This window comes from Antechinus flavipes, chromosome 5, assembly GCF_016432865.1.
Source record: "Antechinus flavipes isolate AdamAnt ecotype Samford, QLD, Australia chromosome 5, AdamAnt_v2, whole genome shotgun sequence".
NCBI lineage: Eukaryota > Metazoa > Chordata > Mammalia > Dasyuromorphia > Dasyuridae > Antechinus > Antechinus flavipes.
The window spans coordinates 231,102,916-231,247,094 of NC_067402.1; the positions used below are offsets into that span (position 1 = coordinate 231,102,916).

At 36.7% G+C, this 144,179-nt stretch overlaps 1 protein-coding gene and 1 long non-coding RNA gene across 2 annotated transcripts; both read left to right on the forward strand.

The window, feature by feature from the left end:
- The first annotated feature begins 23,705 nt into the window (after positions 1-23,705).
- Positions 23,706-121,027, forward strand: VDR (vitamin D receptor). Its single transcript, XM_051961147.1, has 10 exons — positions 23,706-23,925; positions 59,852-59,934; positions 63,594-63,747; positions 84,438-84,568; positions 103,394-103,578; positions 103,876-103,987; positions 105,576-105,738; positions 117,296-117,447; positions 117,605-117,721; positions 118,112-121,027. Exons 3-10 carry the CDS (start codon positions 63,605-63,607, stop codon positions 118,369-118,371), a joined length of 1,263 nt encoding a protein of 420 aa, XP_051817107.1. The 5' UTR covers positions 23,706-23,925; positions 59,852-59,934; positions 63,594-63,604; the 3' UTR covers positions 118,372-121,027.
- LOC127537859 (uncharacterized) lies at positions 85,220-86,775 on the forward strand. The gene is made up of 2 exons (XR_007947623.1): positions 85,220-85,384; positions 86,559-86,775. It is a non-coding gene; the product is annotated as an uncharacterized LOC127537859 (long non-coding RNA).
- Positions 121,028-144,179: the final 23,152 nt, after the last annotated feature.

Genomic DNA, 144,179 nt, shown 5'->3' on the forward strand with positions numbered 1-144,179 from the left:
GAACACTGGGAGATGAATATAAACTGCTTGCATTTTTGTTTCTCCTCCCGGATTATTTATACCTTCTGAATTCAATTCTCCTTGTGCAACAAGAAAACTGTTTGGTTCTGCACATATATATTGTATCCAGGATATACTGTAACCTATTCAACATGTAAAGGATTGCTTACCATCTGGGGGAGGAGGTGGAGGGAGGGAGGGGAAAAATCGGAACAGAAGTGAATGCAAGGGATAATGCTGTAAAAAATTACCCTGGCATGAGTTCTATCAATAAAAAGTTATTGAAAAAAAAAAGGAATATCCTTCCTATTCTTCTGTAGATGTATCTTGAATAAGACTTATGGAATTCCTGCTTGCCTTTTTGAAGTAAAGACTCAAACTGTACTCTGTAGTCTTTTCTCTAGGGAAAGGGAGAGGGGTACTTATTAGAAATAGAAAATCAGTCTTCCTTCAACTTCCATATGTTACAAACTGGACTTACAGAGGCCATTCAGTCTACTTTACATTACAAAGACAACAATTATGGAATTAGATGCCTGATGCTCTTCATTCTCCAGGAAAGTTCAGGAAAAGGTTTCTAGGGGAATTACAAATCATTTTAAAGCATTGTTTTATAGCAATAATCAGAGCAACTATTAACTCAGATGATAGATTGGTTGTTGTCTTTTGTTTTCAAAAAGAACCAAAATGACATCACTATGTTAGGGTCAAGTTACAGTGTATCCAACTGTGGCTGATCAGCCAAATACAAGCTCAGAATACTCTACTACAGATTGGCACAAATAGTCCATGTGAACTCAGATGATACTGGATGTTTAAGAACCCAATATTCCATAGCTTGTAATTCTGGCCCCAACAGGATTGAAAGTTGGAGAAAAGTCATCCTTGTTTCCTGGGATCTGGATTCCCAGCAAATACTAAAAGACTGAGAGTGAGCTGGAGGTACCTCAGCTTAGAGACAGAGGTGGAAGTCTACTCCTACTTTCTTCTTGCCCCGTGGTTCTGTTTGTTCCTGTGCCAGAAGATGCTGTGTGTGGCTAGCAGCCAGCCTGGGCTGGGGCTTGTGGTTGAGCAAAATAAAAGTGCCAAAAATCCCAAGGATGGAGACATGAGCTGGGCAACTGGGAATGAAGCTCTGGAGCCAAACAAATTTAGAATTGAAAAAGAGTCAGAATATTACTACTTCTATAGAGTAAGCTCAACACTCAGAAATTCCATTGCATTGAGCTGTGTCATCTACCCTAGAGTAAGACTACTGGAGCAAGGTCAGGCTATCTACAGTGCTATAAGCCTAACTACTTCAAAGAAGGCAAAAACTTACGGGTCTATTATCATTGGAAGGGTTAAACAAAGACCACAAAGGCAAATAGATGCTAGTTATTGAAGATCTAGATACCAAAGAAATTGACAATAGGGTTCTAACTAGGTTCTAAGGGGATTTCACATTTAATTTTTTTTTTTAATTTCCAGTTCTGAGTTCTCTTTCTCCTTATATTCCTCTGTCACCCATTGAGAAGGCAAGAAATACAGAAAACATTATACCTGTGAAGTCATGCAAAACATTTTCACATCTCAAGGGGTGCCAACTAAGCATTACAGATACCTCTGGTATCAAGTACCACTCAGGTATGAGCCATATTTCCTTATGCTCAGACTATTTCAATAGCCTGCTGATTGCTCAGCCTACCACAAATCTCTCCCTATTCCAATTCATTCTCTATTCAACTGCCAAAATGATTTTCCTAAATCACAGATCTGACCATGTGACCCCTCACCTCCACCCTACTCAATATATTTTTGTTGCTTCCTAGTCACCTCCAAGATCAAATACAAAATTCATGGCACTCAAAAACTTTTATAACCTAGCCTCACTTCAATTTTCTTACACTTTACACTTACCCGGACTCCCACCCATTCTGTGATACAGTGATACTGGTCTCTTTGCTGCTTTTCAAACAAAACATTTGATATATCTCAGCTCAGAGCATTTTTTTTTCCTGACTGTCCTCCATATCTAGAATGCTCTCCCTTCTTCTCTCCACCTTCTGGCTTCATTGTGTTCCTTCAAGTTCCAGCTAAAATTCCGCTTCTACAGAAAGCCTTTCCAAAGCTCTCTTAATTCTAGTGCCTTCCCTCTCTTGATTACTTTCTATTTGCCCATGATATAGCTTGATTTGGGATTTTGTGTTGGTTTGGGGATTTTTTTGGGGGAGGTGGCAATTCCAGTTAAGTGACTTGCCCAGAGTCACACAGCTATGTTTAAATGTCTGAGGCTAAATTTGAACTCAGATCTTTTTAATTCCAAGGCCAGCCCTTTACCCACTGCACCATCTAGATGCCCCTTATATTGCTTGTTTACACATAGTTTTGGGGTTTTTTCCCCATATTTTCTTTCATATTAGATTTTGAGCTTTTCTAGGACAGGACTGTCTTTTTGCCTTTTTTTGTATCCCCAGAAGTTAACTCAATAACTGGTACATAATAAAAAACAAAACATAACAAAACAAAAAAACTTGAGAAATGCTTATGACTGATTAATCTGAGAATGTGAAATGTGAAATTCAAATTTAATGGTTTATAATTTAGGCATCTGTAGTGGGAAAATGACTTGTTCTTGTCAACTAGAACGATTATGTAGTGAAATCAATCCAAAGCTTCGAATATTAGTCAATTGAATAAGTCTTGGCAGACCTAGAAAAGCCCTTTTGTATAGTGTAATGGGCCAGAACTCCCAAGAAAGATGTTAACTCAGTGGAATTGATAATACAATGGTTATCTAGTTTAGTATGGTAATTAATACTTCTCTAGTTCAGTATGATTGATTTAATCTTACAACAAATAATGGTTCCCTAGTGACATAATGATTGGTTTATACTCAGTATGATGAATTGATTTAATTGTAATAGAGTATATACATTGGGGACAAACTCAGTCATAGAAGAGAAGACTTGACCAGAGAAGACTTGAAACCAAGGCCCATTTGGAGGACCTCCAGAGAGCTAACCAGAACTTTATATTTTGGCACCTAAACAGGGATGTAAGGATTTTACACTTACCAGTCCAACTGGCACGATTGTGAGTTCAGTGGAAAAGTCCTCCTAACCTGGAAATAGGGTGAGTACAAAAATACACAAGCAGGAAACTTTGGTAAGGGCTAAACTAGTGTTTCAGCTGAAATGGGACAAATTTCCCCACCCCAAGGGAAGTGTGTGGAATGCGTAGTTAGCTAATAAAAAAAACCAAGATTTGATTGTAACTTGGGAGCAGATTGGCGGACTCTTAGAAACATTAGAATGCAAGTCCCCTTGGTTCTCCAAGGAAGAAGAATTAGAGGCAGATAAATGGAAACTAGTGGGAGAGCAACTAATAGAATATTACAATGATAATGGTCCTGATTCAATTCCTAAAGAAACACTCTATGTATATAACATAATACAATTGGCTTTAGGGAATTACTTAAGTTTTAGAATAAGGAAAAAGAAGTAAGAGGAGGAGGGAGATGGTACTGATAAAACAGCAAGAATTAGACAAGAAAGGAGTTAAGCACAGTGCTGATGAAATTAAGGCGTATGATGCTTCACAGCAGGAACCTTTAGGGTATTCCCCATCCCTTGACCCTCCTCCTTCAATTTCCCCTTTGTGGGTGGAGGGAGGAGGAGGAGTGGGAAGGGCAGTAACACCATCAGCATCACCCATGAAGGAGCTTTGCCCCCTATGGCAAGATTACAAAAGGCACTAATTAAAGCTAAAAAAGGACAGGATATATCTGATTTAAGAATAAAAGCATACCCTGTGACTGAAGAATTTGATTCTTCAGATCAAGCCAGGAGAAGATACACTCCTTTTAATCTGGAAATTATCAAAGATCTGAAAAAAAGGTTACACTCTTTATGGGGCTACATTATTTTATGCTAAGATGGTATTAGAGAATTTGGCTTTTGAAATTTTAACCCCTAGTGATTGGAAATGTATAGCAAGGATATGTTTAGAACTTGGACAAAATTTATTGTGGCTTTCAGAGTATATTGAACTCTGTAGAATACAAGACCAATGAAATAGGCAAACTGGAGTTAATATACCAATCATGTTTGATCAACTAGAAGGTATAGGTCATTATGCAGGCACTTCAGCACAGATTAATTACCCCACAGCAGCATATGAAAAAATTGCTGTTACCAAAGATGAACTAGAGACCATTACTGATCACAAAATAGAAAATTTCGATTACATCAAATTAAAAAGCCTTTGTACAAATAAAACTAATGCAAACAAGATTAGAAGGGAAGCAACAAACTGGGAAAACATTTTCACAGTTAAAGGTTCTGATAAAGGCCTCATTTCCAAAATATATAGAGAACTGACTCAAATTTATAAGAAATCAAGCCATTCTCCAATTGATAAATGGTCAAAGGATATGAACAGACAATTTTCAGAGGATGAAATTGAAACTATTACCACTCATATGAAAGAGTGTTCCAAATCATTATTGATCAGAGAAATGCAAATTAAGACAACTCTGAGATACCACTACACACCTGTCAGATTGGCCAAGATGACAGGAAAAAATAATGATGAATGTTGGAGGGGATGCGGGAAAACTGGGACACTGATGCATTGTTGGTGGAGTTGTGAACGAATCCAACCATTCTGGAGAGCAATCTGGAATTATGCCCAAAAAATTATCAAATTGTGCATACCCTTTGATCCAGCAGTGTTTCTATTGGGCTTATATCCCAAAGAAATACTCAAGAAGGGAAAGGGACCTGTATGTGCCAAAATGTTTGTAGCAGCCCTGTTTGTAGTGGCCAGAAACTGGAAAATGAATGGATGCCCATCAATTGGAGAATGGCTGGGTAAATTGTGGTATATGAATGTTATGGAATATTATTGTTCTGTAAGAAATGACCAGCAGGATGAATACAGAGAGGACTGGCGAGACTTACATGAACTGATGCTAAGTGAAATGAGCAGAACCAGGAGATCATTATACACTTCGACAATGATATTGTATGAGGACATATTTTGATGGAAGTGGATTTCTTTGACAAAGAGACCTGAGTTTCAATTGATAAATGACGGACAAAAGCAGCTACACCCAAAGAAAGAACACTGGGAAACGAATGTAAACTATCTGCATTTTTGTTTTTCTTCCCGGATTATTTATACCTTCTGAATCCAATTCTCCCTATGCAACAAGAGAACTGTTCGGTTCTACAAACATATATTGTATCTAGGATATACTGCAACATATCCAACATATAAAGGACTGCTTGCCATCTAGGGGAGGGGGTGGAGGGAGGGAGGGGGAAAAAATCAGAACAGAAACGAGTGTCAATATAATGTAATTATTAAATAAAAAATTTAATAAAAAAAAAAGAAAAAGAAACTATTACCACTCATATGAAAGAGTGTTCCAAATCATTATTGATCAGAGAAATGCAAATTAAGACAACTCTGAGATACCACTACACACCTGTCAGATTGGCCAAGATGACAGGAAAAAATAATGATGAATGTTGGAGGGGATGCGGGAAAACTGGGACACTGATGCATTGTTGGTGGAGTTGTGAACGAATCCAACCATTCTGGAGAGCAATCTGGAATTATGCCCAAAAAATTATCAAATTGTGCATACCCTTTGATCCAGCAGTGTTTCTATTGGGCTTATATCCCAAAGAAATACTCAAGAAGGGAAAGGGACCTGTATGTGCCAAAATGTTTGTAGCAGCCCTGTTTGTAGTGGCCAGAAACTGGAAAATGAATGGATGCCCATCAATTGGAGAATGGCTGGGTAAATTGTGGTATATGAATGTTATGGAATATTATTGTTCTGTAAGAAATGACCAGCAGGATGAATACAGAGAGGACTGGCGAGACTTACATGAACTGATGCTAAGTGAAATGAGCAGAACCAGGAGATCATTATACACTTCGACAATGATATTGTATGAGGACATATTTTGATGGAAGTGGATTTCTTTGACAAAGAGACCTGAGTTTCAATTGATAAATGACGGACAAAAGCAGCTACACCCAAAGAAAGAACACTGGGAAACGAATGTGAACTATCTGCATTTTTGTTTTTCTTCCCGGGTTATTTATACCTTCTGAATCCAATTCTTCCTATGCAACAAGAGAACTATTCGGTTCTGCAAACATATATTGTATCTAGGATATACTGCAACATATCCAACATATGTCCTTTATAGGACTGCCTGCCATCTAGGGGAGGGGGTGGAGGGAGGGAGGGGAAAAAAAAATCGGAACAGAAACGAGTGTCAATATAACGTAATTATTAAATAAAAAATTTTAAAAAAAAATTGCTGTTGCTGTAATCAAAGCATGGGGCTCCCTCCCAGGAAAGCAAGATCGAGGGGAAGCCTTTATGAAAATAGAGCAAGGTCCAAATGAACTCTTTGCTGATTTTGTGGGATGTCTGCAGATAGCTGTCATATGAACTATTGGTGAAAATGCAGGAACAGGAATAATGATAAAATAATTTGCTAGAGAAAATGCTAATGAGGTTTGTAAAAATTATACTAGGACTGCACAAAGATACTCCTTTAGAGGAGATCATAAGATGCTGTGTCACAGTGGGCACAAATGCCTTTTATACCCAGGCTATAATGTAGAACATAGGAAGACAGGGTTCCTTTTGACAAGGGACTTACAGAGAGACTCATCAATGCTTTCAATGGATAAAGTAGGACATCTGAAAGCTAAATGTTGGCATAGAGATAGAATGAGAAGACAAGGTGAGAGAACAAGACCAAAACTTTATGTCCAAAATGCAACAGAGGCTTCCATTGGGCATTATAATATAGATTGACTCAGGGAAATAAGAAGTGAGGTCCAGCCTCAGGGAAATGAGAAGTGAGGTCCAGCTCCAGGGCCTCAGTGGACATCAGATGTAGACTGACTCAGGGACACAAGAGGTGGGGCCCAGCTCCAGAGCCTCAGGCAAAAAACAGGTGGGGCATAATGGTAGCCTAGTCTTTAGAAGTTCAGTACTCAGACATGATCAGTCAGCTGAGAAGCAATCTGATGGAAGAAAGGGATTACAACTGGGGAGAATACAGGTTTTATAACCCAACAGAAGGGCAGTGTCCAGTGTGAGCAGCTCCACGTGATGTGGAGAGATCCAGAAATTGATGAATGGAAGGGACTAGATAGGTTAACTGCTTGGGTGAGAGGGTTTGCTTGTATCTCTACAGATAGAGAAGGAATCAGATGGGTGCCAACAAGCCATATTCACCTTGCCCATCAGAGAGAAACAGAAAAAGAGAAAAACCTTGAAACAAAGGAGAAAACTCAAGAAACATAAGGTGGTCCCATCTCTGACTACATGTTCCACTGAAAAAGCATGACTGTTAACCCAATGTGTATGGCAATTGACTCATAAACATCAAAATTGTTGATAAGACAAAACTTCAAAACCTGCAGGAATCATTGGAATCCCTGAGATGAAAAATTGTTGATAAAACTGTTGCAGAATTTCAAAATCCTCAGGATATCATTGGAATCCCCGAGACATGATGAGACTGTTGTAGGGCTTCAAAATCTGCAGGAATCATTGGATTCCCTGACACATGAAGTAATAGACAATAGATTGGGTTTGGACTATCTCTTGGTTGCTGAAAGAGGCATATGTGTGATTATTTATATAACTTCCTTCTAGGACTTATGGACATGTATAATTCCTCATGTTGATTCATATTTTTTTAATATCACTACTTGCATGTATAATTCATGTTTGTTACACCACATTGAGCCTGTGCCAGCTGTAGGGAGAGCTATTACTACTAGCTTGTGTTATATTACTATGTGCTTATGTAATACCTCCCATGCTGATGGATTTATGTATACCTGTTTCAAGTGAGACCCTTCAGAAACCCGCAAACAAAATCTGGTTTGACTCCCCATTTCCCTTTGGTGTTTTCACCTCCCTTCCTGAGACATCAGGGAGGGCATGACCACCTCTCTTTGTGGTGTTTTCAGGCCCCTTTCTGAGAAGTAAGGAAGGCTATGATCACCTCGTTTTGGGGGTTCTCACCTCCCTGAGAAGTCAGGGAGGATGTGACCACCTATGTTCTAAAATAAAAGAAAGGGAGAGATATAATGGGCCAGAACTCTGGAGAAAGGTGTTAACTCAGTGGAATTGATAATACAATGGTTATCTAGTTTAGTATGGTGATTAATACTTCTCTAGTTCAATATGATTGATTTAATCTTACCGTGTTTCCCCCATAATAAGACACTTTCTTATTATTTTTTTGGACAGAAAAACACCAGAGGGCTTATTTTCAGGGGAGGGCTTATTTTAATGAACATTGACAGCAATTTTAATAAACAGGTAAATGTGAACAAAAAAAAGTATCTTTATTCAATAATGATCATGTCATCTTCTTCAACAACATCGTCATAAGTGTCCATACCCTGAATTCCATCCTGGATGTCTTGCGCCTCTATTTCCTTCAGAAGAAGTGGATCCAATCTGTCATGTCCAGCAATATAGCTCTCTTTAAATGAACATGTCTTGTCCAGATAACCTGCTCGTAGTGCCTTGGAGACACAGCTGTCAGTAATTTTATCCCATGACTTCTTCACCCAAGTCACGACTTCTTGCAGACAGGGCTTCACAAAGTTTCCACGCTGATTTCTTTCCATTCTATTTTCATTGTAGTCATTGACTTCCATGCACAAATGGTCCTTGAATGGCTTGTTTAATGCAATATCAAGGGTCTGGAGATAGGCAGTCATTCCTGCAGGAATCATTACTTGATCTATTCTTCTCTCTGCAAGGAAGTTCTTCATTTCTTTAGCGTGGTGAGTGCTGGCTGAGTTCTTTTTTTATCCTCCATCATGCCCCGTGAATTCTTCTTTTATCTTCCATCATGCCCCCTCACTCCCACTTCCATACCGGGTTTTTATGTTGTCCTGCCTCAGCTCTCTTCTGCGGCACTGCTCTCAATGGTACCAGCAAGCAAATCACTGGGGAAGAACAGGATGCTTTAATCCAGCAATGTTTCTACTGGGCTTATACTCCAAAGAGATACTAAAGAAGGGAAAGGGACCTGTATGTGCCAAAATGTTTGTGGTAGCCCTGTTTGTAGTGGCTAGAAGCTGGAAAATGAAAGGATGTCCATCAATTGGAGAATGGTTGAGTAAATTGTGGTATATGAACGTTATGGAATGTTATTGTTCTGTAAGGAATGACCAGCGGGATGAATACAGAGAGGACTGGCGAGACTTACATGAACTGATGCTAAATGAAATGAGCAGAACCAGGAGATCATTATATACCTCAACAATGATACTGTTTGAGGATGTATTCTGATGGAAGTGAATCTCTTTGATAAAGAGAGCTAATTCAGTTTCAATAGATCAAAGATGGACAGAAGCAGCTACACCCAAAGAAAGAACACTGGGAAATGGATATAAACTGCTTGCATTTTGTTTTTCTTCCCGGGTTATTTATACCTTCTGAATTCAATTCTCCCTGTACAACAATAAAACTGTTCGGTTCTGCACACATATATTGTATCTAGGATATACTGTAACCTATTCAACATGTAAAGGACTGCTTGCCATCTGGGGGAGGGGGTGAAGGGAGGGAGGGGAAAAATCGGAACAGAAGTGAATGCAAGGGATAATGCTGTAAAAAATTACCCTGGTATGGGTTCTATCAATAAAAAATTATTAAATTAAAAAAAAAAAAAAAAAAAGGAAGAACAGGATGACGCACTCACTGCTGCAGCTCTGATTGGATGCAGCTCAGAGCGTGGCATGTGTTTCACCCCGGGAGGCGGGGGGGGGGGGGGAAGAGGGGAGGAAGGGAGGGAGGAAACGGTGCTTACAGAGGGTACCGTAATGTAGCGTGTAGCGCAGGGGATCATCTTCACTATAGTAGCAATTTCAATAGGGCTTATTTTTGGGGAGGGCTTATTTTAGAGGAATCTTACACTGTAAGGGGACGGCTTATTTTCGGGATAGGTCTTATTATCGTACAACAAATAATGGTTCCCTAGTGACATAATGATTGGTTTATACTCAGTATGATGAATTGATTTAATTGTAATGGAGTATATAAACTGGGGACAAACTCAGCCACAGAAGAGAAGACTTGACCAGCATGATGGTGGCTCTCCTGCCTCCTGCACTTCTCCACTAAGAAGACTAAGGCCATCTGAAGGTCCCCCAGAAAGCTAGCCTGCCCCTAGGTGAAGTAGACAGACTGTTAAAGAGATAATAAAAACTTTGGACTTTATTCCTGTCTATTCTTGTGGTGATTATTCTGCTGAAACCAAGACCCATTTGAAGGACCTCCAGAAAGCTAACTAGAACATTACAGTGTAGGATAAATTTTTCACTGCTAACACCTTCTGAAAAGAGTTCGTGTTTCAGTGAAATTCAACAACATATCTTACTATAAGTAAAATTCTTGATACAGTGGTGTTGAAAGAAGCTTGGATTTGATTTCTACCTCTGTCACTTATTAAATATGTGACCTTAGACAGATCATTAGATTTCTCTCAGCTTCATTTTCTACATTTGTAAAAGGCACAACCCGTAAATTCCTTTTTGGCTCTGGATCAAAGATGCCATGGCAAATAATGTAGTTATCAAGCTAAGTTCCAGCTTTTCCATGGGTGCTCAAATTTTGCCATATTCCTTGTGTTTATTTCCCCATTTTGGAACATAAATTTATTTGACAAGCATCGTTTAAGGATCTATTATAAGCTGGGTACTGGGGATATAATAATAATAAATAAATATGACATCGTTCCTAGGCACAAGAAGCTTGTATAATGCTGCAAGAGATGTAGTTTGCATACAAGGCAGAATGTGTTGAAGGTTAAGAAAAAAAAAAAAACCTAGACAGAATGCTTAGGAAAATTTGAGAATGCAGAAAATACTTTCTTTTTATTTTTTTTAGAAAGGGGAAAAGGCTTTTAATTGAAAAATAAATCAATACATTTCAAATAAGACAGTGTGTTTTACAACATAGAAGGTAATTGGTTGAAGAGAATGGTTTTCCTAAGTGGTGTGGTGAATTTAAACATTTCATTTTGAGCTTCAACAGTGCCCACACTCAAGTTAAAACTCTAATTATGAAGCCCTAGTCTTTCCTAATTCATTAAAAATGGAAGGCAGTCTAAAACTATCTGATTGCTTCAGTTTCTTCATTCTCAGTCTTAGAAGTTTTGTTCTAAAATAAATAGAACATATTTGTGTTCTGAATGAACCTCCTATGATAGTGACATTATTAGCTCTGTATTCTCAAATAGGAACATAAAACATTAACATTATGCTTATGCAAAAATCTTATATAGATGTATGAAGAGACATGGTCACCCCAAATATTACAGAGATTTAACTTAGTCACAAACAGTTTGTGATTTTTAAAAGCTGCTAATTAAGTGGAATTGATGAGACAATGGTTATCTAGTTTAGCATGGTGATTAACGGTACTCTAAGTTCAGTATGATTGATTTAATCTTACAACAAATAATGGTTTCCTAATGATATAATGATTCTCTCAGTTTCTACTGAGTGTTTCTACTCAGTGTAGAGCATATAAGCTGGGAGCCTCAGCCAGATTCATTCAGAGGTAGGGAAGACAAGTGGACTGGAGGCTGAAGCACAAGCCCTTGGTCTCAGATTCATTCATCTCATCTCACACCCTGTGGTGGCAGTCCTGTCCTCCTGCATCTTCTCCACTGAAACCAAGACTCTGGAAGGCCTTTAAGAAAGCTAACTGGGCCCCATAAAAGGAGACAAGATTTTGAAGGAGACAATAAAGAATTTGGGCTTTAACACCTGGCTATTCTTATGGTGATTAACCAGTTGAGAAGAAGGCTGCCCCAAGACCTCCTGAAAACCAAAACCAAGAACATTACAACAAACTAAATAGTCTACAGTGCTTCAAAAGGCAATTCTGTCAAATGAACTACCAGCCAACTTATATACTTTAGCTAGTTGATTTTTATGCAAAAAATACTTTCAACTAGAATGAAGGAATCTGGGAAGGCTTCATAGATGAAGTGATACCTGAACTCGGACAAGGAGAACATAAGATTTGGAAAATACAAGAATAAAGAGCAGATATATTCCATGTGCATGGTCTGAATGAATTCATGGAGGCTGAAGGTATCATGCTCAGTTTTAGAAACTGAGAGTAGTTTGCCTATAGAGTATACTAAAGAGAAGTAGAGGAAATTGTATCTAAAAAGGGAGATTGGGGTCACACTATGGAAGTTGTTAAATGCTAAAGTTTTAGTTTACTAAAGCATTCATATTTTACTTTAGAGAGAATAAGGAGCTACTGGAGGGATTTTTTAAAATTTAATTTATTTTTAAGTTTAAAAAAAATCTATGTTCTCATTCCTAACTCCTAACTGAAAGAAAAAAGGAAAAAGAAAACCTTTGTAACAGATATGTCTAGTCATCACTGAAAATTTGCAAGCAGGAATTTTCAAATAATATAGTCAGACATGTTTATTAAAAAGGTCATCTTGGCACTCATGGTGAAAACAAGAGAAAGGAACTCACTTAAGAAGTTATTACAATAGTACAAATGAGAAGCAACGATGGTCTGAAGTGAGATGGTGTCAGTATGAAGGGAGGAAATGGAATAGATTTCAGAGACATTGTGTAGGCAGAAATTATAGGATTTGGTGAGTTACTGAAAGTGGGGCAGAAGGGAAGAGAAAGAGACAGACAGACAGACAAGGTAAAAAATAACCCCAAGATTTCAAACCTGGGTTATTGGAAAGGTGATTGGTGGCATTAAGCAAAATAGGGAAAGTAACAAAGGAGACAGATTTGAGGGGGAAGTTGATGAGTTCAGTTTTGAATATATTGATTTGAAGTGCTAGAATAGAGATAGCTAGGTGGAGATATCTAATCTAATCTAAATTGCAGGTCTAGAGTTCAGGGCAGAGGTGAGACATTTGGGAGATATCTGCATAGAGGGTATACACAAGGCAACAGAAAAATTTAACAAGGAAGAGTGTGGAGCGAGAAAAGAAAATGGACTATACTATGCCTCATCTCTGCCTTTCCCCATCCTTATCCTCTAAGATTGAATTCAGTTACCACTTTCTTTGTGACGCCTTCTCAGAGTCCCTTTCATTTCCAGATGACAGTATTTTTTGCATCCTCCATTATCCCAAACTAGTGAATGAGATTAATAAAGTCAGATAGGCAAGGGAGCAGAATATTCAGAACTAGATGATGGTAAACAATGTTGAATGCTACACAAAGGCTGAGGAGGATGAAGAATGGAAATAATGTTTGTCCCTTCCTTGTCTTATCCTGAGCAGGAAGAATTTGCAGGTCACTTTTTTTTTTTAATAAATGGACAACAGCAAGTATAATTTTTATTAATGCAATAAAAAGAATGAACTGAATTAAGTTGGTGTCTGATTTGGGAATAGAAAAAAATCTATGTCATATAGTAGTGGTTAATGTCCCCTTTTCTGAATTTCTAAAGCCCATTTGGCAGTAAAAGATTCTGACATTAAATAATAAGAATCATCATCATCATCACTATTAAGGTCCTGCTTTAAGGTTTGAAAGGCACTTTACAAATATTATATCACTTGAGTTTTACAACTCTGCATCTAAGTGCTATAATTATCCTTTTTTATTATAGATTTTTATTGACAAAACATATGCATGAGTAATTATTCAACATTGATCCTTGCAAAAACTTTTGTGCCAACTTTTCTCTTTCTTCCCTTCACTTTCTCCCCTAGATGGCAGGTAGTCCCATACATGTTAAATATGTTAAAGTATATATTGAATACAATATATGTATACATATTTGTACAGTTATCTTGTTGCACAAGAAAAATCAGATTTAGAAAGAAGGTAAAAATAACCTGAGAAGAAAAACAAAATGCAAGCAAACAATAACAGAAACATTGGAAATGCTTTGTTGTGGTCCACACTCATTTTCCAGTGTTCTTTTGCTGGGTGTAGCTGGTTCTGTTCATTACTGATCAATTGGAACTGATTTGGATCCTCTCATTGTTGAAGATAGCCAGGTCAATCAGAATTGATCCTCATATCGTATTGTTGTTGAAGTGTATAATGAGCTCCTAGTTCTGCTCATTTCACTTAGCATCAGTTCATATAAGTCTCTCCAAGCCTCACTGTATTCATCCTGCTGGTCATTTCTTACAGAATAATAATATTTGCAGGCCACTTATGAAAGAAAGTGGTTAAACTAGGTGATTTCTGAGATCTTTTCATGACCCTATGTATGATTCTACCTGCAAGTTTAATTTGTAACTCAGAATTTATGAATGTGATCTTTGGAGGGGGAAAAAAAAGCATAGAAGTCCAATGTAATTGAAAATCTACTTCTGAATTGCCATATGAAAGCAAGGCTTTCACTTCCCTCACCTCCATTCAAAACCATAAAATATTTAAAGAAAAAAGAAGAGCCTTAAAAAAAAAATAAAGGAAAAATAAACAGTCTCAGGAGAGTACTCCAGGGAGATCTCAAAGGGCATATTTTTACCTGGAGTAGTTTCTAAACCATATAAATACTTATATCTGTTAAAAGTCCCTTTCAAGAGCCCCTGAAGAGACAGTTGCTAGATTTGCCTTGGCACTTTGACATTGGAGAGGCTAACCAACTTTGGTGATAGTGTCCCCAGAAGGGAGGAGGCCCCAAAGCCTAGAACAGATGGTATTGCTGTGGCCTGAATACAGCCCAAGCTAAACTGGCCACAAAAATCTGGCATAGATAGTTGAGAGGCTGAGTTGGCCACCCCTTTTCTTTTCCCTGACTTCTATGAAATGTAGCATTCATCAGTGGTCTCTGTATAGCAGAGTGAGTACTATGTTCTTTCAGAATTTTTCTTTTCAAATTGGCTCTCCCAGAAATCAATGGTGTGGGGGTTTCTTTTTTTCTACAAATAACAACAAGATAATATTCTGCCTAGCATTATACCTTTCATATAATAGACTTTCTATCTCCCTTTTTCTTCTCTATAACTTTTTCTCTGTCTCAGTCTCTCTCTATCACACCACATCTCCTCCCATTCTCTCTATATGTATGTGTGTGGTATGTATATGTACCACACATACAGATGATATATTAATACATATATGTATTCTATATATACATGGTATACATAATACATATAATAACAATAATAATAACGGCAGCTAACATTTATATAGTTGTTTAATCATGTATGACTCTTCCCAATATTGTCCATGAGATTTTCTTGGCAGTTATTGGAGTAGTTTGCCATTTCCTTTTCTAGTGGATTAAAGCAAACAAAAATTAAGTGACTTATTCTACATCACACAGCTAGTAAATATCTAAACTCACCTCTATCCTGACTTCATGGCCAGTGCTCTATCCATTGAGTCACTTAGCAGCCTTCTAATATTTATATAGTATTTAATATGTGCCAGATTATGAGCTAAAAATGCTAATAACCATCCACAGCTAATAACCATCTTGGCTCCCTTCTTTTCAACTTTATGTAGTTTGTTTTAGATGTAAGTTCTGAGTTTAGTCAAAATTGATTGGAGATCCCACTTTAGAAAAATTCCTAACAACTAGGCAAGAACAACAAACATTTATTAAGCACATACTATGTGTCAGGCATTGTCCTAGGTACTAAGGATACAAAAGAAAGGCAAAACAATCCCTGCTTTCAAGGAGTTCACATTCTAATAGAAGTTATTAACAAATAGTAACAAAGTATCGATTGTTATCTCATCTGAGTCTCACAAAAACCCTGGGAATTAGATATTATTAACAACCCCATCTTATAGATAAACAAACTGAGACAGAAAGAAGTTAAACAACTTGTCTAGGATTACATTGCTAGTAAATGTCTAAGATGTTCTCTCTCTCTCTCTCTCTCTCTCTCTCTCTCTCTCTCTTTCATTAGCTATTTATCCTAATTTAATTAACCCATCTTAGTTCCCTCACTGGTAAAATGATAGGAGCAAATAGCTGACCTGCTTAAGTCATAGGGTTGATGTGAGATTAAAATAAAATCATATATGTCAAAGCACTTTGGGAAAAAAAACCTAACATACTGTACAAATAGAAGGTATGATTAGTATTGATTGAATTTTGATCATAATTAAGTAGTTTGGGATAACTGAAAATAGAATGAGTTCATGATTAAGTGTTAAAATATGTTTTAGAAATAATAAGTAGCAAAGAAAGTTGAAAGCCAAAAGATCATTAAGGCCTAGAATAATCAAAGAAGTTTTAGTTGAACAGATGGGATTTGACTTGGGCCTTAAAAATTGATAGAATCTAGATGGGCAGAAAGTACAATTGTACTTATGGAAGATGTTCCCACATCAGGAAGAGCACAGCCTTATTGGAATTTAAATCCCCCTCCCCCATTTTATAGATGAGGAAACTGAGGCCTGGAGAAATTGAGTGACGCTTCAGAGCTAGGATTCAAGTTCTTGTACTCCAATTCAAAATCCACAGTTGCTTACATTTTACCCCAATCTAAATGATTCTCTTAGAAGGTAGGTTCAACATAGGACCTTGAATGAATATTCCTTATCCCAAAGGATAAGGAATTCAAGTCTAAGCCCACATGGCACCATGTTTATCCTTAGGGGACCTTACCTCCAAAAGGCTTAGATTATCACTCTGGGGATGTTCTCCATCTTATCTTCACTTCCTGACTTCCAGATTTCCTTCAAATTTCAACTAAAATCCAAGCCTGTATAAGGAAGCCTTTCCCTATTTGCCTTAATACTAGTGCTTCACTTTGTCTAGTATTTTCAAGTTATCTTGCATATAGTTTATTTGCTATATTTATCTTCATTTTGTCCTATGAGTGCCTCACGAACAAGGATTATCTTCTGCATTTTTTTTTGTTTGTTTGTTTCCCTAGTGCTTACCACAGTACCTGGCACATAATTGGTACTTAATAATTGTTTATTTACTGACTCACTGACTGGCTCTGCTGCCACAACACAGAAAAACTCCAGGGAAATCTATAAAGCAAAATTTAGCTATGATTCATGTCAGTGTCTTCCAAAAAATGGGTTTTATCCTACAAAAGTACTCAGAAAGTCCAATGTTGTTACTGGCTCTGGACAGCTTCTATTTCCTCCACTACAGAAACTTTATAAGTTACAAAGGACTCACAGGTACATATGAACAAATACAGGTATATATAAACAAATATATGAACTCAAATACTTTTAAAAAAAACTTTCCATTCACTATGTCTTCCCTAGAATTTTTTTTTGTTTTTTTTTGTTTTTAATGTGAGACTCCTGAATAAATATTTCATATTCGCCTTGGACCTGTATTGCCTAAGTAATTAATCATAATTATCATGGAAAGCTAAGAAGGTGCAGATCTCTAGGCCTTCATGTTAAAGAGTTTAATATGCCTTTGGTTGGCTCATAACAGAATCCTGAATTCAGGAACTCTCTCCTGTGAAGTTAACTACCAATGCTAGAAATATCCATTTCTCAGGATTGATAGTCATTTACCCAGACTTATAAAAAGAAATAGAAAAGTACAAAGCAGCAAGAATTTGGTGGCTTCTTGTGTAACACCATATTAGCTCATTTAAGCTTATGGGCCAATCATGGTTAAGGTCTACTTGGCTCCCTTCTTTGAGTGTTGGATTTGGAGTCAGAAAGACCCAAGTTCAAATCCAGTCTTGGACACTTACTAGCAGTAAGACACTAGGCAAGCCATTGAACCCTCTTTGTCTTAGTTTCCGAATCTGTAAAATGAACTGGAGAGGGACATGGCAAACTATTTCAATATCTTTGCCAAGAAAACACCAAAGAGACTCAACTGAAATGAGTTTAAAACTTAATTTAGTTACAATTAATTAGATACCCTACTTAGGAAAAATCCTACTAACTAGACAACAACAAGCATTTATTGAGCATCTACTATGTGCCAGGCAATAGGCCTAGTACTATACCAAAAATATTGAAAACAATATCTGTGTTCAGGGAGTTCATAATGGCATAGAAAAAATAACATGTAAACAGCTACTTACAAAAGATATATATGCGAGATAAACTGGACATAATCTCAGAGGGAGGGCACTAACATTAAGGGTCTCTGACTAACCTAATATTCATATCTATCTCCAGTTAACCCATAGCTTCTTTGTGGTTGAGGCAAAATTCAGTTTACTGGAAACATTTGGGTAATGAAACAGCAGATTACTATTATAATGTCTGTGGCTATGCAGAGGTATCAGGAGAGGAAGTTAGGAAAAGGGCCAATCTTTTTTTGGTATTTCCCTCAGCCTCGGTCCTTCTTTTTAAGATATCCATAAAGGCTTTTTCTCTCTTTCTCTGTCATAACTTCGTCTTTACTTGGCTCCATGCTTATACCAATGTCTCAATTGCATCATACTCAGATTTTCGGAATCAATTTTTTTTTCCCAATTCTGAGATAGCCTCTCTCTTTTATACAAATTGATTACGGTTTGACTAAGTCTCTAATACATTGGCTTTGACTCGTTCAAAGAGATCCTACTTATATTCGGTTCTGACTGATTCAATCAAAAAGAGTTTTCTTTTTCTGGTCAAGATACTAGCGCCAAATAGGGATAGAAAAACCTATCCCTAAGTTTGCCTAGAAAAGCTTATATCTCCTACTCCCGCTTGTTTATGTGAAGTGTCTACCTTACTGAGTTGAAGGGTGGGTTATATAAATGGAGCTATTTTACCAAAAGGAATAAAGTCCTCAAAAGAAGGTGTAGTTCCATAGATACAAAACGGAGGGGGTGGGGAGAGTGAGAGGGAAAGGAAGAGTCTTTAACTGGAATCTCTCCCTACCCAGCCTACCCCCAACTCTCAGCCACTAATCATTATCTAAATAGTCTCAATTACTGAGGACCAAGTTCCAAATACTGTCATATGATAATATCTTTACACAGATTTTAAAAAGGAGGGAGAAAGATTCATAAAACTGAATAGTTCTTCTGATAATAGCTGCTACATTTGAATTTTTGGAAAATCAGAGCACCTCATAAGGAGCACTTTTCCTTCTTTCCCAGTCTGAATGACCTATCCTTTAATTCAGATAAATGGAAAATTCATGCTTCAGATTAAGCTAGAGGAAACTGATTCCTTCCAATGCTAAGATTCTACAATTTTTATAAAAGGAATATCTCTCCTATTTTTAAAAGCATTCCAGGGAGAAAAATTCCATTTAGCTCTTACAATAAACTGTTCCAGTATCTTCATAACCTTCATCAAAAGCTCTGCTTTATATTTATCCTTGGTTTATGTTGCCCAAGTTTTGGTCCATTTCATCTTGTTTCCCCCTCAAAGGAGTTGGAGCAGAGCCTGATGGAGAAAAGAACTACCCCATTCTACCAGCATAGTTGCTAATCACTCCAGGAATTGCCACAGTTAGCCTAATAAAAAAGAATCAAGACATAGAAATATATGACTTTGATTTGACATCATTTAGTTTCCGTTTGTTTTTAGCTACTCTGACATGCCTATGATTTAATTTATTAATCAACAAACATTTATTAAGCAGTTACTATGTTCTACACATTGTCAGGCACAATTATAAATATTAAACATGTAGAGGATGTAAAACTTCATAAACAAATGCACAAAAGTAGAGAATTAAACACATCCCTATTGACCACTAGAAAATTGTAATCAATAAAGGTCATTTGAAGAAAAAATTTGATCTTAAATGGATACTAAGTAAATTAAACTTAAAAAATTGGTGGTTCAACTGGGAAATGAATATAAACTGCTTGCATTTTTGTTTTTCTTCCCCGGTTATTTTTACCTTCTGAATCCAATTCTCCCTGCGCAACAAGAGAACTGTTCAGTTCTCCACACATATATTGTATCTAGGATATACTGTAACCTATTTAACATGTATAGGACTGCTTGCCATCTGGGGGGAGGGGGTGAAGGGAGGGAGGGGAAAAATCGGAACAGAAGTGAGTGCAAGGGATGATGTTGTAAAAAATTAACCTGGCATGGGTTCTGTTAATAAAAAGTTATTTAAAAAATAATAATAAAATAAAATAAAGTGAAAAAAAAAGAATTGGTGGTTCAAACAAAGAAACAATGGATAATTTCATTAAAGAAAATTGCAACAATGATACAGCATACCTAAGGAAATGATACAGCAGTTCTAAGGAAAAATTCTATCTCTAAAAGCTTTCCTCAACAAAAGAAAGAATAGATTAATAGAGTGGCCAGTTTAAAAGGCACACACACACACACACACACACACACACACACAAACACACACACACTCACAAAACCCACCTCAAAAACTACTGGAAAAGTAACCAAAAAAAAACTCCAACTAAACATAAAAATAAAACTTGTAAAAGTCAAAGATAAGAAATTGAAAGCAAAAAACTCCATTGAATTGATATTAAACTAGAAAATGGCCTTTATAAAGAAAACAGATAAACTATTGGCTGATCTGATTTTTTGTTGTTGTGTTTTTGTTTTGTTTTGTTTTGTTTTGCTGAGGCAATTAGGTGAAGTGACTTGTCCAGGGTCACACAGCTAGGAAGTGTTAAGTGTCTGAGACCAGTTTTGAACTCAGGTCCTCCTGATTTCAGGGCTAGTATTCTATCTATTGCACCACCCAGCTGCCTTGGCTGATCTGATTTTTAAGAGAAATGGATCAAATAACAAATATCAAAGAGGACAAATCACAACAAATGAGTAAAGGAGGTTTTTTTAAAGAAATTATTTTGTATAATTACTATTATACTTAAGTGAATTACTATTTAAACTTTAGTGAATGGGCAGGGAGGATAAAGTGTCAGTGGATAAAGTGTCAGGACTAAAATCAGGAAGACTAATTTTCTTGAGTTCAAGTCTGGCTTCAGACACTTACTGATGAGGTCAGGGTCACAATTCCTAGGTTGAAGTAAACATGTTGTCACAATGGCCATTCTTATTTAAGAGAAGAGGTTACAGACAAAATGAAGAGGTAAACTAGGTACCAGAAGTAGTAAATATGAAATAGAGTTGAGAGAGCAATAAGGTTACCAAGAAAAGAAATTTGGAAGAATCCATCATGAGGCCTGAGTATGTGCCATTGCTTAGCAGATTAAATCCACAGAAGAGTTTAGCAGATTTACCAGAGTTAGAGAATGGAGAAAGATACCATTAAAAGGAAAGCACTATGAGGGAGAGAGAACTTCATAATGGGCTTGGTCCTGAAAAGAACTTAGCATAGATCTTCATCATGAGAGCATCTTTTAAATGGAACATATAACCTTGGGGGTTTCTCAGATGAACAAGAGAAGTACCAGGAAAGAATTCAGTAACTAAAAGGAAGAGATCAAAGAAGACCCAAATGAAATGCACCTGAGACCAGATCCCAGCTCTATTTAAAAGATACAACAATTAATATTTCAAATGTTGTTTAAAGATACCCAGAGGTTTAAAGGATAGACAATAGAGGATCATAAAGAGTTCTATTCTTACAATCACTCTATACAAACAGGATAGAGTGGAATTTGGTTATACTTAATAATTGCCAGTTGGGCTTTCTGACAAGAGAAGAGAGTAAGCTTAAAGTCCACATCATTTACTACCTCTATGGACAAGTCACTTGATTCTGCCTCAGTATTCCTCATGTATAAGGTGAGCTAGAGAAGAAAATGGCAAACCACTCCATTATCTTTGCCAAGAAACCACCAAATGGGATCATAAAACATCAGGCATGATTGAAATATGATTGAACAACATCGTCAGAAGGAAGGGAGCATAGCAGCACCAGATCTTACGTCATACTAGAAAGACATTAAAAAAAAATTTAGGAAAGCTGATTGGTCAAAAATGGTACACCAAATCTAGAAGCAAACATCATAACATAGCATTTGATAAACCTTAACTGCTAGATTAAGGATTTACTAGTTGACAAAAACTGTTGAGTGAAAACTGAAAAACTGTCTAGCAAAAATTAAATTTAGATCAGTGTTTCAAATTACATACCAGAATAAGTTGCAAATGGACATATAATATAGATATAAAAGGTCATATCATAAGAAGCAAGCAAGGAAATAGCTTTTACCATAGAGGAAGATTTCTTGACTAAACAAGAAATAGAGATCATAAGAAACAAATGAATATTTTTTATTGTATAGCACTGAAAGCTGCACAAGCAAAACTAGTACAATTGAAGTGAGAAATAAAACAGTTTCAAAAAGTTTTTGAAAAAGTTTCCCTGATAAAGTTCTGATGTCCAAGATATATAAGGAATTGATTAAATACAGAAGAAAAAGAGCTATTCCCCAACAGATAAAACTATAATCAGACAATTCCCCAAAGCAATAATCAACAATATGAAAAAAATGTTTGATATCACTAAAAAAAATGCAAATTAAAATTCTGATATTCTACCTCACACCCAATAAATTCACAAAGATGACAAGAAAGGGAATTGATGGGGGGTTGTGCATTGATCCAACTATTCTGGAAAGAAATCTGGAATTTTAACCCCCTTCCCCCCAAAAAAAGCCACTAAACTATTCACACCCTCTGATTCAGTAAATTAAGAGTGTACCCATCAATTGAGAGAAGACTGAAAAATTAGGGACTATTAATTAGCTATTAAGTATTTGGAACAGTCCAAACAACTGCCAGGATGTGCCTCCCAGTTAGTCCAATCCATTTATCATTTCTCTGTTGCAATACTCCTTAAGCTGCCAGCCATCAGCTCTAACCCCAGGGGACCCAAGTACTCCAGACCTCTAGAACTCACAAAGTGATGGATTAGAAGTACCGAAGGGAAAATACATATTCAGATATGGCCAATGAATTTGTTTTTCACTAGACCATACATAGTTATTATTATTATTCACAAGGGAGGACTTTGGGGAGGATGGAGGAAAATAAGGTTAGTGATAGTGATGATAAAAAAAAAAAAAGGGAGGTTGAATATGAATAACATTTTTTAAAACACAGAAGAGGTGAGGAAGTTCTGAGGGAGACCTAGATAAATAAGACAACTTTGGCAGTAACGATGCATTGGTGGTATGCTTTTTTAAAAGCTATATACATAAATAGAAATTCTTCATATTCTACATTACCTTTCCCCTTTCCTCCCTCCTGCTCCTGCCCCTGATATATACCGAATTGTTCTAGTTCCTCGATATTTGTCAAGTTCAGAAAAACAAAAACAAATTAAAATAAATAAAAATCCTGAAGAAAAAGATGCTTGCGTTAGCATTTGGGCCGAAATCCAAATCCCTTGTTTTCCTCTCCAAAGCCATTGGAAAGAATAGATTTAACTTCTATAGCCTATAGAACGGGCGCTAACAATATTCAGAAAGCGCAAACCAATCCAGGTGTGGGCGACACACCTGGAAAGTGCGATAAATTGTACCTTTGTGAGGTGTATGTGTTTTGAGGGAACAGTCCACAAAATAAGACATAAAGGTCGGAATGTGAATCTTCATAATCACAGAGACTGGAATGACATAAATACGAGGGTAGGAACGCTTCTTGTTACCAAAGTTTTAGGGGCATGATTCCGGTGCGTGGATAGGTTCACCCACCCCTGCACTGGCGAGTGGTTGATTCGAAACTCAAAATGGTGTCGGCGCAAATTAAATTCAATTTACTCCTGCAACTGACTGGGGAGGATTGGGACTGAGGACTAGGGCGAAAATAATGGGGCGGATCTGTAGGCAGGGTCAGAGCCAGGGGGTGGGGCTAGGCGCGAAGCAGTCTCTTGTCAAAAGGTTTCCTCGGAGGTTGAGCCGCTCTGAGAGGGCGCGTGCGGAGACCAGGTGTGGAGCAAGGACTCTGACGGGACGCAGAGCTTGGATACTGGGACCAGTGCGGAGTTGAGATTTTGAGATCTCGGGGACCGAGAAAGAGGGTGTATGTTCTTGCGAGTGTGTGAGTCCCTGGACCACTGTGCAAGGCTGGGAGGTGAGGGCATTCGGAGTGCCAGGATGTGGTGCCACGAGTCAGAATGGACATTGAGCTAGGAGAAAGAATGGAGTCTTGAAAGTTTTATCCAGCGGGGAAGTAGACTGTAGTTTAAAAAAGAGCTGACTGTACCCCCAAAACAAAAAAGCATTCGAGGAGAGGGAAGGAGGGAGATAAGGAGGGAGGGAGGGAGGGGGAGAGAGGGGGAGAGAGGGGGAGAGAGAGAGAGAGAGAGAGAGAGAGAGAGAGAGAGAGAGAAGAGAGAGAGAGAGAGAGAGAGAGAGAGAGAGAGAGAGAGAGAGAGAGAGAGAGAGAGATTTTTCTACAACTATCATTATTAGTACTGTGCCATTTAATTAAGGAAGTGCCTCTAATTTAGAGTGTGTACTCGTGTGGCGGCGGGGATAAGAAGTCTGGGGGAGGGTGATAAAATAGCTCTGGGACAATTTCAGTTAGGGGGAGAGTCGGGAGTTGTTCTGAATGGGTGAGATGAGTTGAAATGAGAAATTTCTGTGGGTGAATGAGTGAAAGTTTCTGTGAAGTAACAGCATGTGGGTCTTGAGGGAGCTGTGAAGAGCTACTCAGGTGAGAGGGTCTAACCCTCTTAATAATAGAAGACCAAGAATGAAACCCTTGCTGTTCGGAGGATAAGGGGGTTAGACCGGCGAGGTGCCCCAGCCTAGTTTTGTCTGGGCCCTTTGTTTGAGCCTCCTCCTCCTCCTCTTCCTCCTCCTCTTTTGTCCTCCTCCGTGTGGTGAGTGAGTCAGCCTCCTGTCTGAGCTCAGTTACAGCCAGGGAGGCTAGAGCCCGGGTAAGTAGATATTCTTTCTGCTTTGCGGAAGCACTCTGGGGCAGAGTTTAGGTCTGCCTCTAAATCATTATTAGGTGCCTGTCTTCCACTAGGGCGGACTAGTTATAGCAAAGAAACAGGTATTTTCAAGAGAGCAATGCCCTAGGGTTTCCCTGGATATTTCTGAAAGGAGACCAGAGTGACCACTCCAGGTGTGACTCTCTTTCCCATTTTTTTCTCAGGATTTGGTGATGGGTCTTAGTGCTCCAGAGTTGTCAGTGAAATGGTCCAGCTTTCTATTGCCTATCACTTCACACACAAACACATCCCCTCCCCGCCCCTCTCCCCTGTTCCCCCCCCCCCCCGTTTCTTCTTGGAGGAAAAAAGACAGAATTGATATATAGGCAGATTACTCTAGAGATAGTAGCCCTAATAATATTTTTTAGTCTTCCTTCTGTGGGTAAGGAATCTTAAGGGGATAATGGAGGCATCAGAGTTTCTTCTTTGGCTCCAGACCTTGCTGCTTCCTTTTTTCAATTCATTTGAGGAGAGGCCTTGATGCCTCCTTGGACTGTGGAGATGACTAAGATTGTAGAAAGCTGAGAAATCTACAGTCCGTGTTTCCCAGATCACAGGCTTGTGGGTTTGGTGAGTCTTTGGGTCATCAGCAATAGGAACTATTGGAGAGACCAACATTTTGAACCCTTCCTAGCCTCAAGTCTGGGAAGAGATTAAAGGGGAGAAGGAAGAGAACCCTGTAGGAAATTAACTTCTCATCCATTGGGATTGGATTTGATCAGTTATTCTTCATTTGTATAAATAATGTGAAAGTTTCATATAATTTATTTCTTGGAATCTTCTCCTCACTTTACCTTAGGATTGATCTCTCCTTGATAATAAATCCTAGATAAAAATAAAGTGAAATTCTTGAATTCGCCCAAAGAATAAACCCAACACTTCACCAGGACTGGCTGTGCAAAATTGGGGAATAATACTGGGCCAGCATGAAATAATTCTTTAATTAAAGATAGATTGAAGAAGTGCCTAGTTTTTTAGCTCTCTACATTTTGTCCCATGTTCACACCTGGAGCCAAATATTGGTCGAGGAAAATTCTTCTAGAACCACTTCCAGCAACCTCCTAGTTTGAGCAGGTTCCCTCAGAACAGAGGGTCAAATGTCAGGAGGACTCAGAAATCTCCACTGGAACTGTACTCTAGCTAATAACAACAGTTCAGATTTATGTAGCATGTGGCATTTCATATGTTTTATCCTCTTTGTTCCTGTGAAGTAGATAGGACAGGTATTATTATACCATTTTACAGATAAGAAAAAAGGCTGAGGGAATGAGTTTCTCCTTCCAAGTTTGGTACTTTTTTTTTCTATTAAAATATCATGCATATTCTTGTTCTCCTATTTGTCACAGTAAGAAAGATTTAAGAGCCTTTTCATTTGGACCAAAGTTTAATTGGTTTCTAGAAGTAGCAGAGTTTAGAGAAAAAAGTCTTGTCCTGAGAAACCTGAAATCAAAATTTGGACACTTAATGTGGGACCTCAGTCAAATCACTTCATCCAGTTAAACCTCAGTTTCTTCATCTATTAAGTGGGTTTAAGTTATACTAATTTACTCTACTGGAAAGATTATCATGAAAAAAAAAAATATATATATATATATATATTAACCTTAAAGTAATTTATAGATGTGAACTGTTATTATTTTTTCCCTGAGCAACAAGGATTTCTTTTTTATGTAGTATTTCTACCTATTTCACTGGCCCATTCCTTATTTCCCTCTCTTTGCATAGTATACTTTTTTCTTTTCAAATGTTGATACTTTTTTATTTTTTTCATTACTGTCAGTTTCTAATACCTTCTCAACAGAACCCTCCTTCATAACAAGGTGCTATTCTGTTCCCCCCCTTTTCCTTCTTTTTTTCATTACTTCCCTACTGGATCTTGATCTTTAATTCATCCAGATAAATTTTATACTGTAACTGGTTCTATAAAATAACTTTGTCAACATTTCTATTGTTTTAAAGTAGCCCAGCATTTAATAATAGATATCTCTCTAATTATTTGTCCTCCTTAAAATGGAGTCTATTTTGTAGTTGTAATCATATGGATTCTAATTCTGTTCAAAATGTTTTTTTATTCACTTTGTAGTTATTTTTGTAGCGAATTGGGTTTTGGCTAAGTATATTATATATGATTACTTGAACAAATATACTAATTTCCATTTCTCATTCCATCTGGCTTATTTCTCATTTAATTTCTCTCTGTATCTTTGTTTCTGTTTCTTTTTTTCTGTGAGTGTCTTACTCTCTGTGTCTCTCTCTCTTTACTTCCATCCTTTCCTACCCCTTTCCTATTTGAAAAGACAATTTAGATTATGCTTCAAAATATTATTAAAATTACAAAAAAAACCTTTTCCCTAATCAGTTCACTTCTATTCCAGTCTGACCTGAAGGAAAAATCTCTTCTCCCTATACCTATAGGTATAGCTTCCCTTCTTTAAATTTCAAAAGGAACATTTATAGGCTAAATCATTGTTAATGCTCATCTACTTTCATAGTAATATCAAAGAGCATACAAACACAGATGTTAAAACAAGGTATAGCAGGCTATAATATGACTTGTAGCTGGAGGATATAACTATTTTCTTTCCCCCACAGATTGGAGGGCTAAACAGAAAGAAACATGTTCAGGCAAATTAAAGGAGCAGGGTTTCTTCATAGAAGGAGAAGCAAAGGGAATATGAACTAAATTTAAATTTCTCTCACCAACCACATGCATTTGATGCTTTGGTCCTTTATCCATTCCCAGCTCTATAACTCTGAGCTTATCATCACCTTCTTTTCCTTCTCAACCTGTTCTTTTCTGCTATCCTCTGCCTTATCAACAGAGAATTGATGTTCTCAATCCAAGCTCTCCACTAAGGGTATCAGGAGAAACATAGAATCAAATGTGATCACTATAATTTATTTCCATCTCTTGGTATCATTTCTTTGCTTGACTTCTGTGCTTCCTCTCGTTTGGAAGGAAGTTCCTTTAAGGTCAAAAGCCACAGAAACATAATGAAATTTTGGGTAAAATGTGGGCTAAACAAATCTATCTCCACCAAGTCTCCATGATATTGTCTCTGTTGGAGGACCAATCTGTGCTGAGGATGAGCTAGACTGAATGGAATTTATTTTTCTAGTTCTTCCTGCAGGAAGTTTATTTTATATCCTAGTACTTTACTAAAGTAAATTATTATAATAGTAATTTATTGCCTCACTTAATTTTTTCAATGACAGTTCTCACACAGCAAATTATCATATAGTTTGCAACTAGATAAAATTCTATCAATTTCTTCTATTTTTTGTCACATCTCTATAGCTAGCATTTCTAGAAGTACATAAAATATTAACAGTGATACAAGATATCCTTGCTTTACCCTGCTCTTAATAGAAAGGCTTTCAGTATTTGTTCCTTATAATTTTTCCAGCATTTGGTTTTAGATAGATGCTATAGTTGATGTGTTTTGTGAAAGTCTTTTTCTGCATTTATTGATAATAATTTCATGATTTTTTGTAATTTTGTTATTAATATGCTTTATTATGTTTGTTGTAATGATGAAGCATCTCTTTCATTTTTGGTATAAATTCAACCTGCTTATATTGAATAATCTTTTAAATTCAATGTTCATTTGTCTATTGCCAGTCATAAACCCTAATCCTGATTTATTGTCACTAGTTGCTTCTATCCTTTCTCATATGTTGCTAAACAGAGCTGAAGGAAGTTATATAAGCATTCCAATTAGGTCTAATACAAATTTGTGTTACTTAATTTCAACTGGGCCCTCAAGACAAGCAGTAAGGCAATCTCTTTCTGGTATTTTATTCAGTTTTTATTTATTTATTAACTTCAGTATTCCTTTTACACTGCTATTCATCAAAGTTATAGCTATATATACTAGCGTCACTGTAGAATGTAATTAGAGTGACTATGATTAAGTTCTGAAACCTGGTTCTGAAGGCAGTGACCAGTCCCTCCAGACTAATTTTTTTCTCCATCAGATTTTCCAAGTTTCACTCCCCTTAGGAAATACATTACTGTTTCTAGTCATTCTCACCCAGTGCCCAGCTACTTCGTTTTGTGATATATGACTGAATATTTCTGAATAACAGAAATGTCAACCACATTCCCATAACCCAACATGAATGGAGATTGCAACTGATGGGGGCACCAGGACTCTGGTTTTCTCTTCTAGCTGAGGTTTTTATAGTTCTAACTCCATCTAGCAGAGTAAATAGCCTTGATCTAAATTAGCAAATTAATGAGGAAAGATGAAGGAAGTCAGATCCTGTCCAGAAAAGGAAAAAGAAGCATAAAAATGAGAATCCAAAAAGATCACACATTAAGTGTACTGGTACCAGGGGAAATGGTAAGTGAGGTGAAAAATAACTCCATGATTAGAGATAGAAAGAGGGACTAAGTGGCTAAAGACAGAGCAGGTTTCCTTGGACACAGAGGTTTGATTTCGGTTGTTACATGCTATTGTCATTACATATGGGGGGAAAAAAAGCAACTATTCTATCCTAACGCTGTGGGACTTTTGGTCAGACAGACCCCTGTAATACAAAGACAAAAATAAAAGAGTCCCTACCCTCAGGAAGCTTACATTCTACTGGTAGATAAAACATACATAGATAAGTAGCATAATATATACAAAGTGCATACAAGAAAGTTTTGGAAGAGAGTATACTAGCATCTGGAAGGATCAGGAAGGCTCTGTGAAAATGTGGTTCTTGAGCTATCTTAAAGCAAACCACGGATTTCAAGAAATGAAGATATATTTTACATGCCACACATGTGAGATAGCTAGTGCAAGTGGGATATATGGCACAGAGGACAGGAACAGCAAGCAGATCAATATGCCTGGACCAGAGTTCAAAGAGAGGAATAATGGATAAAAAGATTAAAACGGCAGAAAGAGTCCAAGTTCTAAAGGGATTAAAATGTTAAATACAAGAATTTATATTAGGTCCTAGAGGTATTAAGGATCCCCTTAAAAGTTGAGTAGTATGTTAGACTTGTACCTTAGGAAAATCACTTTCTCAGTTATATGGAGGATGAATTGGAATGGGTAGAAGCATAAAAATGAGAATCCAATATGAAATGATTACAATAGTCCAGAAGAGATATGATAAAAACCTGAACTAGGTGGTGGTTATGTCCACAGAAAGGAGGAGATATGGAGCCAGAATTCATAAAACTTGACAAGCTAACTTTTATATAGCACCTTAAGAATGTTATTTTATTTTGTCTTTGTTTGGTTTTTTTTTTTTTTTAAATAACCCCATGAGGTATTTAATAATGTTGCCCTTCTTTCACAATGAAAAAAGTAAGGCTAAATAAGTTAAGTGACGTGTCCAAGATCACTCAGCCAAGTAGGTACTGGAAGCAGAATTGTATCTAAAGCCTTTCTGACTCCAAGTCCAGTGCTCTATTTCATTATAGCTCACTTAGCTATCTCATGAGTGAGAGAGAACATCAACTACAGAGGAGTAAAAATTCACCTCAGTTTCCACATCTGTAAAATGAACTGAAGAAAGGAATGGCAAACTACTTCAGTATCTTTGCCAAGAAAACCCCAAATAGGGTCATGAAGAGTTGAATATGACTAAAACGAATGAACAACAATTAAAAAGATTTCCTTGCTACTTGCCTTGAGGGTCCTATTGAAATTAGATAACATATATTTTGATTAGCTCTAGTCAGTATGCTTGTATGACTTCCTCCAGCTCTATTCAGTAGCACATGAGAAGGAATAGAAGCAAATAGTGGGAATCATTCAAGGTTGGGGTTTGGCAAAATATGAGTGGCAATGGACAAATATGGAATTCAAGAGTAGAGTATAGAGTTGAACAAGTTCACCAGGGGGTCAGGATTGGAAAGTAAAGAGAATGTTGCCAGAACAGAGATCTGGCAAAATACTTAGGAGTAGAGAAATTGAAGGTCACAGTAAGGGGAATTAAGAGGAATGAGACATATCATAGAGAGTGAGTAAGGAGACATGATTTCAAAGTTTGAATCTCCCATTTACTAAGTATGTGACCTTCGGCAAGATAATTTACTTCTTTGAGAGTCCATTTCTTTCCCATAAAATAGAATAGAAATCCCCATTTTATGTTACAAAAAACATTGTGACTAGAGGGCCAACCTTAAAATCTGATAGACTTGGTTTAAGTGCTGCCACTGAGATACCTATTCATTTTATGATCTTGACCATCATTTAACCTTTCTGAAACCTTATTTCCCTTATCTGTAAATTGGTGATGATAACAAGGGTCACATGAGAAAATCCACATAAAGTTGTCTTCAAACTTTAAAGAGTTATAAAAAAGTCAGGCAGGAGAGTCAGGTGCTCTGGGACTGTGTGCAGATGTCACACCCACAAATTATTATTTGCTATTTGGGGTTCTTGCCAGGAAATACATTTAGCAGTGTTCCTAGAACCAGATGCTGCACAAAGTCCTCATTCTGCTTAGGGAAGAATCCTGGTCTGAAGGAAGATGGGTCAATTGTGCCAGCAGGAAAATATACAGAGTGAAGCAGGCCAAAAAACTGAGGACATTTGGCTGACACTTAGATTTCATGCAACCATTTTTACCCTGAGGTATTGTGCAAGGTGCAAAATCTCAATCACTATGGCTGATTCAGGCCAGCTGTTGACCTATCTTGTGTGTGTCACCTGCTGGCACTTGAGATATAGAAACAGCTCTACAATCCAAAGACCAAAGAGCTGGCTGACTTCACATCATCTAATTGATTTGATTTATCTCTTTGATTTGAATTAGGTTTGAATTAAGTTTGGCCCTTTGGAGTAGAAAACCCAAATAGGCTAGGTCTCTGTTTCAAGATGAAATTAAACATAAAGGAAAGCAGTAATCTTGAGATAAAAATTAAATGAGTTCTGTTAAGAAAGAGTTCATGATAAATGATAATTATGATAATTCATGATATGAAATTTGAAGGATCTGTTAAGGCAAGTAGTAAGTTTTCCCTTCTTGATTAATCAATAGGGATTTATTAATGCTTATCATGAGCACTACAAGTCTCTCATAGCATAAGTCTTTGAATCTATTATTACTTTTAGATTAACAAAAAAAATCAAAGAATGCATTTATTAGAATTAAAAATTAATCTCATATACAAGGCAATGGATTCAGAGGCAGAGGATCTGGATTCAAATGCAAACTTTGCAACATATTATATGTGTAAACTTGAAAAAGTGAAACTCTTTGGGCCTCAGTGTTCTGATCTGCAAAATAAGGAGATTGGTATTTAAAATAATCACAAAGGGCCTTTCTAGCTCTAAATCTTTTTTTTTTTAAATATTCAAAGCCCTAGACTTCTCCTATCTTTCTAGTCCCTCTATATCTTACGTCTCCCCCCATCCACCCCAGTTTCTGTGCTCCTTTATCTGGGCATTTTTATTGTCTTTCCCCCACGCCTGGAATGGCATCTTCTCTCCTCCTCATCTTTCTCTCCTCCTCCTGGCTTCCCTAGCTTCCTTCAAATTCCAGATAAAATCCTTTCTTTTTTTGAGGAGGCTTTTCTGATCTCCTTTAATGTAAGGCCTTTCCTTCTATTGATTTTTTCCAATTTATCTTTTTTGTTAAGTACAACTAAGGATGGATTCATATATCATTATACTATGAACTCCTTGAGTCTTTCCCCTTTGCATCCCCAGCTGTTAGCACAGTATTTAGTACTGTGTACTTAGTACGAGCTTAATAATCATATTAAGCTTGAAATGCTTGTGCAGCTTAGAGAATTCAGTAATATTTTTTTCTAATAGGTTCTTGAGCAGGGTTTTTTCCCCTGAGAAATTCTACTAAAACAAGTCTGGAGAAAAAGACTGCAGGTATATTATATAGAAAATGGTGTATAAGGAGGGGGAGGGATAGAGAGAAGAAGCAGAGGGCAGAGGTGAATCGTAGAGAAGGGGAGGACCATGTAGTGTCCTCTGAGCTCCCTAATTACTTCAGGGTTCTGGATGATTGGTTGATGTTTAATAGACTCTAGTAACTCAGTGGTTGGAATGTGCTCTGCCCTCTGACTCCTGTGGGGGTAGGATAGAACTGAGCTTGGGGGATGTGCAGGATGTGAATGGGGCAACATGCCAGCAGAGAACAACTTATTCCATTTCTAAGCCATGAATAGTTTAGTACCATGCCCCTGGAGGTATTCTACAAATTGTAGGAAAAGGTGTACTGGTACTTATTGACTTTCAGTTGGCCACACTAACACTTCAGTTGTCAAGTGCCTGCTATTCCAGCCACTTGCTAAAAATCTCTCTCCAGGTTAGTAGATATATGAATAATTTCAATCAACATTATATACCAAATCTCATCTTCTCTAAATATAAATATTCTTGTCTCCCTAGCTATTCTGTCAACAACACTGGGTAGATGAGGAATACTTAATGAAACCCTTCTATGAAAAGTCACCTCTCAAAACTGTTCCCAGTAATTAACAATTCATTAATTACCAAATAACTCTAATGAGCATTTCATGGAGTCATAGATTTAGAATTGGAAAAATACTCTAGTGACCATTTAGTCTAGACCTCTTGTTTTACAGATGAAGAAACAGATGCTCAGGGAGATGGAAAAACTTGCCAAAAATCACACAGGTAGTAAGCTATAATTTGAACCCAGCTCTCAACTGATTCCAAATCCAACCCTCTTTCCAGGGGTCCACTCTGTGTTCTCCCTTCTGTGGGTGAGCTACATATACCAGTCGTGACTGGACTTGAACTACAATCTGTTCTTCCATGCTGATTAGGGGATCTAAGACTCCAATTTGAATCCTGTGAATCTTCTCATAAAGTAAGCTAGTTATTAAGTCCAGCCAAATTCCCTTCAAAGCCAAAATTAGGAAATCTTGGGAAGAAACAGTATCATTGGTGGTAGAGGATGGTGTTTGGGGAGAAGGAATAGGGCATAGGCTAGATTGGTCAAGAGATTCAGGAAACACTGGCAGGCAGAATTATTTATTCTAAATACTCCTCCCAGGACTGGGAAGCTATCTCTGCCCTTCCCACCTGGCACACCAACCTCTTGGTTGCCTCTGCTTTAGAGAGAGAATGGGGGACTTTTCTAGATACCTCAGGCAAAATTCCATTATGATGAACTCTACAAGACTCCAAATTATTTTGTTGTGATAGAATCTTGTTTAAATATATGTAGTGGAAGAAATTGTATCCCCAGCATGTAGTACTTAGGAATGAAACCAAGCTACTACCCAACTTCCCTTTGGTGGCAGGGAAAAAAATCAGCAAGTAAAAAGCAATAGTTTAACTCAGGATGATAAGTAGGAAGAGGGCGCGCGCGCACACACACACACACACACACACACACACAACTACTCCCATTTTCACTCTGGGGTCTTTTCTGTGGTGGTTAAGAGTTTTGTGTTTTATACAGATGACTAGAACTTCTGACCTGGTGGTAGAATAGAATTTCCAGTTGGAGACAAAAAAGCTTTAAAGAGCTCAACCACAACTGGATTTCTTCATCCACATTTCATGTGATAATTGGAAGGGATCTAGGAGATCATTCAATCCCATCCCTCCTTTATTTCTGGAGTAAGGAAACTGAAGTCCAAAAAAGTCAATTGGCCCAAATTGGGTCAAGCCTTGAGTCCAGTTCTCCTGACTCCTTATGTAACTCTTCCTACTATATCAGTATAGATGACTTACTTGTAGGTCATCAGGACTAGCCCCTTCATCTTACAAAGAGAAAAATGAGACCGATAGAGCTCATCAAATTCATAAAAAGGTAGTAAGCCAGAATTCAGATCCAGATTCCCTGACTTTAAAGCAACAAGGCATTGATAGGACTGTGTTAAAAAAAAAAAAAAACTGGGCAAAAAGAAACAAAAAAACTAAAAAACAACTTAGTGTGATGCTCTATCCACTTGATAATAATTGGGTAGGTCTCCAGGGAAAGGAGTAGGCAAGTTGTTGGCTGGTGCCCTCATTGTGAATAGTTTTTGAAGTAAGAAAATACGATTGAGATAAGTTATAGTCCACTTGACAATGAATTATGGCTCACCAACTCAGCATGGGTATCTTGCTGATCAATCCTTTTGCAGATCCCTTCTCCCTGCCAGGTCTCCCACTCATCATCAAATTGATCCATTAAGCTTTGAATCTCTTCCTGGTGCCAAGTTATTCCGACTAGTGAGTGAGAACTCACCTAACTCAATGTACTGAACTGGCATGCTTTATTTCCCAGCCATGAAACCATCAGGACAACAGAAACCTACTAAATGCAGCCAGCTTATACCCCCACTACCCACTCCTTTCCACCCCTTGTTCTTGCTCTGGAAATAATACTTGAATAAATACTACCATTGTTACTGGAAAAGGGAGGATATGACAATTTGCTGCCCTAAGGCTCTTCCTGAATGTTTGAGATAGCTTGGTGGTGCAATGGATAGAGCATTGGATAGGTCTGGAGTCTGGAAGACCTCCCATATCAAATCTAGTATCAGACACTTATTAGATGTATGACCCTGGGCAAGTCAGTTAACCTGTTTGCCTTAGTTTCCTCCACTATAAAAGGGGGATATTTGTATCAACATCGCACAGTTATTATGAAGATCAAATGAGATAATATTTGTAAAAAAAAGTGTTTAGAATACTGCCTAGCATATGGTGGAATTTTTATAAATGCTAATTCCTTTTTCCTGCTCTTCCCCTCTTATGGACTAGCCAAGGTACATGTATACCATTCTTATTTCACCCTCCCAACTCCTCTTTTTGAGATTAAAAGTAGCAACTGGATAGGCTAAGCAGTGTCCTAAAAGCTCAGTGACCATAATTCCTAGCTTTCTGGGATACCTTGATCATAGTGGGTTGAGGGAGAGGGATGGTACTGTCAACTTCCTGAACTGTCATCCAGATCTACTATTTTGAAAACTGAAGGAAAAAAACCCAGCTCACTGTAAGGAACTTTTTTTTTTTGTTAAATTTCAAACCTGGGCTGTTTGAGAGGTTTATCCTTAGAGTTGTTTTTCAGGTCTAGGGCATTTCTGGCAAGTATAGGAATTAGATGTTTCTTTTCATTATGGTATTGAGGAACATAGAATGAGTTGTGGCTCTTTTTGATACCCAATAGAAGTATTACCTGCCTTCACTTAATCATGCCATACTTGTCCTGGTCTCTAAGCAGCTTTCTACTTCTCAAAATGGATGCCTCAGCTGAGTCAGTCATTCTGATAATAAACATTTATTAAGTGCCCATTATTAAGTGCCAGGCACTCTACTAAGTACTGGGAAAGTACTTAGCAGAAAGAAAGGGAAAAGAGACAAGGAGCTCACAATGTAATAGGAAAATTAAATAGAAAAACAAAACTATATAAAATATGCTGTATATAGGATAAATTAGAGATAATCAATAGAAATAAGATACACTCGTATTAAAGGATACTAGGAAAGGTTTCTTGCAGAAGGTAGGATTTTAGCTTTTACTTGGAAGAGGCCAAAAGGCTGAGATGAGGCAGAAGAAAATTCCAGGCATGGGAAACAGCCAGAGAAAATGCCCAGAGTCACCTATAAATGTATTTGTGTATATACATACACATATACTTCTATAGGTATGAGGCATATGTTTATACACACTGATAGCTTCTATCTTATAATTTCTAATAAAACTGAAAAGATCAAACAATAATTGAATCCAAAGGAACTAATGAGATCAACAAGTGAAATAATACAGTGCTAGAAGAGAAGAAGGCCCAGGACAAAGCCCTGTGGGATAATCATAAATTACCTGAATTTCTACGTCTTAGGCATGTTATATACTGAAGTTCCAAAGCAGTCCAAGATAGAGCATTGCTTCACTTATAATTCTTTTGATTTTGGCTTTGGATCTGAGGATTTATCTACTAGTGCCCTCCACTTGAATTGGCTTTGTTCCTTTCTTAGGACTAAAGGAGGCACTGTTTAGATCTTCAGTTCAGAGGCTCAAACTTGAAATCCAAGGACCTGAGTTAGAATTCTGGCTTTGCTATTATTTGTATGATATTGGATATGTAACAAGATCTATTTTGGCGACAGTTTCTTCATCTGTAAAAGTCCCTTTGAACTCTAAATCTATGATCCTATGATCTAATGGACATAGAACAGAAGGGGAAGAAGATTTTCTTTCATCCTTGGGCTTTGCTCTTCCTGAGCCCAGAGGTAGCACTGAAGAAGATGGATGATTCCTGAATTAGCTCAGGTCCATCTCAGCCTCTGTATATAAGGAGAGACATCTTCACATAAAGTACTATTGGAGAATAAGGAAAAGGAAAAAAAAATTATTCCATGTCATGTTCCTTTTCCCTAAACACACACACACACACACATACACATACACACACACACACACACACACACACACACACACACACACACACATATATATAAAACCTGAGCCAGGATGTTGAAGCTTTGAAAAAGTTAGTGGACAAGGGCATATACCTCTAGAGAAAATTCACAGAAAAATGCACTATAAGTAGTAATATCAATGGGTACTCTGGATGCTGAATCAACCAAATACATAAGAGCTAGGGAAGAATAAATCCCCATTTCATTTGGAAAAAAAAATACAACTCCCCAAAGGGCCTTTTAGATTTGAGAATTTTGAAAAGTTTGTGTTGTGCTGTTGGCACAACTTCTAGATATGCTGTTTTTGGATATGTATCTGTGTTATAGAAATATAATTTAGATATAAAGAGTAAGGGTAGTATACACTTATAAAGAATGCAAGGGGACTCTTTTTTCTCCACATGTTCCACAGGCAACAAATTTCCCTTCATCCTAAATATTTTTCTTCCTTAGAGCTTCCTTTCCTTTATACTGCTTTCATCTTCTAATTGTCATTGAAACTTTAATCCCCTGATGACCCATTCTTCTGGCCACACTTTTCCAGTATTAGCAGCATCTTTACTCATTCCCTTCAACTCACTGATCAAGGCAGAGAAATAGGAAAATTTTCCATTGCCACTACTAAATGTTCTCCATCACTCAGTAACTTCTCCTTCTTTGAGAATTCATGCAGTTTCTCTTACTACCCAATCAAAATCCTGATGGATTGTCTACAAAATACAGGTTATTCCTCTTCCTTCCTCCTTGAATTTGGTACATACATCACACTTTTTATTTCTTTCCCAGTTCCTGCCCAGGACTTAAAAATGCATGTTGACTGTCTCTCAAATATTCTAACTACGAATTTTTCAATCTACCATGTCAGATTGGTACACATACAAAAATGGTCATACCCTTGTCTTTCCATTAAGAATTCTTTAAAAACCCCTATCCAAACATAATCTATTGACTTTCTTTATCTCCTGCCTTCCCTCACCAAGCCCTATTCTTCCTCCATACCATAATCTTTAACCCCTCAATCCTCTTCTAAATCAGCTCTTCTGCATTAACCACTTCTCATTTAGACTCCTCAGTGAATTAATTCAACTCTATACTATCCTCTTCTCAAGTCCCCTTATAATTTTGCCATGCCCTGCTAAGTTTAAGTCTTAGATAACAATATACCACCTTCATTCCCATACATGAGTTGTTAAACAAAAAGTAGGAAAAATCATGCAAACATTCAGACTAGGTCTACTAGAAATTTATATTTTACAATCTCAACTGGGCCTTCACTGTTACTAGACAATTCTACTATGCCTCCCTTATCAATTCACTATCCCATTCTCCACAGAGGCTTTTCTAACCTTTTCATTTCTCCTCAAATCTCTTGTAGCCCCTCTTCTCTTCACTCTCTCAGCTAAAAACTTTGCCTCATATTTTATTGAAAAAATCATGGCCATTCACTGTGAATTCCTTGTTCTCCCCTAATCTTCATCTCCTGTTCAAATGTCTTCCGCCATTTTCTTCACCCCTATTTACTCCTTACTAAATCCAATTCCAATAGATTATGGTTGGATAGGGATTTTTCAGGATTCTTGGACATGGAGGTGGTACTTTTGTGGAAGATGGAAAAATCAAGGATATAATCATCTTTGCGTGTGATCCTATTCCATCTTGTCTTCTCCAATAGGTTGCCCTCTGTTATCTACACTTTTTCCATTTATTTTTAATTTCTTTTCAATCTCTCCTAGTTTATTATTCCATTCTCTATTGTCTACAAATAGACTCACATCTCCCTCATCCTGAAAAAACCTCACTTGATTCATTTATCCCCACCATCATCTTATAGCTCCTTTGCCTTTGTGGCTAAAGTCCTTTAGAGTTTCTCTTCCCCCTCCTCCCATCCAATCTATTGCCAAGCTTGGCTTGTTGATTTCATTTCTGCAAGTTCTCTCAAATATGCCCTATTCTCTTCTCTGACATTGTTATTAGTGCAGTGCTCTCATCACATCATGCCTTGATTATTGCAATAGCCTGCTGGTGGGTCCACCTGCTTCAAGTCTTTCTCCATTCTAATCCACCCTCCATTCAACTACTAAAGGATTTTCCTAGATTGCAAGTTTGATAATGTCATTCCCCTCCTCAATAAATTCCAGTAGCTTCCTATAGTCTTTAAGAACAAATACAAAACCCTAAAACCTAACCCCCTTCCACCTTTCCAGTCCTCTTACATTTTACATACTTTTCCATTTAGTGACACTGGCTTCCTGATTGTTCCACGAACAAGATATTTCATCTCTCAGTTCTAGGCATATTCTGTCACCAAAACTGGGAATGTTCCCCTCCTCATCTCCACCTGCTACCTCCCCTAGTTTCCTTTAAGTTCCAACTAAAATTCTACCTTCTCCAAAGGAAATCTTTCCCAATCTGTCTTAATTCTAGTGCTTTCCCTCCTAATTATTTCCTATTTATTCTGTGTGCGGCTTGTTTATATATATAACTTATTTGCTAATTGTCTATCCTACTAGATTGTGAGCTTTTCAAAGCAGAGATTGTCTTTGCCTCTTTTTGTTTTTCCATTAACTTAACACAGTGTCTGATACATAAAACAAACAATAAATGTTTATTGATGGATTGACTGACATGGTATAGCACAGGACTCCCTCCAATCAAGGGTACTTGGTTCTAGGCTTCTGTAAATTTGGATTCCATATATAATTAGTGATGGATGCCCTAAGACATAGCTGATTGCCTGCCTTCCCAGGCTTTGCTTGCTTTTGCCTGAAGGCTTAAATATAAAATTATTGTTTTTCTCTTTTAATTTCCCCTGTTTAAGGAAATGTGCACTTGTATACAGATATTATTTTGATACTCTATTTAGGCCTTCCAAGTACAATGGGTATTTGCTCTTGTTCTCACACCTTGGATACACTAAATCAGAAATGTGTTTCCTATCCTTTATAACAGAGCTTCTTAAATTTTAGGGTGAGTCATGGATTCTTCAAGCAATCTGTTGAAGCTTGTGGATGTTTCAAAATAATATTGTTGTTTTTTAATTAATAGCTGAAAAAACTAAATTTCAATTAAAGCTCAGTGGTGGCAGGGAGAGATTATTTTTTTCCCTAGGCATATCCACAGATACTCTGAAACCTATCCATATATCCCCAGGGTAAGAATTCCTGCTCCTTAGAGATCCTAATCTCTCCTCTAAAATCTACTGTAACCAACATTAATCATAACAGACAAGGATCAAGTGGCCATTGGATTTTCTTTTGTATAACAAGGATAATAGCACTAAAAAGACAACAAGTAATGGAAAAGGGAAGGAACAATTTCTTGGATAGGAAGAAATTGGTATCTCCTAGAGATACAAAAATGAAATGAACTTGTACTCAGTTTCGCCTTTTGTGGGAATGGAAAAGAGATAGATCATTAATGGAGAGTTATTCTCTCATCCGTAACAGATTTGAGGTGAGTGAGGTGATTGAAGAGATGTTCTAGTGAAGGGCTGGCATGTTCTCACCAACTGTCTCTCTTAATTTTTGTTAGTTTCTTGGGCACGTCACAACTCTAATTGCTACATCTGGGAACAGTTGGATTCTCACCTAATTTTCACAAGAAAGAGCCAAAAATGGCACTTACCTCTCAAACAAACAAACAAACCAAAAAAAACCATTCTCCCTTCCTAAATTCTCTAACACATAATCCCAAAGAGACATCACAAGCAAAGTGAGCTCTGGCATAGTGTCTGCTTATAGCCATAGCAGCATTGGGTATGTAAGAATGTGAGAACCCAGGGTTATATATATGGCACATTTTGTTTACTTCCTTTGTATATAGTGTATATGATTGTCAATTTGTATTTCTATGTCCCATCTCCAGTGCAATCTGACTACAAGGAAGTGACTTGGTTAAATGTAGTTAAGAATGGAAAAAACAGAAAATATTGTCGGAAATGTTTGGGGACATGTGTGTTATGTGTTGACTTTAAACACTGAAGCATATCTTACTGTCAGAAGTCATATCTATCATGAATAGATTGCTATTCAGTTGCTAGAAGGAAGGTAAATTTGAGTTGTAGCAGCTGAGCTATTCCTCCTCTCCCCTTTTCCTTGAGTTTTACCATAGATATTTTTTTTTCTCCAACAACATAACTTAATCTGCTTATCTGAACTCAGTTTCTTTTTTCTGTTTGAATTTTGCTCTCTCTTCTGGGCCAGGATATAATGTACTATTTCAACAAGGTCTCTGAATCTCTTCATGAACTACACAGAGGTTGAAGAAATACTACCTATGAAATTCTTTGTGAGATACCTTTTCCTAGGAAGAAATCTAAATAGTTCCTACTTGCAAATTAGGGTGGCTCCAGTTATTCAAAGAGGATCTGTTTTTCTCTATTAAGGTCACTTAGGGAATCAAAGAATAGGAAAGAACCCATGGTTCTTTCTAGCACTGATGAATAATTGAAGCTGGAGAAGGAAACTGGGCAATGACCATAACTTTTTAAAAAAGAATTGAAAAACTTCTGCTTCAAAATATAAATGTTTTGATAATTATGGAAATATGTATAGAAGAATTGTACATGTTGTACATACATTGGATTAGTTGTTATCTAGTCGGAGGAAAGGGAGGGAAAAAATTTGTAACACAAGGTTTTGCAAGGATAAATGTTGAAAATTATCTATGAATATATTTTGAAAATAAAAAGTTTTAATAATAAAAAAGGGGAAATGTATGAATGCTTGTTGATTGGTGATTTTTATCTAATCACAATTCTAAAATATAATGATTTTTTTAAAATAGTATTATATTGGTTTTCTTCTTTCAGTTCAGTAAGCACATATAACCTAAATTTCCTAATTGGTGAAATTGGTTTACCAAAGGTTTACCATATGCTTTCCTTCAAATATTTAAATAGTATAGATACCTATCCAAAATGCTTTCAGGGATCTTATGGGAAGTAGGAGATAGATAAGATGATCTTTCAAGGGGTCTCTTTCAGCTCTTTCAGGATACTCTAAGCCCTTTGGAGTACACTTTATAGAACTATATGTCACACTGGCCTTTCTTAATAGGAAAACACCTAGAGAAGGCAAACTACAATCACTGCTTTCAAAGATGAAGTAGTAAACTAGCATTACTGTTGCAATGGGAGAGAAGCAAAGTCATCAACAGCTTTCCAGGGAGGTCAGGACAACATCAATTGACATTGATTTCAGGAATAGTACTCTAGTACAGCTCTTCAGGAATTCTTCAGATGTATTAAAAAGAAACAGTTAATCTCAGTCTGTAATTTTTATGACAGGCACTCCCAATTTTTATCCTTTTTGTGATCATAACAATTTGAGTAATTTCTGACAATTAACAATGAAACTGCCCTTGGTGCATGTCAGGGAGCAAATCCCCCCAAAAAACAGTTTGAGTCCTATTGATCTTAGACATATAACCTCTGGAGTAGGATTTTTAAAGAAAAGCTTTTTGTGTATTATAGATCCGTTTAAGAATTTAGTAAAGCCTCTGGATCCTTTTAATAATGTAGTGAAGTCTTTTGAATTCCTTCTTGGAATAATGTTTTTAAATAATTGGAGGAAATACTAAATTTCAGTTAGAGGTTAGGGAAAATAAAGATGTCTTTTTTCCCCATTCAAGTTCAAGGACCCCTTAAAGATCTATTTATGGACCCTAGGTTAAGAACTTTTACTCTAGAGCATTTAGTCATTTAATAAGTGCAAATCTAGTCCAGAATGGACTATTGAGAGAATAGAATAGGAATTAGATCATTTGAAAGCTTTATCTATTTTATAGAATTTTCCCAACTTTAACTTCTTTATAAGTGTTAGAAGATCTGTTTAGAATGCAAAGAGGGCTCTGAGAGAATACTCTAAAAGTTACTCTGGGTTATTCTTCAGATCCTTCAGAGGATGACCTTACTACATAGGACTGTTTCAGACTGGATCCTTCAGTACTAGATAAGAATTGGGAGGGTACGTCCCAATACCTTATTAATATTGATTCCATCAGTTTACCGTGGGAGAATGTGGACTCAATATGACCATCTCTGGTGTGCTCAGGACTATACTCTTCTCCATTTGGCAAATGATAGTGCTGTCAGATGTTTGAGGCAATCTCCAGCAGCCATTTCTCACATTCTACTAAAGGAAATAATCCATAAACCAGGACATCCTTGAAAAGGTATGGTATGAATTAAAACACAAGTATAGAGAAAAGATACTGAATAGGATATATCCAAAGGTTGATAGTGTTAGAGTCTGGATTCTTGACCCTGATTATCTGCCTTGTGGTGGGGAAGTCCAGCTTTTTACCTTTGGTTTTCTGCCAAATAGGGGAGAAGTTAGGAGAAGCTCAGACCCTCCTCCCCCCAAAAAAGCATCCACATTCCTGGAAACTGGAGCTTGTGGGTGGAGTGGTCACAATCTTTTCCCAGTTCAGCAGAATTGTGGCTTTCTGAGCAATGTTTGTTTAGGGTGGGGCACTTGAGACAGCTAAGAAGAGGAGACTTCCTGCCCACCCCAGCTCCTCTCCAGGACCCACTGTTCTCTTTTAAGGTGTTCGATTCTTCTTTTAAGGGCTTTTAGCATAACTGGAGAATGGTAGGAAAAAAGAAAGGGGGGGGGGGGCAGGCAAATCGAGGTAAATGAGAAGAAAGGGGAAACAGGTAAGAGGCTTTAACACCTAGAAAAAAGATAAGGAATTTTGGTCCAATCACCTGGCCTATGAAAGAATCCTTTACACAGTGATCATAGAATAAAAAAAAGACTATCAAGTAGGTCTGAAACATATCAGCTGAGGCAGAATATTTGAGGTGTTAAAGTGGACTACCAGGTGATGACTCATGGAGCCTGGTTGACGTCCCCAAACACTGAGCAACCTGAGGAGCTTGATAAGAAATACACAAAAGGATCACAGATTGTAACCATCATGAAAAGATAGCCTGAGAGAATCCATCAACCAACAAGTAGTTATTGAATCTCTACGGTGTGCTAGGTACTAGATACACACAGTCAAAAGTGAAACAGTTCTTGTCCCCAAGGAGCTTACAATTCAATAAGAGAGGAATGTTAACTTTCCTGTCTTTCACAACATGAATAAGAGAGCCAAAAATCAGGAGTGAAAAGAGATCAAATGGCAGTAATGACTTGGGTCTTTCATTAATAAGGATAGGTACCCAAGAGAGGCTGAATCTTCTCATTTCCCATATTTACAATGTCCTTCCTCCTCACTAGCCTTAGCTTCTCCTTCCTTTGGCTAAAATCCTTCGGTTTAGCAACTAACCTTGTCCTCTCACTTGTACCTACCTGCCTTTAGAAGGTAGACCAGGAATCAAAGTGGATAGAATCCTGAACTTGGAGTTTAGGAAGATCTGAATTCAAATTTGTCCTCAAATACTTCCTAGCTATATGACTCTGGCCAAATCACTTAACATCTATTTGCCTCAATTTCTTTATCTGTAAAATGTGCATAAAAACAGCACCTATCTTACAGGAGTATTGTGAGAATAAAATGAAATATTTGTAAAACACTTTGCAAAACTTAAAGTACTATTTAGCCATTATTATTTGTTTTCCAAAGTCTCAAAAAATCCTAACTCGGAGAGAAAAAGGTCAAGTACATTAAACTTCTTTCCAGACTTCTTGCTGCAGTCAAATTAAAAAAAAAAAAAAAAAAAAAGAGCCAACAGTGAAGCACAAAGAGAATGTCTATCTAGTGGTCAGGTCTTACATCTCCTCCAAACTTTTGTATAGAAACTTGAGACTTTAGAGATTTAAAAGAACCTTTAAAGATTTTCAAGTACAACTCCCTCCCTTGATTTTATAGAGGGAGAAAATGAAGCCTTGAGAGGAATAAAGACTTATCAAAATCATGTGCAGAATCAATAGCATGAACCAAGTTTGCTGACTCCAAATAAGGTTCTTTCCCCACATTGCTATTCTGATATTTCTGAATGGAATGGACAATTCCATCTGTTATTCTCTGTTGTGCCTTTAAGTCTTTTTTTATTATTATTCTTTTTATTTCCTTCCCTCCCCCTGAGGAATGAGGTTCCTTTATATCATACATTTGTAAGGAGAGATGTAATTCTTCATCTTCTTCAGCCCCCATTCCAGCTCCAGCTCAACTGATGTCACATGTAATGAGGTTACAGTGAATAAACAAGATGTACATACACTCTGATCTCTTTATGAAGGAAATATTTCTTTGAGTCATGGATGGAAATAACCTGATTGGCTGAGCAAACAAATTAGTTTCTGCTGTAGGCACTTTAAATAAGTAACTTCTGGATGGTTTTCAGAGTTCTGAGCCTTTGCAAGCCAGGAGCTATCTTGTAGAAGAGACTCCTTCAATGGAAGAGTACAGAATTTCTTTTTCTCCCTTAGCCAACCTTAATCATGTAGCTTTGAAAGGGCGTCACTGAACTAGCAGGAAAACTACATGCAGTGGGAATGAAAACCACACATCAAACTGTCTCAGATACATAGAGACAGTCACCTGAGGAAGGAACCTGCTTCAAGAAAAGGTAGTACTCCTTTGTAGATGAGTCAAACAGACCCTGGGAATCTAACATGAAGACTCTGTAAGGAGACAGAGAATTTTCAGGCCCTCCCAGTACCAGGGGTTTCAAGTTGGCTTAGCACTTTAAATGAGAACCCATTCTTCCTATGTGTATTATATTATACTTTGTAAGAGAGTGTACCCCAAGTTTATGGGAGAATTTTTTTGTAACTACTTTTTTCACTATGCCATTTGAGTAAATGATTTTGATAAGAATCCACTGAGTCTATTAGTTGACTGTTAATAGGAAGTACCATGGCATGACCTACCTATAATATTGAGGTAGTATATTACCCAAACCAAATACAAGTTGGGGTATTACACATATATACATGTACAATGACTTCTTTGATGCTGATTTGGATTGAGACTTTAGCTCCTAAGTTGGAATTGACTAGAGAGGGGCTAGAAATAGGATAGCCTGACACCAACCAAATGTATTTCCTTAAACCACATTTCTGGATCTTTCTTCATCTGTAAAGTAAAAAATTGACTTATTATTTTTATTCTTATCTGGTAAAACTCTGAGTGATTGTTTCCCATGATTCATTGGTTTTTGTTGCCACCTATTCTTCTGGGCAGTGATGTGGGAAACAACCTCTCATATCAATCTAGAGGAAGGTAATCAGCCCAGGAATCTTGATGAAGCTGAAAGCAGAGTTTCCACTGGAAAAAACAGCTTGCAGGAGCAATCATTCTAGATAAGAAATGTGTGTGTTTGTATATATACCACATATATTTTCTCACCTATCACCTTGGACCTTTTTAATTCCTGCCCTGTTAGCTCAACTAGAAATCTAGGAAGCAATTTAATGTAAGAACTGTCTGACTTCACTATTAGTTGAAATATCTGTGACTTTGTTCAGTGATCACACTTGGTAGCAGGAGTGTGTGTGTGTGTGTGTGTGTGTGTGTGTGTGTGTGTGTGTGTGTTTGGGATAGGGAGGAAGTACCTGATTTTGAATGATAGGATTTGGGTTTAAACAGTGTTTTTTGCCTTAATCTTGAGCAATTTCTGGCTTTCTGGCATATAAAATAAGAGACTAGACTAAATGATCTTTAATGTTCCTCCTAACTTGGAATTCTATGATTGTTTGTCCCTTTGAGGTATAATTGCTTTGATTCATCTGCTGAGCTTCTTTTTCTTGGGACAAGTGAGGCCCATCCAAGTCTAGTTTACTTCTCCCCAAAATAGTCAATGCTGATACAGTAGGTAGGGCTGATGGGAGAGGCTCCAAGAATTTCTAGAATCCCTCTTCTCATCAAGTCCTCTTGGGCTAGATTGTTTTGTAACTACTTTCCTTGTTATGCTATTTGAATAAATGCTTTTGGTAACAATTCATTGAGTCTACTTACTGACAGTCAATAGGAAACACATGGAGTAACCCACCTGTAGGGTTATTCTTAGAATATGAGGGAGTATGTGATCCAACCCATAAGTACTTTGGGTGTTATACACAGACACAGACACACACAATGACATATATAGCATTCTATGCTACATTATATATATTATATTACATTACATATATGGCCACATAATATATAATATTGGATTAGAAAGATTATTGAATTTAAATCAGAGGACTTGGGTTTGAAGCCTAGATTTGTTGCTTTAGCACTTGCTTGATCTTTAGCAAATTATTTTCTGATCCTGAGTTTTCTTCATTGGTATAATGAGGGATTTGAATTTGATCTCACAGGTCCCTTTTGCCATTCCTCTGTGCTATTGTAAGGCTTATAGGATCCAGAAGGTTAGATTCCCCAGACCTCTTGGCTTTTATCTGGGTGGTCATCTGGGAAATATACCATGCATGCCTGAAAGACTGGGCCCTGTTGGTCAGTCCCCTATTATTTTTTGACCCCCCAAAATGCTCATTACTGTGATAAGATGGCACCAATCAAGATAGGACCTTATTGTAAAATGAAGCCCACTATGGAAAATATTGAACATATCTAAAGCCCTGAAGGCCCTGATTTTGATGCTAGTTACTTGGACTGGCAAAGAAGCCTTGAGAGTGTCAGTGGCAGTAGCATCACTATAGGGGTCTATGTTGAAATTACAGGTGTTTCACATAAATCATTCCCCACTTCATGGCTCCCACTGTGGTAAGGTGGAAGTAAGATATTCTTTTGGCTTCTCCCAGGACCATTAGAATCTTACAAGTCACCCCAAATTCTTTCTCCTCAATTGTTGAAATTGAATGAAAATAAAGGATTGTTTGGGCAGATACAACTTATATTGTCCCTTAGCTCATTTCCTGATTCTTTGAGTGAGATTTTAGTTACTCCTATGAAAGAATTTTAGGGGTGAAGAAAGTGAGGAGAAAAGGAGGCGTGAACAGCTACAATTAAACTTATGTCAAAATATCAGGATGAAAAATTTTAAAAACTTAATCTTTCATATTTTTGGTATTGTGCAGTCAATGTTAAATCCCAAAGAAAAATGTGAATTGCATATGCTTTCATAATTGGTATACAAAGATCCATCCATCATTATTTTGCCAATTTAAGACAGAGAATAAAACTTGTTCCACTTCTTATTTATATAAAAGTATTTGTTGTTCATTAATGACTTACAGAAGATACTTTCCTTTCTCCTCTCTTCATTAAAGAATTATTATTAAATTTCTTTCCTAATATTTTCTTCTTTTATTTCTCTTTTGAGCCATTTTTGTTCCATTTCCTTCATAGCAGAGCACATTCAATGAACTCTAGAATCTCTCTGGGGCTTTATTTTAACTTTTTACTCTTTTTCTGCCTAAAGAAGATAAATTTATTCAGGATTTCTCTCTTAAATAAGGCAGTCTTTTCCTTGTATTTCAAGTCACTTGCATCTGGTTTCCTTCCTCATTTTTTCATTTCTCCTTCTTTCACAACTGCATAGAATCTTCTCTTCTCCCTCCCCTCCAAGTTGGTTGGTTCTTGTTATCTTTGATGTCTTTGTTTTAGGGGATATTGAGATGTCCTAGTTCCCAGTAAACTTGGTTGGAAAGGACAGATCACATCTGGGTTTCCAAGTCCTATTTCCCACAGGTGCCAATAGTTCTTATTCAATTAGCTTGTGATTCTGTAGGTTTCCATCTTCCTCTCTGTCCCCCCACTTTTACCTTTCCATTGCTGTCTATGTGGGGCTGGAAAGAATGACAGTATCTCTTGCCTCTAGAGAGGTAAGGGAGAAGTCAGTTTAAGTTACTGCAGTGAAGGGACCAAGCAAAGAGTCCTATTGCTAGATCTTGAGGGAAATGGGGACATTGAGTGGGAACATTAAATATGTAAGTGTTATATGTTATTTCATAAGATTTTTTACCTTGTGGAATGTCTATCACCTTCTAGATTGTATCTTATTATTTTATATCTTATGTGTAATTATTTTATTTTCTGAGATTTTTGGGTTGCTAAGGATTTCTGAAAAAAAAAAAAAAAAACAAAGCCTATTCTACCATCTTGCCTAGCAACTTGATCTCTTCAATTTCAAAAAAATATATTTTTTTCAAAGTACATTCAAATGCATTACCTAAATTTAATAAACTTCATGTAGAATAGAATAATTGGAGATCATCAAGACCAATTGCCTCATTTTATACAAGAGGAAATTTGAGGCCCAAAGAATTTGGTCCTTAGATCAATTCTGCTGGGTATTAGATAATTCTTCATTTTATAGATAAGAAAGCTGAGGGTCAGAGAAGTGATTTGCTGGCAGATATGTGACATAATGCCAAAGACAAGATGTTTGCTCTTTGCAATTTCTCTACTAATGCTTACATCCTAGATTATAACTGTAGTTTCAGTTTTGAGAGACACTTTAAGAGAGGCACAATAGTTTGACCTCAGATTCTCAATCTGGGGGATTCCAGAGAATCAGCAAGTACTTCATTTGAATTCTCTTTGTCAAGATCTGACACTTACATGACCCAGAATGAGGAGGAGGAAGTACTTTACATTCATTAATCCTCTTCTCTATTCCTCCTATACCCTATTCTGGACCTTAACTAGAAGTTCTGTCGACCTCTTTCAACATTTCTATGGTTTCCCCTGACCTTTCTTATAGTGGTATTGAGTAAGTTTGATGCTTCTTGTATGTGATGTGAGGACAGGGTTACTTTGGGGCAGCTGCAGCATTTAGTGTGATGGTAAATGTAGAGGAAGAAGGATTCTAAGCTCTGGGTGAGGAAATGAGGTAAGTAGATTTATCCCCCCACCCCCGCCATTCTCTCTCAACCCACAGCTTTGCCCTACTTTCTACTGAAGAAAATGTCCTTGGCCCACATATTGATTAGGTTAATCCCCTACTAAACAGGCAATCTAGTCTCCCCATTTCTCCTAAAACAGTCAAATAGGTCTCTTCTGGATCCTATGGTCACATATTCTCTGTCTCTTTCTTCCTACTTATCATTCTTTTCTGGCTCTCTTTTCTATCAGCATCAGTCTATCTTTTTCTTTGTTGTAGTCTCTTTCACTCTCCTTCATAACCCCCATCCTCAACACATACAATATATGTGTCACTTTCTCTTGGAGTACTCTCTTTTTCTATCCCTCTCCTGCCAATTTCCTCAACTATACAATGATGCAGACCTTGGATTAGATGACATCTGAGGTCGCTTCCAGATTTAAGTCTATGAACAATAGCCATATCCAGATCTTTTTTGGTTATACCTACTATGCTACTACCTATTATGCTAGATAAATATATAAATGTATATAATGTTATTATAAATAAAAGGATTCCAGTCCTTAAGGCAGTGGAATGAGAACTGGATTTGGAATATGGAAACCTGGGTTTGAAAGGCACTATATACTGGCTTTATATGAGCTAAGGCAAGCTACTCAGTTTGAGCGTCAATTTCTTCATCTGTGAAGTCTCCTCTGGTTCAGTTCTTTGATCTTATGAACAATTCATAGTTCACATGGAATAATCTAGGAGGAGTTACACAATCAGATTCTGTTTCTTAGCAATGAGTGAAAGTGATATGAGGAAGTCCCCCAGGTTTTTGTCATGCCCTATTCTTCCTGTTTGTAGGAATGCATATACTCCTGCTCTTGGAAGAGTGGATCTTGAGGATTATTTTGTCCTTCATTGTTTCTTGACCCAATAAAAGAATATCAAAAGAGGACCAGTATTGAAGATTGTAATTGTACATTTTTGCCTAAAAAATAAGAAGGAGTTTGAGGGCAGATATCTATTTATATGGCAAGTAACTGGTTCAGTGGATAGAACATCAAGCTTATAGTCAAGAATTCTTGAGTTCAAATATGGTTTTTCAGACTTATTAGCTATGTGATCTTGGGTAACCTTAACCCTTTTTGCCTCAGATTCCTCATTTGTAAAGTGAGTGGGGGTAAGGAAATGACAAGTGACTCCATTAACTTTAACAAGAAAATCCTATATGGGGGTCACAAAGAGTCAGACATAACTGGAGAATAACATCCACTTATTGCTTAGCTTTAACTTTAAAAAAAAAAAATGACTTTTATTACTATCTTTGTTTTGACATAGATAGCTTCCCAAGTGTTGACTCTTGTAATATTAGATAGCAGCAAAACTTAATATCAAACTCTATGCCTATTTCATTTTTGAGTACCTTCCTTGGAGAGTCCTGGCCCTCTCTTAGGTTGAAGTCATGGAGCCAGTAAGTTTCTATAGAAATAGCTGTAGAGACCTAAAAGCAGAATATTCTTGAATAATGAATTTGGATAGTGTGAGATAAGGGAATTTGCATAATTTGTGAGCCAACAAGTGGCTAGTGAGAAGACATTCCTGAAATGGAGTTTCCTGAGGAGCTGGCCAGAGTATAAGAGTGACACTAAGTCTCAGATTCACAGATCACTATCCTCTATTTGAAGAAAAAAATAACAAAAGGAGACTATCCAAGCTATTGTACTAAGGGCTATTTGAAGGTGACCAGTCTTACTTGGAACAGTGTGAAATATATAGTTTTTTTGAGGGGAACTTACAATTCTAAAACTAAAACCTCTTCTCCCTCTAGAAATCTGGAATGAGGAGATCTTCCTCTTCTCCAGTCAGGCTACATACAAAGGTCATAGAGACTGTATCTCTGTCTGGTATATAGTAGTATTTGTGACAGTGAGCAGAGGGATGACAGGGGAGTAGGGAGACAGGTTTGTATTTGTGTGTGAATGTATATGTCTATACTTTGGGTAGATAAGAGAGAGGAAAACTGAATCTTTCTTCTCTTTACCAGGATTGGAGGGATAAAGCATATTTGGGAAAGAATTAAGAGTATCAGAAAGCATCCTATTTGGGGAAGAAAAACTAGTAACAGTGGATTAACCTGTGACAGTTCCAGATCTATCCATTCCAATTCCCTATAACAACACTCTTTGAAAAGAAAGCACGAGACCTGATTCCTGAATATCTCCATCTTGTTCCTCATCCTAAACACCTTTGGCTGATTTCATTTATACAGCTGCCTTTTATCCAGTTGCTCTCTGATGTCCAGTTTGGGAGGCAGAGAGCAGAGAGAGATGGAAGCCTAGAATAGCCAGGGTGCAATCCAAAGACTGACTTCTGTGTAGAGGGTGTTAAGTTCCAGGGGCTGTGGTCCTGGGTGTCCTACGGGAAAGGGCTGAAGAGAGGGATGGGGGGGGGGGGGAGGTTGGGAAGGAGAAAAGGAATCTTTGCTCACAGCTTTGGCTGCTTTGGCTAGGTTGATTCCAGTTTCTGGTCAGTTGAATTAGACTGGTTGATCCAGTTGTGGTTCAGTCACTACTCTGGAATGTATTTATTTATGCAGCAAAGAAACAGTGTTTGCCATTCTGTTTTAGTTTACATACATATACATATACATATACATATATTTATTTAAACTTATATATATTTAAACTTATATATATATGTATATATATAATTCTATTTTCTATATGAAACAGAGATGACTAACTACAAAAAGATAGTTTGCTTGTAAAAAGCCCTGAGTTGACAACAGAAAGTGAGGAAAGTAATGGTTCAGTATTAGGGATGGCCTAATCACTCTGGACTTCAGCTCTGGAAGATATAAGTAGGCATTTTTTGTTGGAAGGAAAATAAAACTCTTGAATATAGGGTACTGGGTTTAAAGTTTCAAAGTCCCCAGAATGTCTGGGCAGAAAGTGCTGTTGCCATCCATATGGTGAGCACTCTGTATCTGTATGGTGATAAAATTAGTACCTCAGAAATACTAGACTGGTGTTGGAGTTCAAATGTGGGGTTCTTGTTCTTCTATAAAATACTATAAAAGTTCTCTCTGGGTGCCTTCCCTGGAATCAGGATTTTGTTGGTCCATGTTCGGGCACCAAAATGTTGTGATCTAGTTCAGATGGATCTGAATCAGTCCCTGTTCGGGCGCCAAAATGTGGTGAGCTTTTTCTTCTCAAAAAGCAGCCAGATGATAAAAGTTCAGATCTTTTATTATCTCCAATATAGCCCGGTTAGCTTAGAGGCCTATCTCTCTGCTTGGTTCCAAGAGCTCTTGCCGCTTTGTCCTTTGCTTCTGCCTCTGCTTTCTTCAGCCTCCAGCCAGCTCCAGTCTTCACTCGGTGAAATCTCGACTTGTAGCTTCTTCCTCTGAAGAACTCCTTCGACTGGCCCATTGGCCTATTTATGCTCCTTCCAGAGAGAGGGATTATGGGTTTTCTCCCATAGTGCTCTCTGGCCCAAAAAGCTTCAAGGGAGGTATGAACTCATTGAACTCCAATGAGTAAAGGTGTGAACACAAGCCTTGTATTAATTAGTTCTACTTAGTACCTTGTTTCAAGTTCTGCCCAAAACATCTTCTTGTAAGATTAGATCAACTCTAATTAGTTAGCAGTTAGTAAGGATTCCAACATCTCCCCCTTTCTTTTGTTTTAAAACATAGGGGGTTTCTGAGGGGGTACACATAAATCCATCAATATGGGCCAGAACTTTGTAACAGATATACATGGTATACATAAATCCATCAATATGGGAGGCATTATACATAATTTACATAAGCACATAGCAATATAACACAGGCTAGTAGTAATGTAACAAATAACATGAATCATCCTGAAAATTTACACATGTCCATAAGTCCTAGAAACAGTCCAATAGGATTCCATTGTCCATTAGTTCATGTGCCAGGAATCTAATAATTCCTGTAAGCTCTGAAGTACTGCAAAAGGTCTCATCAACAATTTTTCATCTCAGGGAATCCAGTGATTCTTTTTTTTTTTTTTTAAATTTTTTTTTAAATTTTTATTTAATAATTACTTTATATTGACACTCGTTTCTGTTCCAATTTTTTTTTCCCTTCCTCCCTCCACCCCCTCCCCTAGATGGCAAGCAGTCCTTTATATGTTGGATATGTTGCAGTATATCCTAGATACAATATATGTTTGCAGAACCGAACAGTTCTCTTGTTGCATAGGGAGAATTGGATTCAGAAGGTATAAATAACCCGGAAGAAAAACAAAAATGCAGATAGTTCACATTCGTTTCCCAGTGTTCTTTCTTTGGGTGTAGCTGCTTTTGTCCGTCATTTATCAATTGAAACTCAGTTAGGTCTCTTTGTCAAAGAAATCCACTTCCATCAAAATATGTCCTCATACAATATCGTTGTCGAAGTGTATAATGATCTCCTGGTTCTGCTCATCTCACTTAGCATCAGTTCATGTAAGTCTCGCCAGTCCTCTCTGTATTCATCCTGCTGGTCATTTCTTACAGAACAATAATATTCCATAACATTCATATACCATAATTTACCCAGCCATTCTCCAATTGATGGGCATCCATTCATTTTCCAGTTTCTAGCCACTACAAACAGGGCTGCTACAAACATTTTGGCACATACAGGTCCCTTTCCCTTCTTTAGTATTTCTTTGGAATATAAGCCCAATAGAAACACTGCTGGATCAAAGGGTATGCACAATTTGATAATTTTTTGGGCATAATTCCAGATTGCTCTCCAGAATGGTTGGATTCGTTCACAACTCCACCAACAATGCAATAGTGTCCCAGTTTTCCCGCATCCCCTCCAACATTCATCATTATTTTTTCCTGTCATCTTGGCCAATCTGACAGGTGTGTAGTGGTATCTCAGAGTTGTCTTAATTTGCATTTCTCTGATCAATAATGATTTGGAACACTCTTTCATATGAGTGGTAATAGTTTCAATTTCATCCTCTGAAAATTGTCTGTTCATATCCTTTGACCATTTATCAATTGGAGAATGGCTTGATTTCTTATAAATTTGAGTCAGTTCTCTATATATTTTGGAAATGAGGCCTTTATCAGAACCTTTAACTGTGAAAATGTTTTCCCAGTTTGTTGCTTCCCTTCTAATCTTGTTTGCATTAGTTTTATTTGTACAAAGGCTTTTTAATTTGATGTAATCGAAATTTTCTATTTTGTGATCAGTAATGGTCTCTAGTTCATCTTTGGTCACAAATTTCTTTCTCCTCCACAAGTCTGAGAGATAAACTATTCTATGTTCCTCTAATTTATTTATAATCTCGTTCTTTATGCCTAGGTCATAGACCCATTTTGATCTTATCTTGGTATATGGTGTTAAGTGTGGGTCCATGCCTAATTTCTGCCATACTAATTTCCAATTATCCCAGCAGTTTTTATCAAATAATGAATTCTTTTCCCAGAAGTTAGGGGCTTTGGGTTTGTCAAACACTAGATTGCTATAATTGACTATTCTGTCTTGTGAACCTAGCCTTTTCCACTGATCCACTAATCTATTTCTTATCCAATACCAAATGATTTTGGTGACTGCTGCTTTATAATATAATTTTAGATCAGGTACAGCTAGGCCACCTTCATTTGATTTTTTTTTCATTAATTCCCTTGAGATTCTCAACTTTTTATTGTTCCATATGAATTTTGTTGTTATTTTTTCTAGATCAATAAAATATTTTCTTGGAAGTCTGATTGTATAGCACTAAATAAATAGATTAGTTTAGGGAGTATTGTCATCTTTATTATGTTCGCTCGGCCGATCCAAGAGCACTTAATATTTTTCCAATTATTTAAGTCTGACTTTATTTGTGTGGAGACTTTTTTATAGTTTTGCTCATATAATTCCTGACTTTCCTTTGGTAGATAGATTCCCAAATATTTTATGGTATCAACAGTTATTCTGAATGGAATTTCTCTTTGTATCTCTTGCTGTTGGGTTTTGTTGGTGATGTATAAAAATGCTGAGGATTTATGGGGATTTATTTTGTAGCCAGCTACTTTGCTAAAATTATGAATTATTTCCAATAGCTTTTTAGTAGAATCTCTGGGGTTCTCTAGGTATACCATCATATCATCTGCAAAGAGTGATAGTTTGGTTTCCTCATTGCCTACTCTAATTCCCTTAATTTCTTTCTCAACTCTTATTGCCGAGGCTAGTGTTTCTAATACGATATTAAATAATAATGGTGATAGTGGGCAACCTTGCTTCACTCCAGATCTTACTGGGAAAGGTTCCAGTTTTTCCCCATTGCATATGATGCTTACTGATGGTTTTAAATATATGCTCCTGACTATTTTAAGGAAAAGTCCATTTATTCCTATGCTCTCAAGTGTTTTTATTAGGAATGGATGTTGGATTTTATCAAATGCTAATCCAGTGATTCTTGCTGGTTTTTCAAGAACTAAAACAGTTTCATCTTATGTTAGGAAATCCAATGTTTCCTGAAGATGTTTAAAAGTCTTTTTAACAGTCTCCTTGTCAGCCATTTGATTCTTTCTCCATCTGTGGTAATATAAGCAGATCCTCTTCCCCAAGCAGTTCATCTAATTCCCTTCTATTTACCAAATTTGGGATTTCTCCTCATCATCTGGTAATTACATTGGAGCCATTTGCACTGGATATTGCCTTGTTGTCTTAAAAGGCCTGTATTCTTCCCAACTGTAATCCTGATTGCTTTTCTGTTGGTTGATGACATCAGAGTCCTGAATTTCTAAAGTCTCTCTGGGTGTAACCTCAGCTGCTATCATGCCCCACCTGTCCTTTGATTGATACTTTAGAGCTGGGTCCTGCCTCTCCTTCCTCTGCAATCTACATTCAGAGGCCCAGTGAAAGCCTCCGTTACATTTTGGACATGGGGTTTTGGGTTTTATTCTCTCACCCTGTCTTCTCATTGTATCTCTGTATCTACATTGGGCTCTCAAATGTCCAACTTTTCCGCAATGAAAACATCGACGAGTTTCTCTAGAATTCCTCTGCCAAGAAGGACTTTGTCTTTCCATGTTCATCATAGTCTGGGCATAATAAGCATTTGTGCCTGGTGGCACAGCGTCTAATGATCTCCTCTAAAGGAGCATTTTTGTCTAGCCCCCATATAATTCTCTTGCAAACCTCATTGGCATTTTCCTTAGCCAAATGTCTAGTCATTATTTCTGTGGCAGCATTATCTCCAATGGTTCTTATTACAGCTGTTTGCAGACGTCCCACAAAATCTGCAAAAGGTTCACTGGGACCTTGCTCTATTTTTGTGAAAGCATTATTTCCATCTTTCTGTCCAGGGAGAGAATTCCAAGCTTTTATTGCAGCCTTAGAAATTTGCTCATACACTGTTATGGGATAATAAATCTGTTCTGAACTCTCTGCATACTGACCTTTTCCAGTTAGTTGGTCAAAAGCAACTTGTACAATAGCTCCTGTTTGCCTATTGCGTTGAGCTTGAATCCTACATAATTCATGAAACTCTGAAAGCCACAATAAATTTTGTCCCAGTTCAAGACATGTTTTAGCGATGGATTTCCAGTCATTCGGGGTTAAGATTTCATAAGACAAATTATCCAGTAACATCTTCACATAAGATGATGTAGCCCCATAAAGAGTGCAATCCTTTTTCAAATCTTTAATTTTTCCCAAATTAAAAGGAGTGTATTTTCTCTCTTTTTGACCTGAGGAGTTGAGCTCTTCAATCATAGGATATGCATTTATAAAATCAGATATATCTTCTCCTTCATTTTTTGCTTTAATTAATGCTTTTTCTAATCTTGTCAAATTCTGCTTTACAGGAGAAGCTGACTGTGTTTCTGTCTCTCTCCCTCCCCCTTGTTCCACCCATGAAGGGTTAATTGCAGGGAGAGGGTCATGAGATGTGGAATTACCTAATTCCTCCTGCTGTGAAGTATCATGCTCAGAATTGTAATTAACTCCATTCTCATCTGATCCGTCCTCCTTTTCACCTAGTAAAGTTGGCACTTCTTCCTCCTGTACTTTCCTTTTCATCATTCTATCACTTAAATAACTTCTTATAGCAAATTGTATTACATTATATGTATTAATTATTGAGTTAGGCCCATTTTTATCATAGAATTGACAAAGATCCTTTCCAACCAATTTCCATTCATTTAGATCTAATTCCTTATCAAGAGAGAAACAAGGACATATGTCCTTTACAGTTTGTAAAAGTTCAGTGATTTGCTGTAAACTTATAATTAAACCTTGGCTTTCCATAACTTTGACAATGCTCTCTAAACATTTTCCTTGAACAGAAACAGGCTGTTTTCTAAATATCTGTCCCATCTTAGATGAAATTCTACTTTAACTCTTCTAACAAAATTTCTTTGTTGCACTCACCCTAATTTCTGGGTTGAAGTCTTTTCCACTGGATCAGGATCAGAGGCTTTTCCACTGGAATCAGGATCATAGCTTTTCCACTGAAATCCACTGAGGGGGTCTGTTTGCCCCACGTTGGGTGCCAAAATGTTGGAGTTCAAATGTGGGGTTCTTGTTCTTCTATAAAATATTATAAAAATTCTCTCTGGGTGCCTTCCCTGGAATCAGGATTTTGTTGGTCCATGTTCGGGCACCAAAATGTTGTGATCTAGTTCAGATGGATCTGAATCAGTCCCTGTTCGGGCGCCAAAATGTGGTGAGCTTTTTCTTCTCAAAAAGCAGCCAGGTGATAAAAGTTCAGATCTTTTATTATCTCCAATATAGCCCGGTTAGCTTAGAGGCCTATCTCTCTGCTTGGTTCCAAGAGCTCTTGCCGCTTTGTCCTTTGCTTCTGCCTCTGCTTTCTTCAGCCTCCAGCCAGCTCCAGTCTTCACTTGGTGAAATCTCGACTTGTAGCTTCTTCCTCTGAAGAACTCCTTCGACTGGCCCATTGGCCTATTTATGCTCCTTCCAGAGAGAGGGATTATGGGTTTTCTCCCATAGTGCTCTCTGGCCCAAAGAGCTTCAAGGGAGGTATGAACTCATTGAACTCCAATGAGTAAAGGTGTGAACACAAGCCTTGTATTAATTAGTTCTACTTAGTACCTTGTTTCAGGTTCTGCCCAAAACATCTTCTTGTAAGATTAGATCAACTCTAATTAGTTAGCAGTTAGTAAGGATTCCAACAGACTGGTGTCCCCAGATATTCAGTTTAGAGTGGAGAATTGATGATACCAGTTCTGTAGAAAAATTATTCCTATCTTTGGTTCCCTCTGTACAATGGGCCAAGGGGCAGCAAAGATGACATGAGACCAGTTTTTAAGTTGTACATGTACTATCATGCCACTTTGTAATCACTAGCCCCATCCTTGGACTTAGGAGAAGCACTACCTACTGCTAACTGACTCCACTTCCTTAAAAGTTGGCAGAATGGAAGAACAGAATATTTTTTAAAAGTCACAGGCCCCTCATCTTCAAGCTTTTTCCAATTCTCCAGGCATTTTATGTTCCATATACTTTGTACCTTTTATATCTATCTGCAAATTGTTTCTCCCTTTGGAATGTAAACCTCTTGAGACCAGAGACTGTTTCCCCCTTTCTTTGCATACTGATAACTTAGTAAAAATTTAAGTCCTTAAAATGTTTAATTATTGGTTGTTGTAAAACATTTTATATAAAAGGCATCATGGCATAGTGAAAAATATAGCATAGTAAAAGTCAGGACAGACAATACTTATTATCTCTAATATTTATTAACTTTTCTGAGCCTCAGTTTCTTCATCTGTAAAATGAGGTAGTAATTCCTGTAGATCTGACCTCACAGGATTTTTGTGAGCATCAAAAGAGATATGTGTGCACAGCATTTTGCAAACTTTAAAAGGGTTTATGTAAATGTAAACTATTGATATTATTTTATTTCTTCCTTTACAGAGCTCCTCAACTATGTAGGAGGGTTCCATAAGAAACTAGGCTTTTGGGCTGAGGTTGAAGTAGGGATACAACTTTAAATGATGGCTTTCCCTTCTTTATTTCAGAATCTTCTTTGTCCAAGACATTTTGGAAGAGAGTTATTATTATTATACCTCTCACATCTATTTTTGCTGTCTTGCTCCTCCAGGTAGGTGCTTCTTTCCTTGTTCTCATTGTTCTAAGAGGATGGCTAAATTTGCAAAGGAAAAAACTGATACTGAAGAATTATGATTCATGCAGTCCTGTGTGACTTATTACTCATTTCTTTAGTTTTAGCTTCTTTCTTTAGTCCAAAAAAGCTACGATGCCCAGTCATTCATTCAATTCACCAAATAATCAAACATGTTGCTAAGTATAGCTGAATTAAGATAGTATATTATTATTAATGACTTGGGAAAAGAGAATAGATGTTCTTTTCCTATAGTAGGGATTCCTAAACCTATTGTATCTTTACTTTTTCCTATTTTCCTCACATCCCACCCTCAAAGCCAACATGGGAACCAATCCAGTGACATCAGAAAGAACTAGGGAATCTATCATCTGCCACCAATAGTGGGTGTGGAAATAGTTTTTTTGTGTTTGCTCCTATTGAGCCAGTAGTTCCTCTTCATGTGGTCAGTAGAAAAAATACTCAAGTCATCCTGGTACCTATTTTGTAGAAGAGAGCAGGTTGAGCAGATCAATATTCTCTTAGGCTAGAGATAAGATGATGTCTTTGGGCCCAATGAGCTCTTTCAAGCAAAGAAAATGACTAACCCTTTTTCCCTTTTCTCAAACCCATCTAACCCATGTCATGAAACCCTCCAAGAAACTAGTACAGAGTTATAAGTGAGATGATCTGTTTAAAGTTTTGTCCCAGGGCATCAAAATTTAATGAACAAAGGATTTTATAAAGCAGAATTTAATAGGGTAGAATGCTGGGGTTGGAGTTAGGAAGATAAGTTCAAATTCTGCTTTTGTTAATTGACTAGCTTTGTGAACCTGAGCAAGTTATTTAACTTCTCTCTCTGCCTCAGTTTCAACATCTGTAAAAGGAGAGGGTTGAACCAGATGATCTTTAATGTTCCTTCTAGCACTACATCTGTAACTTTAAAATGCTATGGTTTCAAAGTCAGAGAATGTTCTTGAAATGGATTTTCCCCTCTCAATTTAGTAGTATTATATTTTTTCCAGTTACACGTAAAGATAATTTTCAACATTTACTTTTCTAAGATTTTTATTTTTATTTTTTTCTCCCTCCCTTCCCCAACATGGCAAGTAATCTGATATAAGTTATATATGTACAATACTATTGAACATATTTCCACCCTAGTCATGTTGTAACAGTCATAGTTTTAAATGTAAATAAATGGATGAACAACTCAATAAAATTAAAGAGAGTGACAGAATAGACAAGAGAGCCAATCTCCATTATTTGTTGTATACAAAAAAATTACACACCTAAAAAAACTTGAAACACACACAAAAATAAAATAAGAGGCTATAATAAAACCAATTATGCATTAACTGAATTGAAAAAGTCAAGAATTGCAATTATGTTCTCAGGTAAACAAAAAAAAGGAAATTCACATAAAACAAGGAATTATATATTATGATTAAATATTAATACTAAATTTCATAATATCTGAGTTCATAAAGGAAGAATTCAGTGATTTCAAAAAGAGATAGATATGCTATTGCATAGTAGGAAACTTTGATGTTTCTCTGGCAGAGCTAAACAAAAGGGAAAAATATAGAATGTGACAAACTATTAGAAAAGTTAGATCTAAAAAGCTTATTGTATATTCTTAATGAGCATTAAAGAAGATATATATATATATATATATATATATATGTTTCTTGTCATTTCATGGTACTTTACTAAAGTATTTCAGTACTAAAGTAAAATTATAAATATATGTAATAAAGCAGAAATTCTAAACAAAATATATAGACCATAACACAACAAAAATAGCAATTTTAACACAAGGAACAAAAGTAAACATATACCAAAATACAAAAATACAGATCTGAAAGAAATCCTAATAACAATTCCTTGAATAATAAGTGAGTAAAAGGACAAATTATGAAACAATTGGCATGTGGAAAACAATGATAAAGAAGAACAAGTGTAAATTTCTGGAATGTGGCTAAAGTAGTCTTCAGAAAAATATATATATATATTCATGAAAACATATTAAAAGATTAGGAAAGAGAGGATCAATGAACTGAATATGCAACTTAAAAAATTAGTAAACCAAAAAATAGAGGCAGCTAAATGATATAGTGAATAGAAAAGATTAGAGTCAGGAAGCCAAATTCAAATTCTTTCTTGAATGCTTTATTAGCTTTGTGACCCTCAGTTTCTTCATCTATAAAAGGAGTAAATTGCAACAGATGATCTTTAATGTCACTTCCAATATTTTATCTATGATCCTATAAAGAAGCACAGAAAAATTCTGAAAATTAGAGAAGATATAAAATGTTTTGAAAGACTATATAGCTGAGAGACAAAACTAAAATCTGGTTCTTTGAAGACACTGACAAAAATGTGAAAATTTTACCCAACCTAATGAAAAAGAAAAGAAAGAAAACTCAAATTAATAAAATAAAAAATTAACATGGTGAATATGTGAAACCACAATAGATCAGATTGAAAGAATTATCAGAACCTACATATATATATATAGTTATATGTCAGTAAAAAAGAAAATTCAGAAGAAATAGAGAATTATTCACAAAATAATATAGAAAAACTGCTTAACAAACTCAGTGTCAAATAAAGATCAATAATAAAAGGAACTGCCCAAGGAGAAAGTGATTATAAAACTCTAAGCCCTAATGGATTTACAAGAGAACTCTATTAAGTTTTTAAAGAACAATTAATGCTTGTACTACACTAATTATTTTCAACAACTGAGAAACAAGTAACACTCTATAAAATTTCTTTTATAAGATAAATGTAGTCTAAATCAGGGAAAGATAAAACAAAAAAAAGGGCAGCAGAGACCAATCTCATTAAGAAGTAGCAATTAAAGTTCAAAAAAGAAAATTCTCATTTAGAGATTATACCAATGTATCCCAAAAAATTATGTTCTTCAGTCAGGTTCGCTTTATACCAAGGATGCAAAGATGGTTTAACATTATAGAAATAATTAGCCTCATCAATCATATCAAAAATTGAGAAACATCCAAGAATAATTAAACAAGAAAACTATCAGATAAAAGACTTGCTCCTGCTCCCTTGCATGCCTTGCATGCCTTCTTCCTTTGGGTGGTATCATAAAGCCATCCTTATGTTCTCTCATATCCTACACATAACTACTTAATTTGAGAGTCAATTTTGAGTTTCATAGATGTATGTGATTAATCATAGCTAGATCTGGAAAGAAACACCTGGGTTTCCTTCCTCCCCAAATTAGCTAAATAATAAGGCTTTGTCCATTGAATATGTGACTGAGAATACTGGAGATTTATCCTTCTCTTTGGGGGCCATTGGACAAGATAGATTATTCTCGATTAATTTGAAGACCCTTCCACTTTTTAGAGACTCACTGTTGGTTTTAATGGAAGTTGCATGATAAAAAGATTAAAAAGGTTCTAGCCAACCTAGACACTAAAAGTCTGTTCAGAGGACCCCAGGAACATGAGTTTGGAGTAAGAGACAACATGGGATAGGGACAATGAAGGAGAAATGACATCTCTACCTTATGGTGCTACTCTATGTTCTCCATGATTTCTAATAGGTTTAAGGGAGAGAATGGAAGACCACAGTTAGCTTTGTCTTTGCCTCTAGAGTGGGGTCTGAACTATGTATTACTTTTGCAGGAACAGTGGAAATGGCAGCTAGTACTTCCTTTCCTGATCCTAGTTGTGGTGATTTTGACCGAAATGTACCTCGGATCTGTGGGGTATGCGGGGATCGAGCTACTGGATTCCACTTCAATGCCATGACTTGTGAAGGCTGCAAAGGTTTTTTCAGGTAAATTATTCACACAAACTGTTATTTAGAGAGGTAGATTGTTCATGAGCTTTTCATGATGATAATCCTCTCCCTATGGCTACTGTGGAATTAGACTAGGAGGATTGTACATGGCTTCTTGTTCTTAGGGCTCAATAGCTTCCATCTGTGACAGTCCTAGAGATTCCTTCTCTAGGTCTTCTATCTAGAAATCCACTACCACAACTGCCCCATACTGTGTGAAGTTGGTTATATCCACTTCTGATAACCATAGCCTTCTAAACCAAGAGGAACAGGAACACCAAGACAGCCTGCTCAAAGTTCATCTACCCACATAACCCAGTTTATGACCATTCAACAATTTCTCATAGGGAAAAGTACCAAATATTGTGTCAATAGTTGTGTCCTTTGCCGTTGAAGAGTCCTGTCATTTGCTATATGTGTGACTATGGTCAAGTCATGTAGCTTTTCTGAAGATGTTTCTTCATTTGTAAAATGAGGGGGTTGGACAAGATGACATACATGATTTTTTTCAACTCTAAATCCTGTGATTCTAAGCTGTGATACTCAAAAGCTGAAATATTTTAACTAGAAGACAATGGAATGCTACAATATTAACAAGCAATTATCAATAACTCACTATATACCAGGTACTTTGCCAAATACTGGAGATAACTGTTGCTATGAGAAAAATGCTTTCTAAAACTTAAAGCATTAGATAAATGTGAATTCCTTCTGTGTTCATATCCAAAATTCCTCTTTACCCACACCCCCCAGGTTCTGCTTACCTGTATGCCCCAAGAATATTCAGATAATTAGAGTCAGATAAATCAAATGAAGACATTGTACATACAAGGCTAAATGCACACATGAACTCATGGGTTTCTTCTAGCTTTAAATTATATAATTTTCTGTCTGTAGAAGCTTTTGATCAGGATCAACATCTTTAGCAGTTTTCCCCATAAATTTGGGCTTCATGGAAAAGAAGGTAAGGAAGAGTAGTAAGATAGACCTAGATAGATCCAGGAGAAGGGGAGATGAAAGGCAGTAGTTGAGGAGAGAAGAGAGGGAAATTATAATTTAGACCAGATTTATTGGGAGAAAAGAGAGAAACATAAAAAATCCCCACAGAATTTGAACAAAGACATCTCAGGATTCATTTGGTCCATGAAAGAAATCCCCACCTTAATATATCCACTGAGTGTTCATTCAACCTCTGTTTAAGACCTTCAAGGAAGGGCATTCCACTTTGGGAGGAAGTCTTATTAGGAAGTTTTTTATGACATCAAGCCTATATTTACCTGTTTGTATTTTTTACTTGTTGCTGCTTTTTCTGTTTTTTGGAAACAAACAGAAATGTCAAATCCTTCCTCCATATGACAGCTCTTTAGATACCTAAAGACATACCCCAACTTGAGACTTCTTTTCTTTAGGCTAACCATCCACAGTTCCTTTATCTGATCCTCCAATAATATGGACTTTTATTCCTGCATTATCCTGGCTGCTCCTGACTATACTCTATCCACCTTATGTCCTTTTTCAGTGATGGTGCCAGAAGTGGATACAGTACTTCAGACAAATTGTACAAAGGCAGAGTATAGTAGGACTAACAACTTCTCTATTCCTGGATGAGAATGCCCACTCAGCAATCACTACTGACAGTCTCTCCTAATTTCCAGGCCCTCAGAGGAATCTCTGGCTACTGCCTTTTACAATGCTTATACCAATTTTACCAATCTTATTTCTGTTGGAGGTCTTCAGAAATCTCTGTCCACCACTTCATGGAGCAGTGGTTTAATGTACAATAGAGCACCTGAGAACAGTCATGTCCAAGATCAAGGTCTTTATTCACGCATTCATATCCTACCCTTCTGACTTTCTCACTCTTAGTTACTGCTAGCAGTAGTCCCTGTCAAAGAGACCCACTTCCTTGTCCCCACAATTTCTATAGTGTCTATGAGGTCACACGCACAGCCAATTAGAGAAGGAGACGCCTCTCTGGGTGATGATGCAGATCTCAATTCTATCAGAGCTCCCGCCTACAAGGCGGTCCTTGCTGGTTCACAGAAAACCACTTCCGGGGATCTCAGGTTTCAAGGCCTCTTTACTTCCTGATCACACTGTGCATGGCTCCTTCCTTGACCTTTACACCTGGAAGCCATACCTCACTTAATACAGCTCAAGATCAAATCAACTTTTCTGGCTGCTATATCAGGCTGATAACTCATATTATATTTACAGCCTATATATCAAAGTCTTTTTCAAAATAACTACCAGCCCTGGAGTCTACAGGACCTGAGTTGGAAATCCAGGCTCAAGACATTTACTAGCTAGGTGACTTTGGGCAAGTCATTTAACCCTATTTGCGTTCATTTCTCATTTGTAAAGTGAGCTAGAGAAGGAAGTGGATGGCAAGCCGCCTTAGTATCTTTGCCAAGAAAACCCCAAATAGAGTTGTGGAGAGTTGGACATGACTGAAACAAGTCAACAATAACAACCACAAACTATGCCTCCCCAGTCTTATATTTGTGAAATTGATTTTTTTTTTTTTTTTTGGTACAAAAATGTAAGATGTAGCCATTTATCTCTATTGGACTTTATTTTGTTAGATTTAACTCAGTGCTCTATCTTGTGAAGTTCTTTTTGCATCCTGATTTCTTTGTATCCCACAAGTTAGCTAATACATTCCAGATTTTTGTCATTTGCACAATTGAGGACCATGACAATGATACTTAATTAATCTAATTAATTGATTTTTAAAAAGCTAAATACCACAAGGCATAGTTGTCCAAAATGCTGGAAATTTCTTGCCACAATGATTTTGAATCAATAATGACTACTTTGTATATCCACAATCCAACTAGTCCTGAATTCATTTAATTGCATGATTATCCCCATCTATTTCTCTCCATCCTCTCCAGAAAGTATAGGATATTTTATCAAGAGCCAAATGTCCAAATGAAGTCCAAATAAATCATAGCATTACCTCCATCTACTTGTTTAGTAATTCTGCCCCCCGAAAAGTAAGTGAGGTTAGTCTGAAATGATGTATTCCTGATGAGACCATGCTGATTCTTCTTAATCTCCATTTCTTTTTCTATGTATTTGCGAACCAGGAACTGAAGCCAAGTTCTGTTTGCAAGGTCTGTTCTCTTTCTCTAGGACACCACTTGCCCCTTTCCAGTCTTGTGGCATCTCTTTTCATTTTTCCATGATCTTTCAGATATCATTGACAGAAACTCAGCAAGTCATATGTGCCAATTTTGTTGTTGGTTTGTTGTTATTATTGTTTTGTGGGGGGTAAGTTGTGGATCTCTTAGGAACAATTAGGTGGCCCAGCAGATAGAACACTAGAGTTGGAATGAGGAAGATTTGAGTTCAAATTCTGTCTCAGACATTTATTAGCTGTGGATTGAGCAAGTTGCTTCAATCTGTCTCAGCTTCAATTTCTTCATCTGTAAAATGAGGGATAGGATTGTGAAAATAAAATGAAAGAACAATATGAAACTATGAAGACATCAGAGTGCCATATAAATGTTAAATTTTCTTCTATCTCATCATTATCATGAATATATAGTTTATATATACATATTATATAGTTTACTTGTGTCAATTGATTAAATTCATTGAAGGCAATTAATTGCTATTTATTTGTATATCTTCCTATAGACTCTGGTTAGTCATTTTTTGTTCTGTCATTTCCAATATGAAGATCATTAACTTTGGAAGAAAAAACAGAAGCAAAATAAAACTTAAGCAGCTCTGCTTTTTTTTTGTTATCATTTATCACTGCCCTCAAGGAAAGGTCCTATCCCTTCTTCAATATTCTTTTTTCTCCCTCTTTCTTTTTTCTCCCCAAATTGCTATGTGTGTGTGTGTGTCCGTCTATCTATCCATATACATATATGTGTGTATTTTTCTTTTAATTTTTGCTTTTGTCCTTAACTTCCATTGCTAGTCATAACTCCTAGAATGAGTTAAGGCTTGAATGGACTGACATTATTTTTCAGGATCATCATTATCATTCATTAACTGTGCTTCCATCTTTTGGTACTTTTCTTTTTAAAAACCTAGGTTGATTACTGAACTTCCTATACATCCATATCCAATTTCTTCAGACAAACCCCTTTTATTCCAACTTACTGGAATTGTTCCTCTTTGTCTTCATTATTTTAATTTTAAACATCTCCCATCCCTCTTGGGCTGACTTTTCCTGAAGCATTTTAATCCATAGCACCCTCACTGTTTTTCCTCTGAATCCCTTGAAATCTGCTTTCCTCAAATCTAGGTTACGTGTCACATTGTGCCTGGATTTCCTCTTTTCTATCAAAACCCTGGAAGGGAATGATCACTTATCCCAATTTCCACCCCAACAAAGGGAATTTTTCCCTTTTAGTAAGAATCAGATTCAGAAAAGAAGAAGAGGTAGAAGTTGCCTCTATCTTCTGAAGGATGAAATTATCAAGAAGTGTTTGTCCCCTCTTCTTTTGGCAGAGAAAGAGGGAGCCCTTGCAGATATCAGGATAATTTAAATTGCCTTTTATGTCATTGAGCTGGTATTTCCTAAGCTCATCTATTTTCTCTCTATTTTACTTCCATTTAAATACTCACTATTATTACTCTATTTCTTGGATTGCCTTATTTGAATATATTTTATTAAAATACACTGTTACCCTCCCCCACTCACTCCCCTCACCCTATCCCTTCTAACCTAACTTGTTTCTTTGAAAAGAAGATGAAGTAGACCCATCTGGAGCCATAGTCCACTCATGGATTTCATCTCACTAAATCTCAGTGATAACCTGTAAGACCAAATTTGCCTCCTTATGTTAGGACCTCCATTTCTTCATGTTTGTAGTCTAAATTTTGGGCATTTGTGTCCAGATCCATTTGAAGCCATGGGTTTTACCACTGGTTCCTTTCTTTTTGTCTCCTGTGAACTTCTGGATGTATTGTTTTCCTTGAATCTACTTTATAAGATAACCTAGCTTGGAGGATTTATATAGACAATCCCCTATACTTTTTAGTTTAAGTATTTTTATTGGATATATGAGATACTTGTCACATGTATTCTTATCAGGCTTTAGGTATACTCTGTTTTTAGCTTGGGATTTATCATCCTTATGTTTTAAGCCATGGACAAAAAATTTAAATGCAATTTTTAGACACCATCTTCTCAGCTGACTCTTCCCAAATTAATTTATATTTTCTGCACCTCTTGCCTTCTTCAGTGACTAACTATAAGGAAAATGCCATACCAGGAGTCTTCAGTTTATTGAAGACTTTATAATCATTTTAGGTTACTTATGGCAGTATACTTTATATACAAGTGAATCAACAAAAGTGGATAATTTCCAACCATTTTGATGTCTTGATAATATTCTATAATGTATTGGTTACATGCTCTAAGAAGCCTCTTATTGATATCAGATCAACAAATAACTGTTTCATTATCTCTGAGCAGAGAATCATTAACTTCTATTTCTCTTCTCTTTTTCCCTGACCTTTGCTAGATGGATTCTCATCTGATATCTCTGGTGGTTGAACAACTTTATCTTCTTCAGCTAGATGGCACAATAGGTATAATGTTGGGCCTGGAGTCAGAAAGATCTGAGTTCAGATCTGGCCTTACACATTGTGTGACCTTGGTCAAGTTTGTCCCAGTTTTAACTGTAAAATGTGGATAATAGCGCTTCCCTCATAGGGTTGTTGAGATCAAATGAAATAATATTTGTAAAGTGCTTAGGGCAGTGCCTCACATATGATAAGTGTTTAATAAATGCTTGTTCTTCTTCAGGAAGAACCTTAAGTTTTGTGTGTGTGTGTGTGTGTGTGTGTGTGTGTGTGTGTGTGTGTGTGTTTAAGGTCTAATTTTGTGCTTGAATATTAGATTTCCTAGTCAGGTCTGGTCTTTTATCAGGAATTCTTAAAAGACCTCTATTTCATTAAATATCCATTTTTTTCTTCTGAAGGATTATACTTAGTTTTGCTGAGTAGTAGGTTACTCTTAGTTGTAATGCTAGTAAATATTAATTGTTAGTCTTGCATTCCAGAATATCATTTTCCAAGATTTCTATTCTTTAATATGGAACTTTATGTGAACTTGATTGTGTGATCTTGACAATGGCTCCACAATATTTGACTGTTTCTTTCTGGCTGCTGTAATAGTTCTTTTTTTGACCTGAGATCTCAGGAATTTGGCTATTATATTCCTTGTTATTTCATTTTGGGATCTCTTAAGGGAGGTGATTGGTAGATTCTTCTACTTGCTAGACACTCTGAATTTCAGTTTCTATACCCAATGTATCTAAGATCCTGGGGAAGTTTTCCTTAATAATTTCTTGAAACACATTGTCAAGACTTTTCCTTTGACCATGGTTTTAGATAGCTAATAATTTTTAAATTGTCTCTCCTCATTGTTTTTCCAATGAGATATTTCACATTTTCTTCTTTTCTTCATTTTTTTAACCTTCTTTTATTGTTCCTTGATATCTCATAGAGTCATTAGCTTCCACTTGCCCATTCTAATTTTCAAGGAATTATTTTCTCCAGGGAGATTTTGTGCTTCTTTTTCTATTTGGCCAAATTTGTTTTTGAAGTAGCTCTTTTCTTCAGTGAATTTTTGTAACTCCTTTTCCATTTGACCTGCTTAGCTTTTTATAAGTATTCTTTTCTTCAGTGAATTATTATGCTTCTTTAAACATTAGGATAATTCTGCTTTTATATGGTATTATTTTCTTCTGTACTTTTTTGTGCCTCTTTCACCAAGCTGTTGACTTTTTTCCCATAATTTTTTTTGCATCATTCTCATTTATTTCCCCAATTTTTCTTCTACCATCTTATCTCTTTCTTCAATTCTTCCAGGAATTCTTATTAGACGTGGATCCAATTAGCAGTTTTCCTTTAGGTTTTTGTTTGTAGCTATTTTCTCATTGTTATCTTCTTCTGAATTATTATCTTGGTCCTTCTTGCTACCATAATAACTTTTATGGCCAAATTATTTTTTTTTGGTTGTTGTTTGCTCATTTTTCTGGTATACTTTGAACTTTATGTTAAAACTGGGCTCTTCTCATCTCAGTGCGCCAAGTTTCAGACTTTTTTGTGCTATTGTTTTCAGACTGGGAATCTGCAAGTTTTTTGTCTTTCCAAAGCAAGTCATCTTGCTCTCTTGATCTGCACTCTAGTAGGAAGGGCTTCTAGTGCCCTGCAACCACAAGCTCTCATACTCTCTTTACCTTAGAACTGCAGCTAGGACCCCTACTCCCTTATGATCAACCTCCAAGGCTCTTCTCAGTCCTGGAACTGTAACCCCAAACTGCATATGTTTAAATTGTCAATCAGTATTAACAAAGAGTCCCCTGTAATGTCTTTCTGACCATTTGTCTGACCACCTTACAATCTATGCACTGAGAGCTCTGAAGCTGCTGCCATGGGCTTGGGACAAATTGCCACTTCATTTTCATTTTTTTAATTACTTGTGAATGTATATACCTCAACTCTTGGTACCTGGTTAAAATTTACACGTCTTAGTAATCTAACAATCTCACTCAACTTCCTTCCTTTAGTTTAGCCACCTAATCCCACTCATTCCCCTTCAATCTTGTACCAGTTTCCTATCATTTCACCAATTTGCCCCACCCACTAATTGCTTTGCCCTCAAATTATTCCATTTACCTTTTCTTACATACCATATTCTTACCTTGTCTTGCCCCATCTTTTACTTTTTTTTCTTGAGTTGTCCTATGCAGATTCCATGCCATAATCCTTCTTAATTTTTTTATGTCCTTAATTATTCTTAATCCCATTCTCCTTTTCAACACAGAAGTAGGAGCTGATCAAATATTTTAGCCTGAAGATTGTTTTCTATGAAATTTTGCTCAATTTCTCTAAATTTCTCCTTTCCAGATTCCTTCTCTGACATATTTCACGAAATCCCTCTATGTCACCTATACAATTTTCTTTTCCTTCCTATTTGTATAGAGTCACTTTAATTTGCCCTCCCCTCCTTCTACACCTTTTAAAAAAAAATCAGCAATTCCACAATTTTGCCCTGTCCAATTGTCTCTGGGCATGCCATTTTTTTTTCTGCTTCTTTCATGGGCTCAGTGGAAAATCAAGTATCCGCTTGGTCAACCTTCTTCCATGGAAGCCTCATGTAGAAGACTAAAAGGAACTAATACAATAATCAAAAATTATGGTAGGCAAAACCAAAACCAGGAATTTTGATATTAAGAAAAGGAAAATCAAAATCCAGAGATAGGATGCTCATATCCTATTGGTACCACTCTGAATCTGTGGGCTTCACCTGGCATTGTTTTGGCCTTGACAATGGAATGAGTCAGAATCAATTGCACTAATGTTGGGCTTTATGTGAGACTTCGTCCCATCCTTGGGATTATCCTGAGTTCTCTAGAAATGTGGGAGTCTGACTCACCCTAGCCTCTGCTTCAGAAACCAGTAAGCCCAGAGTTTCATTCCCCTGAGCAATTGCCAGGCAACAGGGTTTCTGTGGGAGTTAATTATCTGTTTAGCCTGGCGCAGGTCTCCTTCTTTTCCCATTAGGGTGCTCCCCAGCTTGGGGAACCAGACCTGCAACACTAGCAGCTACAGATTGCTGCATCTATCATTCCGCCCACCTATTATACTTTACTTCCTGGAACGTAGGCCCTGTTGAAACATGGGTCAGGTTTCCTGGGCCATACGTAGGTTGTTTCCTGCCAGGACTTGGTGGTAGAGTGGTTGCCTCTTGAACTCTGGCAGGATAGGTCCTACCTCCTCTTATAGAACCAAGGGTCCTTAGTACCATCTCTGCTATTAAGTAAATATATTAGACCAAGTCATTTAATTTCTCTAAAATCTTAGTTTCCTCCTTTAGCAGATGGAGATAATGATATCTGCTCTACTTACTTAACAGGGTTGTGAAGATTAAATGAGATCATAAATCTGAACATGCTCTGAAAAGCTCTAAAGCATGATTCAAATTTTAAGTGTTATACAGCAGCTAGCTCTTGGAAAACCCGGATCAAGAAGTCTATGCAAAAGTGCATAGGACTGACCAAGAAACATTTACATCATCTTCCCATCTATCATTTATAAGATTTCTAGATTCTATTTCTAGTGACCTAGTCAGATCACTTCTCCAGAACAATTTTTATTTTCCTTGAAACCAGAGTTTGATTCTGGGAAATAAGGATCAAGCCCAGGGAAACAGGACCCTTAGAGAAACTGCTGATTGAATCTTGGGAATATTGGGAGCCTACCCTTTATGAAAGCAGCACTGAAACATGGAAATCTATGATTGATACCCACTCATGGCTGATATGTAGAGATTGGGATCATAGGATCATTCTGTCAATCAACAAACATTTATGAAACGCTTACTAAGTGCCATGTACTATGCTAAGTGATAGAGATTCAAAAAAGGTCAAAATGTGCTCCCTGCCCTTCTCTTATAGAGACAACATGCAAAAAAGTATGAGAATATAAGGCATATACAGTATAAATGGGAGGCCATTTCAGAGAAAAGGCTCTACCAATGGCAGCAATCAAAAATAGTCCCTTGAACAAAGTATGATTTGAGCTGACTCTTGAAGGCCAAGAAAGTTTAGAGATGTGGCAGAATAAAAATTCCAGGCATGGAGGATAGCCAATGAAAAAGAACAATGTTAGGAAATGTAATATTATGCTCCATCTATAGAGTCCCTGAAGCCCATTTTCAAATCAGTTTAATTGCCAGGTCACTTCCCTCAAACAACAAGGAAGTCAGGGTCACTGGATCCCAGCAAATGTGGGAAGGAATAAAGTATCTATCAGAATTTGGAAAAATAGGAAGGAGCCAGGTTGTGAAGGGCATTAAATGCCAAAGAAAATCATTGTATTTGATCCTGGAGGCACAATATGGAGCCACTGGAGTTTGTTGAGGGGGAGGAATGGGGCAGGCATGTTGGAATGAAGGGAGATGGTTGTCTGACATGGTCAGACTTGCCCATTAACAAGATCATTTTGGCAGTTGAAAGGAGGCTTGATTGTTGTGGAGAGAGACTTGAGGCAAGGGGACCAATCATCAAGCTATTAAAATAAAGACCTATAGATCTTTGAGAGTGAAGAAAAGGGTATAAGCTATAATAGGCTACTGTCCAGGTCCTAGTAGATGATCATTCTATTTGGTTATATAAGATAGATATAGCTTTTGGTGACTTCAATGAAAACGAGCCAAAAATATGTCTTATTTTCATGATAGTCCCAATTAATTCACAATGATCATCAGTCTGGCCTGGAGCTTGATGCTAAGATATTTCATTTTCCAATATTCCAAAGAATATATCAGTAATATCACATGACTTGTTGTGTATGTGTGTATATGTATGTATGTATGTATATGTGTGTATGTAGGTATGTGTGTGTATATATACACACACATACATATACATATATATGTGTACATATACATACACACACACACACACACACACACACACACATACACCTTTTAAAAAAAAATCAGCAATTCCACAATTTTGCCCTGTCCAATTGTCTCTGGGCATGCCATTTTTTTTTTCTGCTTCTTTCATGGGCTCAGTGGAAAATCAAGTATCCGCTTATATCACACAATTTAAAAACTATGGAATTGATTATCAATTACCCCCAATAAAAAAGTCTGAGCTCCAGAAAGAACAATAAGCAGAGCTATTCTGCTTTGCTTTGCTTGATGTCCAAAATCAGAATAACATGTAGTCAGTGAATTTATATGGACCTGAACTGAGAGTTTTGTTCAAGCTAGACAAACTAGATTTTTAGGTCCTTTGTATAGTAGATGACTGATGAATCTGTGAATGTTGGATGACATTACCAGGGATCAACTGTAAAGAGTTGAGGATGGAGACTTGCAATAAATAGAAAGTGGTCAAGATATTTGTCATTTTATGCCCAAGCCTTGGAAGGAAAAATTGAAGTGGTATTAAAGATTCTTCTATATGTTACAAAAATGCTTATTTTATTACATAAATTGAAAAAAAATTTAATTTAAAAAAACCAGTAATGACCCACATAGTATTGAAAGCTATGCAAGTGTAAAGAGCAATCAGATAGAGAAATGTCTTGGTCTTGTCAGTAAAGAAGTCCCCAGTGACCTTAGTAATTATGGTTTTTTTGTTTGTTTTTTGTTTTTTTGGAGTAAGGGGTGGTTGGAAGGGGGAAGAGTTTGAGGAGGAAGAAATCAGACTGGAGAGGAGCCAAGGACATACTGGCTTTTGGTCAGGGTTGAAGGAGACAAAATGGGCGTGGCAGAAGTGAGTTTGGTGGTCAGTATTCTTCCATAATTGTTCAACAATCATGAGTGCAAGAGCAAGAAAGTCAGTTTTTAATGGATAAGCCACTAGTGAGGATTGGAAGCTCCTTGGTAAAAGGGAGCAGGGAAATCCAAACAAGGCACCAAAATGGGGAAATGTTGAAGGTATCAACAATGAAGTCCCCCAAAGTAACTGAAAGGAAAAAAGGGAAAAGACCATTTGTCGTCTATTTAATAATTACTTTAGAACCTAATCAATATGAACCAGGAATAATTTTCATAACTGCATGCTTATAATAAACACATCTTCCAAAATATAAATATTCAAAGATACATTTCTATCCTGCCTGTGACACTTAGTATATGGGTATGATCTTTGTCTTGCTGAACCTCAATTTCCCCATTTGTAAAATGGAGGCATTGGACTAGATGCCCTCCGAAGTTCATTCTAGCTCTGGAGCTAAGTTTTTATGATCTTTCATACTATACCCCTCTTAATCTTCTGCGTAAAGAATATAGGCTTAGCAAGAAAAGTCAGACTTCCATACTTCCAAGGGATCCAACCTAAATAGCTTTCTGCTTATTGTCTGTGTATCTTGGTTTCCTGTTGCCCTCTTGGTCTTGGAAATAGCTTGGAAAGCTATTTCTAAATAATGTTTGGCTCATGCAACTGGCCTTAATTTGGAGCTCATTTTTAACAGGTTGCTCTTTCTATACTGGATAAATAATAGTCATGATTACAGCCTCTTAGGAGGTTGACAACTTGGCAGGAGAATTATGCACCTGCACTTAAGAGTATGGCTTCTTAATAGTTTTTTGCATCATGGATCCTTATGACAGTTTGGTTAAGCCTATGGACTCCTTAGGATAGTATTTTTAAATAATTGCAATAAATAATAAACTCTAACTAGTTATTTATTTAAAATAAAGGTTTTTTTCCCCATCCAAATTCCTGGAACTCTCCCCCCTCTCCCAAAATTTATCCATGGACTCCAGGGAAAGAGGAGGAGAATAAGCATATGTATATAGTGCCTAATATTATATTAAGTACTTTTCCTCTCATTTGCTCCTCACCCTGGGAAATAGATGCTATTATTATTATTCCCATTTTACAGCTGAGGAAACTGAGGCAGAGGTGAGGGACTTGCCCAGAATCATATAGTGAGTAACTGTCTGAGATTAATTTTGAACTTGGGCTTGGTGCTATACCCACTGTTCTGAATTTAACCCCAGATTAAGAAGCCTTGGTTAAGAAGGGGGAGAGAAATGTCACAGGATCGTAGCTTAAGGACTAAAAAGGATTTCAGAAGCTATCAAATTTAGTTTCATCTTACAGATAAAGAAATTGAGACCCAGGGAGTTTAAGTGACAGTCTTTCCCATTTGTTCTCCATTTTGGAAACTGTTCAGTCTAGTATCCTTTCAACTTGGATGACATTTTCTGGCCAGGTCAAAAAGAATTCTCAAAACAGTCAAGAAAGACCATATGCATGAAATGCTATGAAGTAGCTAGGATAGGAATCAATGTTAGTTGTTGGCAAATGACTAAAAGAGAGAGCAGGCTAGCAAAGCTATTTCTGAATTGTCCTCAGTGGTAGATGTCTGAATTTCAGTTGATTGTGGATAGTGACTTCTGGGAGATATAATAGTGGATTTGGGCATCACCATCACCGTGGTGGGCATCATCTCCATGAGGTGTGAGCCATTCATTGCACTGGGCAGAAAACTAGACAATAATATCCTATCCTTAGAAAACAAAATCTGTTTCATCTGAAATCCCATGGTACCATCACACACAAGCCTGTTTTAACCTCAGATACCAAGACTTAGATAAACTAAGTCTTTCAGATGAAGGAATCAAATAATATCCTATAATATTCTTCTAATTTAAGATTGGGATTTCTCTAAAATTTAAAACTGCATTGTTGACAAAGCCCACATGATGAATATTTGATTCTGGATCTAAAATATATGGGGTCACTTTATACAGATATTAAGGCCCCAAAATATAACTGACATATTCCCTCAAATCCTGGCCCCAAAAATCCTATTCAAGCTTCATGTCTCAGTTTCATGTTTGGGTCAGTAGGTCTGTGGCAGGATAAGGAGGCAATGTTCTCCCTAATTCCTGGCTTTCTAGAAATTCCATTTATATTTAGCTCAGGACTGCCCTCCACCCCGATCCAGCTACTTCCCAACTCTGTTTATAATTGCAGACCATTCAGAGGATTACAGGGTCCCAGATTTGAGGGGGCAGAAGAGAAAACAGTTTCCTTTGAAAACTGACAGTTATGCTTTCTTCAAACCAGACTGACTCACAGTTATTTAACATATATTGTGGGAAGCAGGGTGGACATGGAATGAACATAGGCAAAGTATATGAGGTGAGCAGAATGATGTTCCTGATTCTGAGGGAGGGGAGTCACAATTTTAAAGTCATATTAGGAATAATAAAGACTGAATGGAAATACACATCAAATATAGTAGAAAAGAAGGAATGATCTGAGCTCTGAGCTTCTGGGGTAAGTTTCCTTGCTTACTACCATTGGCTAGGCCATAAATACAGTTGTGTTTGTTTTACGTTGTTTTGTTTTCTCTTGGCATCTGGAAGTCCTGCACTATTGGCAGAAGTGGCTTTAATTATGTGAATTTTTTCAAAGTCACTTTTCCAACTTGTGTCATTCTCTGGTCTTTTAAATAAGTAAGCTAATATATTGCCCAGACTATGATGCTCCTTCTTCTTACAACTATCTTCTCCCAAAATTGCTGTATCTTTTTATTCTCCCTCTCCTCCAGCTTAGCAAAACAGAGTCTTCATCACTGTATACAAGCTAGTCTCCTCTCACATTCTGATGAGAAACACCCTGGGCTCATCATTGCAAAATTAACCATCAATGTCTAATACAAGGTAATAAAGGATATTAATAAGATCCCTGTAACTTTGTTTCAGGGTTTAAAAAAAAAAAAAAGACAACATTTCCCTCAGCCTAGATAGATATGGATCTCATTTGGCCACTGGGGAAGAAATCATAAAACTATTAGAGATGGAAAGGACTTTAGATATCACTTTATCCAAACCTTTCATTTGATAAAAGAGGAAACTGAAGTTAAGTGACTTGTCCAAGATCATACAGCTGGTTTGTGAAAGAGTTGCTATTAGAATCTAAGCTTCCTGACTCTCAGTCCAGTGTTGTTTATAGCAAACTCATTAAAATTTCTCATGTCCCCAAGAGATTCTTCCCACCTTCTAGCTTCCCACAATCTCTAGCTTCAATTTCCATCTGTTCTCTCTACTTCCATCTTCAGTTGCTATATTATTTATAATTCTTTTTTAATTTCAAAATATCCTGCAAGTTTGGGGATTTTTCTTGTCTCAGCCTATTAAATAAGAAGAAAATGTCAGCTGCACATTTGGTCTTTCTTGTCCTAGTTTTCACCTTTCTACTGCCTTTGCTCATCAGAGATCTTTTTCCTGTTGTCTAATTGGTAATTGGAAACTATCTATTATCTATCTTCACTTGAGTGAAGAGCAAGAAGAAATTTAAACTGTAGCAAAGGAGATTTAAATTAAGCATAGAAAACAAAGAACTTCCTGGTGGCAAGGCAAATAAGGAAGGTCACAGAATTTCTTTTTCCTGGAAATCTTGCATAATAGTGTTAGAAGATGGTCTAGTCTTTCTAGAGATGGGGAAAGACTCAAAAACCTCTGAAATCAAAAGATTTTGGTCTGTCTATTCTCTACTGACTGAGAACTCTTTAAACTCTCTGGTGATGAAAAAAGAGGTCAGTCCCTACTTTGGGACCTCAGAAGTTTCACTGAGAATTCACATTCACCCTTGCAAAATTTTATGCTCTAAATTTTTTTTCACCCTCCCTTTCCCTTATCTGAGGATGAGTATTTTAGTGATTCCTGACAAAGAGGGAGAAGAAGTAGGTTTCAGAATTCACATCAATTAGATTATATGGCTCAAATTATACCTAAAAGTCTTAAGCTTTCTAGATGTATAGGGCCAGTGATAATGAAGTCCTACTTAGGGAAGTTTCCTGCTAACCCTTTAATCGATAGATATATCTATAGATCTGTGTATGTGTTTAACATATATAAACACATAATCATATTCATATACACATACATGTGTGTATATATTTGTATGTATGCACACAAACACACACATATCAGAAAGCAACTAAGTTATACGGAGTAGAACAGAAAGACCAGATATCATATCCAGCCTCAAACACCATCTGTGTGATCCTGGGCAAGTCACTTCTCTAACACCAATGTTCCAGGGTTGTTGTAAAGATCAAATGAGATAACAATTGTAAAGTATGTAATACAGTGCCTAGCATGTAATAAATGCTATATAAATGTTAGCTGCATCTAGCTTTGGATCAAATGTAAAACCAGGAATTAGGAAGAATTAGGTTCAAATTCAGCCTCTGATACTTACTAGGATTATTACCTTGGACAAGTCATTTAACCTCAATTTTCTCAAATGTAAAATGTAGATAGTAATAGCATCTACCTCTCAGAATTTTTGTGAGGATCAAATGAGATATTTGTCAAGTACTTAACATAGTACCTGGAACACAGTAAGTATTATATAAATGATTGTCATTATTATTTTATTGTTAATATATATCTATTAGGGCAAGCTCTCACAAGATGGTCAGAAAAAGCAATACAAGGATATTCTCTCTTAAGAACTTTAGAATTCATTGTATGACAAGAGAGACACTGGCACAGGACCTCCCAGAATGGCATGCGCTCATCTGAAAGAATATTGTGTTCTATGAACAAAGCAGAATTGAATTAGTTCAGAAGAAATGTGATATGTACAGACTTAGAGAATTCATCCAATATGTTCACATGGACTTTTTTGTATCTGACCAGTGGCAGAGCATTTTGAGCTCATATTCATCTGAACAGTCACATTCAGATACACTAACTTGACTCTAACATAGTGATGTCATTTTGGTCCTTTTGGAAAATGAAGGACCACAATCAATCAACCAAGGCCTGATCTCAAGCCTCTCACCTCTTAGTTGTCCCTCCTTTTCTTATTTTTGTGCTCATATTTTGGGCTTAATCCTTCTTTCTTTTTCTTCCTATGTGTGTATCTATCATCTAATATGTGTGTAATCATATATGTGTCTAAATCCTTAGGTAGACATCTGTTTAACTATCCCTGTATTTTGTGGATAGTTGTGTATGTATGTGCTTCCAGAATAAATTTTTTCTGAAATTCCCCTAAGTTTAAAGCTGAGATAAGAAAGCACTCCCAGTTTAGTGGTTATTCTGCCCTCTCAAGGGACTACAATGAGAAAACAAAAAGAAAGAGGAGGTTGAAATGTGGAAAGTATATGAGCTGTAGTGAGTGACAAGGAATCAAACCAATCCCATACCAGTGAAGCATCCATTAAGTAATTATTGTGTCTACTGTATGCCAGAGTGTGTGATAGATGCGAGGAATACAAATACAAATGAAACAATGCTTAGTCTAAGGGAGTTTATACTCTATTAGAAGAGGCAACAGGCATGTGTATACATACACACACACACACATACACACACACACACACACACACACACACACATACACATATACATACATACATATAACCTAGGCAGCTTCTCCACATAATCTAGGGCAGCTAGGTTGCACAGTGATTAGAGCACTGGACCTGGAGCCAGGAATAACTGAGTCTAAATCTGGCCTTAGATATTTACTAGCTATGTAACCTAAGCTATACTTAACATAGTTACAAATAATCAGACACAACTAAAACAATTGAACAACAACAATACATACAGCCTTCCCTGAATCCCCTCAACTCTATTTATTTTCTAATATATTCATAGTATGAATATACTAAATTTCTATATACAATGTAAATATATTTATATTATAATAAAATATATTTCTATAAGTATGACTACATTATATAATAAACAAAATACAATCTATTCATATTATATGAATATCTTGAATATAATAAATAATTCAAATGTGTTTACAATACACCAATTATATATATAATATGAATATATTACATAATAAATAAAGAGGAGAAGTTCAGAGAAGGTGACTTGTAGAAGAAGGTAGTACCTTAAGCTGTATCTTAAATGAAGAAAAGGAATGTGGGGGAAAATAAGGACAGGAATAAGAGAAAGAGGAAGAGTATATTCCAGGAATAGGGAATGACCATCACAAAAGAGACGAGTTGAGTGTCAGAACAGAGAAACAGCTAGTATGGCTGGAGTTGGCATGTGGGAAGGAGTTTAATAATAATAATGGAATTTAAAATATAGATAGAGGCCATATTGTGAAAGACTTTAAAAGCTAAGCAGAGGAGTTTGTATTTTATTTGAGAGGTAAATAGCAAGCCATGGGAGAAACTGAGAAGCAAAGTCATATGGTGGATTATGGCAAGAAGTTTTGAGATGGAGAGAAGGGAAGAAATGGAAACTCATGATGGTGAATGTCCTCAATTTTTACAGTAAGGTAAGAGTGGGGCTCCTTAGTTGAGAGGGCAGGAGGAAAAGGAAGTATAAGAATCTTGAGAAGAGAAGCTCTAGAATGGCTTCTGTGAGGCACAGGGCAAGGAAGAAATGCCTTACTGCAGGGAGTATCAAGTTAAAATTGATGAACATGAATTTATAATAAACCATATCAGCTCTGATTATGAGTAAGACTGATAGAGAAAGATAGTAAGAGTAATCTGGTACTGAGGTTTGGCAAGAATAGGAAAAAAGGAATGAGAAATTTGGGAGTAGGGAACAGTGTAAAGTTGAATTGGTTAAGTATAAGGAAATTGGAGAGGGAAGAAAAAAGTCAGAGTAGAGGAGTTGAAGGTTCAGATGAGGATGAAAAACAGACTTAGGAGAGGTGACACATAGGGAGAGATGGAATGAAAACTGATGTTTTCCACTAGTGATGTTCAAGGTGTGATCATCTCTGTGTCTGGCTAAAGTAGGATTTAAGGAGACAGAAGAATTGGAAAAGTAAGGGAGCTTGAGAAAGCATCAACATGAAAGTTAAAGTTTTCTGGTAAAGACAGGGTTTGGGGAGGAAAGGAAGTGTGTAACTTAGGTTCTGTGTGCCTTAAAAAAAAAAAAAAAGAAGAAGAATGGTTTGGTGGTTGGTACACAATAAGCCACCTTGAACTGTATAGGATAAAAAGTTGATAGAGTAAAATTCAAAGAAAGACAGCTTACTGAGTGATACTAGTGAAGAGAGAGCCTGGAAGTGACAGTGGGGAGAAAGCTTTATTCCAAACTCCCTCTTTAGGATTAAGGTATGTGTGGAGTTGGGGAAGGGTGAAGGAAGATATATGATAGGATAGCCATAAATTCAGTATCATATGGTGGAAGCCAAATTTCAATAAAATCAAGTAGATGGAAAAAATATGAGAAGGATGAAATGGAATGATATGTAGGGTAGAGAAAGAAAGAAATGAGAGACCAAGGATTGAAATTCAGGGTTAGTTTGCATATAAGAAGCTGTTGATGGGAGTCTGCAATCCATAGGGGTAGTAGTAGCTAATGAATATAATGCTCACAATCTCAAAATGATGTTACTGCTGGGCAAAAGCCATGGATTTCTAGGCTTGGAGTAGGGTGGGATATGGCAGCTGATTCAGTCTGGGCTAAATGGGGGCAAGATTCCTGGTGTTGTAACAAAGGGATTGAGATTGGGGCCTCTGAGAATCCATGGGTTCAAAATATTAATATGTATAAGGGAAACCCTTGCTATGTGATCATGGCCATTTAAATTTTTTGTTGCCTCACTTACTAGCTGTGTGATCATGAGAAATCCTCTTAATCTCTGAAAGTCTCAGTTTATTTGTAAAATGAGGAAATTGAGCTAGATGACTTCTGAACAATTTCTGTTCTAAATCTCTGATTCTCTGAACCTAGAGGTAACTGGGACAATTACTGCTATTCCCAATCCCTGAACTGAGGAACATTCAAATTACCTAAAGTTGCCTGGACAAACTAAGACAAGGTTGCAACGTGTCAAAAGGAATTTTATTGATAAAAAAAAGAAAGAAAGAAAATAAAGAAAAAATTAAAGCCATAGAAATGGATGAGATTGAGTTCTTATTCTAAGACAAATATAGCCTAGTCAGGATGTAAATATATAGATTTGGTTTAGAGCTACATTTTAAATTTAGAGCTGATCAACCTTTAGAGCAAAGGATAATATTGGTAGGCATCATCTCATGAAGCTGTCATGGAGGAAAATGATTTACCTGTCCTTAAGGGAGGATGAGAGGCAGAGTGGTGAGTCTGCCTGGAAGCCAGGGAAATCTGGGGCCAAGTCTCATCTATGATACATTCTAATTGTATGACTTTATGGAAGCCCAGGAAACTCTCTAAGTTGGAAAGATGATAAATTGCATTGGTAGATGGAGTTCCCTATACCAAGGAAATCATAGGCTAGTCCTTGTTAAAATTCAAGCCCTTTATTTTCAAAGGATCCTAGATTTAAAGCTGAAGGGTGAAAAGGGGTTGAAAGTGGGAAAAGTTTAAGAAGTTTTATTCTGCACTATCATCAATGGATGTTAAAATAGTTATACAAGCTTCCAACCCACATTTATTTTTGAAAAGGTCTCTTCCACAACTTTTCTTTTTCTTAATAGATATAGGCCCTAATGTTCTTCCTTTTGGCCCTAGGATATGCTGTCATTAATAGTAATAATAATTCCTTTTTATTTTTTGCTTTTCTCACAACATTTCTGTAGCTAGGTAGTATGTACCTGTTTGATATATGAAGAAACAAGTTTGGAACTGTCAAGTAATTTGTTCAAGTTTATATACCTAAGAAGTATCGGAGTTAAGACTTGAACCTATGTTCTGTGACTACAGCAAGGTTTGCTGCATTCCATTAGGCTATCATGATACCAGTGCTAGTCAGGATAGGAGAAGAAAGAAAGCAGAATACTTGAGTTCCAATCTTGGTTCTGAAAGTTCGTTTCTCTGTTTACTTGTCTGTAAAATGAGAATAATAATTCTTGTACAATAATAATGAGTATTATACCTAGAATTTATATAGAGCTTTAACATTTTGTAACACATTTCAAATCCTCACAATAACCTTATAGAATTAGGTTCTACTATTATCACCATTTTATAGATAGACATTTATCAGGTGCTGTACCCAAAGTCACATAGCTGGTAAGCATCTAAAGTAAATGAACAGTGATTCTTTCCCAGTATCTATGCAGGTCTCTAATGAAGAGAGCTTGCTTCTTTGCTGGAAATTCTGGAGAGCTTGTTGATAAATAACAAAATCATGTCTGTTCTTTCCATGTTTTACTAAGATCATTGACTTCATCATTGTTATAGTACAATAGAATTCCATCATTATTACATTCTACAACTTGTTCAAACCTCCCCCTCTCAATTGATCTTTTGGCAGGAGGAGCATGAAACGGAAGGCCCTATTCACTTGTCCCTTCAATGGTGACTGCCGCATCACCAAAGACAATCGGCGTCATTGCCAAGCCTGCCGACTGAAACGTTGTGTGGACATCGGCATGATGAAAGAATGTGAGTTCATTGAGGTGGAGATAGGGTGGAAAACAACAGACAAGTAAGTTGAGGATGGAGAGCTATGAAATTAGAGCCCATGGAAGAAGCTTAGAGAGCAATTCTAGTTCTTGTTCTCATCACTGTGGAGTATATCTAGTTTGAACTCTGGGATAAGGCAGGGAAGTCAGGTTGCTGCTGTCCATGGTTTCCCTTTTTTGAACGGCTTAGTCTTACTACACCTCTATGTCCAAGTTTCCCTCTGAGAATCACTTGCCAATAATCTGTACATTTCCTGGATCCTACATGTAAGGGACTAAGTTCTAGGAACTTGACTGCCTTCTGGGTCTAGGCCTTGGAATAAAAGGTTACAAAGGATTGAAAGAAGATCAGAAGCAGTAGGGAGGCATTACCTTCTGAGCTTGAAAGGCCTAAAAAATCCTTGAGAAGTTATTTTTGGGTCTAGCTCATCCTGCCCTTTATAGTGACTCATACTTTTGGAGCTCAACTGAGTGTCTGATGGTTGGTTCCTTAAAGAAATTATGGAAGCAGAGAAAGCAGAGAATTTTAAGAGGAAAGCTAAAGGAAATCTTGGAGGGTAGTCTAAACTTAAGGCTTACCCTCATCAGGGGACTACTTAGAACTATCTTAGGATTGTGAATGAGGAACAAGATGAAAGTTATGTAGAGATGATGAAATCTGGTTCAGAGTTAAAAATAACCCCCTGGACTTTGCCTTTGAGCTGTAGGCCTAGTTATTTTTTAACCAAACCAGGAAATTAAATTGAACATAGCCCTCAAAGGAGTCCCATTTCTACTGCCCCTGGCTTATGGTATGGTGAGTAGTTTTCTCCCAGCTCTCTTTATTCATCACCCTAGGTGATACCTTTGCTACTTCCTCCCCCTGATCACCTAAAGATAGAGTTTTTGCCCTACTCAAAGAAAGGTTTGGGTGAAAAGAAGAGGGAAGAAGTTTTTGAGGCCAGAGTCTCTGAGATGTAGCTGTTAAGGACTTCCTGGTTACGTAGATTTGGACAAGTGAGACAGGGAAGTGAGTTGAGAGCAGTCACATAACAGAACTTGGGCTTTGGGAATTTCCTTCAGTAAAAGAAAAAAATAATCCTTCTCACTGTGGGAGTGAAGAGAACTGACATCTTCATCAAGGCACCAGTTTCATGCTCTAGTATATAAACCACAGATATTTTTTCCTAGCCCCTACTTCCTGGTCTCCAGCTGACACTTTAAATTCCTTATAGATGTTTGTAGGCAGTGGTTCTTTTTTACCTCCACAGAGAACATATCAGAACTTGTTAATTTTCTGGCCAGCATATTGCCAGGATAAGTGAAGGATATCCTGAAGAAACTGGGGGCAGGAAGATATGGGTGACCTTATGGACTTTTCCATTTATTAATCCAATCAACAAATGTTTATTAAACAACTACTGAATACAGATACCACAGTAGATAACATACTGGATAAGAAGTGTAAAGGATTGAAACTATGAAAAGGTGCACTTGAATCAGACAACTGAGCACTTAAGGCTAATTACCTATTCAACAATGACTCTATTAGTATATGTTTGGAAAAATGGCCCTTCTCACTGTTTGGTGCTGGCTCAATATTTGAGGTTAATATAATCGTAGGCAAGGATTAGAAGGTGGGGTGACAGAGGTCAGAGAGTCACTAGGCATCAGAATGAGGAGGAGAAAGGTGGAGATTTTGGACTCCAGAATCAAGAAGAGATCTTTGGCAAAACTCCTGGCAGTTTGCCGGCTTCTTTAACTTCTTCCCCTAAAGACCAAGGACTTTTACTTATCCTGACTCTGACTGATCCTGAGACCTCCAGGGAGCTAATTTGGACTTAACAAAGAAGACCATATATTGAAGAAAGTAGCATGTTAGAGTATGTAAAGAACACTGAGTCTGAAGATCTGAGTTCTTAGGATCAAAAAAGTCTTGGGGCTAGAGGACCTCAGAGTCATCTAATTTAATTAACTCCTTTATTTTACAGGCCTTAGGAACCAAAGGTCCAGGAAAGTTAAGAGATTTACCCACAAGTCATGCGGGAAATACACATCAGAGGTGGGATTTGAATCCAAATTCTCTGATTCCAGACCCCATTATCTTTGTACTGTATCACTTACCAACCATCTCCTGCATTCCTAAGTAAATTTTAAGAAACTCTTAATCTCAGTTTTCATATCTATAAAATGAAAATGATAATAATACCTGTTCCACCTGCATCATGTGGTTATTGCTCACTATACCATCTAGAGATCTACTTTTATGAATAACAGCATTTTGGGGGTACCAATGTAGGATATGAATTATCCATCTGTTCCCTCTCACTCTCATTGCAAGACCTGATCACCTTTTCTGATCAGATAATTCTACTTCTGTTTGAGGCAGCCAGTGGTACAGTGGATAGAGTGCTGGGCTTAGAATAAGGAGGATCTGAGTTGAAACCCAGCCTTAGACTCTTACTAGTTCTCTGTGATCCTGGACAAGTGGACAAGTCACTTAACCTCTTCCTGCCTCAGTTCCTTCAACTATAAAATGGGGATAATAACAGCATCTACCTTATAGGGTTTTGTGAGGATCAAATGAGATTGTATTTGTAAAACCAACCAAACAAAAAATTTAGCACAATTTCTGACATATAGCAAGAATTTATTCCCTTACCTCAACATCCTCTACTCCTTTTTTCGTGTCTTACATACCAGTTTTTAATGTAAGACATCAATAATTGGTCATGTACTGGGACTGTGTCTCTCTCTAATGTTCCTTTGCTTTGAAGAGCATTTTGCTTCTTTGGAGATCATAATGCCTCATAATTGGATATCATGTAACTTTGCTGGGAAAACACTGCTTTTTTTCCTTAATGGAATTTTATCATGACAAAGTCCTTTCTTAGAAAGAGCTTATAACTTTCACAGAGCAGGGGAGGCAGATTCTGTAATGAAGTCTTCTGGGTGGTTTCAAATCTCTTTCCCACCTTACTAGTCAGGGCCCCTAGTCAAATTGCTTCACTCATCTAGGATTTAGTTTCCTCATCTATAAAATGGATTTGATGGTCCTTTCCAGCTTTAAATCTATGGGCCCTATCTTTCTGTTCTGTTCCTTTGGGGCACAAATCTCCCAAGTTTATTAAATTCTAAACCTCTCACTTAAAGAGAGAAAAAATTTCAAAAGAAATTGTACTTCCTTACCCTGACCTCTTCCACAAGGCTATTAAACCTGAATTAGTCCTATCCATCCTGTCACCACTTTATTCCCCTCTCTCCTGATTCTTACTTCATCTCCTCTGAATCTTCTTATGACTGCTCCTTAATGCTTTATTTCTTTTCACCCAGTTTCTTGTCTTGTTCCTTCTGGTTCCTTCAGTTTTCATAAAGACCCTTACTCTGCCTTACACAGGCATAAGGCACAAGGGCAAGGAATAAAGGCATTGCCAATTGGAAGTGAAAGAAATTCAATTTATAAGTAAGGCTAAAACTGGTCACCCATGGTCTATGTTGACCTTGAGTTATAGGTGGGATCCCTAGGGCTTTTTTCATCACATGCTAGTTCATTTTTAGGGAAGGAGTTATCAGGTATGGTAATTCTAGTTTATTATTTTCTCTGTCTATTGGCCCTAGAGAATGTTGTCCAAATCCACTTAGGGGATCCAATAGCCAGCAATATCTTGAGTGATTTTTAAAATTTGTATTTTTCAATATTTCTGGAATAGGATAGAGTCTTATACAAAAAATAATAATCTCCTGAATCTAGGATATCAAGTCCTCAAATCCAAAGTTTATCCTACATCAGTAATCACAGTGTATGTAGTATTCAAAAAAACTATTGTTTTACTCAGAAGAATTCTATCTGCATTAGTAATCCCCTTGTCCTTGTACTCACTTACATCCCTGTTACACAGTCTCTGTATTTCCCTTTCAAACTGGACCTGGTATAACTTCATTGTGCATATCACTTAGGAAACTATTGCTAAGAATGGTTATGCTTGAGTCAAAGAGAAATCCAGAAATCCAGTGATGGGGGTGCTAGAGCACCATAATCATCTGGGGTTGGATTCTGCAGGAGGTAGATGGCTCCTTCACAGAGATGGAGAATAAGTTTAGACTCATACTCTTATGGGTTTGGAATATTGGGTATAATATTAAAGGATTTTTTTAACATATTCATTGATTTTGATTTTTCTCTTTCTCTTTTTACTATTTGAAAAAAATCTTTATTAATAAAGAAAGGTTCATTGAGAAAAGGAGGAATACTTACAGGGGAAATCTAAGTGATATAAAAATCTATTAAGAATTTTTAAAAATTAGAAAGTGGGTAGGATCTGTTTCCTGCACACTAAAGCCCACAGCTAAGATGGGAACATTGAGCCAAGACTAGGTTTAGTACTTCTACCATCTGGAGGAGGTACCCTGCCTAAGTCTAATAGAGATTTAGCTACCATATCTCTACCTAGCCTTGATCTAGGCAACTTGGCTTAGTTAAGGAATACCAGAAACAAGAGGGAACTACCAGTCTATCCATAAGGAAATATTTCTTATCTGAAAGTTGATTTACCTGAAAGGTTCTTGCCTAAAGTCCTGGAAGCACTGCTAATTTATTATCACCTAGCCCAATCCCAGATGACAACTAAGCAATTCTACAAGCCACATTTGAGCACCATAGGCATAGAGTTCTCAGTCTAAGCATAAATTGGAGATGGTAATGATAATATGTGGTGGTGGTGGTGGTGGTGGTGGTAATAACAACTAACATTTATATTGTCAGGCATTGTGGTAAGCACTTTATAATCATTATCTCAAATGAGAGATACAATTACAATTTTGAGAGATATGGGAGGTGCTGTTATTGTCATCCCCATTTTACAGAAGTGTAAACTGAGGCAAACCAGGGTTAAGTGACATGATCAGGATTACACAGCTTAAATAAGTGTCTTAGATCAGATTTGAATGCAGATCTCTCAATTCCAGGCCCAGCATTCTATTCTCTGTATTATCTAGAAGCCCCCATGGCTTCCTTAGATTTTAAGTTGTTCTCTGGCAGACCCTGTGTAAAGGTAGACTCTACCCAGAAGTCCAGGAGATATCATATAGCCAGACAATAGGTATTTCTCCCAAACCAGTCATTTCCCTAGTTACTCTTTTTTCAATTAATTTATCCTCAGAATTAATCCTCTACTATCTACCACAGTGTTAGTTTGCAAGAAATCCATTTCCTGTTTTAGATACATGAGAGATACATAAAAGTAGGTTTGTTCTCCACTTAAAAAAAACAAAAACAAAAACAAAAATACTATACAATCTAGTTGAAAGACAGAAAGATAAAATTCGTAAAAAGATAACAAGGCAGTAAAGTACATAGTTGCCAAATGAGTGAAATAGGTAATACGGATCTCTGTGAGGGAATGGATCCCTTCTAATGAGCTGCTATGGTCAGGGAAAGTTTCCTTAAAAAAAAAAGCAGAGACTTGTTCAAAGTCTTCCAGCTAGTTTAGGTATATCTTTAACTCAAGCCACAAACTTTAATCATACAAAGTCCCATCTAGAACTCAAACCACAAAAAATTCTGACCACAAAAAACACTCAGAGCTTGAGTCTTTTGCTTCCCTTTACAGAGATTCTGCCATTATACACACTTGAATGGCACCTTGATGAGCTGCTTGGGCCAACAGTGATACTTGTGGAGGAAAGCTGCTTTGCTGGTTTTCTTAATCTGATGACTAGAACTACATCACTCCATCTAGAGCTTCATTTTCAGTCAGACTGAGATATCTCCAAATCTCAGTGGGTCAGTCAGCTTTCAATCCCTTCCTACCATTTCAACTTTTGTTCCCATAAACATCCATCTCTCAGCTAAGGTAAAATGACAATTGATAAGAAGGAGGATAAACAACTAAATAGCTTCAATATTCAAAGTTTGAAGACAAGACTGCAGAGAAGACCCAGCAATGCCTATTTTTCTGTAACCACTTCCCCAATACTGACTAGTCACATCTTCGGTCATCTTTGTTAATTTTGTATTCAGTGAAACCTCAAAATTATTTTCATTTATTTTTTATTAGTGATTTAGAGCAATACTACTTTCTTTTTTTTATAGTTTTTTATTGACCGAACATATGCATGGGTAATTTTTACAACATTGTCCCTTACACTCATTCTGTTCCAACTTTTCCCCTTCCCTCCCTCCACCCTCTCCCCTAGATGGCAGGCAGTCTCATACAAGTTAAAGTATATCTTGGATACAATATATGTGTGTATATCTGTTCAGTTCTCTTGTTGCACAAGAAAAATTGGATTCAGAAGATAAAAATAATCTGGGAAGAAAAACAAAAATGCAAATAATCCACATTTGTTTCCCAGTGATCCTTCTCTAGATGTAGCTGATTCTGTCCATCATTGATCAATTGGAATTGAATTGGATCTTCTCTTTGTCAAAGATATCCACTTCCATCAGAATATGTCTTCATATAGTATTGTTGTTGAAGTGTATAATGATCTCCTGGTTCTGCTCATTTCACTTAGCATCAGTTCATGTAAGTCTCTCCAGGCCTCTCTATATTCATCCTGCTGGTCGTTTCTTACAGAATAATATTCCATAACCTTCATATACCACATTTTACCCAACCATTCTCCAATTGATGAACTCTATTCATTTTCCAGTTTCTAGCCACTACTAAAAGGGCTGCCACAAACATTTTGGCACATACAGGTTCCTTTCCCTTTAATATCTCTTTGGGATATAAGCTCAGTAGTAACACTTCTGGATCAAAGGTATGTACAGTCTGATAACTTTTTGAGCATAGTTCCAAATAGAGCAGTATTTCTTATGGTTGTTAATATTTAGCATTTCTTCTTTTGAGAATCATTTATTCTAACATTTCATTACTTATCCATTGTTGTTAGTCCTATAAATTTCAGATATCAAACTTTTATCAGTTTATATTTGAAAGATTTTTTTTCTCCCAATTTACAATTTCTTTCCTGTCCTTATTTCATTATTTATTCATGCAGAAACTTTTCAGTTTCAAAAGGGAACCAGGTTCCTAAGCTCATAGTTTCCTGAACTCTGCCACATCTCCCCCAATTACTCCCCAACTATGTAGCAGCAGGACAAAAGGTGCTAAAGTTTGTACCCAGGCCCCCAGTGGTTATAGCAGGTCTAGAGCATTTGGGGATGGGGAAATGGGAATCTGATTCACTTAGGTAAACCTAAGAGGATAGGCCCATTGTGGGACTAAAGAGTCCTAGGTAAAACTAAACTGGATCAAAATTCTAGGCAGCAGGAATCAAGCAACTAAGGTTCTCCCTTTAATTCTGTCACTTACTGGCAACATGAACTTGGGTAAGTGATTAACTTCTTTAGACCAAAACTTCCTCATCAAGAAAATGAGGGTTTAAATTAAATAATCTGTAATCCAAGGCAATCCTAATAGACTTATTAGTAGTAACAGCCAATAATTAGGAATTAAGAGAAAAAAAAAGTCTCTAGTCAAAATAATGTTTAAAAGTCCATGATATAAATACTTACCCACTTTAAATAGAAAAGTTCCTCAGTTCCTCATTTTGGGTCTGATTACTCTTAGTTTGAAATTGTTCTATCCAGGGTTCGTTGGCGTCCCACTTTCCAGCAGAGTAAATGTGGCCAATTTGAAAGGGTTAAAGGGAACCATAAGTGGAAGCAGGCAGAATGCTAATGGGGAACATGATAGTTTAACAAAAGAACAAAAAGTATAGCAATTCCTTACTGTAGGGACAAAACCCCCATACATTTCAATTGCTCCTAAGAGCATCACTATATCACAGCAATTAATTTTCATCATGATGAATTTGTTATCAAAACAAGGTTAAATTATGTTCAACATGCCCAGTTCAAGAAAACAAGGGCCTGTATTTTAGGAAAGAATTTTAGAAAAAATTCTTTTCAAAATGAGTAAAATACAAAAAAGTTTTGGCTACTAAAGGAGTAAACTCTCCTGCAGAAGATGGGGCTTAAGCTGAATCTTCAAGGAAGCCAAGGTGAAATTGGAAAGCTTTTCAGATGTGAGTGACAATCTGTGCAAAGTTTTAAGATGGCATGTCTGCCTTCAAGGAGCTAATATTGTAGTTGAGAAGCATACATAAAAAATAAATACTACTCTATACAACAAATACTTCCTTATACAATTATTATTTTAGGACTTTATATGAAATGTAGCACTTTATATCTATAAAATTTACTCCTTTATTATTATTAATAGCACATAAAATTTCTGTAGCATATCAAAAAATTCTTACTATAGTTTATTATATATTATATTATTATATAACTCTCATTTATATTTTTAAACATCAGATGCTATTGCTAGTCAGCTAATGTGATCCTACTTAACAAGGATCAGACTCTGGGCAAATACTACTTTCAGCTGGTAGCTGTGGCATACTCACACTATCCTGATAAGTAATGGTGCTTGGGTAGTATCAAATTCTCTGTGGTTCTCAGAGAGTGTGACTGACTTTTTAAAAGTTTTATTGTAGCTTTTTATTTACAAAACATATGCATAGGTAATTTTTCAACATTGACCCTTGCAAAACCTTCTGTTCCAAATTTTCCCCTCTTTCCCCCCCACCCCCTCCCCTAGATGGCAGTTAGTCCAGTACATGTTAAATATGTTAAAATATATGTTAAATCCAATATATGTATACATATTTATACAGTTATCTTGATGCACAAGAAAAATTGGATCAAGAAGGAAAAAAAAAACCTGAGAAAGAAAACAAAAATGCATGCAAACATCAACAGAAAGAGTGCTATGTTGTGGTCCACACTCAGTTCCCATAGTCCTCTCCCTGGGTGTAGATGACTCTCTTCATCACTGAACAATTGGAACTGGTTTGGATCATCTCATTGTTGAAGAGAGTCACGTCCCTTAGAATTGATCATCAGATAGTCTCGTTGCTATGTATAATGATATGAGTGACTTTCTAAACTGCAATTCTGCCTCTTTCTGCAAGGCCACAGCTTCTCATCATCTACTAACATCTATAATAATAAATAATATGATAACTATAAATTAATAATTTATATAATAAATAATATAAAATATAGTTAACATCTAGGATCAAATGACTAACATGATTGCAAAAATGGTTGTTTTTAGAAATTTTTAGCACCTCCAAACCTCATAAATTATGTGCCAAATATAGGATAACTAAAGCTGAATATAAGATAAAACAGAAACATCCCATGTAGTTTTTTAAAAAACCATCAGAGAACTAATAGAGCTTCCACTCAGTGTCTCAACTTCCTTTTTCCTCACTCCTTCAATCATGAGCAAACTTACAAGTTTAAGATTTACCCCATGTTCAGCTTGCAGCCTACTTCACACATCAAAAAGTATTAAACTGTGATTCTGCTCAGCCAAGCAAAGGAAAGAATGTATAATTGGGAGAAGGAGAAGATGGAGATAATGCAACATGCAGCTCAAAGCTATAGGCTCTGCCACATATAGGAAAAAGCTCTTTAAGAGTTGCAAAGTGCTTTTTATAAGTATTATTTCATTTCATCCTCACAACAACCTAGGGAGGTAGGTGCTATAATTACCATTCCCATTTCACAGATAAGGAAACTGAAACAGACAGTGGTTAAGTGACCTGCCCAGGGTCATGTAGTAAGTATCTAAGACCAGATATGAACTCTAGTCTTCCTGACTATAGGTCCAATGCTCTATCCACTGTGAAAAGAATTACAGCCAATCTTCTCTACTCAAATTTATTTTAAGCAGGGACTTACTACAGGAGGACTTCACATATTCTAACACAAAGAAGCTGAGGACTATAAGCACAGCTAGATTTGGAATCTGTATAGAAATTGAAGGGAGAGAAGCCAAAGGATGAGGAAGGATTTTAAAAGTGATTAACGAGGATACAATAGAAACACCCAAAGACCAAGGCTCAAAAAAGAAATGCTAAATAAAATCCTATATTATAAATTAATAAACCAAATAGAATCATAAAGACAGAAGGAAGAATGCATAAACCTCAAAGAGGGACCAGAGCATGGAGAAGAGGACTATAGTCAGAACAGGTATTTTTCATAAGACTCTCATCAGTCTCCTGATTTGGCCCTTTGATGTGTTGGCCCATTTTAATTACCCCGACTGAAAAAGTCTTACTGGGTCTCTTTTCCTTTTCCTTCCCTGTGAGTTACCAAAGGAATTCTTCTGGGAGGATCCTACTCATAAACAACTCTCAAAAGCTGCTGCTTCTTTGTTTCTTGTGTTTCTTATGTACCTGTTTAGGCACTATTTGTTATAGGAATAACCTATTAGTGGCTGCTGGATGTTACAGGAGCCACCTGCTAGTGGCTGCTGGGGATCTAATTTTGACCAGCAGAACAGATCCCTTCATACGAGAGGATGATAATGATACAAGGAGACTGAGAGGCAGTTGCATTCTCTGACCTCTCTCCTCTTCCCTCTGGTCTCCAATTTATTTAATTACCAATCCACAAGCAATATTTGCATCAGTAAAGGCTGATTTGCGTTTCCTTCAGGAATGTTTTGATTCATAGCTGTGGGGACTTCCGGAAAATTGAACTGCCCCTCCACATTTAGGCATAGTCTTTAATAATTCCCCCCCCACCTTTTTTTTTTGTTTTATGGGAACATGATTATTTTTATCCCAACAGCATGGTCAATAAGTTTGTCTAATACTGTGAAGTGACTGTTATCTGAGTCCACATAATGAGAAATGCATCAGCATTATCAAAGTCTTTTCCATCCTAATCCTCTGGATGATTGCAGGGTAAGTATTGCAGGTGAGAATTGAATCTTGTGAGATGTAATGGAGGCAAATTTTCTGACAGAAAAGAGGACTATAGTGAGAACAGGCATTTTTCATAAGTCTCTCATCAGTCTCCTGGCTCAGCCCTTTGATGTGTTGGCCCATTTTAATTACCCTGACTGAAAAAGTCTTATCAGGTCTCCTCTCCCTTTCTTTCCCTTCAAGTTATCAAAGGAACTCTCCTGAGAGAATTCTACTCACAAACAGCTATTGAGCACTGCTGTTTCTTTGTTCCTTGTGCCCCACTTTGGGCACCAAATATACCATTTGGACTAGCTCTCTGGAGGATATCAGTACTAGCCTAAGTTCTTGGTCTTAAAAGAGAAGTGATGAGGCAGGAAACCATGTGGATGGTCAAATATGGAGTCCTTTTATTTCAAGTTCTCTCAGCCTTACAGCACACTGAGCATGTATTAACTATAGTATTATTATATCACTACAGCACACTGAACATGTGCTAACTATAAGCACCTTGCTACTATTATGTAAATGCCTCTTTACTGCAAATATCTCTGCTTCAAGTAGAACACAGGTTGTCATGCCTCCCCTGACTTGTCAGGAAGACTGAGATGTCCCCAAGGAGAGATGAGAGTCAAACCAGACATTGTCAGCAAGTTCCCTCTGGGCTGAAGGGTCTTATACTTCACAGAGAGTTCCTCCACTATCTGTGGCCTCCTACAGATGAGGAAGGATTTTTAAAAAGTAATTTACAAGGAATACAATAGAAACCAAAGATTAAGGTTCAAGAAAGAAATGCTGAATAAAATCCTACATTATAAATTAATAAACCAAATAGAATCATAAAGACAGATGGAGGGATGCATAAATCTGAAAATGGGACCAGAACACAGTCTGAAGAAGATTCAAAATTACCCAGTGAAAAAGAAAATTCTGCATACTTACCAAAGTTCAAATAACAAAAGTCCAGAATAGTGCAAAAAAGAAATAAGTGATTAGAAAGAAATTCTGTCAGAAATCAGAGATATCTATCTATGAAGAACTAAAAAGAAAAATTGACCCACAGTGTTATGGGCCAGAACTCTGAAACAAGGATTCTTACAAGGTGTTAACTCAGTGGAATTGATAAATATAATGATTATCTAGTTTAGCATGGTGCTTAATAGTTCTCTAGTTCAGTACATGTACTTGTAATTAATACAGTTCCACAAGATTCATACCTGTGATAATGGAGTATATAACAGCCAGCAAGGACTGGGTGAGATTTCAGTCAGACTCCTGTTGGCTGGCCTCCTGCACTTCCCCAACTGAGACCAAGGCCGGAATGAAAGGCTCTCCAGAAAGCTGGACTGAGCCCTAAGTGAAGGAGATAGGACTTTAAAGGAGAAAATAAAGGATTTGGACTTTAACACCTGGCTATTTTTGTGGTGATTAACTCTGCTGAAAAGAACACTGCCCAAAGACCTCCAGGAAAACCAAACCAAGAACATTATATTTTGGCCAGAACTCTGAAACAAGGATTCTTACACCACAGCTTAAGAAAAAATGAATATATACTGGAAAATCTCCCTAAAGAAGTAGAGGCTCAGAAAGAAAAAATGAATTTGAAACAAACAAACAAACAAAATACTGGGGTGGAAGAAAACTTAACAGAGAAAAAAAGCAAAAAAGAACACAATTAAAAACACATAAATCCTATATAAATCAAAGTAACTGACTTGAAAACAAATATATAGGAATATCTTAAAGCATCCTAAATCTCCCAAAGAAATATAACAAATCAAAAGATATTGTAGGAAAAGTACAACTCCAGAACTTTGGAATATAGACAGGAAAGTTTTAATCATTCAAATATACATATCACCAGAAAAACAAAATAATTCCATATTTCAAACTTCAAAACATAGTACTAATATTTTCAAAATGTCTGTCTTTGCAAGCACCCAGAAGAAAATCCTTCATGTAAGAAGAAAAAAGAATTCAAATAACCCAAAATTATTCCATAGTCATAGGAAGTCAAAGGAGAGAATATAAGTTCCAAAAAGCAAGCTCATTTTCTGAAAGCCCCACTCTAAGGGTCAATGAAAAAAGATGAACTTTCAACAACAGAAGTATTTAAGATCTTCTTAAGAAAAACAAAAAATAATTAAGGGGAGTAGTTTATTTGACTCAAAATCACACCTAAACAATAGAAATAGAAGAAAAAATAAACTTGGAGCTATATACATGGTACATAGCTGGAATCCTGAGATTCCAGCAAGGCATATTGATAGAATCCTATATGATATCCTCCTATGTGAGAAGGAAACAAGTATTCTGAGTGATAGTATAGTTAGGTGGATCCAAATTGGTTCAATGAGTGAAAGGAATATTAGTTAATGTGTTGATATCTACTTTAAGAGGGAGTCAATAAAAGAATACAGCAGAATTCTATCTTTGCCAATTCTGTCAATATTTTTAGCAATAGGTTCATAGGATTATAGATAATATAGTGAGAAAGAACCTCAGAAGCCATTTAGCCCCTCATTTTAATTGATGGAAAGACAAGGGATGATATTTAAACTCCAGTTCCTATGGCCCCAGGAAATAAGAAGCTGTATGACATTGTATCTGAATTACTTAGAATTCATAAATGCAGCTGTTCAAAAAACACAAAATTTGAAAAGGCATTTAATTATTGAATGACACAACTGAAACCTACAGCTATCTAATAAGTAAGATTAATGTTATAAGTATGATGACAAAACTTAATAGCAAATTAGTATGGTTTAGGAATGAAATCATCCTTTGTGTAGTCAAAACTACATAGTCACTCCTCTCTTTAACTATTAGCTTATTTCCTTATTAATTTACATCCCAAGATCTAAGGAAACCAAGGGGTATTTATTTTTGCATAAATTAAAAGAAATACCAACTCTTGTTAATGATCTCTGAACTATTCCAGTTCATTATACTATTTCCTGCTTAAACTGGAAAAACTTCTTTTTTCATAAGTTTTCTCTCCTTTTTCTCAAAACCCTTTATCTCACAGGCTTAAATAAAAGACTTACTATTACTATCTATTTTTAACACAGTAAAAGTGACAAAATATATTTAAATATTTCAACAACAATGCATTGTAGTATGAAAAGTCACATCTAGCCATCAAGTGCAGCTGTTAATTTGTTGTCAATTCTGGAAACAATTGCACCATTCAAATTTTTCAACATGTTAATAGTCTCTAAAATGATACTTTCTCTAAGATTCCATTCCTTCTTAAAGATATTCTAACACCATCTGCAAGTCTTTGTGGGTAACTCTATTGAAGTTATTATTACAATAATAAATATAAGATTGTGCACTTGGATTAAAGACACCAATCGTATCAGTACAGAAGGGGTAAAAAATGGCTAGAAAGCAATTCATGTGATAAAAAAAATCTTTGGATGAAACCTAAAAGCTCACTATAATTCAACAGTGTGATATGATGGCCAATAATGATGAAACTATCTGACATATGTGTAGAATTTAAGATTTAAAGAACTTATATAGTAAAAGTTTTTTTTGTCAATACTCTCACACATTGCCTACATGATTATTCCTCTACCTTTATCTATTAGCTCATTTTCCCTGTTTCATTCTCTCATTCTGAGTTCTAAAGTAATTAGGGAGTGTGTTCTGCTATTTCTACATTAAATAATAAAATTGCAACATCTTTCTCATTGATTAACCAAGTCCTTATCCCAGTTGACTAAATAAATTATATGTAAATGATTATTATTCATTTAATAAAGTGGAGGGACCTCTTTTCTGATAAACATAAGTCAATGTTTGTATAAATAAACCTCTTAATCTTTTTAGGCTTAAATAACTAAAGATTACTGGTTGTGCAAGTTATTAAAAACAAAGACAAAAATTATTTTCAGCGTATCAGCTGTGAGAAAGAACATAGTCACTACAACTGCTGACTTCTAAGTTCTAAAACACAGTCCTACCATTCAGGTTTCTTAGAACAGCAGCTAAAGTCTTTCAAGAATTCTCCACGTGGTGTTTTTTTTTTTTTTTAAGATGAGTTAAAACAGTTCTTTTAGGGAGTAAAATTCTCTATTCTCTTCATCTTCTTCCCCTTTGTACCTTACTATCAATATAAGTGACAGTCTTTGCAGACTGACAATTGAACTGCTGGTCTCTAAAGATTATATTGCCTCTTGAAGATATAATGATAACACATATATGTCATAGATGAGGCTAAATATTTTCATGAAGTTCATCTGATAGCCAAAAAAATTAGTGTGATCTTAAATATTAATCAAAGACTATTGCTGGGGTATAGTGGCTCCACTATATGTGCTAGTTGGACAACATAAATTGTGTCCATTTCCATGTGCCACATTTTAGCAAGGACATTTGCAAGCTTGAACAACTCCAGAAACAGACAACCAGAATGGTAAGAAGACCGGAAAACAAACCAAATAGGATCTAGTTGAAGCAATTATGATTTGAAGGATTTTTATGTGTGAAGAGAGAATACACTTGTCCTACTTGGACTTGGAGTGCAGAATTGCAGCCTATCGTTATCTTTTGAGGTGTTCTATTATAAAGAAAACAGGTGAGTAGCCATAGTTGATGTCAAATAGATATTAGAATAGTTTTTTCAGCAATAGAGTTAAATCATGTTGAATAAAAAAGATTTAACACAATCAATAAACAATGTCCTGGACTATGTGTAGCCATCCTTACTGTACTTTTCTATGGGAGATTTGGCACCTTTTAGGACTAGGTCAATCAACTGTCTGAATATGACTTTTCCCAATTTGTATGAATTGGATATGAAATAGAAGATATTACAGGAAGAGCTTCTCACTTTTTTGTTGTTTTGCTTTCATTTTATTTTTTCCCAGTTTTTTTTTCCTTATTGATCCAATTTTTCTTGTGCAGCAAGATAACTGTATAAATGTGTGTGTGTGTATACACATATATACATATATATAGGATTTAACATATATTTTAACACACACACACACACACACACACACACACACACACACACACACACAAAGAAGACTATCTTTTACCACTGATTTCCCATTTTGTAATTCTCCTTGCCTCAAGTAGCTTATATTCTATTAGGGAAATTGTTGTTGTTTGTCTTTCTTAAAAAGGACCATGACTTCCAGGATTGTGAAGTTTCGATTTGCAAATGAATTGAATTCAAGTGACATAGGACTGTGCAGAGTCATCAACCTCACTCTCTCCTCCTGAACCATCTAGTTCCAGTGGCAAGACAGAGATCAGGATGACTGGAAATTGATCTGGATACAGTGGGAGATCTTGGCCATTTTAAACTAAGGTCTTTCCCAGGTCTGAGGCAATAACTTTTCAGTAATTAAGGAAAGCTAGGTAAAAAGTGAGGCAAGAATGGCTTTTTATTTTTACCTAGTTAAAAAAAATTAATCTGGGAGGGGAAGACCCTCATGGTTTCTGGCCAATCAAGAATGTCAGAGTGATCTGGGTTTAAACCATGGTACTTTAAAAAAGAAATCTAGCCCAGAAGCCCCAAGATAGCTATGGTGTTTCAGCAATAAAAATTTAAATTCTTTGGGCAGAGGACACACAGAAAAAAAAGTGAGGGAGGGGAGGAAGAGAAGGAAAGAAATAAAGAAAATTTTATTTCTATATAAATATATGTATATATACATATACATGTGTATATATAAATACACACAAAATAAATACAACAATTTTGCAGAGGAAGATGTTAATAGCATCTGGGAAGGGGGAAATCAAGAAAATTTTTAGGTAGGAAGGAGGTGATGCTTAAACTGAGTTTTGAGGGAAAGAGAGGATTCCAAGGGAAGTATATTTTAGGCCTGGGGGAACAGTCAACACAAGGTCATGGTGATAGGAGATTAATTCTATCATATGAACAGTATTAAATTCATTCTAGTCAAACCACAAAGTATGGGAAACAGAATGACATTGGAGGACAAACTAAATAGCCAAAAAACACTTAAGGTTTTTTAGCTAGAGAAACTGAATTTTAGAATTGTGGGGCCCTTTAAATGTCATTTTGTTCAAAGTCCTCAGTTTATGAATGAGGAAACTATCCTAGAAAGGTTTAAGTAGCTTGCCAATGTCTTTCAGTGAGAAACAAAGTTTCCATTTAACAAGTATTTATTAAGCACCTACTATGTGCTAAACACTATTTTAGTTCCTGGAATTTCAGGAACAATATGAAGAATAATCTGGAGGGAGATATTTTAAAAGTAGTCTGACATTGTTGCCCAAGATGGACTGCGGTGGAGGGAGCAACATGAGGAGGGAGAGACGAGTAAAAGAAGGAGAGAAAGAAGGAGGAGAAGAAAAAAATGGAGATCATTTAAGACATTGTAACACAAGAGTGGAATGATGCTTGTGAAAATGGGGAGAGGGTGAAGAGGAAAGAAAAATCATGGCCCAAGGCCATGCAGAATTTGAATATGTTGATATTTCTTCTGTGACACCCGCCCTTTCCCAAGGCTTTAGCCCAAGTCAAAGCAGCATGGGCTACACAATCTAGAGTCATGTTTGTTGTACTTGTCTTAAGGTTTTCCCCTCTTTATCCCACCCTAATTCATCTCTTGGGCTATGGGCAGTAATCATTACTGTTCCTCTTGGTAGCAGGTTTGGCACATTTTAGGATTAGATAAGTCAATTGTCTGAGCATGGCTTCTACTTAGAACAGGATGGGTTGGGTATGAAAAGAATACTATTTTTACAACCAATTTCCCATTTATAACTATCCCTATAACCTAAGTTCAATCTCTCTTTTACTTCCAAGATCCTCCCCGACTAGTCACCCCATCATCTACCCAATCTTTGCTGGGTCTTGTGCTCCGGAAGTCTGTCAAGTACTCTGTGCTCTTTGAAACTTGGGATTCCTTTTCTCTTCTCTTGAACAAATCCCAAGCTCTGTAGGTAGATACCTTGGCAGCACAAACATAGAACAAGTACCTACAGGCTGTGGGCTCCAGTGCCCAGTCCTGCTGTCAGCATTCTGCATGTTTCTGCCAGGCAGGATCTTTATTTGGTTCCTGTGCCAGGCCCTTTTGCTTCCAAATCTACCTTCCCAACCAATGAAGGGAGCACCACTACCACAGAATTTTCCTTAACAAGTAAGTCAAAACCAGTAGACTAAAGACTTTTATATCAGAGGGAATTAATTCATGTATAAAGCTACTGCTCTGATTTCCTTTCTCTACTTAAATAATGTGAATATAAAAGTGAAGTCTTTCAGTACTGAGAGAGAGAGAGAGAGAGAGAGAGAGAGAGAGAGAGAAAGAAAGAGAGAGAGAATGAATGTGTTCATATGCAGTAGGCTCTGGGATGGGATGGATAGGATAGAAATTGCCAGAAGAGCAGGGATTTATAGACAACAATTTCCTATCTCCTTTGAAAATTAGGCAAAGATAAGAATTTCTGAAGTCAGGGTTATGAAACATCCCTAATGTGTGAAGCATTTTCTAGAGATTTCAGGACTATCTGGCTTAGGGAAAGAGCTATATTATAAAAGGGTAAGTCACTTAATATAGATGTGGGTGATAGTGGGGAGGGATGATTTATGCTTGATCTCTTGTATTAAGTGAAGTGTGTTGAGTTCAGGAAGGCAATAAGTTTCTAAGCCTTCCCTGTTGTTTGATTGAATGACTAAATGATTAACTGTGGCATCTCCATTCTTAGTAATACATTCTACTATGTAATCATGTCCATCACCTTTTTTAATAAATAGAAAGTTCAGTTCCTCTTTAATTTGGGGACACTTAAAGCAAGTGGAAAGTACTATGGCAAATCCAGGGGAGAGCATGGGAGAAGGAGGGAAAATTGGAACACAGTGTTTTGCAAGGGCTAATGTTGAAGAATTGTCCATGTGTGTGTTTTGAAAAATAAAAAGCTTTAATAAGAAAAATTACTATGGCAAAAAGTCTTGAGGATAGGCAAGACCTGAAGTAAAAACCTCTTTTCCACCTGAGTGGGCTGAAGGGTGGATTGGAGGGTATGGGGTACAGATGTTAACTCATCCTTCCCTGGGTTCCAGTCATCTTGACAGATGAAGAGGTCCAAAGAAAACGGGAAATGATCTTGAAACGAAAGGAGGAAGAGGCACTGAGAGATAGTATGAGACCCAAGCTTTCTGAAGAGCAACAGCACATCATCACCACCCTATTGGATGCTCACCACAAGACCTATGACCCTACTTATTCAGACTTCAGCCAATTCCGGGTAGGACTGACAACCATCTAAGCCTAAAATATTCGAACTCCATCACCCGCTCTAAAAATTGTTGAAAAACAGACCTGGCTTTGGGAAGTAGAAAAGGGATATTTATCAAAGATCAATTTGGCAAACTTATAACATGACAAAGAGCAGAGGGTCTTTCACTGGATAGACCGTGAGAAAAGGAACAGGGGCCCTCTCTTTCAATAGTTATTGCTGCTATCTCTGGCTAGGGACACAGGCACAAATATAAGCCTGGAAAACTTAAATTGACACATTTTCCTTTCTTTTTTTCCATTCCAGCCTCCAGTACGAGGGAGTGATGGAGGGATCCATCTCGCGAAATCTTCCTCGGAACATACACCCAGTTTTTCAGGGGATTCCTTGTCTTCAGATTCCTACCTAACTTCTCCAGGTATTTTGGGACTAACTGCTCTCAGGACTAAAGGGAGAAAGAGGTCAGGAAGTTTAGATGTCTCATCTTACATTTTGAACTCTTATTCCTCGAGTTATCCATAGTTGAGGATGATAGTCTGGACAGAAATGGAATTCTCTTGACAACGTCTCCCACTCCCTTTTCTGCCATTCTCTGACAAAGAAGTGAACCTTGTGTTTACCAAAGCCAGTCCATTTATATGTGTGCTTGATTTTTTCCACTCCAATCTTCTCCATTAGATTGCATTCTCTGTCATCCCTTCCTCCCAGATCTTCAACTTCTCCCTGTCTACTAGTTTCTTCTCTACTATTTTCAAATATGTCCAATGTCTCCTTTATCCTTAAAAATCCTACCTTCCTTTGAAGTAATTGTACTCTCTCTCTCCTCCCTTTCTAAGCTGAATTTGAAAAAAAGTCTCTATTTGCTGTTTCTACTCTGCTTAATCACTCCTCAACATTTTACATCTTCCTTTTGACCTCATCATTCAATGAAAGCTAATGTCAACAATGATTCTTAATTGTTATATCTAATGGTCTTTTCTTAGTCCTCATCTTTCTAACTCTGTCCACTGCTTTTAATATTATTGACCACCTCTTTCTCCTGGATACACTTTCTTCTCTTGATTTCCATGAAATTACTCTTTCCTAGCCTCCTACCTGTCTAACAATTTTTTCTCAGTATTCTTTCAGTATTCTTTCATCCATATCATTCTTCCTAATTGTGTGCATTCCCCAAGGTGCTCTTTTGGACCCTTTTTTCTATGTTTCCTTTCTCTCTTGGTAACCATATAAGTTCTTGTGGTTTTAACTAACATCTCCATCCAGATAACTCACAGATATATGTATGTATACATATATCAGACCCTTTTTCTCTACTCATACAGCTACCACCCTTATTCAGGCCCTCATTACCTCTCACCTAGATTATTACAACAGTTTCCTAATTGTTCTCCCTCCCTCTAGCTTCTCAGTACTCTAATCCATGTTCTTATACGGCTGCCAAAGTAATTTTCCCTAACTATAAATTTCATCATGTGACTGACTCCACTGCTCAATTAACTCCAGTGGCTCCCTATTGCTTTTATAATAATCTATAAACACTCTATTTAGTTTTTTAATAGCCCATCACAACCTGCCCTCAATGATTGAATGTGTCTTTTCAGCCTCACTGGACTCCCACACTGTGCTATCCATCAAAACTGTCCTGTTTCTTACACATGACACGTCATCTCCTGCCTCAATGACTTGCAATGGCTGTCCAACAAACCGGGAATTTATTTCCTCCTTTCTTTTCCTCATTGATTACCAAATCACCTTGTATTTAATTCAAATATATTTAGATTTATTCACTTTATGTTTTTGTATATTTACGCATGTACTTGTCTCCCCTGGTAGAATGTAAATTCCTAATGAGCAAAGAGTTATTTCATTCTTTGTACTTGTACTACCACCTAGTACAGTGCTTGGTACATAATAGGGGCTTAATAAATGCTTGTGGATTGATAGATGGTTTAATAAAATGAGCCAATACAGAATGAGGATCCAGGCATCTTTTTTCCTAACCTCAGACACGATGGAGCCCTTTTCCAACCTGGTGCTAAATGAGGATTCTGAGGATCCCTCTGTGACCTTGGACCTGTCGCAGCTCTCCATGCTACCCCACCTGGCTGATCTGGTCAGTTATAGCATCCAGAAGGTTATTGGCTTTGCCAAGATGATTCCAGGATTCCGGTAAGAAGCCTCAATTCTGAGCAATTGCAGTGATTTATACCTAATCTTTATATTCTTTTAATAGAAAACTATGCAAAATGGCTCTCAGTTTCTACTCAGGCTGAGGGATAGATTTGTTAATTATAAATATATTTAAACAAGGTAGTCTTGTTGGATGAAAATAGGTTACTCATTTAAGTGATAGAAGCTGAATCACAACAAATCTAATTAATTAATTAATTAATTAAATTAGAAATATCTTATTTTCATACTTTTAAAAATTGTGATTTAATCAGTATGTTGATGCAAATCACTACCATCTCCATGACTTAATAGGTAATTTTACATGAATGATCATGACTAGTTTGCAGATGATGAACTTTTCTGCACTAAGCTAAACTGGGCCTCAAACAATAGATATAGTGCCTATCATGAGAACAATGGACCCTTTCCATCTTGGTTGGACTTTTTTACATTTTACTGGCATGTCCCCCGAGAACCCAGGATCATCTCCATGCCATAGCAGAATATCAGAGTGAAATGTTATTAATTATTAGTTATTAGTTATTGGTGCAATGGATAGAGCACCAGCCCTGAAGTCAGAAAGACCTGAGTTCAAATCTAGCCTCAGACACTTACTGTGACCCTGGCTGTGTGACCCTGGACAAGTCACTTAACCCCAATTGTCTCAGCAAAAAGAAAGAAAGCAAGAAAGCAAGAAAGAAAGAAAGCAAGAAAGAAAGAAAGCAAGAAAAAGGGGGAAAAAGGGGGGAAAAATGTTATTAGTTGTGACTATACCTCTAGCTTGGAATCAAGAAGACCTGCAAGTCACTTAATCCTACTGTGCTTCTAAGTTGTAAAAAGGATGTTATAATAGCATCTACCAAGCAGATAAAATACTTGCAAAGTGCTTTACAAACCTTAAAGCCTAAATAAATGCTAGTTATTATTATTATTATTATTGAAGGGGTGGCTTAATTGTAATCAAATAGAATGAGTAGAGCAGGGATAACAGTTATAATCAATCAATGAGCAAGGGATTGTCTGCGCACATGTGAGTACTACATGCCCAGCATTTGTCCATTTAAAACTGGTAAATGATCTACTTTATCTAGTAAGTTTCCATAACCCATCCAGGGTGTTATGGCTTGAAAATATGATTTAGCATAGAGCTAACATTTGTTTTGTGTAAATACATGAGAAAAATCATCAACAGCATAGTATATCCCTTTTCTACACCATTGCAACATAGTTCCATTTTAATGAAGTACCATAGTTCTGATTGAAATAAGAATCTGTCTTGTACACAGTGGTACACTCATACTAGGACTACTAAGGAATTGTTCACTTATTGAGAGTCTTCTAAATTCTGCCTACTTTCTACTCACCTCAGTGGCTTTAATCTCATATTTTAGATTGTAGAAGAGCAAATACCAATTTTCCTTGCTATTCTCTGACACTGCAATGTTCTATTTGAAAAGCCATTGAGAGTTATTTGTTGGCAAAATCAACAGATGCTTAGATGATAACATGAACTGATTGGTAAATGCCAATCCTTGATATGTACAGTGGAAAAAATATTAGATTTAAAATCAAATCCTGATACTTCTCTGGGATTCAGTTTTCTCATTAATAAAATGTGAGTTGGACTAGGTCAGGGGTTTTAAACCTTGGGTCCACAAAGCCTCCAAGGAAAGCATGGATAGGAGTTGTAACTTGAGTGAGGAGAAAATGGCATCTTTATTTTCACTAATAATAATGTAATATTTCCTTCAATTATGAATGTAGGCAACATGATTTTGATGAGTCTAAATTTCATCAGACTGTCAAAGGATCCATGAGACACACATAAATAAGCACATGACCAACACAGTGAGAGCTCAGTATAGACCTAGGACTAGGTGATTTCTGAGGTACCTTAAGAATTTTAAAAACTCTCTTCCTCTGAATCAATGCCAATGTTTTGTTTTGTTTTGTTTTTTCTCACTGCAGACCAAGTCTGCCTAGGCAAGTGCCTCCTGGAAGGACAATGGTACAGCTTGTGCCAAAGTCCAGGGTGGTAAATATCAGGGTGAAGACCTCAGGGCCCAGGTGGGACCCACGTGGGATTGGGCAGGGCAGGCAGTTTCCCAGCAACCTGGTTCTTCTAGTTTATGAGCTTGGGGATTCTGTTATTCCAAGAACTGGAGGAACAGTAGCTTTATCCCTTGCAGCTTTGATCTTGGTGCCCAGAAGTGGGGGGGTGGAAAGTGGAGGGCTTAGGGAAAGGAGGATGAGACTATTATGTGAAAAGGTTGAAGGAAGGGGGATATAGTAGGAAATTTCTACATAAGCATGTGACCAAGATGGAGTGGGAGTTGAATATGGGCCTGGTCTTGGCCCTGTACCAGTGCTTCAAACAATGCTTGGCACATAGTAGGTGCATGCTGACTGATTGACTCTTCCTCCTCAGCCTCTAGGCTAGGCACTATAAGATCTGTGTCCTACAAAAGTTATTTTTCCCCCAAGAAGGAAGGAGACATTATAAGGAAATCATTGCTGGAGTGCCAAAGCAGACTCCAAGTATCTGTGAACATAATTTGGGCTGAAAGTTATGATAGAGCCCTCTGCTGTCTGGCCTTGACACTCTTGAGTCTCATTGTCTAAGAAATAGTGACACAATTGAAATCCAGAAGGGCTAGTAGCTTCAGGTATCTTTGACAATTGTGCTAGATAGAAGGTATGGAGATGTAAAGAGAGAGGCTAAGTTCTAGAAGAGTAAAGAAGGCTACTTCTGGAACCTGAAGGCCTTTCTAACAAACTCTTCACAATATGACTCACACCCAGGTACCACCAGGCATCCCAACTGGAAAATGTTGTTGCTACCATTTCAAGTATGAGGAGTAATCTCATTGATTCATAAAATCTTAGATCAGGAGGTCTTTATTTGAAAGACATCATGAAATTTTATTTGCCTTTTCAGCAATAAGAAATCAATAGCAAGACATTATTTAGGCTACTTGACTTCAGGACATAAAAAGTACCAACTATGGCAGGATGATTGGCAAATGTATAACTGTATTATGGCTAATTACTGGCTGAAATGAAACAAGAAGATATTATGATGTAGATTATAATCAGTATTCTTCCAGTCTAGATACCTTTATCCTAAGTCCAACCCATTCCCCATTCTGGTCTTTTTTGCCTTGCTATGATAAAAAGTCATTATTTTTTAATTATTATTATTCCTTCTTGTAGCTTGCTTTCCTTTTCATCCCATATAAGCTTTTTCTAAGTTCTTGAAAGAATCAAAAAAATGAACCAGGATAAATTGAAACATTTTTTACATTTATAAGGTTTTCAAAGTTCTTTTGATTCCTAAGATTTCAGGCAGACTATCAGAATGTGGTCTCTCCTTTCTCTTGAAATCTTTTTCTTACTTCCTCTTCATTTTTCTCTCTTCTCCTTTGTCACTGTTCCTTTACTTTTTGCCAGGGATATTTGGATTCACCTGATGTTTTAATTTAAATTGTATTCTGAGGAAAATTTTCTTTAAATCATAGAAAGCAGTGACCTCACCACAGTGAAAGAAAATAACAGTTTTGATTGGGTCATATCTAAAGTACATTTTGAAGGACATTGTTTTCTCTCAGATGTTTCAGTGTATCAATTATAAGAGTCTAGAAACCATGTATACAATAGAAAGTACTAGGGATAAATTAGCCTAGAGAAGATAAGATTTGAGAGAAAGGAAACAGCATTTGGGAACACATCATTAAATACTTTAAGGACTGTTGTATGAATAAGGACTGTTATGAAAGCTATACCTCTTGGAGATATGAGCTTTGTTATTTATAACCTCATATTAGAAGTAACAATTTCTTTCCACCCTTTCATTTTCCCATGTTCATACTAATCAATCACTAGCCACATAGCAACATGGTATTTTTAGCTCTCCCCTCCTGTTCTCTCATCTCTATTAATTTTATACACTGATACCTCACTTTAATCCTACCCACTGCACCATCCAGAATTCCTGTTCCAAGGTGAACAAACTTCCTTTTAGTTTGGACCTTTTTCTCTTACATTCCTTCCATTTTCCAGTTCTAACTAAGATTTGACACTTGGTTGATGAAACTAAATCATTAGCCATCCTCTCCAGCACTGGTTGTACTCTCACTCACACACTCCCTTTGTACCACCCAATCAATTCTATACACACACTATTCCTGGTGGGGAGAAGGAATGAAATTGTAATGCTCCTTACTCTCCCCTGCCACTTCCATATTTCCTTTTACTACCATCACTCAATAACCTCTCCTTAGACATGTTCACTATTAACAATTTTCATCCAGTCTAGAACATTGCAACTGTTGAGTGCTAGCTCTCAAACTTTCCTAGCTCTTCCTCCCTCTCAAAGACTTCAGCACCTGGTTCACTAACTTCTGCTCTTACATTTTTCTTTTTGTTGAGTTATTTCAATTTTTGAGTCAATTTGATGTCTGACTCTTCATGGCCCGTTTTGGGGTTTTTTTGGCAAAGATGCTGGAATGGTTTACCATTTCCTTCTCAAGATGAGGCAAATCAGGTTAAGGATTTGCCTAGGATCACACAGCTAGTAAGTATCTTGAGACTGAATTTGAACTCAGGTCTTTCTGAATCCAGGCCCAGCACTCTATCCACTATACCATATAGCTACCCCAGCCTTTATGCTAGGGAACTTGGACATAAATATTGATGTTCCCTCAAAGTCTCTAACCTCCCATTTCTTCAGTCTCTTTGAATCCCATGACCTATTCCTGTACTCCACCTTACGTACAAGGATGGGTGTTTACACCCTCAATATCACCATTACTCATGAGTTAGTTTACTTCCTTAATTAAAACTCTGCCATTCTTCTAAAGTTTGAAAAGTTATAAATTGCTATCATCTAATCTTTCCCAGTGCCTCAGCTCTCCTAAATTTTTTAATTTATCTTCATCTTAATCTCTCATCCCTCCATCCCTCAATTTTTCTTCAGACTATTACTCCTGCTCTGACTTCATTCTTTAATCTCAAACTTGTAGTCAACCAATTCAATATGATACTGTCCTCTGTTCTCAAATTCCACAACTTCTTGTCCTATTCTGATCATTTCTTGCCAAATCTCAACTCTATATATTTTCTTATCATCTGCATTCTCCACATACTACCAGTCAGAACTGGAGGAAGTGAAATAGCCATGTTGACTGGGTATATTCATGATAGGTAACTTCACCACAGCAAAGCAATTTGGTTTTTTGAGGTTTTTTGGGTGGGGTGTTATGGGCCAGAACTCTCAACTTGAAACAAGGATTCTTACAAGGTGCTAAGTCAGTGGAATTGATAAATACAATGGTTGTCTAGTTTAGCATGGTGCTTAATAGTTCTCTAAATTCAGTATGATTGATTTAATCTTACAACAAATAATGGTTTCCTAGAGATATAATGATTGGTTTATACTCAGTATAGAGCATATAAGCTGGGAGCTCAACTCTCGGAGGGAAAGAGGAGAGAGATTCAATTTCATCTTTGGTCAGGTGGTGGCTGGCTGGCCTCCTGCACTTGTCCACTGAAACCAAGACTCCTAAAGGATCTCAAGAAAGCTATCTGGGCCCTAGGGAAGGAGACAAGATTTTAAAGGAGACAATAAAGGACTTGGACTTTAACACCTGGCTATTCTTGTGGTGATTACTCTGTAGAAAAGAAGACTGCTCCAAAGACCTCCAAGAAAATCTAACAGAGAACATTGCAAGGGGGGGGAGGGGAGGGAAAAGGGGGAGGGATTTGGAATGTATTTATTTTTAAAATTTTTAAGCTATTTATTTTCAAAACATGTGCAAGGATAACTTTTCAACATTGACCCTTGCATAGCCTTGTATGTCAGATTTTCCCCTCCATTTCCTCATCCTCTTCCCTAGATGGCAAGCAATCCAGTATATATTATACATGTTAAAATATGTTAAATCCAATATGTGTAAACATATTTATATAATTCTCTTGTTGCATAAGAAAAATCAGATTAAAAAGAAAAGAAAATGAGTAAGAAAACAAAATGCAAGCGAACAACATCAAAAAGAGTGAGAATGTTATGTTGTGATCTACATTCAGTTCTTGTAGTGTCCGGGCTAACTTTCTGAAGAATCACTGGATGGGACTTGGTCTTAGTAGGAGAGTCACCACGAGGATAGTCACACTTTTTCTTTACTTCCTTGTAAATTGTTCTTTGATTCTCTGCTGTTCACCTTATTTATTTTATTATTTTTTCCCCTTTTCGTCCCCCCACAACTCTCAGGCAAGGTATAGTTAACAAAAGATGCTGACTCTTTAATTAAATGCTGCTCCCTAACTTGTATTACTATTACTTAAAACTCCCCCTCACCCAAAGATTCCTCCTTTGTCTTCTCTTGCCTTTTGCTTCCCCATCCACTCATCCCTCCCCACTTTTTTCTTTATAGATTTTGGAGGGTGCTATACCCTTCATGGTATATATGTAGTATTGTCTATTTGATGTGAATAGGTTTTCATCCCGATGTGAGCAGGTTTTCAGAACTACAAGACCTCTTTCCCTCCCTTTAATGCCTCTGAGTCTATTCTTTCTCTACACATAATTTGTATCATATGATTATTTTTACCTTAACTCTGCCAATGTTTCTTTTGAGCTATACTATTGTTGATGTGAATCTTAAACATATAATATACATATATAAAAAAACATAATTTGTTCTTGTTTTAACAGTTGGCCATCTTAAATTCCTTAAAACTGATCTTTTATATTGGCTTTTATATGTTAAATTTTCTGTTAAATTCAGGTTTGGTTGATAGAAAGTCCTGAAAATCTGTAAGTTCAATGAATTTCCATTTTTCTTATTCAAAATTATAATTTTGCTGAACATGATATTTTAGGCCACAAGTCTAGCTTTTTTGATTGTTAGTAAATATGATTCTAGGACCTGCAGTCTTTTATTGTAGCTACTGATAAGTCTTGTACAATTCTAATGGTAGCCCCAGAATATCTGAATTGTTTTTTTCTTTTTTCTTGCAAAATTTTCTCTTTAATCTGGGGTTTTCAAAATGTGGCAATAATATTCCTGTTTTCCAGAAAGATTTCTTTGAGGTGGCAGTCAGTGGATTTTTTTCTATTTCTCCTTTTCTCTCATGTTCTATCATTCCAGGACAATTTTCTTAGATTACTTCCTACACTATTTTATCAAGGTTTTCGTTTCAGTCAGAACTGTCTGGCAGTCCAACTATTCTCATCTTTTTTCTTCTTGATCTATTCTCTAGAACTGTCATTTTTCTTGTGTTTTACATTCTGTTCTTTTTTTTTTTCATTCTTTATAATGTGTTTTTGTTATTTCTTGGTCTCTTCACTAGCTTCCCCTTGTCCAATTCTAATTTTCAAAATATTATTTTCATCTTTGAGACTCTGTACTTCAATTTCTAATTGATTATCTTTTTTTCCTACTCTTCTTGTTTTTCTTGGATAGTTTTTATTTTTCTTTTTAGTTTTTCCTTAATGTCTCTCATTTGATTTTTAAATTTTTTTGAGCTCTACAAATTCTCTCTGGGCAGGGAGCCATTTCACATTATTCTTTGGAATAGAGGCTTTTTTTTTTTTTAACTAAAATGTCCTCCTCTGAATATGAAACCTGTTCTTCCCTGTTCCCATAATATGTTTTAATTGTGAGGTTCTTTCTTCTTTCCTAGTTCTTTTTTTTTTTTTAAAGAGCTCTATCCTCCTGCAAGTGACCACAGCCAGCAGCATCCCTGCCCCACTGCCTCTGCACTCTCAGGATGCTGGTTCCTTCTCACCCAGGGCCACATCTCAGCAGCACAACTGGGTGTGGCATTCCCAATCAGCCAAGGTCCACCACACTTACACCCCTGAACCTCAGTCTCCTTCCTGTACTTCATTTCTACATTACTAGCTGCCTCTTAGACATTTGAAATTAAATATCTTGAAGATACCTTAAACTCAATATATCTTTCCCCAAATTTTTTCTATTTCTATCCAAGGCATTATCCAGGATTATAATTTCAGTCTTCTCCTTTCCTCATTCTTCTTCCCTTCATATATCTTAGGTGCTAACTCTTGCCATTTCTACATCCTTCTCATCTCTCATATCCACACCCACACATCTCTCCTTGCACAGATATCACCTTATTCTTTGTCACCTCTCATCTGGATTACTGAAGCTAGTCTTCCCTCCTTGCATCTTTCCACACTTCAGGCCATCCTACCTTGGTGCTGCTACCAAAGCAATTTTCCTTAAATGCATGTGACACTCCTACTCAAATAATTTGAATGATTCCATATTACCTCTAGAATAAAAATAAACTGCTATTTTCAGCTTTCAAATCCTTTCACAGCCTGGCACCAATGCTCACTGAACATTACTCTCCCTCCAAATGTCTGCAATGTAGCCAAGATGACCTTCTTTTTGTTCTTAATCCCTGATACTCTGACATTCTGCTGTTGCTCTGACTGTTCCCCATGCCTCAAATGCACCCACTCCTCAACTGAACTTCATAGAATTCTTTTCTTCCTTTAAAACTCAGATCAAACATAACTTTTGCCAAAAAATCCTCAAATGATTATGCCTTCCCTTCCAAACTACCTTTTAATTGTTAGGATTCTTACAAGGTGCTAAGTCAGTTGTCCAATTTTAGCATCGTGCTTAGCAATTCTCTGGTTTACTAATGTATTTAGTACTCATTGGAGTTCTATAAGATTCACTAGTCCAGGAGATTCACAAGTTCAGTGGAGTAGATTCACAAGTCACAGCTCCCACAATCCCACTCTCGGAGGAAGAGTCATTCTTTGAGTTCACACCTCTAAAAGAGTATATAAAAAGATAAGCCTCAGTCAGGAGTCAGTGGGGGAGATTGAAAAGCCAAGATTCAGTTGGGCAGAATGAAACATTCAGAAAGAGCTGGAGGCTGAAGCTGGCAGAGGCAAAGGACTAGCAACAAGAGCTCTTGGAACCAAGGAAAGCTAACCATGCAATTTTGAAGGAGACAATAAAGGATTGGACTTTAACTCCTGGCTGCATTTGGGGTGATTATTACACTGAACTGAAACTAAGGCTGCGTCCAGAAGTTCCCCAAGAAATCTGCTTCCAGAGAACAATTATATTGTAGAGAAGAGAACATTACATTTAATTACTTTGTATTTATTTGTAATGATTTCTTTATATGTAATCCACAGGCTGTATATATCCACATTAATTATCCAATTATTAAATATCCCATATTTAAAGCAGGGATTTGTTTCATCTTTGCATTTTTTTATCCCAAACACCTTGCCCAGGATCTAACATATAACAGATGCTTAATATATGCTGATAGATGTATTTACTGATAATTGGGAATATTTGTTCTTTGATGCTCTCGCAGAAGAATTTTGCTGCTCTGATAGGCAGCATGGGAGTATAGTTAGTGTGCTAGATGCAATGTCAAGAAAACCTAGTTTCAGATTTCACCTCTGATATTTACTAGCCATGTGACAATGGGCAAGGCATTTAATCTCTCTGAGACTGAATTTCCTCTTCTGTAAAAATGATGTCTATAATGCCTACCTTAGAGTTTTATAATGAGGCTAAATAAGATTATATTATGTGTACAAAATAAAAATAATATATTATACATATGTAAGATGCAAAAATATTAGATAGATTACTCAAACCTGGGACCAATTAGTCTAATTCCAGGTTGGGGCAGCTAGGTGACATAATACTGGATCTTGAGTCAGGAAGGAAGAGTCTTCCTGAGTTCAAATCTGGTCTCAGACACTTAATAACTGTGTGATTCTAAGCAAGTCACTTAATCCTATTTACCTCAGTTTGCACATCTATAAAATTAGTTGGAGAAGGAAATGGCAAACTACTCTAGTATCTTTGGCAAGAACACTCCAAATAGGGTCACAAAGAGTTGGACAAGACTGAAACAACCAAACAAATAGTAATTACCCAGCAAGTAGTCTATGATCTGAATGCCACTTGCTTGATCCAAAGGTTTGACATGCCTGATGTTTTTATTTTAAAAAAATATTTTAATTGATTTGGTGGTGATGGTATGGGTCTTGAATAGAGGTTAGGAAAAAAGGTATTTCAGTCATAGAGAATCATGTGAAATGAAGGGATTGAACTAGATTATCCCTGAGGTCACTTCTGACTCTAAATCTCAGATGCTATGATCTGCTATGAGCAAAAGTACAGGGGGAAGAAATTGAAAATGGTACTCATAGAAGGGTACATATGGACAAATGCATGGGAAAGCATCGCTGGGTAAGTCACTTAACCCCAATTGCCTCTCCAATCACAAAATATTTAAATTTTTAAAAGCTTACCATATTATTTAACATGCCGATGTGCATGTAAAGAAATTCCTTCATGGGAGATGAATATAAACTGCTTGCATTTTTGTTTTTCTTCCCGGATTATTTATACCTTCTGAATTCAATTCTCCCTGTGCAACAAGAAAACTGTTCGGTTCTACACACATATATTGTATCCAGGATATACTGTAACCTATTCAACATGTAAAGGATTGCTTGCCATCTGGGGGAGGGGGTGGAGGGAGGGAGGGAAAAAATCGGAACAGAAGTGAATGCAAGGGATAATGTTGTAAAAAATTACTCTGGCATGAGTTCTATCAATAAAAAGTTATTAAAAAAAAAAAAAGAAAGAAATTCCTTCAGCCTCTGACTGCCTGCTACTGCAATTTCTTCTCTGTCAGGTTTGGCAAGCCAGGTTAGGGAAGCTTTGGAGCAGGAAAAATTTAGAGAGACCACCTACTGCAACTATTTTACCTCATGTGTAAATTCCTCTTTTATTTTTTCTGCCCCTTATTTAAAGCCTCTATGTTACTACTTGCCTTAATACTCAAATTGCGGACTTTATTTATTTTTTTTTACCTATTTTTCATTACTTTTTTATTATGAGTTTTGCCCTTGTATGAGGAAGTATAGTATGACAGAAAGAACATTGAATTAAGATTTTCCAAAAAGATATAACTTCCTTTTGAATGTGGGGATTCTCATAGATGGAACATTGCATATAATATCAGATGTTTTTAATGTTTTAAAACCAGTTGGTTTTGCTGAATGTTTTTTTCCTTTCCTCTTAAAAAAGCGTTCTTTGTTATAAAAGAGGACTTTGTAGGAGAAGAAAAGAGGAGATATAAAGAAAAATCTAGACTATATTAAAACAAAAGATAACAGTAATAACTAACATTTATATAGTGCTTTTTATGTGCAAAACACTATGATGTCAACAAAATCTAAAAAAAATAAGGTCCAAGTTTTTATTCTAGCACCACTAATTACAATCTCTGTGACTTTGGAGAAAATTATTCATCCTCTCCAGCCCCTCAAATTCCTCATCTGTTAAAATAGTGGCTCCATTATTTACATCTTCATTGGAAAAATGAAATGAGATATATTGTATACAATTCCAAAAATGAGAATTTATTGTTAAACTAGTTTCAACAAGTCTGTAAACTTCTTAAAGATAGAAGTAGTTTTATTTACTTTTTCTGCATGTCTCTATCCCACCCACTCCCAATCTCTGCTCCATAGAGACCTCACCTCTGAGGACCAAATTGTGTTGCTCAAATCGAGTGCTATAGAAGTGATCATGCTTCGCTCCAACCAATCCTTCACCATGGATGACATGTCTTGGACCTGTGGGAGCCAAGACTATAAGTACCGTGTCAGTGATGTTGCCAAAGGTAAGTTACTCCAAGCCCTCTTCACCCAGTTTCTCCCTTTATCCCTTTGGTACCCAGAAAAATTGGTGAAAGATTGGGAGGAGGAGACTAAGGGAAGGAATTCAGAGCTAGCTTCATGTTGAGAGATTGAACTATCCATGGCCTTTCTCTTCTACAGCTGGACACAGCCTGGAACTAATTGAACCACTTATCAAGTTCCAGGTTGGGTTGAAGAAACTGAACCTGCATGAAGAAGAACATGTCTTACTCATGGCTATCTGCATTGTGTCCCCAGGTAGGGGGCCCCCAACCAAGGCCAGAGGGTTCAGGAAGGTCCAAGGAAAATTGGAATTTGGCTGGGTGGAGAAGGGGTCTATTAGGGAACATGGCATGAAATGGGGATGGAGTAGTTAAGAAGATTCCCATATGATTGGATCCAAGCTGTTAAGAGAAAAGATAAATGACTTGTCTTTATTTTCAAGCCCAGTCTTGAATAGTCAGGGCTGTCTTTTGAATTCTAAGAATGGAAAGGAATTATTCCACAAATAAATAGTCACTTAGCTGTGTAGCCAAAAAAGATGTAATGTGTGTGTGTGTGTATGGGAGGAGTGTCTGAGGAGCCCTAGTGCCAGAGTTTCATTGAGAGAGTTCAGAGAAGTTATCTCTGCCATTCTCCCTCCTACAGACCGGCCTGGAGTGCAGGATGCAGCACTCATTGAGGCCATCCAAGACCGGCTGTCCAACACGCTGCAGACCTACATTCGCTGCCGCCACCCTCCACCGGGTAGTCACCTGCTCTATGCTAAGATGATCCAGAAATTAGCAGACCTGCGCAGTCTCAATGAGGAACACTCAAAGCAGTACCGCTGCCTGTCCTTCCAACCAGAGCACAGCATGAAGCTCACTCCCCTCGTACTCGAGGTGTTTGGCAATGAGATCTCATGACCGGATCAGCCAATGCTAGTACCTGGGTAGGAGGCACACTCCAAGGGGGTGGTACAAATGGGCACCCAGCTCCAAAATCCTTTGACTACTTGCTGCTGAGCAGCACTCCCTACCCCTTTGGAGCTCAGCCTCCTCCTTGCCTTCCTTCTCTCCCCTTACCATACCCCAGGTCAATCCTTTTTCCTGTCCAACCTGTGTGTCAAGGGTCCCAAGACCTCTCCTCACCCCACACCCTTTTGAAGGTTTTCCAGTTCCTTTGGATCTCAGTTAAGAGGCACTGTTTATTTGATAAGGCAACTCAAAGGAATCAGAGATTGGAGGGCAAGAGCCTGAATGTTAAGGCTTCTTCTCTGTATCTATATGGCAGCCAGAAGGTATTATGAGATCATCTATATCATATGTCCATTCCTCAGGGATAGAGACATCTGTAACTCCAAAACACTTGAGTCCTAGAGGAGTCCTTCAGCCCTTCCCCATCCCCAAAGATAAATAATCTGCTTTTATATATGCATTTTCTTGGCCAGCCTATCCCACTTAGGAACTATGTAGTAGAGCTGGATTTAGAGAATCCAGGCAGATGAGCAAAGGACTGGGACATTCTCTACAATGGTTTTCCAGAAATATGGTGACTGTGGTGATCGTTACATACCTTTCCAACCTTTCCACATCTCCTTCCTGGCTTTTCAGTGACCACACTATTTCTGTGCTACTATAGTAAATGCTTCCAAAGCCTCTTCAATAGAGTTGTAGTAAACAGACTCCTTGACTGAGTTTGGAATCCAGTCAGCTGCATCTTCATTCATAGAATGGGGACAGCCATCACCTAACTCACCTGCTAAGAGGATTACATGAAAAACAAAAGCTAAAATGGGGAAAGCAAGAAAAAGGAAATCCATCTCTTATCTTCTGTATCAACTCCAAAAAATGTTAATAGTAGAAGGGGAAGGGGAGAGGGAGAAGGAGGACACACACAGCTAGCCTTCTAAGCTTTCAGTCTCTTCCTGGATTTCAGAGACTGAGATGTATGACAAAACACAGAAAGTTCCTTCAAGCAGAAAGCATCATTCCATACTCTGACCCCTATCTCAACAGTGTTTTACTTCCATTCCAGAAGACACTCTGAGATTCTTTTTCATCCTGTTTCCCATCTCTCCAGCATCTGCCTTCTTTCATCCCCTCAGTTGGAAAATTAGGAAGTCTTCTTTCTCAGTGAATAAGGAAAAGAAAAAAGCTGCAAAAGTTGGCTCCCTTTCTCAAAACAACTCTATTCCCAGAATAGAGGCCTTCACTCACCTAACACCTCAAAACATCCTCCTCTAAGAGTGAACCCCAGAACCAAAGTCACATTCTCCTTTCCATTGACTGAAATTCTGCTGCTATAAAAATGTTACCCATGTAGTGCTAAAAAATATTCAAAGGGGCCTGGTGCCTCCTACCCTAGGAGTGAGAGTAATACGAGAGAATAATAGCTATAGTTCTCTGCTTTATTTCCATACCTTGGGCAAAAAGAAAGTCTAAAGTGATCCTGCTTTCTGCATGGTACAGAACTTCAAATACATGTATGAATGAGTGACAAAACACTAAGCAGAGAATAGGTTACTCAAGAATGGACTCATTCATGAGAGGTTTTGGTTGGAGAGGGTTTAATTGATATGGAAGGAACTTGGGGTAAAGCCTTATTCTGCAGCAATATCTTTCTATGGAAGGAGTTTTTTATGTTTTTATGTCATGGACCCCTGGGGTAGTCTAGTGAAGCCTTCTCAGAATATTATTTGTAAATACATAAATACATTAGATTACAAAGGAAGCCAATTATATTAAAATATAATTATCTATATATATTTTTTAAAATTTCACACATCCTATATTAAGAATCCCTGTTCTATATGAATTCCTCAGTATAAATAGTTACTAGACCACTATTTAGTCTAGTAACTAGACTACATAGCTACTATGTAGTCTACTCATAGTTACATAGAGGATGTATGTAAATAGATAATTTATGTTCATAGAAACAATTCTAAAGATTGGTCAGAACTCTTCTGAGACCACCCGGAAGAGAAACAGCCTTTTCCTTTTTTTGCTTTTAAAAAAACATTTCTTAGTATCTCTGACTAGAATTAGAGAATATTAGAGCAAGAAGAATCTTTAAAAGTCATCCCTCAACACCCTCATTTTAAAGATGAAAAAACCAAAGCCCAGACTGGCAACTTCCTTAGGATCACACAATCTGTTGGGACTAAGATCAGAGACTAAGACCCAAGACTGACACACAAACTGTTGGTGAAGGAATTGGAGTGGAAGTCAGGGGTTTTCCCTTAAATAAAAAGTTGAAGAAGCCCTATTCCCTAATTTAAGTCGGGGCAGAGATAAATGCTCCAGCTCTTGGTCCCTTTCCTCAAGTCAACTTCCAATCTAGTACTTTCTTTTTAACATTATATTACATTGCAATCCAAATATAATTTTTCAGTTTGTTCAGTGCCTCTAGGACCTTGCACTTTAGAAAGAAGTCTTGTTCAAATAATTCTTCCTTCTTGGCTGTTTCCTTGTTGTGACAAGATAGTAAACTGGACTCTACTCTGACCCTGGCTTCATGAGCCGCTGTTGTCTATATGATACTATTGCTTTATCAATAAAGTGTTATGTCTCCACCTTCCCAGGCCTAGCTCTGGCATTGGCTTCCATGATGAATTCTTTGCAATCCACTCCAGTGACATGGATATCAACTCACACTAGAAACCCTAGTCATTTTCAAAGGGAAAGACTCAGTTAGCATTCATAATATGTTTACTTAATTTTAGAGAAAGGAATAATGAGAAAATGTGAGCACTAATCTGGCTCATTCATCTAGAAAGGAGAATAAGGAGAAACACATAGACATTTTAAAGTCAGTAACTCAAAAAAAAAAAAAAACTGTCTTGAAATTTTTGATTACCAGACATACTGATGTCTTTTTCTAGAGGACAGAAGTCTAGCAATGAGGTAAAGTTGCATGAGGGCATATTTTAAGTCAACTTAAGAAAACATAAACCAATAAATAAAATCATAGTAAGTAGAATGAGCTACTTGGGTACGAGTAATCACTTATTGGGATTGTTAGAAATTCCCATTTTAGATCAAAGTCTGATATTTCAACTCTACAATTCAGTTTGCTTATTTGTTAAAATATATAAGTTGTATTCACCTTTGAGATTCCTTATAGCTCTGAATTTATGTCCCTATAAACTCTGAACAGCTTTCAAGAGCTGAAAATAAGAAAAAGTATTAGAGGGAAATGCAACATGTTTTCTGTAAAGGAGAAATTGTTTCTCATGAACTATTTGTAGTTGGTTCTCTGAGGGAGTAAATACAGCCAGGAAGCTGGTTTAGAGATAAGAAACAAAGGATGAGAACATGTAGGCACAGAATATTGCAAAGATCACCTAGTCCATTGTGTAACTCAGTTTTTCCCTGTACAATTTCCATTCTCTAGATGACATCTCAAGTTCTTGGGAACCCCCATATCCTAAAATAGCATGGTATACTTTGGAATAGTTCTCTAATTGCTAAAAAGTTATAACCTATCTATCTGGCTCTTCAATCTACTGTTTCTTTTTCTGATTTATGAAAACAAGTTATTGTTCAGTTATGTCCAATTTTTCATGTTCTCATTTGAGGTTTTCTTGTCAAAGACACTAGAGTAGTTTGCCATTTCTTTCTCCAGTTCATTTTATAGAGGAAGATATAGGTTAAGTGATTTGCCCAGGGTCACACAGCTAGTAAGTATCTAAAGTCAAATTTGAACTCAAGAAGATGAGTCTTCCTGATTTCAAATCCAGCACACTATCCACTATGCCATCTACTTGCTCATATAGGAACAAGTAAAACTAGTTTAATTCCTCTTCCATGGGACAATCCTTCAAATTAATTCTCTCCAATATTTCCCCAGCCTAACCCCACCTAATTTTCTTGAATTTATTTTTGTATGGTATGACTTCTGGTCTCATCATCAACATCCTTCTGGTAAGGAGGTTATAAACTCAAACTTGTGAATGTTCTTACCTAAAATGTAAAGTCCATAACAGAACCAGACATGATCTGTCCAAGAAAAGTGAACAGTTGATTAAATAGTGTTTGACAATGGAGTTTGGATTTCTGGATCATGATTTAAAAGGCAGGAATAACAATCTACTAGCTAAAGATGGCATATACCAAAGAGGCAATAGTAAGAATATATTTTCTTGAAGTCTTGTGAATCTAATTAGAAGGGCATTAAAATAAAAGAAGAGGGGAAGTGGAACAAAAATGGTGAAGTAGCAGAAAGGAAAGTAAAACTCTCCTATAAACTCCTACAAAGCTAGAAAATGAACTAGATTGATTCCTGATTGGAATCCAAGGAAAAAAATCACAGTGCATCATTTTCCAGTTCAGAGGAACATAAGACAGAGACATCTACAGACATAAGAGACTTGACTTTAGCCAAGAAAGACAATCCTAAGTGTTTCAATATAGGAAAAAGCTGTGCATCAGAGACAAAAAGGCTCTCATATCCAGGATAACGGGATCTATCCTTGGATAGAGTGCAGGAATAAAGTGTCAACTGGCAGTTTTCGCCCACTATCCTGTGGGTATTCCAAGTCATAGATCCAGGATGAAATGAGAAAGATACCACTTAGGAGTGGCATTCCAGGATGAAAAGTGGTTACAAGCCATAGATTGGTGTAATGAGCTAAAAGCAAGTTCAAAAGCAAAAAAAGGTGTGCGGTTTTGGGCTTCGGAATGGAATGGCGGTCTTAGTTAAAGTCTCCAGTCCAGTCAGAAACTTGCTGTGGAATAACTAGGGCAGTAATCTTGTACTAAAACGAAGTCTAAAGTACTGTCATATAAACAAGGAGAGCTTCCTAAATGGTTGATAGTGACTGAGTCCAGCTGTTGTCTACTGGAACTCCAACCACGTGTAAATCATCAGGCATATTGCTCAAGCCAAACTCAGGTCAAGAATTGATAGAACTCACATGAGAAATGACTTCATACTTCATAAGACCATCCCCTGCCTGTACTGTATCCAAGTTCCTAAAATAATGTAACATTCAATTCCCTGAGAAAGAATGAGTAGAATCAGCTCAGGCAATGCCTCCAGAACTGAGAGCCTTTTCTTTATATAATATGAAATCAAGAAGTAGGTGGAAAGAATGAACAAATGAAGAAAAATATCCTAATATAAAGAACTGTTATGGTGACAGGATGCTCAAGACATAAACCTAGAAGAAAATGACTTTAAAATAGCTACAAGAAAAACCTCAAAGGAATAACTTGAGTAACTCAACTAGAATTATTCGAAAAGTTGAAGTAACTTTTAAGAGTTTTTTAAATTACTTAAAATAAATCAAATAAGAGTACTAGAAAAAAATTTTTTAAAAGAAATGAGAAATGATGGAATACAGAATTAGAAAAAGAACTATCAGCTTAACACAAAAGATACAAAACCTGATTCAAAAGGAAAAAAATTTCCCTAAACATTTGAATGGATCAAATAAGAAGTTAATGATTCCATGAAATATATAAAAAAAAATTTTTAACAAAGAGAAAAGACTTAAAATATAAGAGAAATGCATTAAGATATCTACTAGCAAAAACAATTGAACTGGAGAAAATATTAAGGAGATGTAATTTAAGAATTGAAGTAGTACCTGAAAGCCCTCACCAAAAAAATAAAAAAATAAAAAAGATTTAAAAAATCTTAAGCTATTATAGAAGAAAACTATCCAGATCTCTTAGAACCAGAGTACAAAGTGGAAATAGAAAGAATTCACCAGTCACCTCCTGAAAGAAATCCCCAAATGCCATTCCATGGAGGGTAGGTGACACTTGAATCTCATTTCAAACTGATCGATGGAGAGAAATACACACACACACACACACACACACACACACACACACACACACACACTGAAGGGAAGGATATATTCAGAAAGAAAGGTGAAGCAAAAATATATTGATAAAAACATGATATATTCTAATATATTATTTAAAATATCCGATACACCAACAGATATAGGATTATAAAGAGGAAGATATTTTTTAGGAGTTAATAATAAGATTTTATTTACCATTTTTCAAAACAACAAAAGAAGCAAGTACTCCAAAGGGGTAGGGAACTACTGAAATTCTTCATTTTAGGAAAATCTGTTATGGGCCAGAACTCTGAACTTGAAACAAAGGATTCTTATAAGATACTAAGTCAATGGAATTGATAGAGACAATAGTTATCTAATTTCTCATGGTTCAATATGATTGATTTAATCCTACAAGGAAATGTTATGGGCCAGAAGTTGAAACAAGGTACTAAGTGGAATTGAGGAGACAGTGGTTAAATCTAGTATAGTATTGATTTAATCCTACAACAAATAATGGTTTCCTAGTGATATAACGATTGGTATATACTCAGTGTGGGGCATATAAGGAGAAGCTCTCAGGGCCAGAAAGGAGAAGCACACTAGAAGCTCTCGGACCCTCAGCCAGGATTCAGTCAGGGAGATTCAGAAGCCAGAGAAGGCAGGCTGGAGCTCAAGCTCTCAGAACCAAAGCCAGATGGAAAGACTCTCCAGAAAGCTGCCTAATCCTAGGAAGGAGATAATAAAGGATCTGGACAATTAAGAAAGCTAATCGGGCTGCAGGAAAGGAGATGACTTGGAAAAAGACAATAAAGGATTTGGACTTTAATTCCTGGCTGCACTTGTGGTGATTTCTGAACTGAAAGAAAGGCTGCCTCCAGAGACCCCAAAAAACCCCAACAAGAGAAAAATACATTTTAGAGAGAATATTACAAAAATCAACTTGACAACTGAGTGAAGAATAAACTAAAAAAATTGGGGGGAGACGAGACAGGGAACTAAAATAACAGATTATTGCAATAGTACAAGCATGAAGTGATGAGTGTCTACAATAAAACAATGGCAACATCAGAGAAGAAAAGAGGGCATTTAGACGGGTAAGAGAGAATAAGGAGTGGAGGATGATACCTAAGTCATGCTTCTAAATGATCTGGAGGATGATGATATCCTCCACAGTATCAGGGAAATGGCAGTAGAAAAAAGACTAGTTAAAAAAAAAAAAAATTCTCAGCAGCTGCATCTGGTGCTGAATGTCAGAATCAGGTCTCAGGTGATTTCAGGTTGACCAAGTGGTTGGAATTTCATAACTCAGAGTCTGGAAGAAGCAACTCTCCCAAGTATATTAAAAATACAAGGAGTAAATATGAGAAAAGAGAAAGAATAAACAAAAGTGGAGTTAATATGGAGGTTACTAGGAACAGTACCCAGCAATCAGAAACCCACTCAGAGAAAGGCTTGGGGGAAAAGGGTGGGGAAGATGAGGCGATTATAAATGACTCTCTTCTGAACAGCTTTCAAAGGAGAGAAACCAAAGAATATTTTCCCCAAATTCTTGCTTTTGTTTCCTCAAAGAAGTAGGTGCAATGGGTAGAACATGTGCCCTTCAATGAGTATGATCTCTCCTTAGAGCCTCACAAGCCTTACAACCTTTACTCAATTAGTAAAAGTGTCAACAAGGACTTAAAAACCCATCTCTCCTAGGTATGTGTCTCTTCTCTGAACAGGCTTCAGGAGAGGGGGAGGTTTAACAGCTAAAAATCGGCTTAAGGGTGTTTGTTCTGATGGGCTATAAAAAGGGGTGTAAGAATCAGGGAGCTGGGGGATCAAAGCCAGGAATGAACAGGCAATTACCCCAGCAGCTAGATCTTGTGTGGGACAGGTCAGGTGCAAGACCCACTTCCCAATCCACTAAGCAGAGACATCATTAGGTACAAAGAGAAAACATTTATTTAATCCCTGTAGGGAGAGGCCCAGAAACACACTTGGGAGATATCCCATGCTTCCGCCATGTGCTTCTGGAACCTGACCTGCTTCCAGCTTGTCCAGGGTTTAAAAGCAAAAGACTGGAGCTTTCTCATTGGATAGATTAACAGGATGTAACCATCCTTGATCAATGATCACTAATATTGGCTGCCTCCCACAATTCATGTCATTTCCTGCAACTTCCAATATCTCAGGTTCAAAGTTCATTCCTCCAGAGAGTAAATGACCTCCCCAAGGTCTCAGTTCTGGAAACAGGGAACATGAGACTCAATACTTCATCCAATCAGTCCCATTCAATCTGCAACCTTAGTTCCCTTGATTTGAAGTGAATCTCCCTTCTGGTGTCCTTTACAAAACATGACTGAAACTTCTCTGGGTCTGTGGACAGCTTGTATTAGTTGTAGAATTTCCCCTGCATATTTAATAGTAGAGTTCTTTGCTACCAAAAGTCCCCTTTCTTTCCATATTCATGAGTATGCAAAATATGAAAAGCATATTTGGAGTCTATATAGATATTCACTCTCATTTCCCTTCCCCAGTTCCAAAGTTCTAGTCAGGGAAATGAGTTCGGTTTTCTGGGCAGAAGTCCCAGGGGGCAGTGGCTTAGCCTCCAAGGTGCTATTGAGAGTCACCATAGAATAATCTGCCTTTCTTTCCCCATTTTCAAGAAAGCTCAACACATCTGTAAACCATTCACCATCTGCTGCTCAAGGGGAATGCCTTTTAAGTCAGGTCGGCTGCAGTAGACAGAATCTAAAGCTTCCTCATGGTTATGAATGTCTCCTGACTGAGTTGTGTCAGGGAGCAAAGTGGCAGGATTAAGAGTGTGACACACTCAGAGAATCAGGTCGGGGGTATCTAGCAGGAGAGCATGATAGCAAGTAAGATTCACACTAGCAAGCTACTAATGCCTTTTGGCTTCTAAAATGCTGTGGTGACCTAGGGTAAATTTTGAGGCTTCTTTTCTAAGACACAAGAGCCATTCTAGGGAAACGGAGTACAGTTCCTTTGAGAAATAGGTGATGGGTCTGGGATTGCCCAGGGAGTGGCTCTGCCTTTCAGAGCTGTGGATCAAGATAAGAGTACAGTTAAGCAGCTCCAACTCTTCAGCCAGTGCCTATTTAAATATGTGTGGGCTACCTTGGAAGCTTTGGGGCAGAACTGTCCAAGTTAGTTGGTGGGTATGTTGTCCTGGCTTTGCCCATTCAAAAGCAAAGACAAATCGTGAGTCTTTATGCAAAGATATACAAAAGAAAGCATCTTTAAGGTCTAGGGTAGAGAACCATTTTGTGTTACTTGGGATCTGAGTAAGAATTGAATGTTTATGGGGAAATACATCAAGGTCCCGCAGCTTAACTAAGGCTGGGATGGTATGCATGGCCCTCTTGGGAATCCCTTGACCCCAGACAGAAGAATCTATTTTCTCCCAGATTTCAGAAGAAATATGGAAAGGCTTTGGGAGCAGCACAAAAAGACCATCTGGAGATCTGAGAAGAGAAAATTGGGTCCCCAATATCACCATTAAATCACGCCCCAATAAGGGAGCAGGATAGGAGGGAATAATAAGAAACAAGTGTTTAAATAACAAGTCATCAAAATGACAAGGTAGAGGAAAAGTTTCCAAACAGTTCTTAAGTTCCTCTGTAATCCTCATTCTATGAGGAAAGGGGCAAGTGAGACCAGAGTGCCAGAGTGAGAAGACAGAAGAAGTCCCCTCCAAATTTCAGACAAATTTCAATTGTCTTACAGGCTGTGATGTCGGGTGTTGGGTTGTCGTGATGGAGCAAGGGGGAGCTTAACCAAGCCCCAAATTCCTGCTGGAGGGCAGGGCATTGGGGGGGGCAGTTTGTCCCCAGTAGGCAGTCTCTCCTCCAGTGCCCTTAAGGGGAAGGGCTGGGGAGTTTCCTCAGACAGTTTCCATTACACCTAAAGCACAAACTTCTATGGTCCCCAGAAATGTCAGCAGCCAAGAGTAAGGCCTGTTCTCCATATCTCACTTTTAATTCTGTGGTCTCTCTCCTTTGCTGCAATTTGATCCCTATCATTAAAAACTCCAACAGCTGTTCCTAGCAGCTGAGGGGAGAAATGTGAGGGCCCAAAACTGGCTTCTGCAGCTTCCTCCATATATCTGGGACAGATTGTTTAATATTAACATCTCCCCAGGAAAGATCAAGGAGGGCATTGGCCTTGGACCCCTCAAAAACTGGGTGGGGTCTTCAGAGTAATGGCCAGGTTTTTTCTTACTCTGAGAGAGATTTGACATTGAAAGAGTACCCATTCTCTGAGCGTTCTCTCCCTGAGAGTCTGCTGCTTCTCCCAGGGGGCATTAGTTAAAATCAGTATCCTGAGGAGGAAAAAAAGGGAGTCCCACTCCTTGTATCAAAGGAATTGAGGAGTTGAGATTGAGAAGTCTCAGGATCTGGTTCAGATGAGGGGGATTGAGTTAAAGAAATATTGCTGGGCATAAGGTCCTGTTCTGGAAGGGATTCAGAAGCCTCCAACAAATTTAAGCAGCATCTTACAGTGCTGTTTTAATTTAAGCTTTTTAGTTTTGAGATCTTTTAAGAGGCTCTCTAAGGGAGAATCTTTAGGGATTGAGGGAGATTGTCCCATTTTGCCACAAGCTTTAGATTTCCCAATTCTATAGCACCTCATCCTTCTTTTGCGCAACCCTAGAGAAGGAGAGAGAGAAATGACAAAACGTTCCCTGATTAAGGGGACTTTTTGTTAGCATGCAGAAATTCACAGTTCAGGCATCCCTGAGAGAATTCTGCTCAAGCATGGAGCTCCAACGAACCAAAATTTTCCCGGAAATTTTAGGGTGTGCTAGCAATAGAATAGACAAGAAAAGGCTTTACCTCAGCCAGACTCTCAAGGATCCTCATATCAGGCCACCAAATGATAAGGAGAGAGAATTGAGGATAAGAGACCCTCTGGTCAATGTCTCAGATCCCTTGTGAAAAAATTTGCAAACCCCAAAGTCTTTGTGGCAAAAGGGGATTTATTTACATTAACAAGACAGCTTGCTAAAACGACAGTTTTCTTAGTGAGCAGGGTCCTCTTTGGGAATTAGCAAAGGGTTATTTACACTGAGAAGAAAATATATTCATCAGTGGGCCAAATCCAGAAAGGCAAGTAGCTCCTGATTAGAAATTTGGCAAAGATTTGGGATTCAGAGTTGCCTTTTATTATTTTATTATTCTGAGGTTAGAGGCTTTTTTGATCTTTGGATAAATCTGAAAGACTCATTTTCAATTCAATTCAATTCAAAATTGAATGAGATTACCTCTCTTGGGAGTGTCCCTTATGGACAGAAAAGTGTGTCCCTCCTAGAGGAGAGTTTGAGATCCCAAATCACCTTTCTCCCACAGATAATGCCCCTGTTAGGGGACACAGTTCACATCAGGGCCTCTCAAACCCTTTCCCCCAAAAGATCTCAGTTTATATCGCAATTACCTCCTGAAAGACACCAAATGAAAATTCTTGGCTACAACATAGACAAAGTTCAGAGCACAAATTGAAGCATGATGACATTGGTGATTTTGAAGGATGGGAAGTATGATCTCATTTGTACTCAGGCCACTTGTTCCTGCAACTATGTCCCTTTTTTGCATATTAATAATTTTGCATTTTTTAAAAATGTGTGCACTTTTCCCACCCACTAGCAGTGTGAAAGTAATGGGAGATGCTTCCCTGCAGATATGGGGTAGGAGGAGGAGTCCTTTTCTTTCTACTTAATTTGCCTTGCTCTTTAATTAAATATCTTTTACTTTGAGCTGATGTGTTGTTTCTGCTTGACAATAAAAAATAAACATGATTATTGAAGTTTATAAGTTTTGATTTTGAGTGGAAATTGATCCACAGAATACCTTAAAATTGAGCTAGTTTATGGCAAATGCGGAGGGGAGGGAAAGTACTATATATAAAATAAAGAATTCTGAGCTATCACAACTCTGGAAAAGGAACCATCATGAATTGTGGCGTGAAAATGCAGACTCAAAGCACTTTCTTTGGTAGTCAAAAACGTCAAAGACAATGGTGAGAAGACCATTAACAATAACAACAACAAGAAAAAGCATATACAAAGTATGGTGTGTTTATACTTGGAATCCAAAACAAGGTTTTTCATCTTTATGTCATTGACCATTTTGGCAGTCTAATAAAGGCTTTTATAAGATTCCTTCTCAGAATTTTTTTAAAATTAATAATTAAAAGAAATGCTAAATTTCTATTAGAGTTAAGGGGAAATAAGATGTAATTTTCTATCATCTAAATTCATGGACCTCACTTAAACCCATCTATAGACAGAGTTTTCAGTCTGAAAAGACAGTCTATAAAATCCTAATAGATTTTATTCACTAAATCTAGATATACTAGAATGTATTCTTTCATGAAACCTTCTATAATTGCTCCAGATGAAAGCAATCCCTTCTTTGTTAATTTTTCCTAGGATAGTTCATCCCAATTGCTTCCAATTACAAACTTCCCTAAACTTATTTGTCCATGTTTTATTCTTAACTATCACTACCACCATCACTCAAATGTGAATATATCCTTTCCTTGTGAGGGCCAATCATATTGGAGAGGCAATGTGAATAAAGAGATGAACTTTTGGAATCACAGAGACTAAGTTTAAAATCCTAGTCCTGAGACTTGCTACATATATTATGTCAAAGAAAACAAAATTCTGTGTTCTGTATTTAGGCATTAGACTGACAGAAACAATTTTAATTAATTATATTAATTCCAAGTCATTTCTGATATAGAGATAGAAATGTCCAAAATAACAGAGTTTCTTGAGGGTGGAGTCAAGATGGCAAAGAGGACACATGGGTCTTTCTGATCTTGTCCCACAGCCCTCAATTAATTAGCAAATTAGTTCTGGAATGGCAGAATCCATGAATATTGAGAGTGCAGCAAATTACTAGCAGAAGATAATTTTGAAGATTGCAGAGAAAGTCTGTTTTGGTTGGGCATAGAGGGAGGTGGCCAGGCACAGGCAGGCTGAGCACTGATGCCAGCACACACTGTGCAGACCCAGGGCAGGGAGTGGTCTCTACAGGGCTGGGTGGTCTCTGTGGGGTGGGGCAATCTCTACAGGGCAGTGCATACTCCACTGGCACTGCAGAGATTCCATGAGGAGAAATCTACACCAGTATTGGCTATTCTACCCTTGTTGCAAGCCAGTAGATCAGCAGAGAAATTATAAAACATCCAACACAAACATAAAAAGTAAATAGTGAACCCCCAAATACCAGAGTCTCACGGGACCTGGCCATGCCCACCCAGCACTGGGAGTGAGTCAGCACTATCCCAGCATAGCCAAGGCTGTTTTGCAGCTTGTAGAGGAAGCTTGGGAAACTTCCCTTGCCCTAAAAGCAGATCCTAACTTTTAAAAAAATGAGTAAAAAGACAAAGAGAACTCTAACCACAGGTAGTTTTTATGGTGAAAGAGAAGAATAGATTTCAAACTCTGAGAAGACTAAAAGCAAATGATGAAGCCCCAGATGAAGCCCCAAAACATGGAATAACTTAGTCCCCATCACACAAGGCTCTCCTAGAAGAAATTTAAAAGGATTTTAAAAGAGAGCTAGAAGAAAAATGGGGAAAGCAAAGGAAAACTTTGCAAGAGGGTTTGGAAAAAAGCATATAACGCATTAAAAGATAGATTTGACAAAATGGAAAAAAAACTCCCTGAAAAACAGAATTTGTGAAATGTAAAAGGTAAATAACTCCCAGGAAAACAGAATTTGTGAAGAAGAGAACTGGAAAAAGAAAATAACTCCTTAAAAACCAGGATATGTAAAATGGAAAAAAAAAAATACCATGGAACAAAACAACTCAATTTAAAACTCAATCATACAAAATGAAGTAAAAAATAATAATAGTAAGTAAACAAAGAAAATAATTGACTAAAAATCAGAACTGAACAAATGGAAATGAATGACTCAATGAGACATCAAGAATCAATCAAGCAAAACCAAAAAAATAAAAAAAATATAAGATACCTACTTGGGAAAATAACTCACCTAGAAAATAGATCTAGGAGAAACAAACTAAGGATTATTGGACTGTGAAAACCATGAAGAAAAAAAGAGCCTAGACACCATTTCCCAGGAAATCATTGAAGAGAACTTCCCTGATATCATAGAATCGGAAGGTAAAATAGCCATTGAAAGAATTCATCGATCACCTACTGAAAAGAACCCTAAAGTTAAAATTCCAAGAAATACTGTGGCTAAATTCCAGAACTATCAGACCAAGAAACAATACTACAAGCAGCCAGAAAAAAAAAATTCAAATACCGAGAAGCCACAATAAGGATTACCCTTTTTGGCAATTTTCACCTTAAAGGATCAAAAGAGCCTGGAATCTGATATTCCCAAAAGGCAAAGAAACTTGGAATGCAGCCAAAAATAAACTACCCTGCTAAACTGAGCATTTTCTTTCAGGGAAGAAGATGGGCATTCAATGAAACCATTTGCATTTATTTCTGATGAAAAGACCAGAGCTAAACAAAAAAATTGACCTCCAAATATAGGACTCAAGAACAGCATAAAAAGGTAAAAAGAACTTTTGAGAACTATATTTCTGATATGAGTATATATAGAATTATTATTATAATAATATAATATAATGTCATATATTATAATATTATATAAATTATATATATATATATACTATATTATAATATAATATAAATAATATGAAAAAGGAACTAGAGGTGGAAAGGGGATTATACAAGAAAAAGGGAAAAGTGGAGGGAAAATGAGTGAAATTATATCTCATGAAGAGGCAAAGGAAACCTATTATATCTGAGGGAAAGAAGGGAGGGGGATGACCATTGTGTAAATCTTACTTTCATCAGATTTGGCTCAAAGAGAAAATATTAGACAAATTTGGTTTGCAGAGAAACTTCTCTCACCTTATTGAAAAGTGGGAGGAGAAAGGTGAAAAGGGAAGGGATAGACTAAATAGAAGGAAAACAGAAACAGTAGGGGAAAGGTATAAAAAAAGGGGAGGGACTCTAAATGGGGAAGGCTGCTTGAGACAAGTGGTGCTCATAAGTTAAATACTGGGGAGCACAGAAAAAGAAAAAGGAAAGAGAAAAGTATAATCTGGGGATAATAAAATGGCAGGAAATACAGAATTAGTACTTTTAAGCATATATGTGAATGGGGTGAACTCTCCCATAAAATGTAAGCAGATAGCAGACTGAATTAAAGCCAAAATTCTACAATATGTTGTTTACGAGAAACACTTTTAAGGCAGAATGATACATAAAGAGTAAAGGTAAAAGGCTGGAGAAGAATCTACTATGCTTCAGGTGAAGTAAAAAAAAGCAGGGATAGCCATCCAGATCTCAGATCAAGCAAAAGCAAAAATTGATCTAATTAAAAGAGATAAGGAAGGAAACTATATCTTGCTAAAGGATACCAGAGATAATGCAGCAATATCAATATTAAATATATATGCTTCAAGTGGTATAGCATGGTAACTCTAAAGCAGAAGTTAAGAGAGCTACAAGAAGAAATAGACAGCAAAACTATAATAGTGGAAGACACCAGAGTCTCACGGGACCTGACCATGCCCACCCAGCACTGGGAGTGAGTCAGCACTATCCCAGCATAGCCAAGGCTATTTTGCAGCTTGTAGAGGAAGCTTGGGAAACTTCCCTTGCCCTAAAAGCTCAGAACTAGATAAATCAAACCACAAAATAAATAAGAAAGAAGTCAAAGAGATTTATCTTTGTATTGTATTGTATTTAATAGAATACTAGAAAAGTTAGGTATGATAGATCTTTGGAGAAAATTAAATGGAGACAGAAAGGAGTACACTTTCTTCTCAGCAGTTCATGGTACCTATACAAAAATTAACCATATATTAGGACATAAAAACCTCAAATTCAAATGCAGAAAGGCAGAAATAATAAATGCATCCTTTTCAGATCGCGATGCAATAAAAATTACATTCAATAAAAAGCCAAGGGAAAATAGACCAAAAAAGTAATTGAAAACTAAATAATCTCATCCTAAAGCATGAATGGGTGAAACAGTGAATCATAGACACAATTAATAACTTCATCCAAGAGAATGACAATAATGAGACAACATACCAAAATTTGTGGGATGCAGCTAAAGCAGTAATAAGGGGAAATTTTATTATCTCTAGATGCTTTCTTGCATAAAATAGAGAAAGAGAAAATCAATGAGTTGGGCTTGCAAGTAAAAAAGAAGAAAAGAGCAAATTAAAAAAGCAATAAAATACCAAATTTGAAATTCTAAAAATAAAAGGAAAGATTAATAAAATTGAAAGTAAAAAAAAAAAACTATTGAATTAATAAATAAAACTAAGAGTTGGTTTTATGAAAAAAACAATAAAATAGATAAATTTTGGTAAATTTGATTAGAAAAAGGAAAGAGGAAAATCAAATTGTTAGTCTTAAAAATGAAAAGGGAGAACTTTCCACCAATGAAGAGGAAATTAGAGCAATAATAGGAGTTGCTTTGCCCAACTTTATTATGCCAATAAATTTGATAATCTAAGTGAAATGGATGACTACCTCCAAAAATATAGGCTTCCCAGATAAACAGAAGAGGAAGTAAATTGCATAAATAGTCCCATTTCAGAAAAAAAAAATAGAACAAGCTATTAATCAACTCCCTAAGAAAAAATCCCCAGGACCAGATGGATTTATATGTGAATTCTACCAAACATTTAAAGAACAATTAGCCTCAATGCTATATAAAATATTTGAAAAAATAGGGAATGAAGGAGTCCTACCAAATTCCTTTTATGACATAGACATGGTACTGATACCTAAACCAGGTAGGTTGAAAACAGAGAAAGAAAATTATAAACCAATCTCCCTAATGAATATTGATGCTAAAATATTAAATAAGATATTAGCAAATCAAACTGTGCATACCCTTTGACCCAGCAGTGTTACTACTGGGCTTATATCCCAAAAAGATTTTAAAGAAGGGAAAGGATCCTGTATTGCAAGAATGTTTGTGGCAGCCCTCTTTGTAGTGGCCAGAAACTGGAAACTAAGTGGATGCCCATCAATTGGAGAATGGCTGAATAAATTGTGGTATATGAATATTATGGAATATTATTGTTCTATAACAAATGACAAGCAGGTTGATTTCAGAAAGGCCTGGAGACACTTACATGAACTGATGCTGAGTGAAATGAGCAGGACCATAAGATCATTATATACTTCAACAACAATATTATTCTGATGGACGTGGCCCTTTTCAACAATGAGATGAACCAAATCAGTTCCAATAGAGCGGTAATGAACTGAACCAGCTACACTCAGTGAAAGAACTCTGGGAGACGACTATGAACCACCGCATAGAATTCCCAGTCCCATTTTTGATTTCCTTCACAGCTAATTGTATACTATTTCAAAGTCCAACTCTTTTTATACAGCAAAATAACTGTTTGAACAGTATATATATATATATATATATATATATATATATATATATTATATATATATATATATATATATATATATATATATATATATATATTGTATTGTATTTAACTTATACTTTAACATATTTAATACATCTTAGTTAACCTGCCATCTGGGGGAAGAGTTGGGGAAGTTGGAAAAAAGGATTTGCAACTGTCAATACTGAAAAATTACCTATGCATATATCTTGTAAATAAAAAGCTATAATAATTTTTTTAAAAAGATATTAACAAAAAGACTACAGAAAATCATCCCCAGCATAATACACCATGATGAAGTAGGATTTATATGAGGAATGTAGGGCTGGTTCAATATTAGGAAAACTATTAGTATAATTGACCATATTAATAACCAAATTAACAAAAACCATATGATCATCTCAATAGATGCAGAAAAAGCATTTGATAAAATCTAACCTCCATTCCTATTAAAAACACTTGGAGAGTATAGGAATAAATGGACTTTTCCTTAAAATAATCAGTAGCATCTATTTAAAACATCAGTAAGCATCATATGTAATGGGGATAAACTGGAACCATTCCTAATAAGATCAGGAGAGAAACAAGGTTGCCCATTATCACCATTACTATTCAATATTGTATTGGAAATGCTAGCTTTGGCAACAAGAGTTGAGAAAGAGATTAAAGGAATTAGAGTAGGTAATGAAGAAACCAAACTATCACTCTTTGCTGATGATATGATGGTATACTTAGAAAATCCTAGAGATTCTATGAAAAAGCTATTAGAAATAATCCACAACTTTAGCAAAATTACAGGATACAAAATAAACCCACACAAGTCATCAGCATTCTTATATATCACTAACAAAAATCCAAGTTAGAGTTACAAAGAGAAATTCCATTTAAAGTAACTACCAATAGTATAAAATATTTAGGACTCTATCTGCCAAGGGAAAATCAGAAACTATATGAGCAAAACTACAAAACACTTTCCATGCAAATAAAGTCAGATTTAAATAATTGGAAAAATAATAACTGCCCTTGGATAGGCCGAGCAAATATAATAAAGATGACAATATTCCCTAAACTAATCTATTTATTTAGTGCTATACCAATCAGACTTGCCAAGAAACTATTTTAATGACCTAGAAAAAAATAACAACAAAATTCATATGGAAGAACAAAAGGTCAAGAATTTCAAGGGAATTAATGAAAAAAAAAATCAAATGAAGGTAGCTTAGCTATATCAGATCTAAAATTATATTATAAAGCAGCAGTTACCAAAAACATTTGGTACTGGCTAAGAAATAGACTAGTTGATCAGTGAAATAGGTTAGGTTCAAAGGACAAAACAGTCAATAACTTTAATAATCTAGTGTTTGACAAACCCAAAGACCCCAGCTTTTGAGATAAGAACTCACTGTTTGACAAAAATTGCTGGGAAAATTGGAAATTATTATGGCAGAAACTAGGCATGGATCCACACTTAACATCATACACCAAGATAAGGTCAAAATGTGTTCATGACCTAGACATAAAGAATGAGATTATAAATAAATTAGAAGAACATAGGATAGTTTACCTCTCAGAGCTGTGGAAGAGGAAGGAATTTATGACCAAAGAAGAACTAGAGATCATTATTGATCACAAAATAGAAAATTTTGATTATATCAAATTGAAAAGTTTTTGTACAAACAAAACTGATGCAGACAAAATTAGAAGGGAGGCAATAAACTGGGAAAACGTTTTTACAGTCAAAAGTTCTGATAAAGGCCTCATCTCCAAAATATATAGAGAATTAACTCTAATTTATAAGAAATCAAGACATTCTCCAATTGATAAATGGTCAAAAGATATGAACAGACAATTCTCAGATGAAGAAACTGAAACTATTTATTGCCATATGAAAAGATGCTCTAATTCATTATTAATCAGAGAAATGCAAATTAAGATAACTCTGAGATATCACTACACACCTGTCAGATTGGCTAGAATGACAGGGAAAGATAATGCGGGATGTTGGAGGGGATGTGGGAAAACTGAGATACTGATACATTGTTGGTGGAATTGTGAACACATCCAGCCATTCTGGAAGACAATTTAGAACTACACTCAAAAAGTTAACAAGCTGTCTATATCCTTTGATCCAGCAGTGTTACAACTGGGCTTATATCTCAAAGAGATTTTAAAGAAGGGAAAGGGACCTGTATGTGCAAGAATGTTTGTGGCAGTCCTCTTTGTAGTGGCCAGAAACTAGAAAATGGAAACAAGTGGAGAATTGCTGTATAAATTGTGGTATATGAATATTATGGAATATTATTGTTCTGTAAGAAATTACCAGCAGGATGATTTCAGAAAGGCCTTGGAGAGACTTACATGAACTGATGCTGAGTGAAATGAGCAGGACCAGGAGATCATTATATACTTCAACAACAATATTATATGATGATCAATTGTGATGGACCTGGCCATCTTCAGCAATGAGATGAACCAAATCAGTTCCAATAGAGCAGCAATGAATTGAACCAACTACATTCAGTGAAAGAACTCTGGGAGATGACTATGAACCACCTCATAGAATTCCCAATACCTCTATTTTTGTCCGCCTTCATTTTTTAATTTCCTTCACAGGCTAATTGTACATTATTTCAAAGTCTGATTCTTTTTGTACAGCAAAATAACTGTTTGGAGATGTATACATATATTGTATTTAACTTATATTTCAACATATTTAACATGTCTTGTTCAACCTGCCATCTGGGGAAGGGGTGGAGAGAAAGAGGGGAAAACTTGGAACAAAAGGTTTTGCAATTGTCAATGCTGAAAAATTACCCATGCATATATCTTATAAATAAAAAGCTATAATAAAATAAAAAGAAAAGAGTACTATGAAATTTTAGGGAAGATTATCTATTTAAATACATTTGATTATTTACATTCTTTTGTGATACTTGTATTTTGAAGATGGTTATATTTAAAGTCCTTGAAAATTAGACAGTGCATCATAGACTGATGCTACTACTAAAATAATTTGATCATTGAGTATTGATAATGGGACAAAGTATTCAACAGAGAAATATGTATTTGAATAAGGTGTTCAGCAATGTCAGATGATATCTTGCATAAATATAAATAAAATTGGGAATTTCTACTGATATCATGATTCTTCACATGTTCTTATTATCTTTCCCTTATTTTTGACTAAACTCAATTCATTTAATCTGTCCAGGCTTTTCTCACGTTACCTAGAAAATAAAGAGTGTGGATAAGATTCTAATTCTGAATCGTACTAATACATTTCAATGGAAGACATATAAATGCAAAAATAACTGACTGATCCATCTTGAGAGGGAAAACAAAATGGATGAAAAATGCATATTGTTCAGACAATGACAGACATCTCTTTTCTCCTGGTAATAAATTTTTATTTTTTAACTAAAAAAAAAAAAGGAAATCCTAGCTTTGGCAATAAGAGATGAAAAAGAGATTAAAGGAATTAGAGTAGGTAATGAGGAAATCAAATTATCACTCTTTGCAGAAGATATGATGGTATACTTAGAGAACCTCAGAGAATCAACTAAAAAGCTATTAGAAATAATTTACAACTTTAGCAAAGTTGCAAGATACAAAATAAATCCACGTAAGTCATTAGCATTTCATACACCACTAACAAAATCCAACAGCAAAAGATAAGAAGAGAAATTCCATTTAAAATAACTGTCAATAGTATAAAATATTTGGGAATTTATCTGCCAAGGGAAAGTCAGGAAGTATATGAGCAAAACTACAAAACACTTTCCACAAAAATAAAGTCAGATCTAAACAATTGGAAAAATATCAAGTGCTCTTGGATAGGTCAAGCAAATATAATAAAAATAACAATATTCCAAAAAGTAATCTATTTAGTGCTATACCAATCAGACTCCCAAGAAACTAACAACAAAATTCATCTGGAAGAGCAAAAGGTCAAGAATTTCAAGGGAACTAATGGAAAAAAAAAAAAATCAAATGAATGTGGCCTAGCTATACCAGATCTAAAACTATATTGTAAAGCAGTGGTCATCAAAATCATTTGGTACTAATTAAGAAATAGACTAATAGATCAGTGGAATAGGTTAGGTTCACAGGATAAAATAGTCATAGCAATCTAATCCTTGACAAACCCAAAGACCCCAGCTTTTGGGATAAGAATTCACTATTTGACAAAAACTGTTGGGAAAACTGGAAACTAATATGGCAGAAATTAGGCACTGACTCACACTTACCATATACCAAAGGTCAAAATGGGTTCATGATCTAGAAATAAAGAATTATATTATAAATAAATTAGAATAATATAGGATAGTTTACCTTTCAAACCTGTGGAGGAGGAAGGAATTTGTGACCAAAAGAGAACTAGAGATCATTATTGATCACAAAATAGATAAATTTGATTATGTTAAATTAAAAGTTTTTGTACAAAACTAATGCAGACAGGGTTAGAAGGGAAGCAATAAACTGGGGAAACATTTTTTACATTCAAAAGTTCTGATAAAGGCCTCATTTCCAAAATTTATAGAGAATTGATTCAAATTTATAAGAAATGAAGCCATTCTCCAATTGATAAATGGTCAAAGGATATGAACAATTTTCAGATGAAGAAATTAAAGTTATTTTTAGTCATATGAAAAGGTGTTTCAAATTACTATTGATTAGAGAAATGCAAATTAAGACAACTCTGAGATACCACTACACACTGCTCAGATTGGCTAAGGTGAGAGGAAAAGATAATGCAGAATGTTGGAGAGGATGTGGGAAAACTGGGACACTGATATATTGGTGGTGGAACTGTGAATGGATCCAACCATTCTGGAGAGCAATTTAGAGCTATGCTCAAAAAGTTTTCAAACTGTGCATACCCTTTGACCCAGCAGTGTTACTACTGGGTTTATATCCCAAAGAGATCTTAAAGGAGGAAAAGGAACCCACATGTGCAAAAAATATTTGTGGCAGCTCTTTTTGTAGTGGCTAGAAACTGGAAACTGACTGGATGCCCATCAATTGGAGAGTGGCTGAATAAATTATGGTACATGAATGTTACGGGATATTATTGTTCTGTAAGACTGACCAACAGGATGATTTTAGAGAGGCCTGGAGAGACTTAAATGAATTGATGCTAAGTGAAATGAGCAGAACCAGGAGATCATTATATACTGCAACTATATATATACTATATATGATAATCAATTCTGATGGACATGGGTCTCTTCAACAATGAGATGATTCAAACCAGGTTCAATTATTCAGTAATGAGAGAGCCATCTACACCCAGAGAGAGGACTGTGGGAACTAAGTATGGACCACAACATAGCAGTTTCACTCTTTCTATTAATTTGCTTGCATTTTTGTTTTTCTTCTCAGTTTTTTTTCCTAGATCCCATTTTTCTTGTGCAGCAAGATAACTGTGCAAATATGTATACATATATTGGATTTAATATATATTTAAACATATTTAACATGTATTGACTACCTGCCATCTAGGGGAAGGGGTGGGGGAAAGGAGGGGAAAATTTGGCATAGAAGGTTTTGCAAAGGTCTGTGTTGAAAAAATTATCCATGCATATGTTTTGTAAATAAAAAACTATAATAAAAAACAATAGTTTCTTCCTGCCCTCTAACATGTCCCTACCTCAAAACAATTTGTGTATAACTTATAGAAATTCTGAGGGAAAAAAAACTCAAGATATGTAACGAGATAAATCTGGACTAATATTCAAAAATTGAACAATCAAGTTCTGTGTCACATTTTTTCATGTGTGCCATTCTCTTGAAGAATCTTTGGGGTTCCTCTCAGAGATATATAGAATGTAAACTGAATAGGAGACTGTTAAAATAGAATGAAGGGTACTGCCCAAAGTGTACACCCTAGTCTGATCCCTCTGGGGAATACAGAAAGGAGATTGCCTTTAAATAGCTCAATATTTTAATTATTTTATTTTATCTAGATAACCTTTGTTACCTAGTCCTCTCCTATTTTTCCAGTTTCCTTATATATTATTCACTGATATGTACTCTTGGATCTAGTGGCATTGGCCTCCTGGCTGTTCCATAAACAAGATATTCCAGCTCTCAAAAAATTCCATTTTCTCTGGCAGTTACCCATGCCTAGAACACTCATTCTTCCTCCTCCGCTCTGATTATTGATTTCCTTGGATTCCTTTAAGACCTAACTAAGATCCTACCTTTTATAGAAAGTCTTCCTGCTACTAATTATTTCCTATTTATCATTTTGTATATATTAGTTTACATATTGTATATATTTGTTTACATATGGTCTCCTCAATTAGATAATGAATTTCTTGAAGAGACTGTTTTTGCATCCTTTTGAATCCTTAAGCACTTAGCACAGTGCCTGGCATATAGTAGGTTTTTTATAAATATTTATTTATTGATTTGGTTGATTGGTTAACATTCAACTAGTTAAAATAATTTAGCAAACATTTATCTGCTATGAGCTTGAACCCTAGGGATATAGACAAAAGCAAAAAATAGTCCCTGCTGTCAAAGAGCTGGGGATGGAAGAGCAGGAAATGGAACAATATATAATATACAAACAGGATAAACTGGAGATAATCAATAGAGGGAAAGCATTAATTAGCATTAAGAGGAATTGTGCCCGTGACCTATTCCATCTTCACACAGGGAAGCAAGGAAAGGACATTTATTAAACTAGAGAAAAATCATTCCAAAATATTTTCAATTTTACAAACAAGGTGTTTTGTTTGTGTGTGTATTGTTTTTAATATTCTCCCATAGTTGACTATGAAAATGTGCCCAAATCACTTTGTCTTTCTAGGCTTTAGCTTGTGCATTTGCAAAATGCTAAAGTCATCCCAAATGGCTTCTAAGATTCCTTCTAACTCTAACTGTGAGATACTTGACCTATGCATTAAATGATTTAATTAATTAATGATTTTACTTGATAGCCTCAACACATTGATATAAGAAAATGCTAACTGAATTTTTGTGTTCCTGATGAGAGATGAAATTCAGGCAGACTTGTGAAATTTTAAGTACTAAATATTCTTGAGTTTCAGTTTTCATCTTTGTCTTCCCATAACTGGAAAATGACAGGAACTTAACACATAAATGTTTATTTAACTGAATTGAAGGAGAAAACACCTTTTGAGATTTAGAGAAGTTTAAAACTTATTTTTAAAAAGGACAGAATTTCACACCTGGGAAACAAATGGAAATCAGGACCTTAAGAAATGGAACAAAAAGAAAATAAAAATGGAACTAGGAAGCTGATATACCTGAGTTTTGAGGCTGATGTCTAGAAGAATAACTATGCCTTCCCGCATAATGAGGGATATGACTATCTTTTGCTTTTATTTATATCCCTAGAATTTAGCTCCCAGTACCTGACACATAGTAGATGTTTAATAAATGCTTATTGGATGGATTTAATTAGGAGGATGGCTCCTAATCAAACAAGCAAGCAATAAACATTTATTAAGAACCTACCATATGCTGGACACTGTCCTAAATTCTTGGGGATGCAAAAAGAGGCCCTTGGGGCTTCTAGAGTAGTTGGATTGTAATCTGATGCAAAACAAATCCTTAATTGCCTTAAAAGGCACCCTCACTTGTACCTGACTGGTCTCAGCACAAGGAAAAGACAAGTGATAGTTAACCAAAAAAAAAAAAAAAAATCATTAATAAAATTTAGCTCATTTGAAAAATGTCATTGTGAGGGATGATGGGGCAGATCTTGAAGAAAGGAGCCTGGGAAAGGAGCAAACAGGAATCCCTCAACTTCTAGACAAAAGAATAAAGAGATCCCGTCATCTGGCTAACTATAGTAGCCAAAAAGGGATATGAATTAGTCTGGACTTCAGCTTCTCCACCTCTCAAATTCAACTGCTCTTCTGACTACCCAGTTATCTTGTCATTATCATCTCACTCTGGGTCCTCTTTCCTCTCTGTTCTGGTTCTAAAAAAGACAGCTGCTTAAATTAAACTAAAGACCTATCTTATTTTTGTGCTTTGTGGACGTCTGACCACCAGGGAGCAGACTTGTCATTTGGGAGGTTATATCAACTTTTGGAAAATAAAAAACCAAGAGTTAGCCCTTGCAAAGGGCTCCCCGGATTTGGATTTCAGGAAAGAATTTTAAAAAGGGAATGGGGATACAAAGAATATTTTAAAATCTATAGAATTTGGAACTGGAAAGGCCCCCAGATGCTACTTTCTCCAACTCTCCTCAATGATTACCTTCTTGAGAATTCTTGGTCTACATTTGATCCAGTTGTATTTGCCTGGCTAAAGAATAAAGAAAGGCAAAAATTCACTTCAGGGAAGATCACTAACATTCATGGATAAGGTCGTCTTCATACATTCTTTATGAAGGGATTATCTTACCCTAGATTTGACATTTGCTATATTGTTTTGATGAGTATCAGTATAGGAAAGCGCTAAGTAAACTTGAATCCCTAATGGGAAATGAAATTCAAACAGCCTTAT

Bases quoted from the DNA above. Each gene is read 5' to 3' on its own strand.
- VDR (XM_051961147.1), top strand. From the start codon at position 63,605: ATGGCAGCTAGTACTTCCTTTCCTGATCCTAGTTGTGGTGATTTTGAC. The intron at 103,579-103,875 runs GTAGGACTGACA...TTTCCATTCCAG, and splicing joins CAGACTTCAGCCAATTCCGG to CCTCCAGTACGAGGGAGTGA. The intron at 117,722-118,111 runs GTAGGGGGCCCC...TCCCTCCTACAG, and splicing joins TATCTGCATTGTGTCCCCAG to ACCGGCCTGGAGTGCAGGAT.